The sequence below is a fragment of the Maniola jurtina genome, chromosome 28 (genome assembly GCF_905333055.1).
Source record: "Maniola jurtina chromosome 28, ilManJurt1.1, whole genome shotgun sequence".
Taxonomy (NCBI): Eukaryota; Metazoa; Arthropoda; class Insecta; order Lepidoptera; family Nymphalidae; genus Maniola; species Maniola jurtina.
Window position 1 is genome coordinate 5,896,871 of NC_060056.1, and position 124,884 is coordinate 6,021,754.

General features: G+C 37.7%; 1 protein-coding gene and 1 long non-coding RNA gene across 2 annotated transcripts; one reads left to right on the top strand and one right to left on the bottom strand.

Moving 5' to 3' along the window:
- Nucleotides 1–33,332: 33,332 nt before the first annotated feature.
- On the bottom strand, nt 33,333–44,725 carry LOC123879339. Its single transcript, XR_006798980.1, has 3 exons — nt 44,651–44,725; nt 43,694–43,695; nt 33,333–33,345 (listed from the first exon to the last, which is right to left on the bottom strand). It is a non-coding gene; the product is annotated as an uncharacterized LOC123879339 (long non-coding RNA).
- Nucleotides 44,726–58,970: 14,245 nt separating this feature from the next.
- Nucleotides 58,971–114,881, top strand: LOC123879338 (nucleolysin TIA-1). The gene is made up of 9 exons (XM_045926985.1): nt 58,971–59,364; nt 89,960–90,047; nt 95,346–95,421; nt 97,056–97,158; nt 107,842–108,022; nt 108,895–109,024; nt 113,090–113,262; nt 113,819–113,969; nt 114,599–114,881. The coding sequence occupies exons 1-9, from the start codon at nt 59,163–59,165 to the stop codon at nt 114,638–114,640; spliced, it is 1,146 nt and encodes a 381-aa protein (XP_045782941.1). The 5' UTR covers nt 58,971–59,162; the 3' UTR covers nt 114,641–114,881.
- The last annotated feature ends 10,003 nt before the right edge of the window (nt 114,882–124,884 follow it).

The window sequence follows — 124,884 nt, forward strand, 5'->3', positions numbered from 1 at the left end:
CAAGTGTAAATTAAAAATTTATAACACCCTTGACAAGTGAAGGTTACAGTAACTAGAAAAGAGCTGATAACTTTCAAACGGCTGAACCAATTTTCTTGGATTATAGCTAAGAACACTCTCGATCAAGCCACCTTTCAAACAAAACAAACTAAATTAAAAACGGTTCATTAGTTTAAGAGCTACGATGTCACAGACAGATACACAGATACACATATAACACCCCTCTTTTTGGGTCGGGGGTTAAAAACTATTGGTAAGGTAAAATAAAGTAGAAACCACTGTAAAATAGAGTAATATAATCCTTTCACTGTGGTAATATATGGCATATTTCACTTACCCCTTTAATTTAACCTAACATGTTTATAGTCGAACATTCCTTCGCTCTATAATAGCTTTGCGCCAACATAAATGAAGTTTCCCCAAGATTTTTGTACAATCTTTTGATTTCTTGATTTGTTGGTTTGTCCTCCAATCAGGTCGCAATGGATCGACATGATTTTTTTGCATGGATATAGTTAAAGACTCGGAGAATAACATATGTTATTTTTTATCCTGGAAAATTAAAGGATTTTCACAGGATATTCATCATGTATCAAAATTCTTTCTGTTTTTGTTAGGTAAAGCTATTTGTAATAAGTTAATATAAAGTACAAACGACTGTAAAATCACACTAATATTATAAAGGCGAAAGTTTTAGTGTAGGTGCGTGTGTGTGTGTGTATGTGTGTGTATGTTTGTTACTCCTTCACGTAAAAACTACTTAATGGATTTGGCTGAAATTTGGAATGGAGATAGAAAATATCCAGGATTAGCACATAGGCTACTTTTTATCCCGGAATATCAAAGAGTTCCCACGGGATTTCGAAAAACCTACATCCACGCGGACGAAGTCGCGGGCGTCAGCTAGTACAGGAATATAATCCTTTCAATGTGGTAATATATGGCATATTTCACTTACCCCTTTAATTTAACCTAACATATTTATAGTCGAATGGAACATTCCTTCGTTCCGTAATAGCTTTGCTTTACTTAAACGAAACTGTGACCCTACGTAGCATAAATTTTACCAAGATTTGAAGACAATCTAAAAGTCAAAGTAACTACAGAATTTTAAACTGTGTTGTCCTTTATGAAAATTGTGTCCTAATTTTTGACTGCTTTGTATTCGTATAGAAGCAGGCCCTACTTTGCGGAATTCCGTGGTACTTATACAACAAATCAAAAGCTTTTTAAAAAAAAGAATATTAGCCACGCTAATCATGATAATATTCCCCTGTTTCCTCCAATTAAGCGTAAAGCTTGTGCCAGGAGTGGGTACGACAATAGTGCAACGGGTGGGGTTTGAACCGCCGACCTTTCGGAATCCAGTCCGCTCCTCAACCGTTGAGTTATTGAGGCTCTAAATTGTGTCCTAATTTTTGACTGCTTTTTACGTATATTACGCTTTATATGTCTGCAAAATATCATGGACTTTGGTTTCTTAATCACACTAATATTATAAAGGCGAAAGTTTGTATGTGTGTGTGTGTGTGTGTGTGTGTATGTTTGTTACTCCTTCACGCAAAAACTACTGGACGGATTTGGCTGAAATTCGGAATGGAGATAGATAATATCCTGGATTAGCACATAGGCTACTTATTATCCCGGAAAACCCAAGAGTTCCCACGGGATTTCAAAAAACCTAAATCCACGCGGATGAAGTCGCGGGCGTCAGCTAGTATTCAAATGAAATTGGAACTACGTTTGTATAAAACGAGTGACGGAGAGACCCCTCTTAAAAAGCATTTTGAAAATACCTACTCGGGTCGCGTCTTGTCACTAGTCGTTACGGATGACGGCATCTAAGCTCTACCAGACAAACTTCTATACATTTACCAGCCTGCGGCAAAGCCAAAAGGAAGGGTAATGATTTTAGCAGTCTATGTATGTATGTTTGTATCCAGATTCTGTGTGTTCCACCGTAGAGCCTAAACTACTATGCCGATTTTGTTGAATGAGCTGTCAATTCTTTCGTTGTCAAGGTCCGGCTGACATAGGCTATATTTTATACGAAAAAAATTGACCTAACCGATTTTACATCAAAAGTGGAAGTCTTTAAAAACTTTGTTTGCTATTGTATCGATTGGAATATCAAATGAAAGAGGAGAAAATTCCGAGCTCATGAATATAAATGTACAACAACATTAAAATATACCGAGCGACAGTAAAACAATTTTACTCTAATATTTTAGCGTTAGCTGTGATAGTGGTTAGAACGTCCGCCTGCCAATCGGAGGTCGGGGGTTCGATCCCGGGCACGCACCACTAACTTTTCAGTTCTGTGCGTTTTAAGCAATTAAATATCACTTGCTTTAACGGTGAAGGAAAACATCGTGAGGAAATCTGCATGCCTGAGAGTTCTCCATGTTCTCAAAGGTGTGTGAAGTCTGCCAATCCGCATTGGGCCAGCGTGGCGGACTATGGCCTAAACCCTTCTCATTCTGAGAGGAGACCCGTACTCAGTAGTGGGGCGGAATTGGGTTGATCATGATCATGATGATGATTGCAGCTTTCATTAAGATGATCGCAGTCGGGTTTTAGTTTTCAACTTTTTTTAACTTAAGGAATGTCTGATATAAATTTTCAGTGGCTTTAACAAAAATGTGAAGTCACGTAGAACAAATTTTCCAACTTTCCGAGATTTCTGAACGAAGACCGGTTTAATTCTTGAAGTTAAACCGCAAAGTCAAAGTGACTATAAAGAAAACCGCATCTTTTGTAAAAAAATTTGGGTGCTGTGGATTATAAGTGGGAGGTGCCGGGTTCGATTCTTAGCAGGGGCAATTCGGGAATTTGTCTGGTGGTAGGCTTCGGCTGTGGCTAGTTACCGTACCGCCAAGCGATTAAGCGTTCCGGTACAATGCCGTGTAGAAACCAAAGGAGTATGGGTTTAATAAAAACTGCCATACCGCTTCCAGATTAGCCCGCTTCTATCTTAGACTGCATCATCACTTACCACTAGGTGAGATTGCAGTCAAGGGCTAACTTTTATCTGAATAAAAAAAAAGTTGAGTATAATTTCGAAATTGTCTTTGCTCTGGTAGGAGGCTACGGCCGTGGCTAGTTACCACCCTACCGACAAAGCCGTGCCGTAAAGCGATTTGCATTCCGGTACGATGCTGTTTAAAGTAAAGCCGCTATGTCAAAATGAAGAGATTTTGTAACCGTCAATCAATCAATTCAAATTCAAATTCAAAATATTTTTATTCAATTAGACTTTTACAAGTTCTTTTGAATCGTCAAAAGCTCGGTTCTCGATCTACCACTGGTTCGGAATGCCTTTCCTACCGAGAAGAACCAGCAAGAAACTCGGCGGTTGCTCTTTTCAAAGATTTGAATTTCAATTTCAAAGAAATCAATCAATCAGTCCTGACAGGGCATCAATGTATTTGTAGCTTTAAGCGTCCACTATCAAGATTCAAGATTTAAGATTCAAGATTTTTTATTTACAGAAATATTTTTTACAGTGAAATCTTATTAAGTACATTTTGTCCAGTAGAAATGTTTCACCTCATATAATCAGGCATGCAAAGTACAAAGTCATTCATATTAAGTTATAAAGTCATTATTTAAACTGTATCAATTAAGATGCACATGAAAGCAAACAAAGAAATGAAATGAATTGAAACCTTCGCACTTGAACGGTTTTTCCTTTTAAATACGGTACCCTAAAAATTGGTTGTCTGTAAAGTCGGTTTACTGACGATAGTTGAACGTGACAACAAAGGCCGATTGTGCTTCTTTGTCGCTCGTTCCGCGCTCTCGCTTGCACTTCAAGTCTTACATGGAACGCCTCAGAGCGAGGTAACGCCGCATGAGTCATGTTTTTTCGTGCGTGCAGCCGGCTTTATCGAATTATAAGTCGTTGTCACGTCAAAAATAGAAAAATAACGAGGAAAATGTGCCACTAATTAGTAATTAACGAGAAAACAATTACTTATTGACGAGCTAACCTATTGATTTGAGAACAAAAAACAATAACGACCGCCGCCATCTTCGTTCCGTACGTGACAGGAATCAACGACAGTGTACGACTGTGTTTTACACTAAACGATAAAAAAAATTGGTTGTCTGTAAAGTCGGTTTACTGACGATAGTTGAACGTGACAACAAAGGCCGATTGTGCTTCTTTGTCGCTCGTTCCGCGCTCTCGCTTGCACTTCAAGCCTTACATGGAACGCCTCAGAGCGAGGTAACGCCGCATGAGTCATGTTTTTTCGTGCGTGCAGCCGGCTCTATCGAATTATAAGACGTTGTCACGTCAAAAGTTTAAAGGACTTCGTCTGTGTTGGTGTTAGCTGGCGGGCGTGCTCTGCCTTTTTGCAGTGTTTTTTTTTTTTGTTAAAACTGACTGGAAAGCGCTCTAAGGGGGTGCCGTGCGTGTGTCGGCGAGCGCCGGCACAGACGGGGTCCATACTTGTATAGTTTAACTAACTTGTTACAAATAACTACAAACTTGACATTGGCTAATCTTTGTAAAGCCTAAGGGAAACTATACAAGTATGGACCTCGTCTGTGCCGGCGCTCGCCGACACACGCGCAGCACCCCCTTAGAGCGCTTCCCAGTCAGTTTTAACAAAAAAAAAAACACTCCAAAAAGGCAGAGCACGCGCGCCTGCCAACACCAACACAGACGAAGTTCCATGGTACCTATTTTGAATAAATGCTTTGAGTTTGAGTTGAGTAAAGATATCGTGTCGTAATCGTACCTATACTGTAAGTAATAACGAGTTGTAACGGCGCCAGGCAGGCTGTGAAATTGTCTACGACTAAACGAATAGTCTACGTTTTTTGGAAACGTTTCAGTATGGGATCCTGTTGTTTTACATTTATTGCTCATGTTATCTTTGTTATTGTGATTGACGATAGTTTAATTATGAATCAAATCAAAAATCATATCAAATACAAATCAAAGTCAAACATACATACAACAATACATTGGCGCAGGGAGTCAGCGTCGCTTCTTTACTTAGTAATTATAGCTGTGATAATAGTTAGTATTCAAGTATAAGTAGTATTAAAAGAGCAACCGTCGAGTTTCTTGCTGGTTCTTCTCGGTAGGAACGGCATTCCGAACCAATGGTAAATTATTTGACGATTCAAAAGCACTTGTAAAAGTTTATTTGAATAAAATTCTATTCTATTCTATTCCATTCTATTCTATTCTATTCTGTGGTACAGAACCTTAAAAACGGTGAATTTGTTTGTGCTCTTTTAGAAATTGCTGAAGTGTACATACGCCTGGCAATGAGTCAATATTTCTTTTCAATTCCGGTCTTATCTACTGGCCCGGGTAGGTGAAATATTGCCCAAGCCCCAGAGGTAGGCGGAATATAAGAGGTTTTTCTGGTAGCTATGATTGCAAATACCTAGTTTATAACTAACCATATTATAAACTAGATGTTGCCCTCAGCTTTCTTATGAGGCCCACAACAACAACTATGGCCGTAGCCGGGGGGGGGGGGGGGGGGGGGGGGGGGGGTTCAAAGCATTGCTTGTTGCATTCTATCTTGCTGTCAAATTGAAAGGTAAAATTCCACTAAGCAACGAGGTATTCACCCCGTCAAGTCGAGTAGAAGTTTTTTCTCCGGATAACCCCCCCCCCCCCCATAAACCAATTCCTGGCTGGAGGAATTGGCACTTTGGCGCTACGGATCCCTAAAAAAGGTATCTACTCGTATCTCCAGCGCAGTGGAAATTGAAAAGAAATATTGACACATTGCCAAGCGAATGTAGAAAGCTCTACCGATTCCGAACGAAGACAAACAGCTTTAAGATAAGCGACAGAACTGTATCTTTTTCTTTTCCTTTTATCAGTTGCGGCGCAGAAAAGATAAAGATTATATATATTTTACTAGCTGATGCATTTGCTTGGGTATAACTTTTTTTAAATCCCGTAGGAACTCTTTAACTTTCCGGGATATAAAGTAGCCTATGTGTAGAATCTATTTTTATTAACCCCCGACCCAAAAAGAGGGGTGTTATAAGTTTGACGTGTGTATCTGTGTATCTGTCTGTGGGTGGCATCGTAGCTCCTAAACTAATGAACCGATATTAATTTAGGTTTTTTTGTTTGAAAGGTGGCTTGATCGAGAGTGTTCTTAGCTATAATCCAAGAAAATCGGTTCAGCCGTTTGAAAGTTATCAGCTCTTTTCTAGTTACTGTAACCTTCACTTGTCGGGGGTGTTATAAATTTTTAATTTACACTTGTATAATATTAGTGTGATGTAGTATGACTAACTTATGCCCGCGACTTCATCCACGTGGTCTACACTTTCCCCACTAGATTACAACATGGGGTTATTCAAGGGGCGGACCAACAAATTCCTGAAAGGCCGGGAACGCATCCGCGGTACCTCTGGTGCTGCAAATCTTCATGGGCGGGCGGTAATCACTTAACACCAGATGACTCGCCTGCTCGTTAGCTCGCTATTTTTTACCCGATTGCGGCAAAGCCAAAAGGAAGGGTTATGATTTTAGTACGTATGTATGTATGTATGTATGTTTGTATCCAGATTCTGTGTGTTCCACCGTAGCGCCTAAACTACTGAACCTATTTTGACGAATAAGATGTCAATTGATTCTTTGTAAAGGTCCGGGTGATATAGGCTATATTTTATACGAAAATAACTCACGAAAATATTTCAAAATTAAAAAAAAACCCCGACCCATAAACCTCTATAAGATAACTAGAAAAGAGCTGATAACTTTCAAACGGCTGAACCGATTTTCTTGGATTATAGCTAAGAACACTCTCGATCAAGCCACCTTTAAAACAAAAAAAAACTTAATTAAAATCGGTTCATTAGTTTAGGCGCTACGATACCACAGACAGATACACAGATACACACGTCAAACTTATAACACCCCTCTTTTTGGGTCGGGGGTTAAAAAGAAATATCAAGAAGTGGCAGGTGGCAACCCTGGGTAAGGTATTCCTCGTTAGACGCGTCCTCGAAGAGCGTTGCAATCACAAGTTGTACTATTGTTGTAAACTGGAACGAGCGAATGTAATTTGAAGTATCGGCACTACAATATAGTACAATGGACTACAATACTTCACGACTATCGATTATTGCGACTCTCACTTATTATTTTATTTTTTACTAGCGACCCTGCTTCGCACGGGTGGACATTTATTTTTTCTATTTTCCGGGATAAAATATAGCCTATAACGGATTCGGAAGAATCCCTCTAAGTAATGGTGAAAGAAATTTTGAAATCGGTCCAGTAGTTTTTGAGCCTATTCAATACAAACATACAAAAATACAAAAATACAAAGGTTTCCTCTTTATAATATTAGTATAGACTAGAGGATGCCCGTGACTTCGTTCGCGTGTATATAGGTTTTTTAAATTCCCGTGGGAACTCTTCGATTTTCCGGGATAAAAAGTAGCCTATGTGCTAATCCAGGGTATAATCTATCTCCATTCTAAATTTCAGCCCAATCCGTCCAGTAGTTTTTGCGTGAAGGAGTAACACACATACACACACACACATACAAACTTTCTCTTTTATAATATTAGTAAAGTATGACTAGAGAATGCCCGCGACTTCGTCCGCGTGGATTTAGATTTTTATAGATCCCGTCCCGTATATCTCCCGTATACTCGGAGACTTAGGTCGGTCAAAAAGAATTTTATAGGTAACTTATTAGAGAACTTTCTTCCCCAGGGTAAAAGTGTCAAAAGTATATTTATTACCCAATTCAATTGTAGCAAAAAGTATCAAATTCATGTAATATTTTCCGAGAGAAGGTGAAACCGAATTGATTTTATACAAATGGTGGAACTTTACCTCACACCTTTGGGTTATTTATTTTGATTAGTGGCAACCCTGTTACGTAGCTTTTGATTGATTGAGATCGTCGCTTTTGTAGTTTATTGCTGGAACGTATCTAAATAATATAAGGAAAGAAAAGATGACTGACTGACTGACTGATCTATCAACGCACAACTCAAACTACTGGACGGATCGGGCAGTGGCATGCAGGTTTTTTTTAAAAAAAAGAATATTAGCCATGTTAAATGACTAATATTCCCCTTTCCTCTCCAACTAAGCGTCAGGCTTGTGCTAGGAGTAGGTACCAGCCAGGTAACCTCCTCGTGTGCCCGAGTGTTGCAGGTAGCAGCAGCGCTTGGGCCGGTGTACCCTGGTAACATGGTTAACGATTTCTCTTCATGGGATATTGTTGGCCATGGCTAATTGACCTGGCGGGGAGGGGGTGTTGTCCGCGCGTCCCTCTGAGTATCCCTAGCAGAGGGCGCAGTAGACGCACCCATGGGGCATAGCCCCAGGAGCGGAGGGTGTGGCTGTGTTGGGTGGTTGGTGATGGGGCTTCATCACCCATCCAGTCACTAGCTGCCCCACCGGTCTCTCGCCTGTCTGGTTTGGTGACGGGCGAGGGAGATGTTGAGGATAGGGAACGTGGAAAGGTGATCACCCTTCCCGCGAACCCTCGAGAGGACCTGTGGGTGATGGACACGGGGTGGTCCGTCGCTCACAGTGTGGTCCTCGGGTTGGTTGGCGTGCTGTGGTTCCGGCATGCCTCTAACTAGGTGTTTGGGGGCACGTAGTGTCCCAGTGGTGGGTCTGCTACGGCGGACATCCGCTGGCGGAGTAACGAGGTGTTTCCGGTCCCTTGTGCTCCGTCATTAGCGGTGGGATGGAACTTCGTGAGGTTTTTAGTCGGTAAGAGTCCGACATAACCACCGTGCTCCCCCGTGGTCGGTGGTATCCATGACGGATTTTCCTCACGAGAGAAAAAAAAAAAAAAAAAAAGGAGTAGGTACGACAATAGCGCAACGGGCGGGGTTTGAACCGTCAACCTTTCGGTTTTCAGTCCACTCCTTTACCGGTTGAGCTATTGAGGCTATAACTGGACGGATCAGTGGCATGCAGATAGATAGCACATATTCATTGCGTTTGCGTTTTTCAGTTTTTTTTTTGTTTTTAACCCCCGACCCAAAAAAAGACGTGTTATAAGTTCGACGTGTGTATCTGTCTGTGGCATCGTAGTTCCTAAACTAATGAACCGAAGGTGGCTTGATCGAGAGTGTACTTTAACTCAGTATCAGTTACTATAACCTTTACTTTTCGGGGGTGTTATAAATTTTTAATATACACTTGCGCCTTGATTATTTCATGTTTTTTGTGCAATAAAGTTTTCTATCTATCTATCTATTATGACGCAGATTTTTGAAAATTCAACCCCTGAAGATGTTAAAAAGATGTTCGAAAGCGTGGTTGCAAACGAAGTCACGAACACAAGCTAGTATTTGATAAACAAAAAAAAGTTTTATTATTTAAGTAGTACTTAGTATAACTTAAGTGTATTCTAAGTTAAAGTTTGATACAACCCAATACACATAGCATTTTAATATTTAATGTTTCTCAAGGCATAGTTCGTGAAAGGGTCGCTAAGTCCTCTGGGATGTCTTTGTTACTTTATTTCAATATTTATTTTGCAAATTACTTAACGAACTAACTAATGGAAAGAATTTCTCATAGTATAGGAAAAACCGGCCAAGTGCGAATCGGACTCATGCACCTAGGGTTCCGTACCTTGGAAGGACGTTTTTGTTGCTTAAATTCTGCGAATGTAAGTTTGTAATCGCAAAATTTTAGGAGAAACTAACTGGAATAAAAACAGGTCAAGTGCGAGCCGGACTCACAAACGAAGGGTTCCATACGAACGAACAAGACATAGGTACCACCACTTTTTAATCCCGCACCTAGCCCACCGTGCAGTTCCTGTTTTTTTTTCATGTAACCACAAATTCATGGTTTTCAGATTTCGTCCTTTACTTTTGCTATAAGACATTGCTACCTGTCAAATTTCATGATTCTAGGCCAATGAGAAGGCGTTCTAGGCTCTAGGTTTCTTGACAGACATGACAGACAGACAACGAAGTGATCCTATAAGGGTTCCCTTTTGTTCTTTCGAGGTACGGAACCCTAAAATAAGGCAAAGTCGAGCGCACTAGCTAGTACATTATAATATAAGAGACGACCAAAATCGACTTACAGTTAAATTAATATTCAGCCGCACATACAATTATTTGCTTACTACCCTCACCTCTATACCAAAGGGAATAAAGTTGAAATTCGTCTGAACAAATACGGAAAGTGTATTCAAAATTATCATCTAAGCGCACCTGTCGTTGGCAGAGAGCCAAACGTCCTATATACTGTAGCCAAAGAGACGGTGGCTCTTTTGTATTCATGAGTTGGGCATACGAATTTGGAGCAAGTGTTATGACTCTCTATGAGTATAAATGGTGTGCGCTTTTTGACAATTAGAATACCTTTCGTCTCTTGTATAGAAGGAGGCGTTACTTTGCGGAAGTCCATGATATACAAAGAATCAATAGCTTAAGCCGCTAAAAACGGCAAATCTGTATGGTAGAACTTGCAGCAAGCGACATGCATCACCCGCCCTCAATGCACAATTGCAAAGTATTTACTTTACAATTGCAAAGTATATAAGTATACTTTGCAATTGTTAATTATAAGGAGTACATCTCCTGAGGATGCTCCGGTGTCGAAGCGGAACGTACGTCGCGTGTTTTTTTTTATAGAATCACTTTGTTGTCTGTCTGTCTGTCTGTTTGTGCGTCTGTCGTGTCTGTCAAGAAAACCTATAGGGTACTTCACATTGACCTAGGATTATGAACTTTGGCAGATAGGTAGCTCTTAATATAGCACAAGTAAAGGAATAAATCCGAAAACCGGGAATTTGTGGTTACATCGCAGATTTAAAAAAAAATATGTTTCAATTTTCAATGTAAGATAACTACAACAAGTGGGGTATCATATTAAAGGGCTTTACTTCTAAATTCTAAAACAGATTTATATTTATTTTTAAGAGAAACAGTTTTTGATTTATCGTGCAAAATGTCGGAAAAATTACCCGAGTACGGAACCCTCGGTGCGCGAGTTTGACTTGCCGGTTTTTCAATCGTCAAATAACTTTTATCTGAGGAAGAAATTAACTAAGGATTTGACAGTTTGACACTCCATCAACCCAGTGTCTAGTCAGTCTCTGTCTTCCTCGGTCTCTGCAACCCTCCGGATTGCTTTCCAACAACATTTTCGGGGCTTGTTTGTCGTCCATGCGTAAAAGAGGGGTGTTATAAGTTTTACGTGTGTATCTGTGTACGATGGACCGACGATATAAAGCGGCTGGCGGGAAGTGGCTGGATGAGGAAGGCTGAGGATCGGGTGTGGTGGCGCTCTATAGGGAAGGCCTATGTCCAGCAGTGGACGTCCACAGGCTGATGATGATGATGATGATGATGATCTGTGTATCTGTCTGTGGCATCGTAGCTCCTAAACTAATGAACCGATTTTAATTTAGTTTTTTTTGTTTGAAAGGTGGCTTGATCGAAAGTGTTCTTAGGTATAAACTAAGAAAATCGGTTCAGCCGTTTGAAAGTTAGCTCTTTTCTAGTTTTCTTATAGAGGTTTTTGTGTCGGGGGTTTTTTAAATTTTGACACATGGCAACATTAATGCCCTAAAAAGTTCGTGATTGTAACATAATCGTACCTACATTAGTAATTTTATTATCAAAGTAGTTGGTTCACAAAAACGTAGTAGAATGTAAACGCCGATGTAGGGGCGGAGGGATCACAGAACAAAGGCGGCGACTTCAAACGTGAACTGATATTTATCCCCCGACCACTATTTGACCTCGCTTCTTCTCTTGTTATACGAGTATTTTATTTTATTTTACTACTAGCTGATGCCCACGACTTCGTTCGCATGGATGTAGGCTTTTTAAAATTCCCGTGGGAACTCTTTGATTTTCCGGGATAAAAAGTAGCCTATTTGCTAATCCAGGGTATAATCTATCTCCATTCTAAATTTCAGCCCAATCCGTCCAGTAGTTTTTGCGTGAAGGAGTAACAAACATACACACACACACACACACACACACATACAAACTTTCTCCTTTATAAATATTAGTGTGATAGTGTGATAACAAAAAATATTATACGACTTGGAGCTTTTTTTTCAATAAAAATAGCGAGCAAACGAGCAGACGGGTCACCTGATGTTAAGTGATTACCGCCGCCCATAAACATTTGCAGCACTAGAGGTACCGCCGATGCGTTGCCGGCCTTTCAGGAATTTGTTGGTCTGCCCCTTGAATAACCCCATGTTGTAATCTAGTTACATTAACAAGAAAGCAAGTTAATGTTGCATTATCCTCCAGTTTCAATCTATGTTTAACAGGGCTCTCTCCGTCACTCGTTTCATACAATCGTAGTTCCAATTTCATTTGAATATTAAGCAACCAAAGTCCACGAAATTTCGCAGACATATTCTAGAAACTAATATCTGTGTCTGTAGTGTTTTAGATTTTTCTAAAAATATGAAGTTTTAAAATTACAGGGGCTCAAAGATTTGTATGAAAATTTTTAGGACCGCGTAACTTTGAAACCGAATATTTTAACAGAAATCTGGAAAACCACAGACATAGATATTAGTTTCTAGAATATGTCTGCAAAATTTCATGGACTTTGGTTGCTTAATATTTAAATGAAATTGGAACTACGATTGTATGAAGCGAGTGACGGAGAGAGCCTTCTTAATGTTGCATTGTCATCCAGTTTCAACCTATGTTTAAAATTTCAAGCCTCCAGCGCTCATCGGGAAGTTAGTTCAAAATTGTGACTAACAGACAAACAAATAAACAAACAGACCGACAAGAAAGTGAGTTTAGTGATTTAAGAAGTCTAGGTTGATAACTATTTTAGGGCTGATTTTTCAATCGTCAAATAACTTTTATCTGAGAATTTTCGAGGGTTTTACAGTTTTTATATAGGAAACTGTCAATACGTGAAATTTATTCCTCAGATAAAAGTTATTTGAAAGTTGAAAAATTGGCCCTTAGTGTCAAAGATACTTACAATGGATGCTCGCGAATCCGTCTGCGTGAACTTGGGATGTTTAAAATCCCGCGGGAACTTTCTGATTTTCTGGGATAAAAAGTATCCTATATCCATCTCCTGGATGCAAACTAAATCTGTACTTTCCATTTTCAACTTCCATTTTCATTTTTTTTACTAGACAATATTTTCGTCAGAACCATTTAAACGGATGGGCGGTGAAATGGTAACAGACAGACAAACAAACATACTTTCACATATTTTGTAATATTAAGTAGCATAGATTGTAAAAATGTATGTCGAGATTTAGTTACTTATCTTTTTAACCCCCGACCCAAAAAGAGGGGTGTTATAAGTTTGACGTGTGTATCTGTGTATCTGTCTGTGGCATCGTAGCTCCTAAACTAATCAACCGATTTTAATTTAGTTTTTTTGTTTGAAAGGTGGCTTGGCTTGATTGAGAGTGTTCTTAGCTATAATTCAAGAAAATCGGTTGAGCCGTTTGAAAGTTATCAGCTCTTTTCTAGTTACTGTAACCTTCACTTGTCGGGGGTGTTATAAATTTTTAATTTACACTTGTTCTTTAAAAACCTAACATTAAAATTAAAATGTTTACAAGAAAAAAAAAAAAACATTAAAATGTTATTTTTTCTTTTACTTATTTGGAATTCGGTTACAATGATTTGTTAGTAATGGTGTCAATTCTGATGTTTTTCTCTAAATTTTTAGAGTACCTATTTGCTTTTTTCTTTTTGATACTGCTAAAAAAGGACGGATTTAAGGACTTTAATTAGGTGCACTCATCAAAAACAATACTCACGAGGTTTGACAATTCTGAATTAAATTAGGTCTGTCTGTCCTTTTCATATTACATTGGTAAGAAAAAGATGCGAATACTCTAAAAAGTTGTCCTCAGAATCAGTACCATTAACTACATAATTACGAAGTAAAACGTTAAAAGGGCAAAGCCCTAAGGTCGTTAACCAATGATTTAACTTTAATGAAAATTATTATTTATGAACTTTGCTGAGTTTGCAAAGTTCTTTGTTTTGTAAACCGGTCAAGTGAGAACTGATTAGAAAAAGAAAATAATCTATTAATTTATTCAGATTAACTCCCGATCCAAAAAGAGGGGTGTTATAAGTTTGACGTGTCTATCTGTGTATCTGTCTGTGGCATCGTAGCTCCTAAACTAATGTACCGATTTTAATTTACTTTTTTTTGTTTGAAAGGTGGCTTGATCGAGAGTGTTCTTAGCTATAGTGCAAGAAAATCAGTTCAGCCGTTTGAAAGTTATCAGCTCTTTTCTAGTCACTGTAACCTTCACTTGTCGGGGGTGTTATAAATTTTTAATTTACACTTGTTTTTCTTATGTTGTGGCTACATTTGAACGGTTAACGACTTATGCCAATGGAATTGGGGTTGAAATCGTCTCACGCCAAAAGGCATTGTGGATTCCGTTAGTCGTTGATCGTGGCTACATCTACGTTTAACGGGAAACGCCGTTGAACGTAGATCGCGCACTGAGGGTTCCGTACTCGGGTATTTTTTCCAACATTTTGCACGATAAATCAAAAACTATCATAAAAATAAATAAAAATCTGTTTTAGAATGCATAAGTAAAGCCCATTCATATGATATCCCACTTGGTATAGTTATCTTACTTTGAAAATTGAAACACATTTTAAAAATTTTTAATGATGTAACCACAAATTCACAGTTTTTGGATTTATTCCTTTACTTGTGCTGTAAGACCTTCCTACCTGCCAAATTTAATGATTCTAGGACAACGGGAAGTACCCTATTAATAGGTTTCTTGAGAGACACGACGGACGGACAGACGGACAAGCAGACAGACAGACAGGGTTCCGTTTTTCCTTTTGAGGTATGAAACCCTAAAAAATAACAGTAACGGCGGCCGCACCTAAATGTAACCGGTTGCAACCGCACTTCAGTTTACTCTCATTATATTATTCAGCTTTTAGCCGAAGCAGATAATATAATAAACAGATTGTTTAATTCTGTTTGTTCTGAATATATTTTTGGCCTAATTTCGCTCCTGTTTAGATTAAAATTCCCCCTTCTGAATATTAACAGGGCTCTCTCCTTCACTTACTCCATACAATCGTAGTTAGAATTTCATTTGAATATGAAGCAACCAAAGTCCATGAAATTTTGCAGACATAGTCTAGAAAGTAATATCTGTGCCTGTGGTGTTTTAGATTTTTCTAAAAATAAGTAGTTTTAAAATTACAGGGGCTCAAAGATTTGTATGTGAATTTTTAAGACCGCGTAACTTTGAACCGAATATTTTAACGGAAATCTGGAAACCACAGGCATAGATATTAGTTCCCGGAACGTTGCAACAAAATTCCATTGAGTATGGATTGGTTAGTATTCCAATGAGAGACGAACTACGTTTGTATGGAGCGAGTGACGGAGAGATCCCTCTTAACTCGCCCCCAAGATAAGGGGCACGGATCTAAGGCTATGGAGAAATATAATTGGGTGCCAGTGTAGAACAATTTATTAGTTGTTTAGTAACAAGTGTAAATTAAAAATTAATAACACGTCCGACAAGTGAAGGTTACACTAACTAGAAAAGAGCGGATAGTTTTCAAACGGCTGAACCGATTTTCTTCGATTGTAGCTAAGAACACTCTCGATCAAGCCACCTTTCAAACAAAAAAAAAACTAAATTAAAATCGGTCCATTCGTTTAGGAGCTACGATGCCAAAGACAGATACACAGATACCACGTCAAACTTATAACACCCCTCTTTTTGGGGGGTTAAAAACCTGTCGCACTTATGACCTTTTTCTATAAACATACAGCACACACTTAACTCACTGCCACGCGAATATGATCATTATGGTGCTAAACGACTTATGGCCTTTGACTGTACCATCATTTTTTGTTGGAGTAAGTTGGGAAATGCAAATACAGTGATCAAGTTTTTTCAATAAACCTAAAACGCTGTGTAATTAGTGTAATGTTGGCTACAAAGGGCGAAACTACGACGAATAATACGCCCGGTTAAAATGTACCCTGTCATTGTGTGGGTGCAAGGCATAGTAGGTAGCGGGAGCGGAAGCGATTCCCGTTTCTGTTAGTTAAAAAAAAACTGGCCATGTGCGGGTCAGATTCGCGCACCGAGGGTTCCGGATTCGGGTATTTTTCCCGAGATTTTGCACGATAAATCAAAAACTATTTCGCATAAAATGTGGCGGCTGTATGGTTTCATATTCAAATGTTGTTTTTACAACACACGCACGTTTCGAGATTATTTTATTGATTTGAAAATTCCTGAATTTTCTTATCGTAACATCTTAATAACGTTACCTACCTACAAAACTAAAATGTGACTGACTGACTGACTAATTATTAACGCACTGCTCAAACTACTAGACGGATCGAGCTGAAATTGGGCATGCAGATAATGGATGAGAAGAAAAAAATTTAAAACTCAATCCCTAACAGGGTCTTATAGGGGTTTGAAATATGTGTAATTCACACGGACGAAGTTCCGAGCATAAAATAATTTGTCAAGGGTCATCATCACAGGAGACCGAAGAGCTGGCAGCTACCTCGGACAAAGAATTATTAGTCTAGCCATTCAAATGGGGAACGCTGCCAGTATCTTCGGAACCTTGCCTAAAGGGACTTCTTTTAATAATTTTATTTTAGTTAGGTATTATATTATATTTTTTAAGGTTTTTAGTTTTAGGTTCATTGTTTTAGATTTTAGATGTTCAGAATAAATTAGTTTAGGAGTATAAAAAAGTTTGTCAAGTTAAATGCTACGTATACCGCTATAATGTTATAACTTGGACCAATCCCGAATCCCTTTGTATCGTCACCCTTTGATATAACAAGCGAATAGTTTGTACATTTTGAAACTTTATCTATATACCTACAAAAGAAAACTTAAGTTGAAAACGTTTCTATGTAACTAACATAAGCTTCTTTTTTTTAAGTTGGACGGCACAGTCTACAGCTACAGTCCGTTCGGTGCGTACACCGGTGGAGTACCTCCCGCGTCTATACGTTACCTATATAAACAGGTGGAGATGGTACTGCCATTGTCGCAACGCAACTAAAATGCCACTTTGTCGTATTAGTTTACAAATTGCGAATAATTATTCTAAATTTGAATTTCGCGGGCAGACCCGTCGCTTGCCCTTTTGGTACAGTGTTAGCTTATATCCCGGGGAAGGACATAGGTTACTTTTTATTCCGGAAAATCAAAGAGTTCCCACGGGAACCTTCTTAAAGACCCATCCGCTTAACTGATTTGTATGAAAGGTACCGAGGTAGCTTGCGTGATGCGTCCCTGTTGCTTGTAATAAGGTTCACTTGAATTGGCTTTAACAAGAAAGGAAACACGTCTACTTTAACTCATGGTTTATTGGCTACTGAATCATTATTTGACATGCACGATTAATAAATGCAGTTTTACACATAACATGCCGCCCGCCAAAAGGGCTCTAAGAGACCTTTTAATTAAATAATTATTCTTTAAACATATTAAATGATTTCACGAAATTAGATCCATTACAGCATGTATAAATCATCTAAACAACAATTTTATCGCTGACAATAAAATGGTTTTCTCGCATCATACTTAAATATAGACAAATTAAATTTTAAATTGTGTAAAACAAATAGGTATACAAAATTCATTAATTCATCACTTAATTAGATCAACTGCTATAAAACAAAACATAGAAATAGATCGGTTTACATTGCTGTGTCCACTTTTTACACTATAAACTCTAGTGAGTGTGTCGGGACCAGGATGTATATCTATCTGTCCTAAATGTCACTTTTCTGGAGGCTTTCCTTCAATTTTACAAACTGAAGTGATATCTACAACCTTGACTCTCAGGTACGTATCCATTGTTTTTACCTTCTCTTGTTCTATATCTTCATTATTAAATCTTTCTACAGCTAAATTCTTCTGTTTTAGGATTGCATGTGGTACTATTTACTTCCAACTTTCTCGAGTATTGTGATCGCCCTATTTCTAACAAAGATCTGCTCCGTCTATTAGGGTCTCCTTGTAGCCCTGATAATACGATCATAGAATTGGAATATTTGGGTCATATACATTCGCATCACCTCGCTGATTTGTTTCAGTGACTTGAAGAGGAGAACAGTTTTATCAGCCTTCGTCGAAGCATCACAATATTCAAGTATAGTAACCTCCTTCATAGTTTTTTGTAAAGTGTCTAACGATCTATTCGTCTTTGTATGTGTAACGTCATTTAAACTTTCTCTGACTTCTAACCATTCATTTTTAATTTCAGGTTCCGGTTCTTCTTCCCACTGTACATCTCGAAGCCATACCTTTTGTATAATTAATTTTGCAGGTACAAGTGAAGGAGCCAAACAACCAAGAGGAGTAATCCGAGTTTGTACATCAGACAATATTTTTCTCTTTGTTATGATAAACAACACAGGCGGTAATTTTATATGAAACTTCAGCATGTCATCTCCCAGGTTAATCTGCCTTTCATCACTGGCTATTTGGTGAAGAGTTTTTACCGAGAGATATGGCGCACATGCAGTACTAAACGTCACCATAGTGAGACGATGCTCCTTAATTGGATATTGTTTGTTAGGGTGCCGAAGAATGCGTTGAAAATCTATATCTTCCTTTGTGGTTGGTTGGAGAATCTGTCGATTTATCTTTTGGAAGTCTGAGACATATTCTACATTTTTCAAACGCAATTCGACGTTGAGTGCTACCTTATATTTTGTACCTATGTATGAGGTATCGAATGCCGAACTAGTCTGCGTAGTTTCAATATCGTATTTAACAACTGGATGATGAATTAAAAGATAAAAAATAAAATAAAAGATTACTAGATAAAAGCCTGGATTGTTTCTTTCGTCTTTAGGATTTCGTTCCATATGTCTTCTTTCACCGTATTCATTCCTTGTTTGTGTATATTGAACCTTTAATTTCTTATCCTTCTTAGAAAACCTTTCTAGGTGTAACAATCTCCTTGATGCTCCATCTCTCATATTTCCTTCAGGTGATTTTGGATTTTCTGTTCGGTATCGCCCATCTTCCTTTCTTTCATGTGTTTCCTTGTATATGTTTCCACAATCTTCTTTATCTTTAGTGTACATTCTTATTATATCTGTATCTACTTCCCTCATGTCATCTACCTTGAATTCATGATGCGTTACAAGTATTTGTTCTTGTGAAGTTTCTTCATGTATATCTCCGAATAAAATCCAGCCGAGGCTTGTATACTGAGCACATGGAGAGCCTGGAGGACCGTTCAGGATATCAGCCTTCAATATCTGAGCATAAACTTCAACTCCTAACAACATGTCGATTCGCCCTGGTGTGTTGAAGCTTGGATCAGCTAGAGTGATTCCTTGTATATGTGACGTATAGACTGTACTTGTAATAGGTTTTGATGGCAATTGGGTCGTTAATCGCGTTGGCATTATGTAGGCATTTATGCTAAGCTTGAATTCTTCCTCATATTTAGATAAGATCTCGACCTGTGCCATGTGATTAACTGTTGTTTGTGTATTACCAACCCCTGTGATTGTTCCCTTAGCCTGAGTTCTTTTTATCTTCAATAGTTGTGCTGCTCTCTCGGTAATAAAATTGGCTTGGGAGCCCTGATCCACTAAAGCTCGTAATATTGTATTATGACCCTCATCATCCTTTACTATGACTAAGGCAGTAGGTAGTAGTGATGTCGACTTTCCAGAAGCAAAATGAGTGGATATTGCAACATCTGATTCTTCAGTTTTTTCTGAGTTAGGGTCTGCTTCTTCTTCTTCGACATGACTATGATGTGATCCCACATTTTCCGCTGCTTCGTCGCTAGTGTGCAGCAATGTGTGATGTCGACGATGACAGATCCTACAGGATGTCGGGACCCTGCACCTTATCACTGAATGCCCTATTGTCATACAGTTAAAACAGAGCCTATTTTTTTTAATGAATTCACATCGTTCTGATGGTTGTAAATTACAAAATTCTTTACAGTGATATAGATTGTGATCAGCTTTACACATATAGCACGTTCTTGGTGGTGAAGCAACGTCGTTATCTTCTGAAGTGGTCACATGGAATGATTTCGCCTTAATAGTTGTAGGATTCACCATCTCCAACGTTCGGAATTTCGTCTCCAGAAATGTCCTTAGCTCAGGCCAGGTAGGTAATCTATTCGCATCTTCTCTGTACGAGTACTCTTCCCAATCCTTGTGAGTGTCCGTATCCAATTTTTGAACAACTAAATAAATAATAATTTGATCCCATGCGTCGGTAGGTATGTCTTGATTTTTAAGATTGTTCAAACACTGAGTGGTGGTATCCAATAAGTTTTTTAGGTGGTTGGCGGAAGGTGAAGTGAGTTTCTTCAAATTAAATAATTTATGCAGTAAAGAGTTTACGATTAATCTTTTGTTCCCATATCTATGATTCAGAATGTTCCAAGCCTGTTCGTAATTTGATTCTAATACGTAAACATGTTTAAGAAGTTCAGCAGGTTCGCCGACGACACTTGTCTTAAGATAGTGTAATTTCTCCACTTTACTTAATGATGAATTGTGAACTAATGATATAAATAGGTCTCTGAATGTAGGCCAGTCTTCATAAGATCCGGTGAATTTTGGTATTTCTATTCGAGGTAATTTCACAATAGATTCACTGTGTTTAATACTTGCTATTGTTTGTGAGTGCTGTGACGGCGATGAAAGCATATCCTTTAAATCTCCTACGATACAGGTGTACAAATCTTCGACTAAAAAGAAATCTTCGTTGAGGAAATACGGAATTTCGTTCCTTTTGCACTTCGGCGTACATTTCACTAGTTCTTGATGAGTAGTCTTAAAGCTTTGCCAGTACCCCTCAATACTTTGCAGACGCGCCTCAATGTATCCTCGCGTTAATCTCTGCTTTGAACATTTCTTTAAGTTGGTTTGTGCTTTTTGTAATAAATTATACGTATCTTCCAATGCATTTACCAACTGTTGTTGTTCATTACTTAGCGTCACACTCATTGTATTTCACAACAAACACACGTTCACTGCGATTATCTTCTAAAACAGCATAACTTTTGTATAACTTCGCAAAGTAATGAATGATAGATTACGTAGGTAAGTAAATGTCCACGCGTCGAACAACTGTATTATCGCCGGTCACTCAGGTTACAGGTAGGTATTTTTAGAATCGTAACTCGCGAATTCGATCCGGCTCGATTTCAACCATATGTTGCTTGTAATAAGGTTCACTTGAATTGGCTTTAACAAGAAAGGAAACACGTCTACTTTAACTCATGGTTTATTGGCTACTGAATCATTATTTGACATGCACGATTAATAAATGCAGTTTTACACATAACAGTCCCTATAATTGATATAGGCAACTATTTATCCTGGAAAACAGTTCCCACGGGAACCTAAATCCAGGATGAAGTCCCGGGCATCATCTAGTGGGATATATTTTGGAGAGTGTGCACAGGAACTTTTCGATCTTGTCCCCCCTTTACCATTTTACCACTGAACCGCAAGACGTCGGGCGAGTTTTCATCCTTATGTAGTCGACATTCCATCTACATGCACGAAACGTTTTGCGTCTTCATTCCTCATACGCATTAGCTAAGGTTTGGAATACTCTTCCGCGATCTGTGTTTTCTACCAATTATAATCCGTATCTTCAATACAAGAGTGAATAGGCATCTTCTAGGTAAACGCGTCCCATCTTAGGCCACATCATCACTTCCCATCAGGTGTGTAGTCAAGCGCTTGCCTATCACACTTCACACCAATATTATAACGGGGAAAGTTTGTGTGTATGTATTTGTGTGTATGTTTGTTAGTCTTTCACGCAAAAACTATTGGACAGATTTGGCTGAAATTTGGAATGGAAATAGATTATACCCTGGATTAGCACATAGGCTACTTTTTATCCCGGAAAAACAAAGAGTTCCCACGGGATTCCGAAAAACCTAAATCCACGCGGGCGAAGTCGCGGGCATCGGCTAGTCAGTCATAATTAATTTAAAAAAAAACCCCAAAGCTTCCCGCTATAAGGTTCTAACTTGCACCAACATCGAATCTCTTTGTGTTTCACCCTTTGATGTATAGTTTGTACATTTTGAAATTTTAAACTACCCTCACGGGTCAAACGAAATGCTGTGTACGGCTTTGCTACATTGTTTCAGTTAGACCCATAGAAACTTGACACTTTCTGACAACCTCCCTGACGCCCTGGTACCTCTTTAACCCCCGACCAAAAAAGAGGGGTGTTATAAGTTTGACGTGTGTATCTGTGTATCTGTCTGTGGCATCGTAGCTCCTAAACTACTGAACCGATTTTAATTTAGTTTTTTTTGTTTGAAAGTTGGCTTGATCGAGAGTGTTCTTAGCCATAATTCAAGAAAATCGGTTCAGCCGTTTGAAAGTTATCAGCTCTTTTCTAGTTATTACTGTAACCTTCACTTGTCGGGGGTGTTATAAATTTTTAATTTACACTTGTTTACTATTCTTAAGCTTAGGTATTTTAACTGGGTTAGAATGAAGGAGGTAATAATGTTTTTAGGGTTTCGTACCCCAAAAGGAAAAACGGGACCCTTATAGGATCACTTTGTTGTCTGTCTATCTGTCTGACCGTCTTTCGTGTCTGTCAAAAACCTAAAAGGTACTTCTCGTTGACCTAGAATCATGTAATTTGGCAGGTAGGTCGGTCTTATAGCACAAGTAAAGGAATAATAAATCCGAAAACCGTGAATTTGTGGTTATATAATAAAAAAAAATTAAAATGTAACATGAAAAAATTAATTCACTAAATCACATATAGATGCCGCAGACCTGTATTAACTTGCAGAGTTCTACATAAAAGTGTTAGACGTATATCTTGTACGATGGTACGGAAGCGTTCGTGTGCAATTCCGACTCGCACTTGACCGTTTTTTTACGATAGTATTAGTAAGAAGATAAGAACTTAAGAAGTAAAGTGCAGACGTACGCATTGCGGATCAAACCTCTAAGGTTTTTGTATAGTGGCAGACTATGGCCTAAACACTTCTCATTCTGAGAGGAGACCCGTGCTCAGTAGTGACGCGGCGATGGGTTAGGTAGTTAAATATGATTGATATGAAGTTAAATATGAATTTATTTATAATAAATTATAAATTTGTTAGTTAAATATATTAAATACTAGCTGATACCCGCGACTTCGTTCGCGTGGATGAATTTTTTTTTAAATTCCCGTGGGAACTTTGATTTTCCGGGATAAAAAGTAGCCTATGTGCTAATCCAGGGTATAATCTATCTCCATTCTAAATTTCAGGTAAATCCGTCTAGTTGTTTATGTGAAGGAGTAACAAACATACACACACACACACACACACACACATACAAACTTTCTCCTTTATAATATTAGTGTGATGATTTGATATATAATGTTCCGTATAGATTTGAAAGTTGTCAAACGTTATAACTAGATGGCGCTGTTAGCCTGTATGCCGCAGTTTTTAGTGATGCCAGTTAAATCGTTAAACAACGCACAACAACAAAGCACACAAACGTTTTACAATGATACGCCTTTAAATTCCCTGTTTTATTTATTTAAATTTTTGAAAGAGTACTTTTACTTAAGTCTAAGATTAAGTACTCTCTGATTAACTAGCTGATGCCCGCAACTTCGTTCACGTGGATGTAAGTTATTTAAAAATCCCGTGGGAACTTTATGATTTTTAGGGTTCCGTACCTCAAAAGGAAAAACGGAACCCTTATAGGATCACTTTCTTGTCTGTCTGTCTGTCAAGAAACCTATAGGGTACTTCCCGTTGACCTAGAATCATGAAATTTGGCAGGTGGGTAGATCTTATAGCACAAGTATAGGAATAAATCCGAAAACCGTGAATATGTGGTTAGATCTTTAAAAAAAAAAAAAAATGTGTATAAATTTCCAAAGTAAGATAACTATGCCAAGTGGGGTATCATATGAAAGGGCTTTGCCTGTACATTATAAAACAATTTTTATTTATTTTTATGTAGGTATAATAGTTTTTGAGTTATCGAGCAAAATTTTGGAAAAATACCAGAGTACGGAACCCTCGGGATAAAAAGTAGCCTATGTGCTAATCCAGGGTATAATCTATCTCCACTCTAAATTTCAGGTAAATCCGTCTAGTTGTTTATGTGAAGGAGTAACAAACATACACACAAACTTTCTAATATTAGTGTGATTAATAATTATATGACACTGCAGTCTGCCCTAATAATGCGAATTAACATAGCCAATGACTTATCTACATACCTCTATTGTACACTATTTAAATATAAAGAGGTAAAGTCTGTTTGTAGAGGTCTGTCTGTCTGTCTGTTGAAAACGGTTCATTAGTTTCAGAGATTACTCTCTGAAACTAATGAACCGATTTTAAAATTCTCTCACCAGTAGAAAGCTACATTATTCTTGAGTAACATAGGCTATATTTTATTTTCAAAAAAACCGGCCAAGTGCGAGTCAGACTCGCGCACTGAGGGTTTCGTACTCGGGTATTTTTTCCAACATCTTGCACGATAAATCAAAAACTATTATACATAAAAATAAATAAAAATGTATTTTAGGATGTACAGGTAAAGCCCTTTCTTACTTTTAAAATTGATAACAATTTGTTTATGAGCATATTTATTTTATTTTTTGTGAATTGTTATGTAAAAACAAATTCACGGTTTTCGGATTTTTTCCTTTACTTGTGCTACAAGAGCTATCTAACTGCCAAATTTCATGATTCTAGGTCAACAGGAATTAGTATCCTATAGGTTTGACAGATACGACAGACGGACAGATAGACAACAAAGTGATCCTGTAAGGGTTCCGTTTTCCTTTTGAGGTACGGAATCCTAAAAAATGAGCTTTAGTGGTTTAGATACTACTATTTTATCTATTCTGTGGCCTCGTGGGGTTCATTTTGTACATCTGTCAGTTAAATGTCACGTCGACTGACAGTTTCAAGGGTTTGCTAGGCGATGACGAAGCGAACTTTCCACATTGACAGCTATTGGCGCTCGAAGTAACCAAGTATAAACGAACGTTAAAACCCCGTTCACACGACATTTGCGATACATAATATTATTGTCACAGCTCTCGACATATTTTTAACAGGGCTCTCTCCGTCACTCGTTTCATACAATCGTAGTTCCAATTTCATTTGAATATTAAGCAACAAAAGTCCATGAAATTTTGCAGACAAATTCTAGAAACTAATATCTGTGTCTGTGGTGTTTTAGATTTTTTTTAAAATATGTAGTTTTAAAATTACAAGTGCTCAAAGATTTGTATGAAAATTTTTAAGACCGCGTAACTTTGAAACCAAATATTTTAACAGAAATCTGGAAAACCACAGACATAGATATTAGTTTCTAGAATATTTTTGCAAAATTTCATGGATTTTGGTTGCTTAATATTCAAATGAAATTGGAACTACGATTGTATGAAACGAGTGACGGAGAGAGCCCTCTTAAGTAGCTTTTATTTAGCTAGATGATGCCAGCGACTTCGTCCGCGTGGATTGAGGTTTTTAAAATCCCGTGGGAACTCTGCTTTTCCGGGATAAAAATTGCCTATGTCAATTTCCGGGACGCAAGCTACATCTGCACCCATATAAATCGGTTAAACGGATGGGCTTTTAAGAATCCCGTGAGAACTCGTTGATTTCCCAGGATAAAAAGCCTATGTTCTTCCCCGGGGTGTAAGCTAAATCTGTACCCTTAAAAATTGGTTAAACTGTGGAGCTATGAAAAGCTTGAAAAGACAGACAGACAGACAGATATACTTTCGTATTTATATTATTAGTATGGATTCAGATACAAGTTAGTTCTTGACTGCAATCTCAACAAGTGGTAAGTGATGATGCAGTCTAAGATGGAAGCGGGCTAACCTGGAAGGAGCATGGCAGTTTTCATTAAATCCATACCCCTTTGGTTTCTATTCTACACGGTATCGTACCAGAACGAAAAATCTCTTGGAGGAACGGCATTCCAAGTAGTAGTAAATAGCCACGCCAGAAGCCTCCCACCAGACCAGACCAGAAATTTAGAAATGATAAAATTCTAAGCCCCTCCCGGGAATCGAACCCGGGACCTCCCACTAATAAGACCACAGCACTTACACTATGTTTTTTTTTAATTATGTGTACCAGAAAGTTGTAACAATAAAAAGAAAAAGAAAGAACGACATTGCCAGAGAGGCTGTCTCTTACATCGTTATGAAACAGTAAGTTTGTATCTAACTGTGTGTCATGTGTAAATATTACAATGCACCAATGAATGAACACTTTCAGATTTTTAAATAAAGATAATAAGCTATTTTATGTATATTTAAAGGAGATTTTTACAGGATTTAGGAGGAGGAGACATTCGATAAGTTTTTTAACCCCCGACCCAAAAAGAGGGGTGTTATAAGTTTGACGTGTGTATCTGTCTTTGGCATCGTACCTCCCAAACAAATGAACCGATTTTGATTTAGTTTTTTTTGTTTGAAAGGTGGCTTGATTGAGAATGTTCTTAGCTGTAATCGAAGAAAATCGGTTCAGCCGTTTGAAAGTTATTAGCTCTTTTCTAGATTTCTTATAGAGGTTTTTGTGTCGGGGGTTTTTAAATTTTTTTACAATTAAATATTAATACAAAACGTTTGGAAGTAAGTTGCTTATTTTATTCAATCCGTCCCTTTAATATGTAGTGCTTATAGTTATTGATGGGAAATGAGGAGATCCGCAGCAAACTATTAGCAAACTGAAGTGGCAGTGGGCAGGCCACGCCTGTCGTAAAGGCAATAAATAGCCATTGAAGCCGGAAAGTCCTTGAGTGGAGACCGCGTAGTGTGGGGACGCCCTCCAGTACGATGGACCGACGATATAAAGCGGCTGGCGGGAAGTGGCTGAATGAAGGCTGAGGACCGGGTGTGGCGACGCTCTTTAGGGAAGGCCTATGTCCAACAGTGGGCGTCCACAGGCCGATGATGATAATAAATATATTTCATCCCTACATCAACAATGGAATATATAAGATGAACATGACCCTCAAGTTTCTGTGACCTTTTAGCTCACAGACACAACAATAGTATAATAGTATTTTCTAGTTTTAAGTTTAATTAATATTCAAGTTTAATTGTATCTTTATTTTAATTCTTGTATTTTGTTTTTGTGTGTGATTCTGTATATGAGCTAAATAAACCTTTATTTATTTATTTATTTAAGTGTTCATTAACTGGTACGTCTACCCTAACTAATAGGCAACTAACGCGAACCGCTCGCGGCACTTCAAAGTAGCCAGTGTGGTCAGAAGTTGGAAACTTTCTGTTATCATAACTTAATAATGCAAACTATTTTCCGTCATCAACTTGCAAACTTCATAAATATACCATTTGCACATTATTAATTTTTAGGGTTTCGTAACTCAAATGGAAAAACGGAACCCTTATAGGATCACTTTGTTGTCTGTCTGTCTGTCTGTCCGTATGTCCGTCGTGTCTGTCAAGAAAACCTGTATAGAGTACTTCCTGTTGACCTAGAATCATGAAATTTGGCAAGTAGGTAGGTCTTATAGCACAAGTGAGGAAAAAATTATTTTACTAAATCACGTATAGATGGTGATGTTTTCATAAACTTGCACTAACACATAAAAATGATAAAATATTTTGTACCTTCGTGAGTGAGTACGACTCACACTTGACTGGTTTTTTATTATGAAAGACCATAAATTACACTAAAGGCCGATTCACACCAATTGCGTACACGTGACACGTGCGTAGTGACGCGCGTAAACCCCTAATACACCGGGTTACGCATACGTCCACGCTTTACGCAAGCGTGTGCCATGTTCCATACAGTAACATAATCAACGCAATGGTACGCACTACGTCTACGCTTACGCAGCCTGTGTGAACGAGCTATAAAGCTTTAGAACGCCAAATCACGTCTAGCTATATCATCCGCACTATCACTGCACATCGCTTATTTGTCACGCTGCCACTCATCCGTGTAGGTAACTGACAGCGTCAGTGCAGATAAGCGGTGATATACTGAGCTTTGTGATGTATGCCGTAACACAAAATATACTATACAAGGAACCAAACGCTTAATTTGCTATAATCCGCCAATCCAAAGAAATCTGTATGGTGCAACATGCAGCATGCGACATGCACCGCCCGCCCTCCCACTGATAAACATGCGGGAAAAGCCAGCCACACGCACCACCACCACGCAGCACCACACAAATCCCAACACCACTCGACGCACGTTTCGCCCCGACACCGGAGCATCCTCAGGAGATGTAGACCTTACAATGCCTAATTGCAAAGTCAAACTTTGCATTTACATTCTACATTCTAAAACAGATTTTTATTTATTTTTGTGCATAATGGTTTTTGATATATCGTGCAAAATGTCGAAAAAAATACCCGAGTACGGAACCCTTGGTGCGTGAATCTGACTCGCACTTTGCCGGTTTTTTCATACAAAAATAATACATCAAATGCATCTACCACTGGTTCGGAATGCGAGAACTTCTATAACTCGTTATCTAATCTATACTAATATTATAAAGAGGAAACCTTTGTATTTTTGTATGTTTGTATTGAATAGGCTCAAAAACTACTGGACCGATTTCAAAATTTCTTTTACCATTACTTAGAGGGAACCTTCCGAATCCGTATAGGCCATATTTTATCCCGGAAAATAGATAGGATTTTTCGTGGTAGTGTCCACCCGTGCGAAGCCGGGGCGGGTCGCTAGTTCTTATATAAAAAGCTGAGCAAGTGCGAGTCAGAAGTGTTACAGAAATGACACAGCGTATATAAGAATACTGCATAGCCCCAAAGCAGAATAAAATACATTCAAAATTTAAAAACCCCCAACACAAAACTCTCTAAAAAGTAAATAACTTTCAAACGGCTGAACCGATTTTCTTAGATTATAGCTAAGAACACTCTCGATCAAGCCACCTTTCAAACAATACAAACTAAATTAAAATCGGTTCATTAGTTTAGGAGCTACGATGCCACAGACACACACGTCAAACTTATAACACCCCTTTTTTTTGGGTCGGGCGTTAAAAAGAAGAACTTCAGATTGGACTGCTCGTGTTATTCGACTTGTCGATTGATGGATAGTGGCTCAAAATGGTTAAGAGGGGTCTCTCCGTCACTCGCTCCATACAAACGTAGTTCCAATTTCATTTGAATATTATGCAACCAAAGTCCATGAAATTTTGCAGACATATTCTAGAAACTAATATCTATGTCTGTGGTTTTCCAGATTTCCGTTAAAATATTCGGTTTCAAAGTTACGCGTTTCTAAAAAATTCACATACAAATCTTTGAGTCCCTGTAATTTTAAAACTACATTTTTAAAAAAATCTAAAACACCACAGACACAAATATTAGATTCTAGAATATGTCTGCAAAATTTCATGGACTTTGGTTTCTTAGTATTCAAATAAAATTTGAACTACGATTGTATGGAGTAAGTGACGGGGAGAGCCCTGTTAACGCTAACTGAGATTTTCGTCTCTGTCATTCATATGGGATTACGTAACAGAGAGAGCTCTATATTAATTCCTTTCCGTGGAGGGAGTATAGTCACACTAATATTATAAAGGCGAAAATTTGTATGTGTGTGTGTGTGTGTGTGTGTGTATGTTTGTTACTCCTTCACGCAAAAACTACTAGACGGATTTGGCTGAAATTCGGAATGGAGATAGATAATATCCTGGATTAGCACATAGGCTACTTTTTATCCCGGAAAACCAAAGAGTTCCCACGGGATTTCGAAAAACCTAAATCCACGCGGACGAAGTCGCGGGCGTCAGCTAGTAGAAAATATATCTAATTCCACCCTCATTTAGACTGTTCGTAAAATTAAACACGTTAAGCTAAATGAACCATCACCGAGAGTGGGTTTTTTCATATTTTTCACATATTTTAATTTTCGCTTCATATTACTGGCTCTTTTCGCTGGCTCGTTCATAGCTCGCCGGCGGAGTAAATAAATAGACTACATTAGGCACGCTTTTACGAGGAAGGCTTTTAAGGAATTTTTAGGGTTCCCGCTTCAATATTTTTAATCCATTTTCAAAGTGAAATCGTTACCAGCGTTAGAAGATATCAAAATGTGTATTTAATAGTAATAAGAAAATGACAATCATAATGTCGTATATCGAAACAGCCAAATCTCAGAATTTTCTCCTCTTTCATTTGACACCCCACTCGATACAATAGCAAAAATAATTTTGGAGACCCCCACTTTTTTTAGGGTTCCGTAGCCAAATGACAAAAAACGGAACCCTTATAGATTCGTCATGTCTGTCTGTTTGTCTGTCTGTCTATATGTCTGCCTGTCCGTCCATATGTCACAGCCACTTTTTCCGTGGCCAATTTTTCCCGTACAAAATATAGCCTACGTATAGGTATGTCACCCGGATCTTTACGACGAATCGATTGATACCTCATTCATCAAAATCGGCCCAGTAGTTTAGGCGCTACGGTGGTGGTACTACACACAGAATCTGGATACAAACATACACACATACATACAAACATACATAGATTGCTAAAATCATAATCCTTCCTTTTGGCTTTGCCGCAGTCAGGTCAAAAAACCTGACTGACTGATCCATCAACGCACAGCTCAAACTACTGGACGGTTTGGGCTGAAAGGCATGCAGATAGCTATTAAGTATGACGTAGACATCCAATAAGAAAAGATTTTTGAGAATTCAACCCCTAAGGGGTTAAAATAGGGGTTTGAAATTCATCTAGTTCAAGCGGACGAAGTCGCGAGCATTAGCTAGTTTTACGTATAGCCTAATTAGCTCATCTCTAAGCTTGGAAATTAACTTTTAACTAGAATATAAACTGAAAAGGTTAAATTCAAATCATGAACTGTGAGAGCTAGACTCTTTATAACCTGCCAAAAATTCCGCCTGAATTTCAGCCATTCAAATTGAAAAGACCGCTGATTTTACGATGTCGGACTATTTTTAACCGACTTCAAAAAAGGAAGAGGTTCTCAATTTGTCGGAATCTTTTTTAACCCCAGACCCAAAAAGAGAGGTTTTATAAGTCTGAGGTGTGTCTGTGTATCTGTCTGTGGCATCGTAGCTCCTAAAGAAATGAACCGATTTTAATTTAGTTTTTTTTTTTGTTTGAAAGGTGGCTTGATCGAGAGTGCTCTTAGCTATAATCCAAAAAAATCGGTTGAGCCGTTTGAAAGTTATCAGCTCTTTTCTAGTTACTGTAACCTTCACTTGTCGGGGGTGTTATGAATTTTTAATTTACACTCGTAATACTAGATGATACCCGTGATATCGTCCTTGTGGATTTAGGTTTTTTTTTAATTCTGTAAGAATACTTTGATTTTCCTTTATAAAAATTTTATCAAATGAATGCTCCGGAGAAAACATATTACATCGAAGAATAATATGTAAATGATAAAAGAGCGTGGATTTGACCTGCAGCTCCAGTAATGCGCGGGACTGCAATTACTTTTTTACGTGGCATAATATTATATCTTTGAAAAGAGCAACCGCCGAGTTTCTTGCTAGTGAATGAATGAATTTTAGATTGTAGATGAATTTTATTAACAATCTTAATTTTATATAAGAACAAGTCGACTGGAAAGATTAGTTCTTCTCGGTAGGAAAGGCATCCTGAACCAGTGGTTGACGCAATTAACGGTTCAAAGGTACTTGCAAAAGTTAAATAAAATATTTTTTTATATATGTATGTTTATTATTTATAACCGTTAATAAATTATTAACCGTTACGATGACGTGGGAACGCGGTCTGATGGGAAATATCGCGACACAAGTGTAAATTAATAATACCGCCGACAAGTGAAGGTTACAGTAACTAGAAAAGAGCTGATAACTTTCAAACGGCTGAACCGATTTTCTTGAATTATAGCTAAGAACTCTGTCGATCAAGCCACCTTTAAAATCGGTTCATTACTTAAGGAGCTACGATGCCACAGACAGATACACAGATACACACGTCAAAGTTATAACACCCCTCTTTTTGAGTCGGGTTTAAAAACCTGCATTACTGACAGTTCTCCATAATGTTCTATTAGTTTTTCTTTTTTAACCCCCGACCCAAAAAGAGGGGTGTTATAAGTTTGACGTGTGTATCTGTGTATCTGTCTGTGGCATCGTAGCTCCTAAACTAATGAACCGATTTTAATTTAGTTTTTTTTGTCTGAAAGGTGGTTTGATCGAGAATGTTCTTAGTAATCCAAGATAAAAAAAAATCAAAAGAAAAATAAAACCGACTTCAAAAACCAAAAACACTAAGAAGTAGAAAATAATTTTTGTTTAGCTACACATGTAATGTACCTAGGTATGAAGTCGAGCGAGCATATTAAAACAAAATTAGAAATCCAAGAGTGAAGCTCGCTCGACTTCATACCTAGGTACATTACATGTGTAGCTAAACAAAAATTATTTTCTACTTTTTAGTGTTTTTGGTTTTTGAAGTCGGTTTTATTTTTCTTTTGAAAATTTTTTATTTCACAATTTTCAGTGGCCCCACTGTACTATAATATGCTATGCCCAGTTAAAACCCTACTGTTTACTAAGCTATTACACTGATCGCGAGCAATTTGCTCTTATCCATTGAGGAGTTCTGTTCTCCATCTCCGAAGATATTCATCAGATCTTCACCAAATTTATATGGGACCACCTTCACAGTATACCCTTTCAAACAAAAAAAAAATTTTCCAAATCGGTCCAGGGGTCTTTGAGTAATCGGGGAACATACATAAAAAAAAAAAAAAAGATCCCGACGAATTGAGAACCTCCTCCTTTTTTGGAAGTCGGTTAAAAATCGGTTCAGCCGTTTGTAAGATATCAGCTCTTTTCTAGTTATTACTGTAACCTTCACTTTTCGGGGGTGTCATAAATTTTTAATTTACACTTGTTAATTATATACACTAGCGCTTGACTGCAATCAGACCTGCTAGCAAGTGGTGATGCAGCCTAAGATGGAGCTCGCTTGCCTAGAAGTTGCCTATTCACTCTTGACTTGAAGGTACCCATATTATAGGTGGAAGGGAAAACTGATGCCGGAAGGCCGTAGTATGAATAATACTGTCTATCAATGCTGATTTAGAACTTCCCGTCTGCAAAGTCGGTCAATAAGAGAGTCATATCCGCGGGTAACTGGCGTTAATTTTCATATTTCCCCAACGGGTTTGTTTAACTGATAAGAGCACGCGATATGTATGCGGACCTTGTTGACCGCTATATGCTATAAGATACAATTTCGCTTCGCACAATAGCTAACAACTCAAACTCTTCTTAGTTACAAGAGAGTTGGCGATCTACACAACAGGCTGACTAGACACCGTAACAGGCTTGCGACTCCTACGCTCCGCCTCAGGAAGGTCCAAAAGTCATTTGTGGGAATGGGTATAATCTTTTATAACAAAATTTCTCAATCAATTTTGGACTTGCCTTTACACAGGCTCAAAAAATCAATTAAAACTATGCTCCTGAGAAAAGCAAATGAAGATTATTTAAATGATAAAAGAGCGTGGATTTGACCTGCAGCTCGCTCCAGCAATGCGCGGGACTTCAATTGCTTTTATACATGGCATAATATTGTATATCAAATCTTTGAAAAGAGCAACCGCCGAGTTTCATGCTGGTTCTTCTGGGTAGGAAAGGCATTCCGAACCAGTGGTAGATGCTTTTGACGATTCAATAGAACTTGGTATAAGTCTAATTGAATAAAAATATATTGAATTTGAATTTTAAAACATACTTACACGCTTACACTTGAATCTATTTAACAGTTCATTACCTTTCATTACATGTACAGTCAAGTAAATAAATAGGTATGTGGTTCATCGTCATTAAGATGCTCATCACTCTAACGCTGGCCCACTACTGAGTACTGGTCTCCTCTCGGAATTAGAAAGGGTTGGAAATAATCTACCACAGAAAGGGTTGGCCGTAATCTACCACGCTGGCCAATTGATTTTACACACCTTTGAAAACATCAATATGGACCAATATCAACAACTTTGGAAACATGGATAACTCTCAGGCATGCAGGTTTCCTCACGATATTTTCTTTCACCATTAACAGGGCTCTCTCCGTCACTCGTTTCATACAATCGTAGTTCCAATTTCATTTTTAGACACAGATATTAGTTTCTAGAATATGTCTGCAAAATTTCATGGACTTTTGTTGCTTAATATTCAAATGAAATTGGAACTACGATTGTATGAAACGAGTGACGGAGAGAGCCCTCTTAAAGCAAGATATATTTGATTGCTTAAAACGCACATAGCTCTGAACTTAGAAGTAAGTACCCTGGACCGAACCTTGGACCCTCCGAACAGGAGGCCGAGATTATCACCACTCTTTAGCTATATCTAGCATCAAAATATGTATCTTGCTATAACAAACAGTAATTAATTATTATTTATTACCATGAAGTGGGCTCTACACTCGCGGCGCGATCGGCCGCGACAGCCAGCGACAACTGCGACTTTACAATCAACACTTTACAATTACAAACAACAACGAGCCGGCTTTACAATCATTCTTTGACAAACAATAACAAGTGTAAATTTAAAATTTATAATACCCCCGACAAGTGAAGGTTACAGTGACTAGAAAAGACCTGATAACTTTCAAACGGCTGAACCGATTTTCTTGGACTATTCCGCGCCTACGATCCAAAGTATCTGAGTTTTCCAAAACATCATTTTCAAATAAATAATTATGTATGTCAATCGTTAATTATGTAACGTCCATCTTGACAGCTAACGGTTATCTGGAAAAGAGCTGATAACTCCTAAACGGCTGAACCAATTTTCTTTGATTATAGCTAAGAACACTCTCGATCAAGCCACCTTTCAAACAAAAAAAAGTAAATTAAAATCGGTTCATTCGTTTAGGCGCTACGATGCCACAGACAGATACACAGATACACAGACACACAGATACACAGATACACACGTCAAACTTATAACACCCCTCTTTTTGGGTCGGGGGTTAAAAATTGTACAATCACTGATACCTACTTTGAATAAATGCCGGCCCAGTAGTTTGGGCGCTACGGTGGAACACACAGAATCTGGATACAACCATACATACATACATACATAATTACATACATACATGGACTGCTAAAACCATAACCCTTCCTTTTGGCTTTGCCGCAGTCGGGTAAAAAGCTAGTATAAAGCTTTTACAGCTAATACTGTAACACATACCTAAGTAATCGTGAAACAACCACGCGATCCTGTCACGAAATATTTTTTTTCGAATATTTTTTTTTTTAATTGTTCGCGCGCGTTTCAGAACGTAATATCTTTAATGGGGTTAGGCTGGCGATATAATGAATATTATATGGGGTGTTTAAAAGGGGTCTCTCCGTCACTCGTTTCATACAAACGTAGTTCCAATTTCATTTGAGTATTAAACAACCAAAGTCCATGAAATTTTACAGACATATTCTAGAAACTAATATTTGTGTCTGTGGTGTTTTAGATTTTTCTAAAAATATGTAGTTTTAAAATTACAGGAGCTCAAATATTTGTATGTGAATTTTAACCTATATAACCTATATATCTATGTCTGTGGTTTTCCAGATTTCTGTTAAAATATTCGGTTTCAAAGTTACGCGGTCTTAAAAATTCACATACAAATCTTTGAGCCCCTGTAATTTTAAAACTACATATTTTTAGAAAAATCTAAAACACCACAGGCACAGATATTAGTTTCTAGAATATGTGTGCAAAATTTCATGGACTTTGGTTGCTTAATATTCAAATGAAATTGGAACTACGGTTGTATGGAGTAAGTGACAGAGAGAGCCCTGTTAATGTAGGGGGCTTCGAACAAAAGGGGTGAGCTTTGTTTTGTATAGCCATAAGATTTGGTTATAATAGGGATGATGATTACTAGTCAAATCAGCGACTTTTTAACCCCCGACCCAAAAAGAGGGGTGTTATAAGTTTGACGTGTGTATCTGTGTATCTGTCTGTGGCATCCTAGCTCCTAAACTAATGAACCGATTTTAATTTAGTTTTTTTTGTTTGAAAGTTGGCTTGATCGAGAGTGTTCTTATCTATAATGCAAGAAAATCGGTTCAGCCGTTTGAAAGTTATCAGCTCTTTTCTAGTTACTGTAACCTTCACTTGTCGGGGGTGTTATAAATTTTTAATTTACACTTGTCAAATGTCAAAATGCTGGCAAAAAGGCAAAATGCATGGGAGCTTGTATGAAATACACAGATGTGACGTCATACACTTTTGACGTAATTAGACGTAATTTTAGTAGTTAAATCGATAATTTAAATGGTTCGGACGTGGATTTTAGGAATTTTGGAAGACCCTCTATTTCATAATCCGGCTGAGTTTGTTATGGGCTCTTCTCAGACTTGGGCGCGTTTGGAACCCTCGTAGCTTTAGTTTTAAGTTACGTAATTAATTATCACCACTATATCGTACAAATATAACAATTTTGACCATCAAAAGGAGTACAATTGTACCTACTATGAACAAATGATTTTGACTTTGACTTTGACTAAGACTAATCACTAAGAAATAGTTTATTTTTGATCCCCATTGTATTTAATAAGTGGGTAGGTATTTACACAAGGAAAATTACTAAGCCTCGATAGCTCAACGGTTGAGGAGCGGACTGAATTCCGAAAGGTCGGCGGTTCAAACCCCACCCGTTGCACTATTGTCGTACCCACTCCTGGCACAAGCTTTACGCTTAATTGGAGGGGAAAGGGGAGTATTAGTCATAGCTAATATTCTTTAAAAAAATCCTGAGGAAACCTGCGTGCTTGAGAGCTCTCCATAATATTCTTAAAGTTATGAGATGTCTGGCCAGCGCGCAGCGTGGTAAGCTAAACCCCTCTGATTTTGAGAGGAGATCTGTACTCAGTAGTGGGCCGTTGATGAGTTGATCATGATGATCCTGATAAACATGATACTTATATACAGTGGACCCCCGGTAATCCGGCCCCTGTCTAATCCGGCACCCCCTGTAATCCGACAAGTTTATTTTATTATTGAACTAGCTGATGCCCGCGACTTCGTTAGCGTGGATGTAGGTTTTTTAAAAATCCCGTGGGAACACTTTAATTTTCCGGGATAAAAAGTAGCCTATGTGCTAATCCAGGGGATAATCTATCTCCAGTCTTAATTTCAGCCCAATCCGTTCAGTAGTTTTTGCGTGAAGGAGTAACAAACATATACACATACACACAAAAATATTAGTGTGATGTGATGTGGTTTACCTTTGACTATAGAATATTATCGTTGGATCTTTAATTTGTCGGATTACAAGGTACTCTTTAGTAAAAAACGCCGGACTATGGGGGGTCTTAGGCAGTACTCTATAATCCGACAAATTCGATAGTCCGACAATGTCCTGCAAAACGTTTGTCGGATTACCGGGAGTCCACTGTATATCTTTAGGCTATGTAGGGATATAATGAATATTATATGGGGTGTTAATACAGGAAGTTTCGGACAAAAGGGATGAGCATTGTTTGGCTAAGCCATGAGATTTCCTAATAATTTAATTAGTGGAGTATTTACACAAGTTGTAAAGATGGAAGTACCTAATTTAAACTCAATATGACCTGCTACCGAACCGAGATCATTTAACATTGGTTGGTTCTACATTGCTGCTCGACTGAGAGACGATAAAATAATTTTGCGTAGAAAACTTTCAATGAAAGTTGATATTTGGATTTGAAAGTTGAAGGGCTGAAATTTGACTTTGTAAGTAAGTGTAGATTAGAATAGAATAGAATAGAATAGATTTTTATTCAAATAGACTTTTACAAGTTCTTTTGAATCGTCAAATAATTTACCACTGGTTCGGAATGCCGTTCCTACCGAGAAGAACCAGCAAGAAACTCGGCGGTCGCTCTTTTACTTTAACGATTGTTACGGCTATCCGCTATACACACTTATTTAGTCGACGCAAACCCGAAGGAAGTTTTTAAACGCTACAATAGTTCCAACGGGATTTTTGAAAAATCTAAATCCACGCGGATTAAGTCTAGGATCTAATCTAAAACCTAGTGATAATATTTAGGTACATTTTTTTAATATTCAGATACAAGTTAGCCCTTGACTACAATCTCACCTGGTGGTAAGTGATGATGCAGTCTAAGATGGAAGCGGGTTAACCCGGGCCAACCTTTTCATTAAACCCATACCCCTTTGGTTTCTAAACGGCACCGTACCTTTTGGCTAGTTACCACCCTACCGGGCTTTGCCGGTAGGGTGGTAACTAGCCACGGCCGAAGCCTCCCACCAAACTAGACCAGAAATTATTAAAAAAACCCTTGCCAGGAGTCGAACTCGGGACCTCCCAATAATCAGACCACAGCGTTTACAACTGTCAAAGTCTTCCACTGAACTCTTGAATCCAGCATTGTTTTAGGTAAAGTTAGTACGCTTGGCCAGTTTGCGTTAATGGGCAAGATTCGTTGGCTTACATTACCCGGGCGAGTAATTGCTTGTCCGGGTAATTAATGTTTCGCTGACCTTTGGTGGTTACACTGAGACACTATTATATGCCAAGATAGGTACACTATTTAACCCTCGACCCAAAAAGAGGGGTGTTATAAGTTTGACGTGTGTATCTGTGTATCTGTGTGTCTGTGTGTCTGTGTATCTGTCTGTGGCATCGTGACGCCTAAACGAATGAACCGATTTTAATTTAGTTTTTTTTGTTTGAAAGGTGGCTTGATCGAGAGTGTTCTTAGCTATAATCCAAAAAATTTGGTTCAGCTGTTTAAAAGTTATCAGCTCTTTTCTGGTTTTCTTGTAGAAAAGAAGGTTAGATAACCCTTAGGTTCATAATATTCAAGTGTCAATTGACAAATGTCAAGCTGTCAAGATGAACGTTGCCTAGATATACATTATTATTTATTTGAAAATGATGTTTTGGAAAACTCAGCTCAGATACTATTGGATCGTAGGCGCGGAATAGTCCAAGAAAATCGGTTCAGCCGTTTGAAAGTTATCAGCTCTTTTCTAGTTATTGTAACCTTCACTGGTCGGGGGTGTTGAAAATTTTTAATTTACACTTGTATATCCTACCTACTTAATAAACACCAGCTGAAATGGAATTTCAAGAAATCCCGAAATATGTACCTAAATGCTTTTTCATTTTGACCGAAAGTTCAAATACCAGTTTTTTTTGAAAAAAAAAAGTCAAAAGTCATTACTCTTTAATTTAAATTAATTTTTGCATCGTTTCACTACACAACCTTTGGTGTAAGTGACCGAGCGCGGGGAGGTTTTCAAAAGTCTCTGATTTCCCGGGATAAAAATTAGCATAAGTCACTCAACCCATTGCAAGGAATCACGTCGATCCATTGCTCCATCGCGGCGTGATTGAAGAACAAACCGGCTAAAACCCACCTTCGCATTGATCTATAGGTACTAATAAATAAAATTGGAGTGTCTGTCTGTAATTTCGAAATAACTACCGCATATTAAGGTCATGTGGTTATTTGAACGATACCATAACTGAATCACACGTTTTCAAAATTTTTATCTGTCTGTCTGTCTGTTTGAAAAGACTAATCTTTAGAACGGCTGAACCGATTTTGACGGGATTTTCACAGACAAGTAGAGTATTGACCAGGGAATAACATAGGCTACTTTTTAACCGACTTTCAAGAAGGGAGTTGTGTTATTCTACCTATGTACACCGAAATCTCCGAGATTTCTGAACCGATTTGCGTCATTTCTTTTTTAATCGATAGAGGAACTTTGCGACATTGTTTCATAAAAAATTTGGATTCCAACTCCTCGATCCTGATGCTGCAGGGGATCTGACCAATCCACGCGGGTGAAGCTGCAGGCATCAGCTAGTCTTATAATAATATAATTAATTGGTAGTGATAGGTAGGTAACTTAGTTCAAACACTAAAACAGTACTCCATTGAGTCTGTAATTATAGTTTCAGTCTGTTCTATCTACTCTTCACTTAGTTAAACGTGAGATGTATTGTATGTTTAACACTAATTACTAACACAAGGAACAACAAGCTTAATCTATACTAATATTATAAAGAGGAAACCTTTGTATTTTTGTATTTTTGTATGTTTGTATTGAATAGGCTCAAAAACTACTGGACCGATTTCAAAATTTCTTTTACCATTACTTAGAAGGATTCTTCCGAATTCGTATAGGCTATATTTTATCCCGGAAAATAGATAGGATTTTTCGTGGTAGTGAAAATTGTGGAGTAAGGCGTCGAAAAAACTGCCGTTATTGATTTCAAAAATTCTTTCACCGTTGGATATGTACGTGATCCCTCAGTGCTATAGGCTATATATTATGTACCACGGGCGAAGCCGGGGCGGACCGCTAGTTTGCTATAATCCGCCGAAACATGCAAATAAATCTGTATGGTACAACATGCAGCATGCGATATAGTACACCGTCCGCCATTTGAAAGAAACAAAGAACAATTAGTGTACTTAGGTAAATTAAAAATTTATAACACCCCCGACAAATCATTTTCAAATAAATAATTATGTATATCTAGGCAACGTCCATCTTGACAGCTTGACATTTGTCAATTGACACTTGAATATTATGAACCTAAGGGTTATCTAACCTTCTTTTCTACAAGAAAACTAGAAAATAGCTGATAACTTTTAAACGGCTGAACCAATTTTTTTGGATTATAGCTAAGAACACTCTCGATCAAGCACCTTTCAAACAAAAAAAAGTAAATTAAAATCGGTTCATTCGTTTAGGCGCTACGATGCCACAGACAGATACACAGATACACAGATACACAGATACACAGATACACAGACACACAGATACACAGATACACACGTCAAACTTATAACACCCCTCTTTTTGGGTCGGGGGTTAAAAAGAGCTGATAACTTTCAAACGGCTGAACCGATTTTCTTGGATTATAGCTAAGAACACTCGATCAAGCCACCTTTCAAACAAAAAAAAAAACTAAATTGAATTGGTTGGTTCATTAGGTTAGGAGCTAGACAGATACACATATACACAGATACACACGTCAAACTTATAACACCCCTCTTTTTGGGTCGGGGGGTTAAAAACTATTCCTCAAGGTTACCTACTTACTTGAAATTCAAATAAGCACATAATATTATTGTGACAAACGGATAGACAAAATTTCACCAACGTCAAATAACGTTTAAACGAGGAATATTAATATTATATGGCGTAATAACAGTTTTTGTTCTGAAAAATAATATCAAACTCTTGGATAAGACTTATTTTAAGTTGGTGAAATCAGCCCTTAATTGCATAATTATACTACTACTTAAATGCATAATCCTGGAAAAAGCATATTATACAATCGAAGATTATGTAAATGATAAAAAAGCATGGATTTGACTCGTAAATTGAACAGTTGAAAAGAGCAACCGCCGAGTTTCTTGCTGGTTCTTCTCGGTAGGAACTTCAATCCGAACCATTGGTAAATTATTTTGACGATTCAAAAGCACTTGTAAAAGTCTACTTGAATAAAAATCTAATCTATTCTATTATATTCTAATGGTTTTATCATTTTGGTAAGGATCCCTAAAAAGCCCACCTGTGCGAAGCCGGGTGATTCAACTAGTAGGTAAATTTTAATACACGAACCGTCCTAGTGTATGAATCGCTAGCGTACCTAACTAACAAAGGACTATGTTCTACGCATGCGCGGCGAGACAGGGACAGCCAACCGGTCGAAGCCCATTGACTGAACCGTGCAAGAGAGAGACGGATATAGTCATAAATTTCAAAACATGTAGTAATTAGGTAGAAGGAAATTTTCACTCGGGGCTAGATTTTTTAAGTATGTTAAGTGATTATCTGTGGTGTTACTTTGCGGAAGTCCATGATACAGAAGGATCCAAGAGATTCATGATGAACCCATCACCGACTCACTACGGAGCACAGGTCTCCTCTCAGAGTGAGAGGGGTTTGGACATAGCCTCAATAGCTCAACGGTTAAGGAGTGGACTGAAATCCGAAAGGTCGGCGGTTCAAACCCCACCCGTTGCACTATTGTCGTACCCACTCCTAGCACAAGCTTTACGATTAGTTGGAGGGGTAAGGAGGGGATTAGTCATGACTAACATGGCTAATATTCTTTAAAAAAAATATGGTCTACCACGTTGAAAGTTCAGCGAAATGGCATAAGAGCTCGTTCACACAGGCCGCGTATGCGTTGCGTAAGCGTAGACGTAGCGCGTATCATTGCGTTGTAATGTATGGAACTGTATGGGACATGGCATACCGCTTGAGCTGTGCTGGTTAATCTACGTACAAATATCCTTATCTTTAATTACCTACTTATCAAATGTTAATTAAGTAATTTCTTTGTTACAGATGGTCCTATCAGTGCAAAACCGAGCAAGGATATATCAGGTGTGATAAATTATGCTATAGCGACTATGATTTCTGCTCTTACACCTTGTAATAAATTAAAAAAAAATTATCGATTTACTTAAATAAATTAAAAAATAAGCCAAGTGCAAGTCAGATTCTTGGACTGAAGGTTTCTTTTATTTTATTTTATTTTATTTATTTGAACCAGAAAGTTGTAACAATAAAAATAAAAAGAAAGTAAAAGTGGACAGGGAAGCACATATTATCTCTACAGAAGATCTCTACTAGACACTCTTTATATGAAACACTGCAAGTTAATAACGGACTGCGCCATCTATATGTGATTTAATAAATTATTTTTTTCGTGAACACATTTTAATTTTTTTTTTTGTTATACTTATAACCAGAAATTTTCCTTAACTTAGGCTATAAGACCTACCTATACCAGTTATGGGATTGTTTCTTTTACTTAGACTATGTGACCTAACTATCTGCTGAATTTCATGATTCTAGGTCAACGGGAAGTACCCTATAGGTTTTTTTGACAGACACCACAGACGGTAGGCAATAAAGTGATCCTATACGGGTTTCTTTTCCTTTTGAGATATGGAACCCTAAAATAAGCCAAGTGCAAGTAAGATTCGTGCACTTACTGAGCACGGATCTCCTCTCAGATTGTAAAGGCGCTAGGCCGTAGTCCACCATGCTGACCAAATGAAGTTTGACACTTTTAAAAACATTATGGAGACCTTTCGTATGATTGAAACAGGTACAGGTTTTCTCACGATGTTTTTCAGCAATTCAATAATACAATGCAATTAGTAACATTCAATAAGAACAAGTTGAAAACTAAAACCCGACTGCGATCGTCTTAGTAAACGCTAAATATTAAAGTAAAATTGTTTTTCTGTCGCTTGATATATTTGAATGTTGTAGTATATTTATATTTATGAGCTCATAATTTTCTCCTCTTTCATTTGACACCCCACTCGATACAATAGCAAAAAAGATTTGGAGACCCTCACTTTTTTTCATGTAACATCCGTTAGGTCAATTTTTTGGTATAAAATGTAGCCTATGCCACCCGGACCTTTACGACGAATCGATTGATACCTCATTCATCAAAATCGGCCCAGTAGTTTAGGTGCTATGGTGGAACACACAGAATCTGGATACAACATACACACATACATACATAGACTGCTAAAATCATAACCCTTCGTTTTGGCTTTGCGGCAATCGGGTAATAATACAGGTGTTTTCGAAAAGTCAGAGGTGTGTGCCTAGAATCGAACCCTTGACCTCCAGAGTAGAAGGCGGACGTCTTAACCACTGGGCTATCACGGTTCTTACTTCTTATTATATATTAATGTACTTAAAATAATTTATTATAATATTAAATTATGTACGTACATTCCACGCTCGGAACTCAAATGTTTAGATATCTCTATTTTTTTAGGAAAAAGATACTGCTCAATGTTTTTTTAGGAAACCTCGTGAAATGGAGAAGATTCAGAAAAATAATGTTTGCACAATCGCTCCGTAAGACAAATAAAACCTTTTATACCACAAAAGGCTTTTTTATTCTTTTGTGCTTAACCGTTGCTTTGTGATTTAAGATAAAAGTTAAATGTATTTTTTTTATTTTAACCTAAGGTTCCGTAGTAAACAATCCCTTATTGTTTCGCTATGTCTGTCCATCCGTCCGTCCGCGCCTATAGCTCAAAAACTGTTAGTATTAGAAACCTGTAATTTGGCATGGCTATGCAATTCAATCACATGGAAAAAGTGATAAAATAAAATCTTAGAAAAAAAAATTAGGATAGGCCTTCCTACACGCGAAAAAGGGTTGAATTTTTTTCTCGTGTCTTTTAAAAATAGTGCAAGTAGGTGAAAATTATGAAAACCATTTTTCGATTCGATTCAGGGAATTGTTCGTAAAATACTTGCGTAGTGTTTTCGTTGGAAACCTCGTGAAATGGAGAAGATTCAGAAAAACAATGTCTGCACAATCGCTCTGTAAGACAAATAAAACCTTTTATACCACAAAAGGCTTTCATTCTTTTGTGCTTAACTGTTGCTTTGTGATTCAAGATAAAAATAAAATGTCTATACAAGGAACTACAAGCTTCATCATCATCATCATGATCACCCGATAGGCGTCCTGTGTCCAGCGTTGGAAGACCCCCCCCCCTCACCCCCACTATAAGAACGGCCGACATCATGCGTATCGCAGGGAGGCTTTGGATTAAGGCGGTGCAAGACCGTGGCGTGTGAGAGTCCCTAAAGAGACCTATGTCCAGGACATACTAAGGTGCGAGATCGCCATTCCATCACCTTGGGACCCCAAGGTCTATCGGTTTATCGAACTATGTGCCCTACCCATTGCCACTTCAGCTTCGCTACCTGCTGAGCTATTCAAAATTCAAAATATTTTATTCAATCTGACTTTTACAAGTACTTTTGAATTGTCAAAAGCATCTACCACTGGTTCGATTGCGACCCAGTGGTAAATGGCAGGCTTTTCCTACCAGAAGAACCAGCAAGAAACACGGCGGTTGCTCTTTTCAAAGATTTGAGATACAAGAAATATTATGCCATTTATAAAATATATTGATGTCCCGCGCTCTGCTGGAGCGAGCTGCAGGTCAATGCAAATACAATGTCAGTTACTCTGGCTCTCCCACGGATCTCCTCATAAAAAAAACCGGCCAAGTGCGAGTCAGACTCGCGCACCGAGGGTTCCGTGCTCGGGTATATTCATATCAAATTAAATTATTAATTAAATTATAAATCAAAAAGTATTATGCATAAAATAAATAAAATCTGCTTTAGAATGTACAGTTAAAGCCCTTTCATACGATACCCCACTTGGTATAGTTATCTTACTTTGAAAATTGAAACACATTTGTAATGTAACCACAAATTCATGGTTTTCTTATTTTTTCCTTTGCTATAAGACCTACCTACCTGCCAAATTTCATGATTCTAGGTCAGCGGGAAGTTATAAAGGCTTTTTTGACAGATACGACAGACGGACAGACAGACAGACAGACAACAAAGTGATCCTATAAGGGTTCTGTTTTTCCTTTTGAGTTGTGGAACCCTAAAAAATATCGATAAAAAATATTTTACTTTTAATGTATCGACATGAAAGCAGGCACACCACTAGCCTAACTTGAATTAGTAATTCGTACACCGTTCGCTAATGAAATTTTCCAATACAAACACTTTAGGGGACCGACGGACCGACAAAATTTATTTTGTATATGTTATTTTATTATTAACACCTTTTTCAAGTGGGGCGCAGGCGAAATAAGGTATTTTGAGGTCGTATGGACCTCAATTAAGTTTAAATTACTAAAGGATGAGAAAACTAGAGGACCCGCCCTGGTATGGTTCGAGTGGAGTTTCAAAACATTTTTAGGGTTCCGTACGTATCTAGAAACAAGTGTAAATTAAAAATTTATAACACCCCCGACAAGTGAAGGTTACAGTAACCAGAGAGCTGATAACTTTCAAACGGCTGAACCGATTTTCTTGGATTATAGCTAAGAACACTCTCGATCAAGCCACCTTTCAAACAAAAAAAAAAACTAAATTAAAATCGGTTCCTTAGTTTAGGAGCTACGATGCCACAGACAGATACACACGTCAAACTTAATATAACACCCCTCTTTTTGGGTCGGGGGCTAAAAATAGAAAGGCGTAGTGATAAGTGCTGTGGTCTTATTAGAGAGAGGACCCGGGTTCGATTCCCGGAAGGGGTTCGGAATTTTATAATATCTTTTCTAATCTAGACTGGTGGCTTCGGCCGTGGCTAGTTACCATCACAAATTCCCTTTCAGCTCGTGTTTATTAGGTAAGAAGATATAAGAATAGTGTATCTTGGCATATAATAGTGTCTCAGTGTAACCACCAAAGGTCAGCACAACATTAATTACCCGGACAAGCAATTACTCGCCCGGATAATGCTAAGCCAACGAATCTTGCCCATTAATGCAAACTGGCCAAGCGTACTAACTTTACCTAAAACAATGTTGGATTCAACAGTTAAGTGGAAGACTTTGATCTCCTCTCTGACGCAGTGGTAAGCGCTGTAGTCAAAGTCAAAGTCAAAGTCAAAATCATTTATTCAAAGTAGGTACAATTATACTTTTATTGATGGTCGAAATAATTGTCGGGTAATGCTAAGCCAACGAATCTTGCCCATTAATGCAAACTGGCCAAGCGTACTAACTTTACCTACAACAATGTTGGATTCAAGAGTTAAGTGGAAGACTTTGATCTCCTCTCTGACGCAGTGGTAAGCGCTGTGGTCTTAGTCAAAGTCAAAGTCAAAATCATTTATTCAAAGTAGGTACAATTATACTTTTTTTGATGGTCGAAATTGTTAAAGTACGATATAGTGGTGATAATTCTTCTTATTAGAGGGAAGTACCGGGTTCGATTCCCGGCAGGAGTTCGGAATTTTATAATTTCTCTGATATAGACTGCTGGGAGACTTCGGCCGTGGCTAGTTACCATGCTACCGGCAAAGCCGGGCCTCCAAGCGATTTAGCGTTCCAGTACGATGCCGTGTAGAAACCAAAGGGGTATGGGTTTAGTAAAAACTGCCCTACCCCTTCCAGATTAGCGCACTTCCATCTAAGACTGCGTCATCACTTACCACCAGGTGTAATTGCAGTCAAGGGCTAACTTGTATCTGAATTAAAAAAAAATAAGGGCTTCTTATATCACTTCATTGTCTGTCTGTCAAGATTCATCAAGGGAATCAAAACTTGTAGAGTACTTCACGTTGATCTGAAATAATGAAAGATAGGTAGCAATGTCTTATAGAACAAGTAAAGGAAATCTTTAAAAACCTAAATTTATGTGGACGAAGTCGCGGGCATCCTCTAGTATAAAATAAAATAAATAAATATCGCTATCTATCGGCAGTTCGCGGGTAGTAGTCGGGTTTTAGTGCTGTTTAACTTTTATCACAAATAACGATTTATACCCAAGATATTAAAAATAGAGAAGAAAGAAAACAGGTCAAAGGATCCGTCCTTTCTTCGCTCCATTTAACCCATAAAGCTTTTCCTGACAAAGGTTCAGTGCCACGGAACTCAGAATATATATAGAAGTGGAGATGATACCAATTTACGACCGTTAGGGAACTTGTAACCAAATATCGAGGCTTAGACGTCACTGGCAAGCGTCAAATGTTCCTACATTTGACGCTAGGTATTCTATGAATTAAAAAAGCTGTGATAGCCTAGTGGTAAGAACGTCCGCCTACTAATCGGAGGTCGGGGGTTCGATCCCGGGCACGCACCACTAACTTTTCAGTTATGTGCGTTTTAAGCAATTTAATATCACTTGCTTTAACGGTCAAGGAAAACATCGTGAGGAAACCTGCATGCCTGAGAGTTCTCCATGTTCTCAAAGGTGTGTGAAGTCTGCCAACCCGCATTGGGCCAGCGTGGCAGACTATGGCCTAAACCCTTCTCATTCTGAGAGGAGACCCGTACTCAGTAGTGGGGCGGAAATGGGTTGATCATGATGATGATGATTCTATGAATCGCTTATTTTTCAGTGATTTTACGCCACCCATAGACTAATTAGCTAATTCAGTATCTAACACGGAATGATAGACACCGGTTAATTTGACATTTAATTTTAATCCATTGAAGGTTTTCTAAGACAATTTATTTAAATATCACTCACTCAATGAAGCAGCAATGTAAAAGCAACCAATATCCTATACCTAACCGTTGAGCTATTGAAGTTTTTGTTATTATTCAGATACAGGTGAGCCTTTGACTGCAATCTCACCTGGTGGCAAGTCTAAGATGGAAGCGTACTAACCTGGAAGGGATATGGCAGTTTGTGTTAAACCCATACTCATTTGTTTTCTACTTACACAGCATCGTACCGGAACGCTTAATTGCTTGGCGGCACAGCTTTGCTAGTAGGGTGGTAACTAGCCACGGCCGAAGCCTCCCACCAGACCAGACCAGAAATTTAGAAATGATAAAATTTCAGGCATTAATTTTAAAGAAGCAGGCGTTATTTTTTGTGGAAGTCCATGACATAAGGAACCAAAAGCTTGCTATAATCCGCTAAACCAAAGAAACCTGTATGGTGCAACATGCAGCATGCGACATGCGCCGCCCGCCCTCCCACTGATAAACCCAAACCCCTAACAAACCCCTAACCCCTAACCAATTAAAATTCCAAACCCCTGTCGGGAATCGTACCCGGGACTTCTCACTATTAAGACCACTGTGCCAGGGAGGGTGTCAACGCTTGACAGACGCATATCGACCCAGCCTCCCCTAAGCTGGCAAGAGACCGAATTTCGCCAAATATGTTCAAATGGGACACATTTCACCCTTTTTACGCAACAAGACATCAAGTACCGTCCGCGAAAACATTCCCTAAATGTTTATCACACTATCACACTAATATTATAAAGGCGAAAGTTTGTATGTGTGTGTGTGTGTGTGTGTGTGTGTGTGTGTGTGTGTGTGTGTGTATGTATGTTTGTTACTCCTTCACGCAAAAACTACTGAACGGATTTGGCTGAAATTTGGAATGGAGATAGATAATATCCTGGATTAGCACATAGGCTACTTTTTATCCCGGAAAATCAAAGAGTTCCCACGGGATTTCAAAAAACCTAAATCCACGCGGGCGAAGTCGCGGGCATCGGCTAGTATAACATATACTAGAGGATGCCCGCAACTTCGTCCGCGTGGATTTAGGTTATCAAAGATCCCGTGGGAACTGTTTGATTTTCTGGGATAAAAAGTTGCCTATGTCAATTACAGGGACGCAAGCTACCTCGGTACCAAATATCATACAAATCGGTTGAGCGGATGGGTCTTTAGGAATCACGCGGGAACTGTTTGATTTTCCGGGATAAAAAGTAGCCTATGTCCGTCCCCGGAATATAAGCTAACTCTGTACCAAACGTCAGAATCGGTTAATCTGTTGGGCCGTGAAGAGGTAGCAGACAGACAGACACACTTTCGCATTTATAATATTAGTATGGATGGATAAGAATCCGATATGTGCTCAAATAAGGAGCTGGACCTCATAAAAAAGCTCAAGAGATAAACACATATTACAACACAAACTATGGGCCTCATAAGAAAGGTCAGAGTCACTCGGCGGGCGATGGAGAGAGCTATGTGCGGTCTTTCTCTACGTGCTCAAATAAATAAATAAAATAAATAAATAAAGGTTTATTCAGCTCTCATATACAGAATCACACACAAAAACAAAAAAAAAAAAAAAACAAGAATAACAACAAAGATAAAATCAAACTCGAATATAAATCAAACTCAAAACTAGAAAACACCATTATCCTATTGCTGTGTCTGTGAGCTAAAAGGGCTCTGCCTCAGCAAGATGCTGCAGTATTTGACTACTGCAGCGCTGATTTTCAGGCAGAGCCCTGGTGTCACGACCTGACAACGAAACAGTGCATCTGCATATTAGATTTAATCACAGATATAAAAAGCAACCAAAAAAGAAAAAAGAATTATTAGTAACTAGGGTAGAAAAGATATATATATTATACAAATATAAACATGAGTAGGGTCGACATGTCTTCAGCAAGGAATACGATTTATTTATTTTTTATCTTTACTGTAGACTTCATGGAGTTATAAGAGGCAGCTTAGCATTATGGGAAACTGGTGTAGGTAGCAGGTATAAGTATAGTGCAGTGCCTGGAAGATCTGGAATGAACCTTAACCCAACGCTTTTTGTTTTTCTAAAACATATTTTTTTATAATTTTTTTAAAAGAAATTGCGGATTTTAATACACGGGCTGGGGGCGGGAGATCATTCCAGATCTTGCAGGCTGCGTGTTTAAAAGTGCCTCGGAATGCGGCAGTTTTGTGCCTTGCCATAGCGATTCGGGGTGCAGATCTTATGCTGTATTTGCTGTTTTCTTTGACCCATTTTATTTTAGCGTGCAAATAAGCTGGCTTCCCTGTCGAAATTATACCAAATAGCATTGTCGCTAAGTGTAGTTTACGCCGCGATTCCATGTTTAACATATTTGCGTTGTTTATATGTGGGCTGACATGTGACCGCGGCGCTATGGAGAAACAAAATCGGGCACAAGCGTTCTGAACCCTCTGCACCAACTTTGCTGACCTGGCTAACAAACATGGCCCGTAAACAGTGTCAGCATAGTTTAATTTTGATAGGATCAAAGCATCACATAGACGTATCCTAACGTCAGTACTTAGATAGGGGCGCATTTTGTAAATGACTTTTAGTCTATAGAAACAATTTTTAACGATATTTTTGAGGTGTGTTTCAAAACGCAGATTTGAATCAAAAATAACTCCTAAATTTCGTGCTTCATATACTCTTTCCACCACCTCATTTCCTATTTGAATGGTAGGGTTATATGATTCAATTTTAGCTATAGTTCCCTTTGTCCCAATAATCATTAGTTTAGTTTTTTGAGGATTAAGGTTGAGAGAGTTTGAATCTGACCAGTTTGCTATATTTGCAAGATCCTGACTAATTTTTATCACAGCTTCAATTGTGTCTGATGGCTGGAAGGAGTAATAAAGTTGGACGTCGTCTGCGTATAAATGATATGAGCAATGTTTGATCGTGTGAATCATATCTGCAGTGTACAATGCGAACAATATGGGGCTTAATATTGACCCCTGAGGAACTCCCCTACGGACTGGCAAGGTTGAAGAGGTTAACGTGTTGCCATTCGTTTGGCTTGTAAGGACTAACTGTTCCCTATTTTTAAAATAGCTGTCAAACCACTTAACCGTCTTGTTAGTGAAACCATAGTAGGATAATTTGGATAGGAGTAAGGATGTATTAATGGAATCGAAAGCCCTGGAATAGTCTAGCAGAACCAATATGGTCCCCATGCGCTGATCTTGTGCAGTAAGTATATTATCTACTACATCCATGAGTGCTGTCGTTGTGCTATGGCTTTTACGAAAGCCAGATTGAAAAATAGGTAGTATGTTTTTGTCCTCAATGTATTTGGTCATTTGACTGCATATCACCTTTTCCAAAATTTTTGAAATACATGGGAGAATACTAATAGGTCTGAGATCTTTTAAGGTTGTAGGGTTGTCGATTTTAGGGAGAGGCTTAACAATGGCTGTTTTCCATACATCTGGGAATGTTGAAGTTACTATGGACCTATTTACTATGTTGGTTATAGTGGTGAGGCTTTGTGGGAGTGTTAACTCTAACATTTCCAGTGAGATTTTATCCACGCCAGTGGCATTCGATTTCAACCCTTTCAAAATCTTTAATATTTCATTTTCGTTAGTTAATTTAAAATCAAAAGTGTCAGGACCAAACCTATTAAATTCAAAGAAAGTATAAGTGGACAATTTGGTCGTATTTTTATAAGGGATTTCTAAAAAGTGCTTATTAATAAGTTCTGGGTTATTTAAAGACGTAGGGAGCTCATGTTCTTGCTTTTTTTTAATTACTAAAAATGATTTTAGATTTTTCCACATCACTACTGGGTTCTTAATATGTATGTTTATAAAGTATCTATAATAGGCATGTTTTTCTGCTTCAATGGCTTCGAGTACAGTTTTTTTTAGGTCTTTGTAAAATATTTTATGTGAGTCCTTTTGCGTTGATTTGTACCTCCTGTAGCTTGCATTTCGTAATTTAATCATTGATTTTATGGTATAAGTTATCCATGGACACTGCTGTTCTTTAAGAAGCGTTTTTTTACGCGGGGCGTGGAGATCAAAAATGTTTGATATATTGTTATTAAATGAAGCTACCATGCTATTTACTTCGCTCTCAATATTTATGTCCTTCCAGGGTACGTCGTTCAGATGCTGGTTAAAAAGTTGAGGGTCTACGTCTTTTAGAGGTCTAGTCATTATCCAGCGGGGTTTACTTTTTTCTTTCTTCGTATTTAATGTGGTTGTAACTACCGCATGGTTTCCTAAATCGGGGATATGTTTCACAGCAACTTCTCGCACCTTTGCATCTGTACAGATTAAATCTATGAGAGTTTCACTATGGTCGGTGAAGTGAGTAGGTTGCGTCACTAACTGAGTCAGGTTTATGCAATGAATAAAGTCTTTAAAAAGCTTTGATTTAGCGTCCATTTGATTTATCAAATTTATATTAAAATCGCCCAATAAAACCATGTTATCACAATCGGACAGACAAGTGACAGATTGCGTTAGTGCGTCTAGAAACAAATTAACATCCTGCCATGGCGGTCTATACGCTGTGCCCACGACAATGCGTCTACCATTCGTTTTAGTCTCTATCCACATTTGCTCTACAGAGTGAAGGTTGGGGTGATCGCATATTTTAATTCTGATGTCTTTTTTTAAGTAAAACCCCACTCCACCACCTCGGCCGCCACGAACGTCAGCTGGGCGAGGCTTATGGCGCAGCTTGTATCCCGGAACTATCGGCGCGAGTCCCTCTTCCCCTTCACGAATCCAAGTTTCATTAATTGCAACTATGTCCACATTTATTTCAGCCATTGCCTCAATAAACTCCTCATGTCTAGTTCCTAGAGAACCGGCATTAAATAATCCAATTTTAAAGTATGTAGACTTATCTTTTTTTAACATTTATTTTTTTTAATATTAAAAGAATTTTTGTGTACGTTAGAATTTTGTGCCGGTGTTTTAGTTTTAAAATAAAATATAAAAATACATAGACATATAAAATACGTAACTTGTTTACTAGGGAATTTACATTAGAAATCTTAAAAATATCATACAGAGTAATCTTTCCTGAGACAGCGACCCGTCGACTTCGCGAACTAATCAAATTATAATAGATGAGTATTTGCGTGTAGCGTTTTATTTCTATTATAGTAATATTTTTATAAAGATTGCTCATGACCAGGTGTGCGCACAGCAGAGAAGCACCTTGTATCTGTACTCTACATAATTTCCGGGAGAAAAATAGTAAAACTGTTCGAATATATACTCGGAAATGTAAATAGCTAAAACATAGAAATCAGACATAAGGAGATCCGCAGGAGAACCAGAGGAACCCCCATAGCTCAATGGGTTGGGAAGTTGAAGTGGGCAGGGACATAGATCAAAAAACCGTCCAAGTGCGAGTCAGACTCGCACTGAGGGTTCCTTACTCGGGTATTTTTTCCAACATTTTGCACGATAAATCTTAAACTATTATACATAAAAATAAATAAAAATCTGTCTTAGGATGTACAGGTAAAACCTTTTCGTATGATACTCCACTTGGTATAGTTATCTTACTTTGAAAATTGAAACATTTTAATTTTTTTTAATGATGTAACCACAAATTCGCGGTTTTCAGATTTATTCCTGCACTTGTGCTATAATACCTACTTACTTGCCAAACATGATTCTAGGACAACGGGAAGTACCCTATAGGTTTCTTGACAGACACGACGGACGGACGGACGGACGGACAGACAGACAGACAGACAACAAAGTGATCCTATAAGGGTTCCGTTTTTCCTTTTGATGTACGGGAACCCTAAAAAACTGATAGACTTGTGGGTCCCAAGGTGCCTTCTTGGCGGATGTCTACGTCCTAGCTATCTGCATGCCCAGCTGATCCATCCAGTAGTTTGAGCTGTGCTTTGATAGATCAGTCTAAGCGTTGACTGATTAACTGACTGTCAGTTAATCAGTCAGCTAGGCTATTGCTTGAAAGTATCATTGATATGGATTATGAATAGTATGGATTTCTTATTATAGTTTACTAGCCAACGCTAGATTTAGATTTTTCGAAATCCCGTGGGAATCCTTGAATCCTTTGATTTTATCACACTAATATTATAAAGGAGAAAGTTTGTATGTGTGTGTGTGTGTGTGTGTGTGTATGTTTGTTACACCTTCACGCAAAAACTACTGGACGGATTGGGCTGAAATTTAGAATGGAGATAGATTATACCCTGGATCAGCACATAAGCTACTTTTTATCCCGGAAAATCAAAGAGTTTCCACGGGAATTTTAAAAAACCTACATCCACGCGAACGAAGTCGCGGGCATCAGCTAGTACGGGATAAAAAGTAGCCTATGTGCTAATCCAGGATATTATCTATTCCCATTCTGAATTTCAGCCAAATACGTCCAGTGGTTTTTGCGTGAAGGAGTAATAAACATACACACACACACACACACACACACACACATACACACATATACACATACTCACATACACACAAACTTTCGCCTTTATAATATTAGTGTGATTAAAGAATATTTTTTTGCCGTCGGTACTTAATGCATTCTATACAACATTAAAACGTTAATGTTACTCGTACCCACATTAAGTTAAATTACTGAATACCGCCGCCATCTTGGTTAGGCCCTAACCACACTGGGCGGTTGCAGTTAAGTGAAAAGTTGATCTATAAACTTGCCCCAGCATAATATTATGGTTATAGTAAGTTCTTTCCTATTTTAGTAACTTTTTCAAGGGTCCGGGTTTCGATCCTAGGCGTGCTCCTGTATTTTTAGGGATCCGTACCTCAAAAGGAAAAAAGGAACCCTTATAGGATCACTTCGTTGTCTGTCTGTCCGTCTGTACGTCCGTCCGTATGTCGTCTCTGTCAAGAAAACCTAGAGGGTACTTCCGTTGACCTAGAATCATGAAATTTGTCAGGTAGGTAGGTCTTATAGCACAAGTAAAGGAATAAATCTGAAAACCGTGAATTTGTGGTTACACTACTTAAAAAAAATTAAAATGTGTTTCAATATTCAAAGTAAGATAACTATACCAAGTGGGGTATTATATGAAAGGGCTTTATCTGTACATTATAAAACATTTTTTTATGCATCATAGTTTATGATTTATCGTGCAAAATGTCGGAAAAAATACCCGAGTACGGAACCCGGAACCCTCGGTGTGCGAGTGTGACTTGCACTTGGCCGGCTTTTATTATACTACCTTACGTTAATCCACTGCCAGTATCATATGCCTTATCTTGTAGTTTTAGTGATTTAGTATATTTCAAACCCGCAATGTATAGCGTGCAAAATTCCAGTCAATGCCTCACCTACGACGCGGCATTGACTCCGAGTGCCCTATTTACGTATCGTTCGTTGACCTCTAGCGACAGTCAGATGTTTTATTTGTAATATATTGTGAACTTTTAAAAAGTACAGGATTTTTTATTTCATATGTTTTTTTGTGGTATTTCGTCTTATCTGTAATCATCAGTACCATCACCTGTCTTCGTTTTTGCAAGCGTTCTGGTCACACCCTGTATCACACTATCACACTAATATTGTAAAGGCGAAAGTTTGTATGTGTGTGTGTGTGTGTGTGTGTGTGTGTGTGTGTGTGTGTGTGTGTGTGTGTGTGTGTGTGTGTGTGTGTGTGTATGTTACTCCTTCACGCAAAAACTACTGGACGGATTTGGCTGAAATCGGAATGGAGATAGATAATATCCTGGATTAGCATATAGGCTACTTTTTATTCCAGACTAGCTGACGCCCGCGACTTCGTCCGCGTGGATTTAGGTTTTTCGAAATTCCGTGGGAACTCTTTGGTTTTCCGGGATAAAAAATGGCCTATGTGCTAATCCAGGATATTATCTATCTCCATTCCGAATTTCAGCCAAATCCGTCCAGTAGTTTTTGCGTGAAGGAGTAACAAACACACACACACACACACACACACACACACACACACACACACACAGACACGCATACAAACTTTCGCCTTTATAATATTAGTGTGAAAACCACAGAGTTCTCACGGGATTTCGAAAAACCTAAATCCACGCGGACGAAGTCGCGGGCGTCAGCTAGTATATATTATATGTATAAAGAAAAGCTACATACCGTCTGTATGTCACAGCTCTGTGTGAGAACAGCGGGCTATAAATTACCGAGAGTGGAATTCTGCGTCGCGCCGCGTGCTCTAGCTTCTAGCACTAATGCATTTGCTGACTTACCTATTTGCTAGACCAAGCAATATAATATTACCCACAGAACCTATACTTACTTTTTTAGGGTTCCGTACCTCAAAAGGAAAAACGGAACCCTTACAGGATCACTTAGTTGTCTGTCTGTCCGTCGTGTCTGTCAAGAAACCTATAGGGTACTTCCCGTTGACCTAGAATCAAGAAATTTGCTAGGTAGGTAGGTTTTATAGCACAAATAAAGGAAACAATACGAAAACTGAGAATTCGTTAAAATGAGGTAACAATAACATATACTTACCCACAGAACCTATACTTACTTTTTTAGGGGTCCGTAATCAAAGGGTATAAACGGAGCCCTGTCTGTCTGTCAGTCCGCGTGTCACAGATCTTTAGCTCGTAGACGAAATGAAGCTGTGATGGCCTAGTGGTTAAAACGTCCGCCTCCTAATCGGAGGTCGGGGGTTCGATCCCGGGCACGCACCAATAACTTTTCAGTTATGTGCGTTTTAAGCAATTAAATATCACTTGCTTTAACGGTGAAGGAAAACATGGTGAGGAAACCTGCATGCCTGAGAGTTCTCCATGTTCTCAAAGGTATGTGAAGTCTGCCAATCCACATTGGGCCAGCGTGGCAGACTATGACCTAAACCCTTCTCATTCTGAGAGGAGACCCGTACTCAGTAGTGGGCTGGCAATGGGTTGATCATGATGAGACGAAATGAGTTAAAACTTGACATTTTGATATTGGCCAAAAACTAAATGTTGAATTAGAAATTCCATTAAATTATTTCTCAGGGGGGCTCCCAAACATGAAAAAAGAGAAGGAAAAAGATTTTTTTTAACCCAACATGTGAGATATCATTTAGAACTCATTGAGTAGAGTACGAATATATTTTTTATTTCTTTTTTTATCTTAAATAGTAAGAAATTGGGGGCCGTTAAAGTTGTCAGTTTATGACCATTTTTGTGACGGGAGCTATTTCAAAAACTAAACTATTTGGTAATATGGAATTTCGGTATATTATGAACCATATACTGTATTTAAACAACAAATACTGAAAACAACGATTTATAAAATAGTTTGTAAGCTGTGACCAAAACAAACGAACAAATTTTAGATTTTTCTTTCACGGTTTTTTTTTTTTTTAATTCACTATAGGCAAGCGCTTGACCACAATCACACCTGATGGAAAGTGATAATGTGGTCTAAGATGGGATGCGTTTACCTAGAAGGTATATTTTGTAGCTCGTAAAAGAAATATTTCATACATCATAATTATGTATAACTAGATGACGCTTGCAGCTTCGCCCGCGTGGATTGGTCAGCGGTCCTGCAGCATCAGGATTGAGGAGTTGGAATCCAAATTTTTATGGAACAATGTCGCAAAGTTCCCATAACGATTAAAAAAATTACGCAAATCGATTCAGAAATCTCGGAGATATCAGTGTACATAGGAAAAACACAACTCCTCCATTTTTCAACGTCGGTTAAAAAAGTAGCCTATGTTAATGGTTAATCCTCTACTTGTCTGTGAAAGTCTCGTCAAAATAGGTTTCGCCATTCCGAAGATTAGCCTGTTCAAACAGAAACGACACTTCAATTTTATTTATTAGTATAGATTTCATAATACGGAACCCTAAAAGCGCGAGCTCCGACTCGCACTTGACCGGTTTTATTCCTTTTGACGTACGGAATTCTGAAAATAACAAACCACGTCGGCTTGTAAAGAAAAAAAATTGCTACACACGAAACGATATTACAAAAAAGAGAAAAAAATAATTATTTTGCTAATTAAAAGATCACTTGCTTCGGGCCAAAAACAAATTGGCTGTTATTTCGCCTTTACATTTCGTTTTTGTGCTTTTTTTATTCATCTTTTATCTTTCCATTTGATCTCGAAAAAGATATGAAAAGACCGCAATCCAAAACTGAAATTAAAAAAATATATTACATTAACGTTTCTATTATGAAATGTGTTAAAGCTTGCTGTACATTGGTATTGCGATGCGATACGGTGCTACATAGCATTAATAATACATCTGTATATCTTGTTTATTCGAAGGAACTTACTCGTACGTGGTGATGAGCCCTCGGAAAAGGCTGTGGACGCAAATATTCTGATGATGATGATAATTTAAAAAATAACTGTTATTTCGCCTTTACATTTCGTGTTTTGTGATTTTTTATTCATCTTTCCATTTGATTTCGAAGAAAATATGAAAAGACCACAATCCAAAACTAAATTAACAAAATATACTACATTAACGTTGCTATTATGAAATGTGTTAACGCTTGTTGTACATTGATGTTGCGATGCGATATGATGCTATATATACCATTAACAATTAGTATATCTGTAGACAGTTTTACAGAGACATCCAAAATCACAGTCTTGTGGTTGGAATTATGAAATAGCTTCTCTAGTTTCGTGTATTTTTGATTCTCCGTCAATGAGCGACCTTCTTTGGTGCCTCTTCTTTTGCTTTATTTTACTATCTTAGAATCGCATCGCATATTTGGTGTACAACTAACCTTATATTGTCAAAAAAATATCCAAAAATGTAAAAAAAATATTTTGTTTTCCACAGACGCCATTTATAGATTAGATTGAATGATATAGAAACTTAGAATATATAAAACAAATATATTTTAAATATATTATTAAATAAATAAAATAAAGTAATAATAATAATAAAACAAACCAGTGATTTAGTGAATACGAAAAACAAAAAAAAAATATTATGTGATTTTAAACAAAACTAGATAAAATATTTACACCAAAATAACAAAAATATAAGTGACTCGGATTTTGCCCCAAGTATTTTCTGGATTGACCCCGAAATTTTCTCAAGTGTCCCCAAATCTGTGAAACAATGGCGACGGTATAAGTGTCAAGTAGGGATTGGGAGCGTTCAAAATGTTAACCATGTCCACTTTAATGATGCCTGCCGCGACTATGACAACGATGACAAATGCGGGGCCAATACCGGTGGCCGCGGCGACAAAACTCGAGCCCAAATTACTGCAATTGCCCCATCCAGCGTTGATGCCACAAATACAACAACAGCCGCCACAACAACACCACCATCAACATCCGCACGGGAACAACAACAAACTCGGTAAGTGATTTTCTCGTTTTGCCCCAAACTTCTTTATGCACTTAATGATTGTGCCCCAAGCTTTTGTGTATTTTTACAGGACGTATTGTGTGTGTTTTATTTTGAACAGGCACACTATAACAATGATAATTTAATGATTATGACCAGGGTTAATGACAATTGCAATCTAAGATGGAAGCTAAGCAAATAAACGTATCTTCTTTTAATACGCCATTAATAGAAGATTCGTTTATTTGCCTAACTTACGCATTATTCTGGTGCCAAGTCCTTCGAAACTAGAAGAGGCTATTAATTAGTGTTTAGGGTGAGACTTGTACAGTACTTTTCTCCGATTTTCGAAGAAATAAAAAACAAACGAATTAAAAAAAAAGTAACGTTTATGTTACAGTTGTACAACGATAATAAATTGAACAAATGCCAAGTAAAATCATACAATTCTTCTTTCGATAAACTAGTACTCTATTTATTAAACAACTTAAAAATTTTGTTAAACATATAAAAACGTCCACACAATTTTTCATTCGCGTCATTCGCGAATTCCTTTTCAAAAGTTTTTAAAAATAGAACAAGATGTGCTATTTTTAAATTTTTGAAAAGAAACGCGCATTCAGTCTTCATTATAATTTATATCACGTGTATCTAAAAAAACCTTATTTATATTAGTGTGCACTTAACAGTGCTCTCTCCGTCACTTACTCCATACAATCGTAGTCCCAATTTCATTTGAATATTAAGCAACCAAAGTCCATGAAATTTTGCAAACATATTCTAGAAATTAATATCTGTGCCTGTGGTGTTTTAGATTTTTCTAAATATAAGTAGTTTTAAAATTACAGGGGCTCAAAGATTTGTGTGTGAATTTTTAAGACCGCGTAACTTTGAAACCGAATATTTTAACGGAAATCTGGAAAACCACAGAATTGGGGTTAAAATCGTCTAACGCCAAACGGCAATGATGCAGTTCGGCGTTGATAATCGTGGCTACATCTACGTTTAACGGAAAATGCCGTTGAACATCGCGTTTTTGGTCATTAATGTGGTCAGAACATTAGTGATTCACTCAAATTGTTATAGTTTTAGGTTTTACTAGTTTAATTTCACTTAATGTGTAACGATGGGTCTGGCATTTAGGTCCCTTATAAAGGTCTCTTTAAAATATCGGATTAAAATTAAAATAAACCCAAGCAAATGGGAGAGAAGTAAAATCTCCCTAATATTCTTGCAATATTGTGGCCTTAAATCAACACGACACATTAAGGGACGTGTCGTGAACATAAAATAAAAACGTACTACTTAATATACTTTTTACAGCCCTGCGTATTATATTATCCAAGTAAATGGGATCTCACTTAGTTGTTACTGTATGTATTTATTTTTAAAAGGTTGTTGAGTTTTTATTCTGCAACCCAAATAAGTATATAGAGAATAATTATAAATATATAATTATATAGAGAATATTAATAAAAGAAAAGTTGACTGACTGATCTATCAACACGCAGCTCAAACTACTGGACGAAGCAGATAGCTTTTATGACCTACACATCCGTTAACAGGGCTCTCTCCGTCACTCGTTTCATACAATCGTAGTTCCAATTTCATTTGAATATTAAGCAACCAAAGTCCATGAAATTTTGCAGACATATTCTAGAAACTAATATCTGTGTCTGTGGTGTTTTAGATTTTTCTAAAAATATATAGTTTTAAAATTACAGGGGCTCAAAGATTTGTATGAAAAATTTTAAGGCCGCGTAACTTTGAAACCGAATATTTTAACAGAAATCTGGAAAACCACAGACATAGATATTAGTTTCTAGAATATGTCTGCAAAATTTCATGGACTTTGGTTGCTTCATATTCAAATGAAATTGGAACTACGATTGTATGAAACGAGTGACGGAGAGAGCCCTCTTAAGGAAGAATTTTTGAAAATTCAACTCTTAGTGGGTATATAGGGGTTTGAAATTTGTGTAGTCCGGACGAAGTCGCGGGCATAGGCTAGTTCTTATCCATACTAATATTATAAATGCGAAAGTGTGTCTGTCTGCTACCTTTTCACGGCCCAACAGTGAAACCGATTCTGATGACATTTGGTACAGGAGTTTTTTATCCCGGGGACGGACATAGGCTACTTTTTATCCCGGAAAATCAAAGAGTTCCCGCGGGATTCCCAAAGATCCATCCGCTTAATCGATTTGTATGACAGTTACAGAAGTAGCTTGCGTCCCTGTAATCGAAATGGGAACTTTTTATCCCGGAAAATCAAACAGTTCCCATGGGGTCTATAAAAATCTAAATCCACGCGGACGAAGTCGCGGACATCCTCTAGTTACTCATAAGTTTAGAATTTTAAATTAAAATAGATACTTTGTTCAAGTTTAAAACCATGATATTTCTAAAGTTTCACCTTGCAAGTCAGGCAAATGAAGTAGGGGTGGGCACACGCGTCTATAAATAGTATCGACTATCGATAAAATTATTAGAGCTTGAAAAGGCGTTCGATGCACTGAAAACTTCCAGATGTAGAGTTATAGAATAGGATTATAATTTACATTCAGATTCAAGTTAGCCTTTGACTGCAATCTCACCTTGTGGTAAGTGGTCATGCAATCTAAGATGGAAGCGGGCTAACCTGGAAAGGGTGTGGCGGGTTTTATTAACCCCAAAGTCAAAGTCAAAATCATTTATACTCCTTACTACTTTAGTTTCTACACGGCATCGTACTGAAACGCTAAATCGCTTGGAAGCACAGCTTTGCCGGTAGGGTCGTAACTGGCCACAGCCAAAGCCTCTTACAAGACCAGACCAGAGAAAATTTAGAACCTAACCCGTAGGATAACTCGAAATGTGTGGCACAGCATTCAAAAATAAAACTTTTTTCTTTCTTTCTTACATTCTAGAAATCACACTATCACACTAATATTATAAAGGCAAAAGTATGTGTGGATGTCTGTATTTGTGTATGTGTGTATTTGTGTGTATGTGTGTGTGTGTATGTTTGTTACTCCTTCACACAAAAAGTACTGGACGGATTTGGCTGAAATTTAGAATGGAGATAGATTATACCCTGGATTAGCACATAGGCAAAATTTCCAATTTCCTCTGCTGGGTATCGAACCCGGGACCTCCCACTGATAAGACCACAATGCTCATCAATGCTCTAGGGAGGTCGTTGAGAACTTTGCAATTAGACATTGTAAGGTCTACATCTCCTGAGGATGCTCCGGTGTCGGGGCGAAACGCGCGTCGAGTGGTGTTGGAATTTGTGTGGTGCTGCGTACCATACAGATTTCATTGGTTTGGCGGATTATAGCAAATTAAGCTTTTGGTTTCTTGTCGTTGAGAATGTATGACGTAAGTATGATTGATTCAGTTTTTCCGGAATCTCAGCCGCATCGAATATCAGGAAGATGAGAAATGTATTTTGGGTGCTAGGTTACAAATAGTATCGATAAAATTATTAGAGCGTGAACGTGATGTTCACTGCATTAATAATAATTTCTATCGCAGCATCGTAGAGTTTGCAAGACTTCACTTTTACTTTACTGAAATTTATGGGGATCTAGGAGTACTTTGGCCTAGGATGCGGTTTTGCAAGCGAGTTCAGTTTGGTTTTTGTTGAATATAATAGCTTTTAAGTTTGAAGAATACTGAAATACTTATACATATTAAATTAAATACAACAAGTTTTAGTACATCACACTATCACACTTCACATCACACTAATATTATAAAGGAAAAAATTTGTATGTGTGGGTGTGTGTGTGTGTGTATGTTTGTTACTCCTTCACGCAAAAACTACTACACATATTGGGCTGAAATTTAGAAAACCCCTTTGTAGAGCCCCTGTAATTTTAAAACTACATATTTTTAGAAAAATCTAAAACACCACAGACACAGATATTAGTTTCTAGAATATGTCTGCAAAACTTCATGGACTTTGGTTGCTTAATATTCAGATGAAATTGGGACTACGATTGTATGGAGTAAGTGACGGAGAGAGCCCTGTTAATTAAAAGATTAAAAATAACTGTTACGCGTTGATATCACATATTCCAGAATTAAGTGGCATTATTTGGAACAGCGCCGCAGTTAGTAATCGTTAATTAAAATGATATGATAATATGGTATTTTACGCCCATTATTTGGGTTAATTTCTCAATTTGCCCCAAAATGAAATATCGTTACATTAAAATTGTACTTATTATGGACTAGCCGATGCCCGCGACTTCTCCCGTGTGGATTTAGATTTTTCGAAATCCCGTGGGAACTCTTTGATTTTCCGGGATAAAAAGTAGCCTATGTGCTAATCCAGGATATTATCTATCTCCATTCCAAATTTCAGCCAAATCTGTCCAGCAGTTTTTGCGTGAAGGAGTAACAAACATACACACACACACACACACACACACACACACACACACACATACAAACTTTCGCCTTTATAATATTAGTGTGATTACAATGTGCTTTATTTGTCAGAAACTATTGAGAGCCATGCTTGGAGTTTCTCTACGTGATCAAATCAGAAATGAGGAGATCTGTAGGAGAATCAGAGTAACCGACACACGTTAAGGAGCTACGATGCCACAGACAGATACAGATACACACGACAAACTTACAACACCCCTCTTTTTGGGTCGGACTCGGGGGTTAAAAATATTGCCTAAATTATTTTAATTAGGTCGAGAATATGTTATGAAAGGTAACAAATCACGATTTCTAATTGTTTTCGCCCGTGAAATCTAATGCAGCCATGTGTGAAAGCCGCAAATTTTATTATATTTATCCATGTATGAAATTACGCAATTAATTTCAGACTCGCCCAACTAGGTGGTTAAAATTAAAAATGGCGGACGGGCGCGGCTGTGTAGGGTGACCGGATGTTGGGTTTATTCGGGAACTAGCTATAAAATTAACTATAAAAAGTGGCTGGATGAGGAAGGCTGAGGACCGGGTGTGTAGCCGAGTTGACGTACAGGCGCTGATGATACGCTTTCGTTAAGTGTATACGGTAGGTTGACGCCTGGTTGACAGCGCGGCGAAAGGCGTTACGGTTACGATCCCTTTCCGATCTCATATGTGTGCTGAGACCTTTATATCATAAATGCGAAAGTGTGTCGATCTGTCTGTCTGTCTGTCTGCTACATTTTCACGACTCAACCACTGAACCGATTTAAATGAAATTTGTTACAGACTTGGGATACATATCGGGGAAGGACATAGGCTACTTTTTATCCCGGAAAATTGAAGAGTTCCTACGGGATTAAAAAACCGAACTCCCCGCGGGCGAAGCCGCGGGCATCCTCAACATGAGGTTATTCAAGGGGTGGACGAACAAATTCCTGAAAGGCCGGCAACGCACCGGCGGTACCTCTGGTGCTGCAAATGTTCATGGGCGTAATCACTTAACATCAGGTGACCCACCAGCTCGTTTGCTTGCTATTTTTATTATAAAGTTAAACCTAAAACCCGACTGCGATCTTAATAAAGGCTGAAATATTATAGTAAAATAGTTTTTCTATCGCTTGGTATATTTTAATGTTGTAGTTACTATAGTACATTTATATTTCTGAATTCAGAATATTAATTCTTCTCTCATTTGATACCTCACTATATACAATAGCAAAAAAAATTTTGGAGACCCTAACTTTTTTTCATGTAACATCCGTTAGGTCAATTTTTTTCGTATAAAGTGTAGCCTATGTCACCCGGACCTTTACGACGAATCGATTGACACCTCATTCATCAAAATCGGCCTAGTAGTTTAGGCGCTACGGTGGAACACACAGAATCTGGATACAAACATACACACATACATACATACATCATCATCATCATCATCATCATCAGCCTGTGGACGTCCACTGCTGGACATAGGCCTTCCCTAAAGAGCGCCACCACACCCGGTCCTCAGCCTTCCTCATCCAGCCACTTCCCGCCAGCCGCTTAATATCATCGGTCCATCGTGCTGGAGGGCGTCCCACACTACGTTTGCTTAAACGCGGTCTCCACTCAAGGACTTTCCGGCTCCAACGGCCATCGCCTCTACGACAGGCATGGCCTGCCCACTGCCACTTCAGCTTACATACATAGACTGCTAAAATCATAACCCTTCCTTTTGGCTTTGCCGCAGTCGGGTAAAAACGGACACACTTTATTGCACCATGGTCACCCCATTCTCCGTGCCTGCCCCCTATAAATGTTGTATTTACTCATAACCATAACTTAATAATGACCTCATTTGGTTCATAACATGAAGATTGTTGGAAACTTTCCTTTTTTGTGGCCTGTTTATGGTTTGTTGGTAAAATGGAGATTTTAATCGTTTATAATCTAAATAAAGTATTTTTTAGGCTAGTTAATTATAAAGCTTAGTTTCCATGTATGTATTTATAAATCACTACTTTTAAAGCTACCTCTTAAATCTCTCTATCTATTGATGAAAACCACATTAAAATCCGTTAAGCATACAAAGGGACAGACAGCTGGAAACGACTTTGTTTTTAACCCTCGACCTAAAAAGAGGGGTGTTATAAGTTTGACGTGTGTATCTGTGTGTCTGTGTATCTGTGTATCTGTCTGTGGCATCGTAGCTCCTAAACTAATGAACCGATTTCAATTTAGTTTTTTTTTTGTTTGAAAGGTGGCTTGAGCGAGAGTGTTCTTAGCTATAATCCAAGAAAATCGGTTCAGCCGTTTGAAAGTTATCAGCTCTTTTCTAGTTACTGTAAGCTTCACTTGTCGGGGGTGTTATAAATTTTTAATTTACACTTGTTCCAAATGTAGTATCCATAGTTGATAACATTGACAGTGATATTAAGCCGAGTCTACAATTTAGAGAAGGTATATATAAGGCTTAGTCTACACTGTAAGCCAAGGGTGCGCAAATGTTATTGGTTAGATACAGCCGCTCGTGTACCCGTGGGTTTATGGTACAAGGCATAAGCTTTTAAGTGAATAACTTATGCTTTTAGTAGAGTGGTTCGCGATTTTGATATAAGTAAGCGATGCGATTTTGGTATAAACGTCTGTAAAACGGAATTCACATTACAAAATCTGCGGTATCAGCTAGTATGCTGTTGAATCGCTTCCACTTATGCCTTGTCCTATACAAGCGTTTAAAAATGGTGGTTTATTCGGGTGTGGTTGATGATGAATGAACGAATTCTGTGGTAGCAGCTAGTATGCTGTAGAATTGCTTCCGCTTATGTCTTGTCCTATTAGATACAAGCGTTTAAAAATTGCGGAAGTAATTGTTATAGAATTCAGACATGTCACTTTGAGAGACAATTCATTTTGCGAGAAGATCGGTGCTTATTAGTGAGCTGGGGATGGGTTAGTGATAATTTATGAGTTATGTGGTATCAGCTGGCCTGGTATGCTGTGAAAACGCTTCCGCTTATGCCTCGTCCCGGCTATCGATCGTGTCCTAGTAGGTAGAATCGCTTCCGCTTATGGCTCTTCCCCCAGAGTGAGTAGCGTAAAAGCATCGGTTAACGAACCGAGAGACGCGATGCTACAATAATTTGCATATACAGAGTGTCCCGGTTATCGATCGTGTCTTAGTGGGTACGCGCGCTTAAAAATGGCTGAATTTATTATTATAGGTCCAATTATTACAAGTCCAAAAAAATTGATTCTAGTAACTTATTCTCGTTCAAAAGAAATGCATTTATGTGAATCTAAGTTTTTAAAAATCCCAAAAAAGACTTCCGGTAACTCTTCTAAGTCAAAGTCAAATCATTTATTAGGGTTCCGTACGTTTTTGATTACTATTTTTTTTTTGTGATGTCATTAAATTCACGGTTTTCGGATTTTTTCCTTTACTTGTGCTATAAGACCTACCTACGTGCCAAAGTTTATTCTTTCTATTCTATGTCAACGGGAAGTACCCTACAAGTTTTTTCGACCGACAAGACAGACAGACAGACAGAAAACGACTTGATCCTATAAGGGTTCCGTTTTTCCTTTTGAGTTACGGAACCCTAAAAAACTTATATCAAAGTCGTGGACAATACCTACCTATGGTAATAGTTGGAGTAGGTAATTAACTTATTCATTAATTAAAAATTTTGAAAAGGCACAAATTCAATCAATCAATTCAGCTCTTCTGTCTAGGTACCTACCCTACTCAGTATGGTTATTTAAGAGGGGTCTCTCCGTCACTCGCTTCATACAAACGTAGTTCCAATTTCATTTGAATATTAAGCAACCAAAGTCCATGATGTTGCAGACATAATATTCTAGAAACTAATATCTATGTCTGTGGTTTTCCAGATTTCTGTTAAAATATTCGGTTTCAAAGTTACGCGGTCTTAAAAATTTACATACAAATATTTGAGCCCCTGTAATTTTAAAACTACATATTTTTAGAAAAATCTAAAACACCACAGGCACAGATATTAGTTTCTAGAATATGTCTGCAAAATTTCATGGGCTTTGGTGGCTTAATATTCAAATGAAATTGGAACTACGATTGTATGAAACCAGTGACGGAGAGAGCCCTGTTAATATTCAAATGAAATTAGAACTACGATTGTATGAAGCGAGTGACGGAGAGAGCCCTGTTAAAGTTTCATATTCCCTATGATTTTACCTGAATTATACAGCATGCTGCACAATTTACTGTTCGATTTACATAATCCATGCTAGTCGTACTAATTAATACTTTTATTATAAATCCGAAAGTGTGTTTGTCTGTCTGTCTCTTTGTTGTCTGTTATGTTTTCACGGTTTTAGACAGAATTTTGTGCCGACATAGCTTGCAATTTCCATCTCTGAAATGGACACATACTGCTACTTTTTATCCCGGAAAATCAAAGAGTTCCCACACGATTTTAAAAACTTTTTTTTGTAACCGTTTCAAACAAAAAAACTAAATTGAAATCGGTTCATTCATTTAGGCGCTACGATGCCACAGACAGATACACAGATACACACGTCAAACTTATAACACCCCTCTTTTTGGGTCGGGGGTAAAAAACATAGCAGACCGAGTGTATTTTTACTATTTTTCCAAGCGAAATAAAGAAAACATAGGTACTTTGCCGAAAGAGAAATCTTAATGAAAGGGACCTGTAAGGGTTGTATGACATGAATGAGAGACCAAGGGTGACTGTATGTCAAGTGGTATAATATAGTATGTACTGTGCAAGTTATATATCGCTCCAGCAATGGGGCTGCAATTGCTTGTATATTATGGCGTATTATTATAAATTGAACACTTCAAAAGAGCAACCGCCGAGTTTCTTGCTGGTTCTTCTCGGTAGGAACGGCATTTCGAACCAGTGGTAAATTATTTTTAACCCCCGACCCAAAAAGTGGGGTGTTAAGAGTTTGACGTATGTATCTGTGTATCTGTCTGTGGCATCGTACCTCCTAAACTAATGAACCAATTTTAATTTAGTTTTTTTTTGTTCGAAAGGTGGCTTGATCGAGAGTGTTCTTAGCTATAATCCAAGAAAATCGGTTCAGCCGTTTGAAAGTTATCAGCTCTTTTCTAGTTATTGTAACCTTCACTTGTCAGGGGTGTTATAATTTTTTAATTTACACTTGTGACGATACAAAAGCACTTGTAAAAGTTTACTTGAATGAAAATACATTCTATTCTATTTTATTCTACATTTGCTGCCTTACTAAATTCAAGGAAAGTTGAAAAACTATAACACTACTTCTTATTCATCATCATCATCATCAACTCACTAACGCACCGCCCCACTACTAAGAACGAGTCTTCTGAGTTTAGACAATAGTTCACCTGGTCATGTGCGGATTGGCAGACTTCACATACCTTTGAGAACATTCTGGAGAACTCTGGGGCATGCAGGTTTCCTCGCGATGTTTTCCTTCTCATTCTGAGGGAAGAATCGTGTTCAGTAGTGGGCCGGCGATGAAATACATGAATACAGTACAGATATAGCTTGTGTCCCGGAAAAAATACAGGATACTTTTCTTCCCGGAAAATCAAAGACTTCTCGCGGGAATCCACCGAACTTATTTTTAATCCATTGAAGGTTTTCTACGAAAATGTGTTTTTGTATCACCCAGTGAAACAGCAATGTAGAAATAACCAACCTTGGTGACACTGATCTAGCTGGTCTGGTTATAATATACCTACCTAGTGATCTATACTACTAATAAATAAAATTGGAGTGTCTGTCTGTAATATCGAAATAACTACCGCATATTAAGGTCATATGGTTATTTGAACGATACTATAACTGAATCACACGTTTTTAAAATTTTTGTCTGTCTGTCTGTCTGTCTGTCTGTTTGAAAAGGCTAATCTTGGGAACGGCTGAACCGATTTTGACGGGATTTTCAGAGACAAGTAGAGAATTGACCAGGGTGTAACATAGGCTACTTTTTTAACCGACTTTCAAAAAGGGAGTTGTGTTTTTCTACCTATGTACACCGAAATCTCCGAGATTTCTAAACCGATTTGCGTCATTTCTTTTTTAATCGATAGAGGAACTTTGCGATATTGTTTCCTAAAAAATTTGGAGTCCAACTCTTCAATCCTGATGCTGCAGGGGATCTGACCAATCCACGCGGGCGAAGCTGCGGGCATCAGCTAGTGATAAATAAACAGTAAGTACAACATTTTCATGTTTATCAACCTGCCAAGTTCGAGTCGGACTCGCCACGAAGGGTTCCGTACCATTGTAAAATTGTTGTAAAAGATATAACAGCGTGTGCTCTTAATATTATTTTTGCTTGGCTACTTGTTATTTATTGTTATAGCTACAATAGAAATACCTACACACTGAAAATTTCAACTCTACTTATCACGGTTCATGAGATACAGCCCACTGACAGACAAACAGACGGACTGAGGAGACTTAGTAATAGGGACCCTTGGGCTACGGAACCAAAAAAAAGGTGCGTGGGTACTGTTATGTTGAACTTTCTTACTCAAATACTGTTTTCGAAACACAGTATCCTATAAAAACAGTTACAAAGTAAATGTTATCCAAAAAAAAAAAAAGTCGAACAATAAAATAAAAAATTCAAATCACCCCTATACGGGCTTAGCCGAAATTGCTGGGGTGCGAATAATATAATTACATACCAAATTCAACTTTAAGCCTTTACTTAGAGGGCTCAATTTCCTTTGAAACGATTTACGGTTTAAGCACAAATGAATGTAAGCTTTCTGAAACGAATTTTTAAAGTCGATTTTTCTTTGGCAAAGTTAGATGGAGATAAGTGTATTGAAAGTTAAACTTTATTCCGAGGGATTTAGGGTAGGATTTTCTTTGTGTTAAGTTTACATTTTAGGTGTATATTCCCGGATAAATGCGATACGGATAAATCTTGTTAGGACGATGACCTTAACCGACTTTGAAGGGAGGGTGCAGAGTAGGTATACTTTGAGAGCTTAGAAAATAATATGCAACTTTGAAGCAGAATTAGTATTTTTTTAGGCTTCCGTACTCGAGGAGTGCCAATGGAACCCTATTAAAGCAGTTTTACGATATTATACGTAAAACTGTGTTATTACTAAGCCTCCGTTATCCGTCCGTCCGTCCGTCGTCCGTCCATCCGTCTTTTTTTTTAAATCAGATACAAGTTAGCCCTTGACTGCAATTTCATTGGGTGGTAAGTGATAATGCAGTTCAAAATGGAAACGGGCTAACCTGGAAGGGTTATGGCAGTTTTCATTAAACCCATACTCCTTTGGTTTCTACACGGCATCGTACCGGAACGCCAAATCACATGGTGACATGGCTTTGCCGGTAGGGTGGTAACTAGCCACGGCCGAAGCCTCTCACCAGACCAGACCAGAGATTTAGAAATTATAAAATTCCAATTAAAATTCTCGTGAACGTTTAAAGGTAAAAAGTTGAAATTTTCTCAGAATGTATTGCCGCCATAACGAAAAATTTTTAAAAAACAAAATGGCCGCCATGAAAAAAAAGAAATGGTATTTCTTGCATGATGGTACGGAACCGTTTGTGTGCGAGTCCGACTGGCACATGACTGATTTTTATTTATTAACCCCCGACCCAAAAAGAGGGGTGTTATAAGTTTGACGTGTGTATCTGTGTATCTGTGTGTCTGTGTATCTGTGTATCTGTCTGTGGCATCGTAGCGCCTAAACGAATGAACCGATTTTAATTTAGTTTTTTTTGTTTGAAAGGTGGCTTGATCGAGAGTGTTCTTAGCTATAATCTAAAAAAATTGGTTCAGCCGTTTAAGAGTTATCAGCTCTTTTCTAGTTTTCTTGTAGAAAAGAAGGTTAGATAACCGTTAGGTTCATAATATTATGTCAATAGACAAATGTCAAGATGTCAAGATTAGATTAGATGGACGTTGCCTAAATACATAATTATTTGTTTGAAAATGATGTTTTGGAAAACTCAAATACTTTGGATCGTCGGGGGTGTTATAAATTTTTAATTTACACTTGTTTAAATAAACTTTTTCAATGCTTTCGAAGACGCGTTTGTGTACAGCTACGCGTGAAGAATTCCGTGGGGCCTCTTTATTTTTCCGGGATAACAAGTAGCTGTAGCCTATGCTCGTCCCTGCGATGCAAGCTAGGTACCTACGACCTACCTACCTATTTTGACGAAAATACCTTGCATCCCAGGTACCTATCTATAGGTTTCTTGACAGACACGACGGACGGACGGACGGACAGACAGACAGACAGACAACAAAGTGATCCTATAAGGGTTCCGTTTCTCCTTTTGAGGTACGGAACCCTAACAATCCCATGGAATGTTTGATTTTCCGGGACAATGTATCCTTCCTACCTTGCAGCCTCCTGGGATGCTAGGTATCGTCAAAATCGATTAAACGGATGGTCAAAGACTAACAGGCATTCTTACACAGAGTAGGAGCAATGGTTCAGTAGGTACTTAAAACGCACATAACTTCGAAAAGTGAGAGGTGCGTGCCCGGTATCAAACCCCCGGCCTCCGGACCGACGACGTTTTAACCACTAGGCTACCACCGTTTAGCTACTGCTTACAGTTAACGAATTTCAACTCAGTTTGATCGTTAAAGGCACCCCACTTACAATAAAACTTAATGCCTTATCAATACGGAACTGGGGAAGCAATCCGAAAATTGCTCGCATTTGACGACCCCCTCACAAGGGGTTTCAATAGTTCCAGACTTCTAATGTAATTCCAGATCGGATATTTTTACGAAATTAACCCAAGGTACTCTAAATCATTCTTTTTAGGGATCCGCATAGGGTTTGCAGTATCTATCTATGGGTTCCTTATTTCACTTCCGAGTCCTAAAAAGCTCCATTTAGTTTAAATTTTTGTTTCGTTTGCCGTGGAGACCCTAGGGCCATGGAGTCATATTTCACCGCCTCATCTGGTGACAGAACGGCTGATTCATTTTTTACGCAACGGATCAGCCTGGCTGTGAAATGTAGCCAGTATTCTACGCGGGTATAATTTGTACAGTAATTAGATAAGACCTAGCTTTAAGTTTCTTAGTAATATTTTCAAAAAAAGTTAAAAAAAATCCTCTTTATAAGTCACTTTAAAAGTAGATAAAACCCAACGATGCGATTCGAAAACCTACCCCTAAAGCAACCCCTGTTCAATGGAGACTAAATGATACTATTTAATGATTTCCTCAATTCTCTCCTATCTGGAAACCTCTATTTAAGAGATAGATTTACAAAAATAAACTCACAACAACTGACTATCCGAATATACTATATAATTAACCCCCGACCCAAAAAGAGGGGTGTTAAAAGTTTGACGTGTGTATCTGTGTATCTGTCTGTGGCATCGTAATTCCTAAACTAATGAACCGATTTGAATTTGTTTTTTTTTTTGTTTGAAAGGTGGCTTAATTGAGAGTGTTCTTAGCTATAATCCAAGAAAATCGGTTCAGCCGTTTGAAAGTTTTCAGCTCTTTTCTAGTTACTGTAACCTTCACTTGTCGGGGGTGCTATAAATTTTTAATTTACACTTGTATAATTTCTAGTAATATAAAATGCGAAAGCATGTTCGTATATTGGTTTGTTCTTCAATTACGCCGCAACAAAGCGACGAATCGATGTCATTTTTTGCATGGATAAAGTTGAAAACCTGAAAAGTAATATGGGTTACTTTTTTCCCAAGAAAACAAATTCAAATTCAAATTCAAAATATTTTTATTCAATTAGACTTTTACAAGTTCTTTTGAATCGTCAAAAGCATCTACCACTGGTTCGGAATGCCTTTCCTACCGAGAAGAACCAGCAAGAAACTCGGCGGTTGAAGATTTTCCAGGGGATTTTTGTAAAACCTAAATAATATGCTAGGTACTTTAAGTAGTCTATTTTTTTAAAATGGCCGTGGGCATCATGTGATAAAATTGTATAGTTTATTAGGCTTCCATACTTCAAAAGGAAAAAAGGAACCCTTACAGGATCGCTTTGTTGTCTGTCTGTCAGTCTGTCCGTCCGTCCGTCCGTCGTGTCGGTCAAGAAAACCTATAGGGTACTTCCCGTTGACCTAGAATCATGAAATTTGGTAGGTAGGTAGGTCTTATAGTGAAGAAAAAAAATCCGAAAAGCGTGTATTTGTGGTTCAAATCACAAAGAAGTTAAAAGAGTAGTGCGGGTCTTCTCCGTTTGGTCGGAACGGCCAAGCGGGGGGTACGGGCCTCGAGGCATGGCCTCCTTACCCGGGTGAGGCGCAGGGCAACATTGTACCCTGGTGGTGATCTTTTAGTCGGGATTTCACCGGCTAGGGCCTGCCATCTTGACTTACGGCCCTAGTGGGCTTCTTTGTATATCCGGTGATTGGTCTCCGCGCGACGGCGGCTAGAGTTCGCTGTCGAGCGCGGAGACGGGGTCATATCCGGTGGATCTTGCGTCGTCGTAGTCGTCGTCGCTTAGGTCAGCTGCGTGCCGCGCCGGGGATGGCGATAAGAAATTAAAATATGTTCACGAAAAACTAATTTACTAAATCACATATAGATGGCGCAGTCCGTTATTAACTTGCATGTTCTACATAAATGTTTTAGTTATACCTTACCTGGTACGGATGGTACGGAATCCTTAGTGTTCGTGTCCGACTCGCACTTGGCCGGTTTGTTTTTATGATGACTGCCACGCACAGACCGACAAACAGACAAACTATTACTGTACTAATTGGCTGTGACCAACCGACAGACACACGAGTGTTATTGTGAAAGTTTCGTTTTTCATTCGGACGTACTGAACCCTATAAATGGTAGAGATCCCACAGCGTACTGGGAATATTTAAGGGTCAGTCATCCACAAAAATTCGCAACTAATTCCTGTTTCCCTTTGCCCCTATCGGGATGGGTTTCAATTACTGTGATTCCCTTCGAGACTGGAAATCCCGACATTCTTGTATTATACTTCACTTTACAAGTTATAAGACGACTTATTGCCAAAGATATCCTAATCTAAATATATAAAATTGATTTGTATGTGAATTTTTAAGACAGCGTAACTTTGAAACCGAATATTTTAACAGAAATCTGGAAAACCACAGGCATAGATATTAGTTTCTAGAATATGTCTGCAAAATTTCATGGACTTTGGTTGCTTAATATTCAAATGAAATTGAAACTCCGTTTGTATGGAGCGAGTGACGGAGAGAGCCCTCTTAAAGCAATATTTAATTGCTTAAAAAAACGAAAATTTTAAATTGTAGAAACCCTAATAACTCACACACACAAGGAATCCTTGAAGATGTGTTGTTTAAGTTGTGTCAAGTCTGTCAATCCACACTCGGCTAGCGTGGTGAACTACGACCTAAGCTCAGTGTGCCTACGACCTAAAGTGCTCAGTAGTGAGCCGGACCGGTTGAGATGATGATGAGAGAGAAAACAAGTGACTATACAAATGAAATAATAAAATACACGCAGTCGAGTTAAGCGGGCTCTCTCCGTCACTCGTTTCATACAATCGTAGTTCCAATTTCATTTGAATATTAAGCAACCAAAGTCCATGAAATTTTGCAGACATATTCTAGAAACTAATATCTATGTCTGTGGTTTTCCAGATTTCTGTTAAAATATTCGGTTTCAAAGTTACGCGGTCTTAAAATTTTCATACAAATCTTTGAGCCCCTGTAATTTTAAAACTACATATTTTTAGAAAAATCTAAAACACCACAGACACAGATATTAGTTTCTAGAATATGTCTGCAAAATTTCATGGACTTTGGTTGCTTAATATTCAAATGAAATCGGAACCACGATTGTATGAAACGAGTGACGGAGAGAGCCCTGTTAAGCGTGTTCTAAAGCGAGAAAAGCAAAAAAAAATACGAAGATAAAGAGTTGACTGCAGTCGTGCAATTTGCAAAGGAAATTCTCATTTGAGAATTTATATAAAGGCTTTTTAAATCCCTTTGAATCCACTGGGTCGGTTCAGAACACTTTCGTGGCGCGGGGGTTTTTTTTCCAGTTTTCAGTTTTCAATGACATAATGGGAGGAGCATTGAATTATGCGAGTTAGGGCTTCTCTATTATACCTGTAATGTATATAATAATAATAATAATAATAATAGCCTTTATTCAGACATTATTTCAGTTACATCATGTGTTTTTTTCTTCTAATTTAACATAAATTTAAATTACACTGTTCCTAACTTATTCATTGTTCATTCATTATGCATCAACTCCCTGTCTGTATGTCACTATTTGACAAAGGCCTCCTCCAACTGATGCCATTTCTCTCTATCAGCAGCTACTCTTGTCCATGTGCCACCTGCTACGGCTTTAATATCATCGATCCATCGTCTACATGGCCTACCTCGTTTCCTCTTTTTGTCACTTGTGAACCAATTCATGACTAATTTTGACCATTTTTCAGTTCCTCTTATAGTATGGCCTGACCACTTCCATTTAAGCTTTTTTATCGTTTTTATGACATCTTTAGTTTTTGTGTGTTTCTTAATAGTCGCAATTTTTATTTTAAAGGCTTTTTAAATCCCTTTGAATCCACTGGGTCGGTTCAGAACACTTTCGTGGCGCGGGGGTTTTTTTCCAGTTTTCAGTTTTCAATGACACAATGGGAGGAGCATTGAATTATGCGAGTTAGGGCTTCTCTATTATACCTGTAATGTACGGATCTCTAAAAGTGGAGAAATAAGTCAGGATTTTAGTAAACAAACTTCTAAATGTATACTTGTAACTTCTAAGGATGAACGCACAGCTCAAACAAGTGTAAATTAAAAATTTATAACACCCCCGACAAGTGAAGGTTACAGTGACTAGAAAAGAGCTGATAACTTCCAAACGGCTGAACCGATTTTTTTGGATTATAGCTAGGAACACTCTCGATCAAGCCACCTTTCAAACAAAAAAAACTAAATTAAAATCGGTTCATTAGATGCTACAGACAGATACACAGATACGTACACGTCAAACTTATAACACCTCGCTTTTTGGGTCGGAGGTTAACTATTGGACGGATCGGGTTGTTTGACATACAGATAGCAATTATGACGTAGACACACACTATGAAATGATTTTTGAAAATTCAACCCCTATGGAGGTGAATTAAGGGTTTGAAAGTAAAGTCCACGCGGACGAATTCGCGGGCATAAGTCTAAATATATAAAAGGATAAGGTTACTGACTGACTGACTGATTGATTTACTAACGCATAGCTCAAACTACTGGACGGATCGGGCTGTTTGGCATATAGATAGCTATTCAAATTCAAATTCAAAACATTTTTATTCAATTAGACTTTTACAAGTTCTTTTGAATCGTCAAAAGCATCTACCACTAGTTCGGAATGCCTTTCCTACTGAGAAGAACCAGCAAGAAACTCGGCGGTTGCTCTTTTCAAAGATTTGAAATACAATATTATTACGACGTAGAGACCCGCTAAGAAAGGATTTTTGAAAATTCAACCCCTAAGGCGGTAAAATAGGGGTTCGATTTTTGTGTAATCTAGCATAAGCTAATACATGCATACTTAATATTATTATTAGGTATAATTGCAAAAGTATGTCTGTCTGTCTATCTGCTGGCTTTTCACCGACCGATTTTGATGGGTGTAAAGATAGCTTGTATCCCGTGGAAGGGCATAGGCTACTTTTATCTCGAAAAATCAAAGAGTTCCCACGGGATTTTTAAAAAAACCTTAGTCCACGCGGGCAAAACCACGGGCATCAATAGTCCATACTAATATTATAAATGCGAAAGTGTGTCTGTCTGTCTGTCTGCTACCTTTATACGGCCCAACAGTTTAACCGATTTTGACGGGTACTAAATTAGCTTATATCCCGGGGATGGACATAGGCTACTTTTTATCCCGGATAATCAAAGAGCTCCCACGGGATTCCTAAATGATACCCATCCGCTTAACCGATTTGCATGAAATTTGGAACCGAGGTAGCTTGCGTCTCTACAATTGACATGGGCAACTTTTTATCCCGGAAAATCAAATAATTCCTATGGGATCTTTAAAAACCGAAATCCACGCGGACGAAGCCGCGTGCATCACAGTTATTTATAATATGGCATCGGTTTCATAATAAATTCTCTTGTCGTTTATTGTTTTAACGAAACGAAATCAAATTTGTTTTGTGAGGGCCGGGGAAAAAGGAAAATAAGGAAAGAGGCCCTCGGGAGGAAAAGATTTCGTCAGAGGGACATCTATACTAATAAATAAAATTGGAGTGTCTGTCTGTAATTTCGAAATAACTACCTCATATTAAGCTCATATGGTTATTTGAACGATACCATAACTGAATCGCACGTTTTTAAAATTTTTGTCTGTCTGTCTGTCTGTCTGTCTGTCTGTCTGTCTGTCTGTCTGTTTGAAAAGGCTAATCTTTGGAACGGCTGAACCGATTTTGACGGGACTTTCACAGGCAAGTAGAGGATTGACCAGGGCGTAAAATAGGGTACTTTTTTAACCGACTTTTAAAAAGGGAGTTGTGTTTTTCTACCTATGTACACCGAAATCTCCGAGATTTCTGAACCGATTTGCGTCATTTCTTTTTTAATCGATAGAGGAACTTTGCGACATTGTTTCATAAAAAATTTGGAGTCCAACTCCTCAATCCTGATGCTGCAGGGGATCTGACCAATCCACGCGGGCGAAGCTGCGGGCATCAGCTAGTTAAAAATACAAATACGCGGCGTTACAAAAACAATAACGATCCAGCCATGCGTTCTAAGTTGGTGTTTGCTTCAAGCTTTAAATGGTGGTTTTTTTTTGACCTCAAAAGGAAAAAGGAACCCTTATAGGATCACTTCGTCGTCTGTCTGTCTGTAGCAAGCTATCTCTGAATAGTACCATATTGTGGCTAAAAAGATGGTCCCTGAAAAGGACTTTCGCTAATATTAATGTAGAGTTTTGTTTAAAAAAACAGGCCAAGTGCGAATCAGACTCGCGCACCGAGGGTTCCGTACACAGGTCTTTTCTCCGACATTTTACACGATGAAATCCCCTTGAAATTTGGAAAGAAAAGAGCAACCTGAAATTTAAATATCAGGAGATTTTCTGAACTGTTAACTAATATGGACTATCAAAATTAGGCCACACGTTTTTTAATGAGATTAATAATGGTCGATTCACACCAATTGCGTATGCACGTACACGTGACACGTGCGTATTGACGCGCGTGAACCCGTAGACGTAACTGCACGCATTACGTCTACGCGAACGTTCACGCCACGCAAGCGGTATGCCATGTCTCATACAGTTCCATACATTACAACGCAATGGTACGCGCTACGTCTACGCTTACGCAGCCTGTGTGAACGAGCTCTTAGTTATTTTTAAATCGCAGACAACCCTGACAGCGCATGTAACACTATAATAGCAAAGTCGTTCATTGTATAACTTCTGATGGATGTATTAAAAGCCAAAGGCGCTAATTTATTAATGCGACACTATTGTAGAACGAAAGCAGTGATAACCTAGTAATAATAATATTATAAATACGAAAGTATGTCTGTCTGTTTGTCTGTCTGGTACCTTTTCACGGCTCTACAGTATAACCGATTCTGAGGTACATGGTTAGCTTATATCCTGGGGACGGACATAGGCTACTTTTTATCCCGGAAAATCAAAGAGTTCCCAAGGGATTCCTAAAAACCCATCTGCTTAACCGATTTGTATGAAAGGTAAGGAGGTAGCTTGCGTCCCTGTAATTGACATAGGCATTTTATCCCGGAAAATCAAACAGTTCCCACGGGATCTTTAAAAACTTAAATCCACGCGGACGAAGTCGCGGGCATCCTCTAGTGGGTAATGCGGCCTCCTATTTGGGTCCGACGTTCGATTCCTGGGACTCACATCTACCTTTTCAGAGTTATGTCTTTTCACTTGCTTTAAAGGTTAAGGAAACCTACAACCCTGAGAATTTTTAGAGTTCCGTAACCAAAGGGTAAAACTGGAGATCTATTAATGTCACTCTGCTGTCTGTCTGTCTGTCCGTCTCTCTGTCCGCATGTCACAGGTCTCTAGCTCATAGACTGAATGAGTTACAAACCTGAAATTTTGATATTTGGTGTAAAACGTTGACTCAAAACCAAAGAACTCATTGAGTAGAGTACGAATATAGTATTTTAATTTTTTTAAATCTTAAAAAGTAAGAGCCGTCAAAGGTGTTATTTTTAGAACATTTTTGTGACGGGAGCTATCTCAAAAACTAAACTAGCTAGGAATATGAAATTTTGGTATATTAATATATATTATATACTGTTTTCGAACAACAAATACTGAAAATAACGACTTATAAAATAGTTAGCAAGCTAATACAAAAACAAACGAACATTTCTTGGGTTTTTCTTTCACGGTTTACTGCGATGTTCTAGCTCGGAAAAGAAATATTAATTCATTCCAAAATATGCACGGAACCCTAAAAAAAGGAGGCCTGACTCGCACTTGACTAGTTTTTAAAAATTTATAGACTAGCGCTTGGCTGCAATCACACTTGCTAGCAAGTGATGATGCAGCCTAAGATGGAGCGCGCTTGCCTATAAGATGCCTATTCACTCTTAACTTAAGGGATGAATAACCACTTATACTAAGGGGTGGTTTACTCAAGCTAAGAAGTTTTGCATCAGAAATTGTGATCAGAACTATGTTCTAAACGTGTTTACGTTGCGTCCGTCACATCGAATAAGGGCTTGGGAAGGGTCAAAGGAGAGGTCCAAGTTGAAATGTTTCGTTTGTTGATCAAAGGACTTAGGCCCTTATTTATTAACTAGCTGATGCCCGCAGCTTCGCCCGCGTGGATTGGTCAGATCCCCTGCAGCATCAGGATTGAGGAGTTGGACTCCAAATTTTTTATGAAACAATGTCGCAAAGTTCCTCTATCGATTAAAAAAGAAATGACGCAAATCGGTTCAGAAATCTCGGAGATTTCGGTGTACATAGACTACATAGGTAGAAAAACACAACTCCCTTTTTAAAAGTCGGTAAAAAAAGTAGCCTATTTTACGCCCTGGTCAATCCTCTACTTGCCTGTGAAAGTCCCGTCAAAATCGGTTCAGCCGTTCCAAAGATTAGCCTTTTCAAACAGACAGACAGACAGACAGACAGACAGACAAAAATTTTAAAAACGTGTGATTCAGTTATGGTATCGTTCAAATAACCATATGAGCTTAATATGAGGTAGTTATTTCGAAATTACAGACAGACACTCCAATTTTATTTATTAGTATAGATTAGACATATTTCAGTCCCTTGTTCCAATGTTTGTCATGTTTGCGGAAGACCCGTAATTTCAATTAATTAAATATATAATCATTTAGCAGAAGAATTCCCATTTATAATAATAACTAGGTGATACCCGTGACTTCGTTCGCGGTAGGTTTTTTAAAATTCCCGTGGGAACTCTTTGATTTTCCGGGATAAAAAGTAGCCTATGTGCTAATCCAGGGTATAATCTATCTCCATTCTAAATTTCAGCCCAATCCGTCCAGTAGTTTTTTCGTGAAGGAGTAACAAAAATACACACACACATACACACACACACACACACACACACACACACACACATACATACAAACTTTCTCCTTTATAATATTAGTGTGATAATCAAAGCTTTCTCTGTCGCTTCAATAGCCGATTAATAGCCTCATCGGGTGACAGAAGGGCTGGCTCATTTTTGCGCAACGGATCAGCCTGGCTGTCCAGCGCGGAAATGCAGCCGGTATTCTTGGCACCGTACCACGCAGGCATTATTTGTATAGTAATTAAATAAGGCTAGCTTTAAATTTTATTGTAATATCAGCTGATGCCTGCGAAAAAAATAAAGCGCGCGGAAAATTAAAAAGTTCCTACGGGATTTTGAAAAAACGTATATAGGTATATACGTTTTTTAAAAATCCCGTAGGAACTCTTTAATTTACCGGGATAAAAGTATTAATCCAGGGTATAATCTATCTCCATTCTAAATTTCATCCAAATCCGTCGAATAGTTATTGTGTGAAAAAGTAACAATCAAACTCACATGTACTAAACTTTCACCCTTATAATATTAGTGATATTTTCAATAATAATAAAACAAGTGTAAATTAAAAATTTATTTAACCCCTACAAGTGAAGGTTACAGTGACTAGAAAAGAGCTGATAACTTTCAAACGGCTGAACCGATTTTCTTGGATTAAAGAAATCAAGCCACCTTTCAAACAAAACAAACTAAATTAAAATCGGTTCATTAGTTTAGGAGCTACGATGCCACAGACAGATACACACGTCAAACTTATAACACCCCTCTTTTTGGGTCGGGGGTTAAAAAAGGTATATCTTAGCTCTTTGAACTAGTGGAGAAATCGGTGTGGCCCTTAAACTAAGTTTGCAGAATAGAATAGAATAGATTTTTTATTCAAACAAACTTTTACAAGTGCTTTTGAATTCTCAAATTATTTACCGCTGGTTCGGAATGCCATTCCTACCGAGAAGAATCAGCAAGAAACTCGGCGGTTGCTCTTTTCAATGTCCAATTTACAATAATATTCCATATCTTGTTTAAAAGATACCTGGATTTGTAATTGATAGAAAACATGGTCCAGTGCTTTGTTTTAACCAGTTTTAACATTTTCAAAATAACAATAGAAAATCGACTTCCAAAAAGTTAACTTTGGTGAATAAAAATCTCTGGTTGTGTACTTAAATATTAACAAGTCGGGGTTTTCGGATTAAATGTTAACTTTTCGAACAATAAAATGTTTTCGTTACTGTTCCCCAAAAGTTTTTACGATCACGACAGAAAGGGCTTGGGGCAAGGATGTGGAATGCCTAGATGCCGCAATCTATACTAATATACTAATCTATACTAATATTATAAAGAGGAAACCTTTGTATTTTTGTATTTTTGTATGTTTGTATTGAATAGGCTCAAAAACTACTGGACCGATTTCAAAATTTCTTTTACTATTACTTAGAGGGATTCTTCCGAATCCGTATAGGCTATATTTTATCCCGGAAAATAGATAGGATTTTTCGTGGTAGTGAAAATTGTGGAGTAAGGCGTCGAAAAAACTGCCGTACGTTAACGATTCTCGCGAACGCTGCCTAAATGGTTAGAGATGTATGGTTGACTTCTATAGAAAAGTTGTAGAACTCAATAATGCCTACAAAAAAGTCCGCGATAGTATAAACCAAACATTTATATTTTAGCCGTTATAACCACTTTTCCATAGAATAAAAGTAATTAAAATTATTAGCCTATGTTTATTGATCATATTATCGTCCAATACTAATCCTTATCCAAATAAACTATTTATTGAGATAGGCTACTTTTTATCCCGGAAAATCAAAGAGTTCCCACGGGATTTCGAAAAACCTAAATCCACGCGGCCGAAGCCGCGAGCATCGGCTAGTAATATTATAAAGAGGAAACCTTTGTATTTTTGTATGTTTGTATTGAATAGGCTCAAAAACTACTGGACCGATTTCAAAATTTCTTTTACCATTACTTAGAGGGATTCTTCCGAATCCGTATAGGCTATATTTTATCCCGGAAAATAGAAAAAATAAATGTCCACCCGTGCGAAGCCGGGGCAGGTCGCTAGTTCATTATAAAACAAGTTTGATAAATCACTTATCATGACTTATCAAATCTAAATCCATACTTACTCACTATTTTACTAATATTATAAGTCAAAGTCAAAATCATTTATTCACGTAGGTACAATTGTACTCCTTTTGATGTTCGAAATTGTTTTTGTACGATATAGTGGTGATAATTAATTACGTAACTTAAAACTAAAGCAACGAGGGTTACAAACGCGCCCAAGTCTGAGAAGAGCCCATATCAAACTCAGCCGGATATTTTTATTATCACCACTAAATGCGAAAGAGTGTCTATCTGTCTGTCTGCTAGCTTTTCACAGCCCAACAGTTTAAACGATTTTGATGAAATTTGGTACAGAGTTAGCTTACATCCCGGGGATGGACATAGGCTACTTTTTATCCCGGAAAATCAAAGAGTTCCCACGGGATTCCCAAAAACCCATGCGCTTAACCGATTTGTATGTTTGATACCGAGGTAGCTTGTGTCCCAGAAATTGAGATGGATACATTTTAAGTGGGTCAACTCGGGAAATTAAAGAGTTCCCACTGGATTAAACAAGTCTAAATACACGCGGATGAAGTCACACGCAATGTCTTGTCTATACTAATATTATAAAGAGGAAACCTTTGTATTTTTGTATGTTTGTATTGAATAGACTCAAAAACTACTGGACCGATTTCAAAATTTCTTTTACCATTACTTAGAGGGATTCTTCCGAATCCGTATAAGCTATATTTTATCCCGGAAAATAGAAAAAATAAATGTCCACCCGTGCGAAGCCGGGGCGGGTCGCTAGTCACACTACTATTATAAAGGAGAAAGTGTGTATGTGTGTGTGTGTGTGTGTGTGTGTGTGTGTATGTTTGTTACTCCTTCACGCAAAAACTACTGGACGGATTGGGCTGAAATTTAGAATAGAGATAGATTATACCCTGGATTAGCACATAGGCTACTTTTTATCCCGGAAAATCAAAGAGTTCCCACGGGAATTTTAAAAAACCTACATCCACGCGAACGAAGTCGCGGGTATCAGCTAGTATAATATAAAAGGGAACATAGTGACTGATGTATCAACGCACAGCTCGTACATACACACGTTAAACTTATAACACCCCTCTTTTTGGGTCGGGGGTTAAAAATAGGCACTTGGCTCAAATAGGTCTCAAATTTCGGGCGCGCCTGGACGGAGGCTTGCGGTATCTAGCCACACCAACTCTGTGGTTTCCCCAAAGTTTATACGATCCGGAAAAGGGCGTGCAGTAATAAAGACATTTCTAAACAAAGAGACCTTCTGCTATGGTTAATAGGGAATTTTTAATCAAAAGTATTGCTATATTTCTCAGTTTTCATGGCTTGGAATGAAAAACAGGGACCATTTAGAGACTTTTATAAACAAAAGGTCTTTAAAAAGATCTTCTATCTATCTATATACATATAATAAAATTGTAGAAAAGTGGTGTCTGTACAATGGAAATATATAAAAAAAAAGTAGCAGGGGTTGTTATTATATCGATGCCGAACCCGAAATCGTAATTAATTTTTTTTTGTCTGTTTGTCTGTGTGTTTGTGCACGCTAATATCAGAAACGGCTTATTGGATTTAGACACAGTTTTCACTAATATATTGTAGTAAGCTTCACTTAACATTTAGTGTTTATTTCATGTCAATCGGTTCATAAATAAAAAAGTTATGTCAATTTAAAGAATCACGCTGCCCGAAAAGTCACTATTCCACGCGAACGAAGTCGCGGGCACAGCTAGTCTTTAATAATTCTTTTGTATATATAGGTACCTATAAGCTTAATACAAAATTTTTCAATCGTCAGTCAAAAAGTATATAATTAGACTAAGAGCCAGCGCTTGCCAAACCATCGTTATTTTATAAAAGGTGAAATTTTCTCTGCGTATTGTCCCCAACACAGGGAGGAACGATCAGCGACTATGAAGTTTGGATCATGGTGGCTTTGGAAGCAGGATTTTTGAATTAAATTATTATAAGTGGTTATATTATGCTATTAAATTATATTATGGGAAGGACACTGCCTCCTGAAACACAGTTTTCACTTCATCAGGAGGCAGGCCTCACACTTAAGTTTGTAAACACTTTTTTGTTAATATAATAAAGATTTATTTATTACAAGATTACTATTTACACACTATACTCACTATGTACATTAACTATTTATTTTATTTTAACTCTATTGAATTCCTGCCTGACCTCTTGGTCCCGGCAGAATACCAGCGCTCAGGTTTTTTTTTAAAACCTGCAGCATTAATGCTGAGCCGGGGCCTTTTCATCTTGTGCCATGTGGGTGCAGGAAGTTTTTCGATTATTATTAAGTAATTATTAAAAACTACTAACCTACTAACAAGATGAATAAATGAATTTTCTTTCTTTCTTTCTTTCTATTTATTTATATATAGAAAAAGCAATCTAATATTATAAAAGCGACAGTTTGTGTGTATGTGTGTGTGTGTGTTTGTTACTCCTTCACGCAAAAACTACTGGACGGATTTGGCTGAAATTTGGAATGGAGATAGGTAATATCTTGGATTAGCACATAGGCTACTTTTTAAATTAAAGAGTTCCCACGGGATATCGCAAAACCTAAATCCATGCGGACGAAGTCGCGAGCATCAGCTAGTAATACATATTCAAAAAACTTCACCCCCCCAGGGAAATCTCCAATTGTCAATTCCGTACGTAAATTGTTTGACTGAATTCGGAGCTATGGGAGTTGACCTTGATTTTCCAATTACAACTTTATTGTAAGCTGCTAAAGTTGATTTTGCAATAAATTGATTTAGGTACGAATATTTTGCAGAATACCTGAAATTACAGGCAGTACTACTAGGCAGACACGACTACCCTGAAAAGGAGTGTAATGTTTACAGGATGCCCGCGACTTTGTTCGCGTGGATATAGGTTTTTAAAAATCCTATGGGAACTGTTTGATTTTCCGGGATAGAACAGTATGTTAGTCAAAGCTACGGTTAAAGAAACTATTCTCACTAAGAATTAACAATTCACTTACATGAGAAAGAATATTACAAAACAATAAGTATCTTATTGATATAGTATTGCGATTTTATTTTAGTAAAGCTAGTAGTTTTAGCCGGGATAAAACAGTGTGGTAGTCAAAGCTAGTAGTTTTAGCTGGGATAAAACAGTGTGGTAGTCATAGCTAGTAGTTTAAGCCGGTATAAAACAGTGTGGTAGTCTTAACTAGTAGTTTTAGCCGGTATAAAACAGTGTGATAGTCGCAGCTAGTTGTTTTAGCTAGGGCAGTATAGTTTAGCTGGGGCAGGTCGTTAGGCTCGCGCGCGTGTATGTAAATTCTTAATGCATTATGTATTCACGCGACTCTGGGCCTGACCTCAAAACACAATTATCAACATGTCGCCCGGGGTATGACATGTTCTATTGTACATATGTGTATAATGTACCTACATTATAAGGTACATGACTATGAATAACTATATATTTTGTACTAGAGGATGCCCGCGACTTCGTCCGCGTGGATTTAGGTTTTTAAAGATCCCATGAGAACTGTTTGGTTTTCTGGGATATAAAGTTGCCTATGTCAATAACAGGGACGCAAGCTACCTCGGTACCTTTCATACAAATCGGTTAATCGGATGGGTTTTTAGGAATCCCATGGGAACTCTTTCATTTTCAAACAAAGAACCAAAATGCAAAAGTATGTGTTGTCTGTTGTTTGAATCGGCACAAAAAAGAACTGTAACTATGACACACCTCTTCCAGCGTGCTTGTATTATATCCATTACAGTGATTCAAGGCTATATTTCGAGCCATCTAAGGAAAATTCCAACAAAATATTTTCCTAGTAGAAAATGAAGACGCTGTTTTCTACTCTATTTTTAATGGAATAAAGGTCAATATTGTTTGCACAGTATGGAGATACTAGTATGTACTTAGTGCGACGGGCCGTGTAGATTCGACCCTGGTAATGTTTTTCCATAAATAAATCTAAGCTTAAAGGCGTCGTAGTGTAAGAGATCGCCTTCAAAACATTTAGGTCATCGTTACATCCATTTTAGATAGAGAAACTTTATGATGTTACTTTAGCTTTAAATAATAAATAAATAAATAATAATTTTTATTTCAGACAATAAGTCACAAGACGACCTATAACAAACAAAAAGAAAAAAAAAACACAAATTAACACAGTATGATGTTCATAGCTCTTATAGCACAGTAAAGTAAAGGAAACAATCCGAAAGTCGTGAATTGTGGTTATGGCAAAAAAAAATTAAATGTGTTCACAAAAAAAAATTTACTAAATCACATCTAAATGGTGCAGTTCGCTATTACTTGCATGGTATTCATGGCATGGCATGGTAAGAAATGGCACGGAACCCTTCAGTGCGAGTCCGACTCGCACTTGACCCGTTTTTACGGTTCCGTACCTCAAAAGGAAAAACGGAACCCTTATAGGATCACTTTGTTGTCTGCCTGTCCGTCGTATCTGTCAAGAAAACCTATAGGGTACTTCCCGTTGAACTAGAATCATGAAATTTGGCAGGTTGGTAGGTCTTATAGCACAATTACAGGAATAAATCTGAAAACCGCGATTTTGTGGTTATATCATTTAAAAAAAAAAATTAATGTGTTTCAATTTTCAAAGTAAGATAACTATATCAAATGGGGTATCATATGAAAGGGCTTTACCTGTACATTCTAAAACAGATTTTTATTTATTTTTATGCATAATAGTTTTTGATTTATCGTGCAAAACGTTGGAAAAAATACCCGAGTACGGAACCCTGAGTGCGCGAGTCTGACTCGCACTTGACCAGTTATTTTTAACTTTATAAAATCTGTGGTTCGGCTTGGTTAGTCGACGTCTCTTGGTCTATAACGTACCGTGTTCAGAGTAATAGATGGGTTTGATTCCCCGGCCGTGCAATGAACGCGATTAATTGGACTTTGCCTCCTTTACTATAATTAACGGTTAATCGACGAGAAAAATATGTTTCTTTAGGCTTTTTTAAACATTTTCCATTACTTCAACGGTTTTTTGGTGGTTAAAACTTCCGCCTCCTATTCGGAGGGTGCGGGGTTCGATCCGGGGCAATTATTCCTATCATATTCAAATATTATAATCCATAGTAATATTATAAACGCGAAAGTGTGTCTGTCTGTCTGTCTGTCTGCTACCTTTTCACGGCCCAACAGTTTAACCGATTCTGACGAAATTTGGTACAGAGTTAGCTTATACCCCTGGGAAGGACATAGGCTACTTTTTATCCCGGAAAATCAAACAGTTCCCACGGGTTCTATAAAAATCTAAATCCATGCAGACGAAGTCGCGGGCATCCTCTAGTATTATATAATATTCAAATCACTACCCATAATTTTTGTTTATTGGTTTGTTTGTGTTTGTTTGTTTATTTGTCCTTTAATCACGTCGCAACGGAGCGACGGATCGGCGTGATTTTTTGCATGGGTATAATTATAGTACTGGAGAGCAACATAGGCTTGTTTTTTTGCCGAAAAATCTAAATGTTCCTAACCTAAATCCACGCGAACGAAGTCGTGGGGATCAACTAGTAAAAAATATTTCTATTCTATCCTTTCTTAAAACTCTAAAAAGAGGTTTGGTCAAGAAAGAAACTTATGTACATACCTACCTAGATAGATAGATAGAAACACTTTATTGCACACAAAAACACATGTAAGGGATCACAACACAGGAAGAAGAAAACAGAAAAAACAATTGTGTGCAAAGGCGGCCTTATTGCTTGGAACAATCTCTACCTATGTACATGAACCTCTACTTTTTTTGGACAGTCGTGAAAAAAGAGATTTCAACCGATTTCAGAGATATGGTGCTGCAAATGTTCATGGGTGGCGGTAATCACTTAACATCAGGTGACCCGCCTGCTCGTTTGCTCGCTATTTTTTTTTTTAAATTGCCTCTGAAAATACCTAGTCTGTAAATTTGAACCACTCTAAGAATCACTTTATCGTTATGAATCAAATCAATTTTGGTTCGCATCCACATTTTACTACACATAATATTTCATAATACACCCCCATCCGGTCCAATAGTATAGGCTAAGAGCTGGTAAACGGTTTGAATGAAATGAAATGAATTCATTAATTTTTTTTTAAGTTTTTTTGAACTGGGATAGTATGGGGAATTCCAAAACCATAGGAGATACAGGGAAACTGTCTCATGAGTATATTATGACTTTAAGGTCTTTTTAGGGTAGTACCTCCCAAATTTACCAATTTTTAACCCCCGACCCAAAAAGAGGGGTGTTATAAGTTTGACGTGTGTATCTGTGTATCTGTCGTGGCACCGTAGCGCCTAAACTAATGAACCGATTTTAATTTAGTTTTTTTGTTTGAAAGGTGACTTGATCGAAAGTGTTCTTAGTTATAATCCAAGAAAATCGGTTCAGCCGTTTGAAAGTTATTAGCTCTTTTCTAGTTACTGTAACCTTCACTTGTCGGGGGTGAGATAAATTTTTAATTTACACATGTTTAACATAAAAATAAGACTTTACCACTATTCTACTTTACTACTATTCGGCAAACATTATAGAATGATTAATGAGTATAATTGTCTGTTTGTTACAGAACACTATCACATTTTCGTCGGCGACCTCAGTCCTGAAATCGAAACGCAAAACCTCCGGGACGCGTTCGCACCTTTTGGAGAAATATCGTAAGTACAAACATACATAGGTACTTTTAAATCCATATTCCATACTAACTTACTATAATATTATAAATGCGAAAGAGTGTCTGTCTGTCTGTCTGTACAGCTGTCTGATACGTTTTCACGACTTAACCTCTGAACCGATTTTAAAGAAAAGTAAGTACAGAGTTAGATTACATCCCGGGGACGGACATATTCTACTTTTTATCCCGGAAAATTAAATTTGGTGCAGAAGGTAGCTTGCATCCCGGAAATTGACATAGGCAACTTTTTTTTTTTTTTATTTAAAGGTTTACTAGCGATTTAACATAAACTTAATAACTATAATAAATACATTGGTTTTTCTATCATGCTCAACTATGTTAAGTCATTTAAAAGTAAACACTACATGCAAATTCCGTACAAATACCACAAAGAGTTACAAAGAGGATATTATGCTAACTAACGATTTTTCTAGTTCAATGCAGTATGAAAGATACATATTATTATATTTAAAAAGAATAAGCAAGATAAAAAATTAAAATTAACTAGTTACATTATTCTAATGTTACAATTTTACAATTTTTATACTGTTACTGTTTTCTTATATTTTAAACATACTAAGTTCTTATTTCTAAAATAAGTTTACAATTCATAAAACCTACTTTCATTTTCTAATGGTAGTTAAACAAAATATATACATAAATTTTGAATATATCCCGGAAAAACAAAGAGTTCCCACGGGATTTTTATAAAAACCGATATCCACGCAGACGAAGTCTAAATAACAATATTAATTAACTAAATAATAAAAATAACTAAATAATTATACCAATTTTACAGACTTATACAAATTTCAAAACTCCGAGGTTACCTCGTTAGAGACTGAATTTTCGAAAATCCTTTCTTAGCGGATGTCTAGATCATAATAGGTGTCACCTAAAAATCGGGACGTCTGACAACGCTGATCGTCACTTACCACCGGGTGAGATAACAGTCAAGGGCTTACTTGTATCGGAATAAAAAAACCGGCCAAGTGCGAGTCAGGCTCGCACACTAAGGGTTCCGTACGTAACAAGTTCCGTCATACAAGGTATCTAACACTTTTATGTAGAGCACTGCAAGTTAATAACGGACTGCGCCATCTATATGTGATTTAGTAAATTATATTTTTCGCGAACACATTAAATTTTTTTTTGTGTGATGTAATCACAAATTCTCAGTTTTCGGTTTTTTTCTTGTAGGTACTTGTGCTATAAGACCTACCTACGTGCCTTTCATTATTCTAGGTCAACGGGAAGCACCCTATAGGTTTTCTTGACAGACACGACAGACGGACAGACAACCAAGTGATCCTATTAGGGTTCCGTTTTTCCTTTTTACGGAACCCTAAAAACTATGAGGTTGTGGAGCCCTGGAGTCAACGTAACTTGAGATGAGACCACGGAGGCGACTGCCAGACAATAAACAGAACTAGAGATGTGAAGTCTGGCACCTTGCCAATGACATGTGGTGCCAGTGCGAGCGAGTCGTGACCGCTTATGAAAACGCTTTTAATGCCATCTTAAGGCCCTAGCAAACTCGAAGAATATATAAATTGGCGATGAATCACTTACGCAGACATGATCGCTCAGCTAACATCACAGACGCAATTTTTCTTTAAATAATAACACTATGTATTTTTATTTATTTTAAATTTGAATGGCAGCCATTTTGAAATTTTTCACCTTGATTTTTTATTATTTTGTTGTTATAGCGACAAAAGATATACACACTTTGTGAAAATTTCAACTCTCTACTTATTACAGTTCGGTACAGCCCGCAAACAGATAGACGGACTGACAACAAAGGCTTAGTATAAAAGTTCCTTAGGGTCTTAAGAACCCTGAAAATGTATCGTAAAAACCTTTCCCCCGCTATGAATAAGGCCACACCTCGAACAAGAAAAGTTGTCTTGAAGCCAAAAACTTCTTCCCTTAGTGAGATGTTAGCCTAAATTCATGTCGACAAGTTTCAGCTTTGTTCTTGGCCAATATAGAACGTATTTATTTCATTAATAAGTTGAAAGTTAAAACTGTTTTTAGGTAAAAGTTTTTTAAACCAATCCTTAATATTATAAATGCGAAAGTGTGTCTGTCTGTCTGCTACCTTTTCACGCGCAACAGTTTAACCGATTCTAACGGGTACAGTGTTAGCTTATATCCCAGGGACGGACATAGGGTACTTTTTATCCCGGAAAATCAAAGAGTTCCCACGGGATTCCCAAAAACACATCCGCTTAACTGATTTGTATGAAAGGTACCGAGGTAGCTTGCGTCCCTGTGATTGACATAGGTAACTTTTATCCCGGAAAATCAAACAGTTCCCACGGGATCCTTAAAAACCTAAATCCACGCGGACGAAGTCGCGGGCATCAGCTATTAAATCATAAATAAATAATTCAAAAGCATGTGACGGTCATATTATGTAAAAAAGTTATTTATTCCCTTGTCTTGTGGGAACAAAGCATTCAAGCCAACATCGGTTTAATAAAACGTATTTGACATGTCACGTATTTAATTTATTCTGAAATATGGCGCAATATCCATACTAATATTATAATAATGTGAAAGTGTGTCTGTCTGTCTGTCTGTCTGCTACGTTTTCACGGCCCAACCGCTGAACCGATTTTAATGGGTACAGACTTGGGATATATCCCGGGGAAGGACATAGGCTACTTTTTATCCCGGAAAATCAAAGAGTTCCTACGGGATTAAAAAAAAACCAAATCTACGCTGGTGAAGCCGCGGGCATCCTCCAGTACTTGTATCATATTTTAACTCCCGACCCAAAAAGAGGGGTGTTATAAATTTGACGTGTGTATCTGTCTGTGGCATCGTAGCTCCTAAACTAATGAACCGATTTTAATTTAGTTTTTTTTTTTGTTTGAAAGGTGGCTTGATCGAGAGTGTTCTTAGCTATAATCCAAGAAAATCGGTTCAGCCGTTTGAAAGTTATCAGCTCTTTTCTAGTTACTGTAACCTTCACTTGTCGGAGGTGTTATAAATTCTTAATTTACCTACACTTGTTAATTCAGTATTTATCACTTAGGCCGAGGTGGATAAACTGACGGACACACATTTCGTGAAGTGGTGATAGTAAAAATAATGACCGGCTGAGTTTGTTGTGGGCTCTTCTCACACCTGGGCGCGTTTGGAACCCTCGTAGCTTTAGTTTTAAGTTTACATAATTAATTATCACCGCTATATCATCTTGCAAATCTAACAATTCTGACTATCAAAAAGTGTACAATTTAGTAAATACTTTGACGAAATGATTTTGAGTTTGAGTTTTTGAATATACACCCTAAGGTATTATCTATACTAATAAATAAAATTGGAGTGTCTGTCTGTAATTTCGAAATAACTACCGCATATTAAGGTCATATGGTTATTTGAACGATACTATAACCGAATCACACGTTTTTAAATTTTTTGTCTGTCTGTCTGTCTGTCCGTCTGTCTGTCTGTCTGTCTGTTTGAAAAGGCTAATCTTGGGAACGGCTGAACCGATTTTGACGGGATTTTCACAGACAAGTAGAGAATTGACCAGGGAGTAACATAGGCTACTTTTTTAACCGACTTTCAAAAAAGGAGTTGTGTTTGTCTACCTATGTACACCAAAATCTCCGAGATTTCTGAACCGATTTGCGTCATTTCTTTTTTAATCGATAGAGGAACTTTGCGACATTGTTTCATAAAAAATTTGGAGTCCAACTCCTCAATCCTGATGCTGCAAGGGATCTGACCAATCCACGCGGGCTAAGCTGCGGGCATCAGCTAGTTAGGTTAATAAACGGGATGATTTAACCATTTTCTCAAAATCTCTGTACCATTTCTCCTATCCTTTTCTCTCTCCAACAATATAGCTGTCTCGTTCCTTCCTAATGTACTTCAGGATCTGGAGATCCCTTAAATTTTATGATATCCCATAATAGCTAACTGATAAGAAGTTTCGAAAGCGCTTCAATTTTGGGGTAAATTTTGAAAATATGCGTAGCTATGACGTCACTAACTATATTATAAATGCGAAAGTGTGTATGTTCGTTGGTTCATTGGTTTGTCCTTCAATCACGTCGCGACCACAGCAACGGTTCGATGTGAATTTTTAGATATGTAAGTATATGTCGGATCGAGCCGAGGATTGTTTAAGAATTGATGAAGGCAGGTGAAGATCCTTAGGGTCTGCTTCGATCACTAGGCGATCTTCAGACGTGTTAAGAACAATACTTCCGTTTACTGCATGTCACAACTACCAGCGTAACTAGGTAAACCTAACCTAACCTACCTAGACCGGCTCCTCCACCTCTTACACCGGTCCCAAACCAACCATCTAACCTAACCACCACAATAACAACTCGTTTAACCAACAGTACCACTTTAGGTAACCACTACTCTAAAACCTACAGAACGACAGACTATTCCTACTGAGAAGTGTTCTCGGCAACAACCGGGCGAATAATGCCTCGCTACGCACAGCGTGTCTGTTTTTATAGTCCAACGACGATAGTGGGGAGATGACGTAATGCTTAGTGAGCAAAGTGTTGACAGCTAAAAGTCGGTACCGCCGACATATAGTTAAAGACTTTGTGAGTAAAATAGGGTACTTTTTATCCCGCAAAATCAAAGAGTTCTCATGGGATTTGTAAAAACTAAAATGCACGCGGACGAAGTCCCGGGCATCAGCTATAGTCTAATCTAAATATATAAATTAGTAACTAGAAAAGAGCTGATAACTTTCAAACGGCTGAACCGATTTTCTTGTAAGAAAGATTTTCTTGTAAGCTATAAGAACACTTTCGATCAAGCCACCTTTCAAACAAAAAAAAAACTAAATTAAAATCGGTTCATTAGTTTAGGAGCTACGATGCCACAGACAGATCCACAGATACACACGTCAAACTTATAACACCCCTCTTTTTGGGTCAGGGTTAATAAAAGGAATTTAAGCTGACTGGCTGATCAAACTACTTGACGGTTCGAACTGAATTTCGACATGCAGACAGCTAGACTATGCGATTTTTAAAAACCTATATCCACGCGAACGAAGTCGCGGGCATCAGCTAGTAATAAAAGAAGAGTACTTAAGGCTGTGTTTGTTGTGGGCTCTTCTCAGACTTGGGCGCGTTCGGAACCCTCTTAGCTTAAGTTTTAAGCCAACGTAATCAATTATCACAACTTCATCATCGTTTGATAATCAGAAAGTGTACAAGAGTACCCAATTTGAATAAATGACTTTGATTTTGAAGTTTGATGTCATTAACGAATGGATTTTCTCTTGTTTCAGCGATTGCCGAGTGGTACGGGACCCACAGACCCTAAAATCCAAAGGATATGGATTTGTCTCGTTTTTAAAGAAATCGGTGAGTATCAACAACATGATCAACCCATTGCTGGCCCACTACTGAACACGGGTCTCCCCGTAGAATGAGAAGGGTTTATAGGTTTAGCTGTAGACAACGCAGGCCAATTAGTGCTGATATGGAGAACTCTCAGGTATGCAGGTTTCCTCACGATGTTTTCCTCCACCGATAAAGTAGACTATTTGATTCCTCAAAATAAAGCTCACTTGAAACTAAATAATCCTTCAAATACTTACTGGATAAGTTTATCCGGAGGTCCACGGTTCAATTCCGGACTCTTGCTTCTGTCTTTTCTAGGTTAGGTATGTGCGTTTAAGCAATTAACAAGTGTAAATTAAAAATTTATAACACCCCCGACAAGTGAAGGTTACAGTAACTAGAAAAGAGCTGATAACTTTCAAACGGCTGAACCGATTTTCTTGAATTATAGCTAAGAACACTCTCGATCAAGTCACCTTTCAAACAAAAAAAACTAAATTAAAATCGGTTCATTAGTTTAGGCGCTACGTTGCCACAGACAGATACACAGATACACACGTCAAACTTATAACACCCTCTTTTTGGGTCTGGGGTTAAAAATATCACTTGCTCTAACGGTGAAGGAAAACATCGTGGGGAAATCTACATGCCTACAGTTCTCAAATGTGTGTGAAGTCTGAAAATTTACATTTGGCCAGTGTGGAGTATGGGAAAACCCTTCTCTTTTTTTTTAATTTATAGACTAGCGCTTGGCTGCAATCAGACCTGCTAGTAAGTGATGGTGCAACCTAAGATGGAGTGCGCTTGCCTAGAAGTTGCCTATTCACTCTTGACTTGAAGGCACCCATATTAAAAGTGGAAGGGACTGATGCCGGAAGGGCGTTCCATATCCTAGCGGTTCGGATTAGAAACGAGGAAGCAAATCGCTTCGTACGTGTCCGAGGAATTTCAACTACGTACGGATGCACACCTTGACGATCCGGTCCAGTATGATGGTAGAAAGGTGAAGATCTCATACTGAGCTTAGACCCGTGGTCTGTAGTGAGCCGGTGAAGGGGTGATGATGATGATCATGATAAAGCTATGGATAATCAGTCAGTTTATTAATGAGTCTATGCTTCACTCGTATACCGTTCGCAATTTGCAAATGAGGATCGTAATTCTCGGACTTAATTGATTTTAATAATTAATTATTATCGATCTACCCACATGGCTGATCTCTCACGATTTTAAAATACTTAATACGAAGAAAAAACCGGCCAAGTGCGAGTCAGACTCGGGCACTGAGGGACGAAAAAATTCCCAAGTACGGACTTGGGAATTTTATCCAACATTTTTCACGATAAATCAAAAACAAGGTTTTCAGATTTATTCCTGTACTTGTGCTATAAGACCTACCAACCTGCCAAACATGATGCTAGTTCAACGGGAAGTACCCTATAGTTTTTCTTGAGAAATACGACGGACGGACTAACAGACAGACAGACAGACAGACAGACAGACAGACAACAAAGTGATCCTATAAGGGTTCCGTTATCCCTTTTGAGGTACGGAACCCTAAAAAGTTGTTTCTTGTACGAGCGATGGTACGGAACCCTTGGTGTGCGAATTGACTCGCCCTTGGCCGGTTTTTATTCAAGTATCCATTGTTACAGGAAGCGGAGTCGGCTATCACGGCGATGAATGGCCAGTGGCTGGGTTCCAGGTCGATCAGAACCAACTGGGCGACACGGAAACCTCCCGCGCCGAAGAACGAACGTAAGTTGCTTCTTTTAACCGACTTCAAAAAAGAAGGAGGTTCTCAATTCAACTGTATGTGTTTTTTTTGTATGTTTGTTTCGTGATTTTTTTTTTTTTAAAAGAATATTAGCCATTTTAATCATGACTAATATTCCCCTTTCCCCTCCAACTAAGTGTAAAGCTTGTGCCAGGAGTGGGTACGACAATAGTACAACGGCTGGGGTTTGAACCGCCGACCTTTCGGAATTCAGTCCACTCCTATAACCGTTGAGCTATTGAGGCTTAATTCGCCTATTTCTCCGCCAAATATTAATTTTGATAATTTTTTATCGTTTAGTAGGCCATACTTCTGATGTGGTCCCATTTTAGTTTGGTAAAGATCTGATGAATATCGTCGGAGATGGAAGGTCAGAACTCCTCAATGGATAAGAGTAAATTGCTCGCGATCAGTGTAATAGCTTAGTAAATAGTTGGTCTTTAACCAGGCATAGCATATTTTAATACAGTGGGGCCACTAAAAATTGTGAAATGAAAAAAAAATTAGGAAAAAAATAAAAACCTACTTCAAAAATCACGAACACTAAAAAGTAAGTTATTTATTTCTTAATTTTATTCAGATACAAGTTAGCCCTTGACTGCAATCTCATCTGGTGGTAAGTGATGATGCAGTCTAAGATGGAAGCGGGCTAACCTGGAAGGAGTAGGTATGGCAGTTTCATTAAACCCATATCCTGATTGGTTCTACGCGGTATCGCACCGCTAAATCGCTTTGCGGCACGGCTTTGCCGATAGGGTGGTAATTAGCCACGGCCGAAGCCTACCACCAGACCAGACCAGAGACAATTTAGAAATAATAAATTCCCAAATTTTAATAAGCTTGTTCACAAATTCAAAGTTGCTCAGCGAGCTATGGTGAGGGCTATGTTAGGAGTTTCCCTGAGGGATAAGATCCGAAATGAGGAGATCCGCAGGAGAACCAAGGTCACTGACATAGCCCAAACTATTAGCAAGCTGAAGTGGCAGTGGGTAGGCCATGCCTGTCGTAGAGGCGATGGCCGTTGGAGTCGGAAAGTCCTTGAGTGGAGACCGCGTAGTGTGAGACGCTCTTCAGCACGATGGACCGACGATATAAAGCGGCTGGCGGGAAGTGGCTGGATGAGGAAGGCTGAGGACCGGGTGTGGTGGCGCTCTATAGGGAAGGCCTATGTCCAACAGTGGAGTCCACAGGCTGATGATGATGATGAAATTCCCAAATTGCTCCTACCGGGAATCGAAGCTGGGACCTCCCACTTATAAGCTACTAGCTGATGCCCGCGACTTCGTTCGCGTGGATGTAGTTTTTAAAAATCCCGTGGGAACTCTTTGATTTTCCGGGATAAAAAGTAGCCTATGTGCTAATCCAGAGTATAATCTATCTCCATTCTAAATTTCAGCCCAATCCGTCCAGTAGTTTTAGCGTGAAGGAGTAACAAACATACACACACACACACACACACACACACACACACACACACACACACACACACACACACACACACACACACACACACACACACATACATACAAACTTTCGCCTTTATAATATTAGTGTGATTGCAACAGGGAGGTCGTCAGAAGGTATTTAAAAAAGCCAAAATCATCTAGTACTTAGGTAGGTATAATAAGACAATTCACGAATAACCAAAATACCTCCCCCCCCCCCCTCCCTTCACTTCATATCCCCTCCACCGGAATCCCGTTTCATCGCTCTTTGTGAATACAAAATGAACCTTTCTGTTAAAACAACGATTACTTGTTAATTTATCAGAAATTTAACCTTTGAGACATAATTTTAAGGCGATCGCATACACGGCATCAAAAGCCGTTAGAGCCGGAAAAGCCAAAAAAATTCACAACCCATATTCTAAAGAGACGCATATACAACCTTAAGAGGGGTCTCTCCGTCACTCTCTCTATACAAAAGTGGTTCGTCTCTCATTGAAATACTAACCAATCATATTCAATGGAATTTTGTAGAAACTTTTTTGGACTTCGGTTGCTTAATATTCAAATGAAATTGGGACTACGATTGTATGGAGTAAGTGACGAAGAGAGCCTTCTTAAGCTCCAGGCCGCATATGTCAGTCGAAAAAGACTCCGATACAAATAATAATCTGTTACTGCCCCATGCATAAACACAACACATCATACACCCTGAGGAAGCTACTCGCATTCCAGTCAGGAAAGTACTGTGTTTGATCCCTTGGCGGCCAAACATAGCTTTAATGCTACCTCTTATTACATACCGTCCGAAACTTCTGGCTTCACGGAAGACCAGCGCTGTGCCTGCGTTCCCGACACAGGCGCAGCAAATGCTGAGTGGAGTCCATTTTGGCACCACACACCACGCGTCCCATGTTATATTTTATTTATTTATTTTAAGTTATTGTTGGTACCAAATAAACAGTTTTTCTTTCTTTCTTTCTTCTTCTTTTCTTTCTTATTACCCGACTACGGCAAAGCTAAAAGGAAGAGTTATGATTTTAGAAGTCTATGTATGTATATATGTAGTTTTGTATTTATGTGTGTTCTCCCGTAGCGCCTAAACTACTGAGCCGATTTCGATGAATGAGGTGTCAATCGATTCGTAATTATGGTCCGGGTGACATAGGCTACATTTTATATGAAAAAAATCGACCTGAGGATGTTACATCCAAAATAGTGGGACGATGTTATATCCAAAATAGTGACTATTGTAAATTAAAATATAACAAGCCAGAAAAGCATATTTTTTCAGCGTTTATTAAGAGGAGTATTCGGGTTTTAGTATTGAACTTAGGTAAAGTTGTTGATACACTACAGTTAATAAATCTATCCTTCTCACATTTTTGCTTGGCCTCTTCAGCATTTAAAATGCGAGTGAATTCAGTCGCATCGGTAGAGCCGTAATCTTCGATCAGTATAAAGTACAAGATATTCAATCCCGTACAATATCTAATTGAAAAAGTGTACACTTTCATTTTGATTCAAAGTTGTTTTCTAAACAGTCCCAAAAGAAATAAGCAAAATTACATTTTCCTTTTAAAACTTAAACACTGTGTTTTTCTTTTTATGACTTTTTAAAGCAATAACGGCATCGTGAAATGTGGCTTTTTAACTTATTCTACTAATATAAATTCGAGAGTGGGTTTGTTTGTTGGTTTGTCCTTCAATTACATCGCAACGGATCAACAAATCGACGTGATTTTCTGCATGTATATAATTAAAGACTTCCCATAGGATTTCTAAAAACCAAAATCCGTGCGGACCTAGTCGCATTTTTAGTTTTGGGATAATATGCGCTATGTGGCAGTTATGGGAAGTGCGTTTCGCCTTTGCAGCATTTTTGAAAAATTCGTGCACGTGCCTTTGCGGCTTTTACAGACCATGTTGTGGTATGCGATCACCTTACCCCAACCTTTGAGCAATAATTTTAATAGGTAAGAGCTGCTTAAAGTTCAAAGAGGTGTTAACGCCTCTAAGGCTTACTGTCATCATAAAATAACATCTTCAAGTAATTTTACTCACCTGAAATATTATACAGAAGTTATAATTATTGAAAAATAACCGTTAGAATATTATAAATGCGAATAAGTTTGTCTGTCTGTCTGCTAGCTTTTCAGGCTCATCTATTCAACCGATTTTGACGTTTAGATACAGGGATAGTTTGCATGGGGGTTCCTTTAATCCCGGAAAATCGAAGAGTGTCCACGTGATTTAAAAAATCTTAATCTTAGTGGATGAAAACGCGAGCTTTATCTCGTATACTATAAATGCTAAAGTGTTTTAGTTCGCTGGTTTCTCATTAAAACACATCGCAATGGAGCAATGGAATAAAATAATTATATTTTACTGTACAATATAAAAAGACACATTCATTACAGCAGCCTGCAAGAAATATTGTATATGGACTTTTAGAAAGAGCTTTCGGCTTCGTAGAGCGTTGTCTCTGTCATTCATTCCTATGTGACGTTTTGTCAGTCTCAATGACAGAGACCACGCTCTACGAAACCACTATCTCTTTCATACATAACAAGGTACATAACAAGATGCTTAACAAGTGAAAATTATAAATTTATAAAACCCCCGACAAGTGAAGGTTACAGTAACTAGAAAAGAGCTGATAACTTTCAAACGACTAAACCGATTTTCTTGGACTATAGCTAAGAACACTCACGATCAAGTCACCTTTCAAACAAAAAAACTTAATAAAAATCGGTTCATTAGTTTAGGAGCTACGATGCCACAGACAGATACACACGTCAAACATATAAAACCACTCTTTTTGGGTCGGGGGTTAACAACATAAATCCGCGCAGATGAACACATTTTTAGTTTAGCGAAATGCTTTTTGAGGCTTTTGTTTTGTGGTATGCGATCATCTTACCCCAAACCTTTGAGTAGAGGTAATAATTTTAATATAGGAGCTGCTTAAAGATCAAAGTGTTAACACCCCTTAGGCTTACTGTTATCATAAAATAACATCTTCAGGTAATTTTGCGCACCTTAAAATATTCTACAGAAGTTATCGTAATTGAAAAATATCCATTAGACAATTTTTTGGGGGAAAATTAATGATAGCGCGATTAATACCGAAATAAAAGACCTTGGTCCTATGTTTAGGTATAACTTACTTTATATTTATTAACCCCCGACCCAAAAAGAGGGGTAAGTTTGACGTGTGTATCTGTGTATCTGTCTGTGGCATCGTAGCTCCTAAACTAATGAACCGATTTTAATTTAGTTTGTTTTGTTTGAAAGGTGGCTTGATCGAGAGTGTTCTTAGCTATAATTCAAAAAAATCGGTTCAGCCGTTTGAAAGTTATCAGCTCTTTTCTAGTTACTGTGACCTTCACTTGTCGGGGTGTTATAAATTTTTAATTTACACTTGTTACAAACGTAGTTTTTTTGAAATTATCAATACAAGAAATGTTTAGCAGGTCTGCTTTTGACAACACAGCGACAAACCACTAAGGTTTACATGATGTGTGTCAAAAAAAAACAAAATATTTTTAGTCAATTACACTTTTAACAAATACTTTTGAATCGTCAAAAACATCTATCACTCATTCGGAATGCCTTTTCTACTGAGAAGAACCAGCAAGTAACTTGGCGGTAGTCATTCCGTCTACTATCTATCAGTAATTATAGTTGTACGTTATTTATAGAAACACTAGGTAATATTAGGAGATTAAGTTATATTATTTCAAAAATGGAGATCGTTACAATTTGTTATTAAAATAGTATTTATTTATTATACTTATTATCATCATCATCATCAGCCTGTGGATGTCCACTGCTGGACATAGGCCTTCCCTAAAAAGCGCCATCACACCCGGTCCTCAGCCTTCCTCATCCAGCCACTTCCCGTCAGCCGCTTAATATCATCGGTCCATCGTGCTGGAGGGCGTCCCACACTACGCGGTCTCCACTCGAGGACTTTCCGGCTCCAACGGCCATCGCCTCTACGACAGGCATGGCCTGCCCACTGCCACTTCAGCTTGCTAATAGTTTGGGCTATGTCAGTGACCTTGGTTCTCCTGCGGATCTCCTCATTTCGGATCTTATCCCTCAAGGAAACTCTTATTATACTTTAAAAGTGCCATTGACCGCTACGATTAAAAATTATTTAGAAAATCTTGAAGTGTAGATAAAAAACTGTCATAAAATTTATTAATAGTCCTCTTAATTTTATCAACACATTACATCAATGGATGAATTACGTCGTAATTTGTCAGTGTCGGAGCCGCCATTGTGTCATGAGCATTGATAGCAACTGACTAAGTAAAGTGAATGAAATGAAATGAAATGAAATGAAATGAAAATTTATTTCACAAATTTAGATATACGCATTTCATGGAGTCCTGGCCCCTAAACTAGGACAGCCCGTATTATAGGGGCCAGTGCCTTCCCATACAATGTTTATAATTAATTGAAATAAATCTAATTATACGTTAAAAATACAAATATAAATTGTTATGTAAAGGTTGATGTGTGTGTGTGTGTGTGTGTGTGTGTGTGTGTGTGTGTGTGTGTGTGTGTGTGTGTGTGTGTGTGTGTGTGAGTGTGTGTGTGTGTGTGTGTGTGTATGTGTGTGTGTGTGTGTGTGTGTGTGTGTGTATGTGTGGGCGTATATGTCTATGATTTTGATCAGATTATATTTTGCGCAATGTATGTATTTAGTAGTTTTTCTGTTTCCTCGTAATTATATTTAGTTAGGTAGTTTTTTAGGCATTTTTTAAGACCATGTTTATTTAAATGGGTGATTTTAACTTTTTTGTTAATACACCTATACAAGTACGGCCCTAAATAGTTGAACTGTCGTCTGGCAAAATTGGTTTTGGTCCTAGGCAAAGCAATGTGAGTCTTTCTCCTTTTTTTATGTTCCGGTGACATAGGAGAGGGGTTGCTCGCATGATATCGTAGAATGGTATGCATGATATACAATTGTCGAACAGTCAGTAGTTGTGATTCCTTGAATAACAGTTCAGTTGGAAATCTACGCGGTTTCCGAAGCATAACTTTTATGATGGCTCTCTGTGCCCGTTCTATTTCTATCATATGATTTGTGGCAGCTCCTCCCCATGCTGGGATACAGTATGTTAGAATGGACTGAACAAGAGCGGTATAGACGTTATACAGTAGATCTGTGTCAACTATGTCCCGTAGGTTCTTAAATACATGTATTAAACGCCTTATTCGTTTGGCCACCGCTGATATCTGTGGTTGCCAATTTAAATTCTCATCTATAATCAAACCTAAGTATTTTATATATGATGCTTTTTCCAGGGTTTCACAAGTGCAAGAGTGTAGTCTATTTACTGCTGTATTGCAGGGATAGGTATGCAACTTAAGCTCAAAATTAAGCGGGGGTTGTGACGCTCGTGTAATACTAAAGCAGGTATAATTCGTTTTTGATGCATTGACAGTTAGCAGATTTGTTTCTAGATTGTGGGTTATTTTGCGCACCCCTTCCTCAGCCGTTCTAAATGTTTCTTCCCACGTCGAACCATGAAATAGGATGGCGGTGTCATCCGCAAAAGCAAATACGTGACCGTTATTGATTTCTAGTTTACATATATTGTTTAGATAAGCTAGGAATAGCGTTGGACCTAGAGTACTGCCCTGAGGAATCCCGTGCGTTATTTTGTTGCTTTTGCTGCTGATACCCTCAACTTTCACTGTTTGGCTTCTGTCATTTAAGTAATCAGTGAACCAATCTAATGGAGTTCCCCGAATCCCTAACTGTCGATTAACAGTTTTCAATGAACAATGTAGCTAATAGTTACTAACTTACATCTGTATTCTATATTGTTACCTTATGACATAAAATTTATGAATAGTCCTCTTAATTTTATCAACACATTACATCAATGGATGAATTACGTCGTAATTTGTCAGTGTCGGAGCCGCCATTGTGTCATGAGCATTGATAGCAACTGACTAAGTAAAGTGAATCACTGTCGATTAACAGTTTTCAATGAACAAAGTAGCTAATAGTTACTAACTTACATCTTTATTCTATATTGTTACCTTATGACATAAAAATCTATTCTAATTACTATCTAAATCCACACTTCGTCCTACGTCCCCGGGATGTAAGCTAACCCTGTACCAAATTTCGTCAGAATCGGTTACACTGTTGGGCCGTGAAAAGGTAGCAGACAGACAGACAGACAGAAAGATAGACAGACAGACAGACACACTTTCACATTTATAATATTACTATATCTATGTATAGTATGGATTTAGAACAGAGTTAGCTTGCGTCCCAGACAACTGACATAGGAAACTTTTTACCCCGGAAGATCAAATGTAGCCTATGTCACCGGGACCTTTACAACGAATCGATTGACACCTCATTCATCAAAATCGGCCCAGTAGTTAAGGCGCTACGGTGGAACACACAGAATCTGGATATAAACATACACACATACATATACGTACATGCATAGACTGCTAAAATCATAACTCTTCTTTTTGGCTTTGCCGCAGTCAGGTAGAAAAAATTAAACTAGGTACTTTGTTACTGTTAAATATTCTGTGATAGTGCTGTAAATGCTGTAATGAAGGTTCAAAAAGGCTAGAACCTAGGCCCGTAAAGCCAGTTAAAAAAGCTGTATAATGGATAATTAGGCTGATTCCTAGCCCTCTTTTACTGCTTTACTACTTGAATTACATAAAACAGGGCAATCATCTTTTATTTTTCTATTCTAGACGGGAAAATTTTAATATTTTACTGTAAACTCGAATTGGGGGTAATTTGGTGGTAATTTGAGGACCTCTACAATTTCTTAGGGATGATATTACGCTCTATTTACAAAAGGAAGGGTTATGAATTATCATCGATAAAATACCTAACTTAACAGGGCTCTCTCCGTCACTCGTTTCATACAGTCGTAGTTCCAATTTCATTTGAATATTAAGCAACCCAAGTCCATGAAATTTTGCAGACATATTCTAGAAACTAATATCTGTGCCTGTGGTGTTTTAGATTTTTCTAAAAATATGTAGTTTTAAAATTACAGGGGCTCAAATATTTGTATGTGAATTTTTAAGACCACGCAACTGTGAAACCGAATATTTTAACGGAAATCTGGAAAACCACAGGCATAGATATTAGTTCCCAGAACGTTTCTACGAAATTCCATTGAGTAAGATTGGTTAGTATTCCAATGAGAGACGAACTACGTTTGTATGGAGCGAGTGACGGAGAGACCCCTCTTAAGGGTTCTGCACTCAAAGGTAGCCAACGAGACCCTATTACAAAACCTCCGCTGTCCGTCCGTCTGTCTGTCCGTCGTGTCTTTCAGCTGATTGTATCTCATAAACCGTAATAGCTAGAGAATTGAAGTTTTAACAGAATGTGTTATTGTTATTATGTGTGTTGTATTGCCGCTATAATAACAAATTATTATAAAAATTACAAAATGGCCGCCATGTAGGTAAATTACGAAAGTCTTACGATGGTATGGAACCCTTCGTGTCCGAGTCCAACTCGGACTTGGCCGGTTTTTTTTTTAAACCAAAGAAACTCTCCGATTTTTGAGTTTAAAAATAATTTTATAAAAATACATATTCTGTCAACATTTCAACTCACTACCTTTTACGGTTCACAAGATATTCACAGACAGACAGATGAACGGACGAGCGGACAGCGGAGGGTTAATATTAGGATCTTCTTAGCAAACTTAGGGTACGGAACCCTAAAACAGGAGGGTTTTCAGCTAAGACATCACAACATGACGGAAAGACATTCCTATTCATAGGCTGGCGATCTATAGAGCGCACTTTGACTTTGGTCAGAACTAAGACACTGTTAAAACGAGACAGCGTTATACCGCTGGCATAAATCTGTCTCGTTTTAACTGAAACTTAAGAGGGGTCTCTCCGTCACTCGCTCCATACAAACGTAGTTCGTCTCTCATTAGAATACTAACCAACCATACTCAATGGAATTTTGTAGAAACGCTCCGGGACTAATATCTATGCCTGTGGTTTTCCAGATTACCGTTAAAATATTCGGCATCAAAGTTACGCGGTCTTAAAAATTCACATACAAATATTTGAGTCCCTGTAATTTTAAAACTACATATTTTTAGAAAAATCTAAAGCACCACAGGCACAGATATTAGTTTCTAGAATGTCTGCAAAATTTCATGGACATTGGTTGCTGGATATTCAAATGAAATTGGGACTACGATTGTATGGAGTAAGTGACGGAGAGAGCCCTGTTAAAGATTTCAACCTTAGTTTAAACGCATTATAACCCCTCAGACTCTGTAAGTAGTTGGTTAATAGACAGATAATATAATCCGATATGGGCGTAACAACAACTCTATATAATTCAATGCAATTTCCGGTCCAGACTAATGCCTTCCCGCGGTGCCGGCTACTTCCGGTGTAGAAATAATCGATGTTGGGGCTTGTTACCATTACCACTCTATTTTATACTTCCGTTTCAATAGTCAAGTAGGATAAGCAACGTTGACTCGAGTCGGTAATGGGATGGGTGACCAAAGTTACCACAACCAGTTTACGTTGTATCGTTCCGTTTTGCAACGGTAAAGTAGGGCAAGCAACGTTGACTCAAGTCGGTAATTGGATGGGTGACCAAAGTTACCACAACCAGTTTACGTTGTATAGTTCCGTTTTGCAACGGTAAAATAGGGCAAGCAACGTTGACTCAAGTCGGTAATTGGATGGGTGACCAAAGTTACCATTACCACCCTATTTATACTTCCGTTTCAACGGTTACGTGGATTATGCAATGTTGTCTCAAGTCGGTAATTGGATGGGTGACAAAACTTGCCATTATCACTGTATTTGGAGTTCCGTAAAGTAGGTTAAGCAACGTTAACTCAAGTCGGTAATTTGATGGGTGACCAAAATCATATTATTACCACTATAATTCCGTTTCAACGGTAAAATAGGCTTTGGCAATATTAAAAAGAAAAAAGATGCAGATACTCTTTTAGTATTTTTTTAAATTCACTATAGGCAAGCCCTTGACTACCACACCTGATGGAAAGTGATCATGTGGCCTAAGATGGGACGTGTTTACCTAGAAGGTTTACCTATTCACTCTTATGAAAGACTTAGAGAAAGACAACAGAATCGGCGCCATTGGCTGTTTAAATTAAATAGGTCCCTTCAAATAACCAAACTCTTTATTCTTTCCAGTAAATTCAAAACCCCTGACCTTCGACGAGGTCTACAACCAGAGCTCACCAACCAATTGTACGGTGTACTGCGGCGGCCTCACCACCGGCCTCACGGAAGAGCTGATGCAGAAGACCTTCCAGCCCTTCGGCACCATCCAGGAAATACGGGTCTTTAAGGATAAGGGATATGCTTTCATCAGGTACTCCATCTATGTATTCCTAAGGTCAAAAAAGTTTTAACACTGAAAGAGGCCGTGGAGTGGGGGCGAGAGCTGGACGCTAACGCCCACCAGCTCCGCAGAAGATGGGAAAATGAGACATTATGCTCACCCGCACTAGGAGTTTGGTGTAAACCTGTGCCGGTTCACCATGCAGGAGATGAATTGTTCCTATCTGTCCCCCTGATTTGTCCCCTCAGAGGGACAAATAGGAATAAATAGTTCGAGCTGTCCCCCTACACGCGACGAGGGGACAGATCGAACAAATTTTTTCCAGTCTGTCCCCCCGCTGCTTTCTTAGGGGGACAGATTGGAATAAAAAGTTCGATTTGGAGATGGTGAGGTTCAAAGACAAGGGTAATCGGTTATTCGATAAAAACGCCCTTCCAGCATCAATTATCTCCTCTTTTAATATGGGTTAACGCCTTCGCGCTCCATCTTAGGATGCATCATCACTTGCCAGCAAGTCTGATAGCAGTCATGCGCCAAGCTATCACATCACACTAATATTATAAAGGCGAAAGTTTGTATGTGTGTGTGTGTGTGTGTGTGTGTATGTATGTTTGTTACTCCTTCACGCAAAAACTACTGGACGGATTAGGCTGAAATTCGGAATGGAGATAGATAATATCCTGGATTAGCACATAGGCTACTTTTTATCCCGGAAAACAAACGAGTTCCCACGGGATTTCAAAAACCTAAATCCACGCGGACGAAGTCGTGGGCGTCAGCTAGTTTTACAAAAAACCCCTTTGTTTACCTATAGATAGAGGGGATTGAGCGAGTATTTGCTCGTTTGATTTTAATCCAGCTTAATTCATGCAGTTTGTGCACAAGTGCCTGTTAATTTCCAGATTCTCAACGAAAGAGAGCGCCACCCACGCGATCGTTGCAGTGCACAACACAGACGTGAACGGTCAACCAGTCAAATGCTCCTGGGGGAAGGAGTCTGGAGACCCCAACAACGCGCAGACGCAGGGGCAGGTAGGTTACCTTCTTCGCCATCTTACCTACTTCATACAATCGTAGTTCCAAAGTCCATGAAATTTTGCAGACATATTCTAGACACTAATATCTGTACCTGTGGTGTTTTAGATTTTTATAAAAATATGTAGTTTCAAAATTACAAGAGCTCAAAGATTTGTATGTGAATTTTTAAGACCGCGTAGCTTTGAAACCGAATATTTTAACAGAAATCTGGAAAACCACAGGCATAGATATTAGTTTCTAGAATATGGCTGCAAAACTTCATGGACTTTAGTTGCTTAATATTCAAATGAAATTGGAACTACGTTTGTATGGAGCGAGTGACGGAGAGACCCATCTTAAGAAGTTAAAAAAATAGAGTACCTATTAGCCATGATTAGCATAGCATAGCACTCCCCTTTCCCCTCCAATCAAGCGTAAAGCTTGTGCCAGGAGTGGGTACGACAATAGTGTAACGGGTGGGGGTTGAACCGTCGACCTTTCGGAATTCAGTCCGCTCCTCAACCGTTGAGCTATCGAGGCTATAAAGTTGTATAGAAACATGTGTTATTTTGCGGAAGTCCATGATATACAACGAACCAAAAGTTTAATCCATACTAATATTATAAATGCGAAAGTATGTCTGTCTGTCTGTCTGTCTGTCTTGCTTTCATTTTTACTGCACACTCTCCTAATCTTTACTTACAATTTTCTCATTTTCACAATAACATATTGACGTACGGACTAGACAAGCGCTCGGAGAAATATTGTTCATGAATATTTCAAACTGTAAAACCAACTAATATTTCAGTACGAAATTCCCTTGTTCCGCCGTATTGACAGTTTAATCCCTTGGCGGAACCAAGGAGATCTAACTTAAATGTAGAGCGGATATTTGAAAGATTTTCATACTACATTCATGGTGAAGTAGAGTGAGTGAGCTCTGGGTTATACTATACTATTGTACTCCATCTTTATCTAGTCCTTTGGTAATTTTATCCTTCCAATTCAATAAAAAATTGAACTTTAACAAGTTGCGTTAAACACATTTTAAAAGCTAATAAAATCAGTATGTCCGTGACGCGGCCTTGAAGTTTTCACCCATCCCAAAATTGCATAATAAGCACCTAAAGAAGATTTCACTTCAAACAGTAGCCAAACATCCCCTCTATTATTTTTACTTTTCTCCTTTATCCTCTCTGGCAAAATAAATGTGTTAAATATCTATGTCAGAGACCCATGTTAAAACACGCTTAACATTTAACCAATATTTAACATTTTACAACGCGGGGTTTAAAGTCAAAGGGGATTGTTTGATCTCCTTAAATATGACCTAATTCCGTTCGGGAACGAAAAATGGTTTTTTATTCATGCTTCTGTTTGATTTTTAAAGCTTGTGGTTTTTGAACGAACATTTTTAAACAATTTAATTAATTAGGGTAACGTGACGATTTGTCCGATAGGACATAAATGGTAATCGTTTGATAGTAAGGAAAACCTAACATAACTATTTTTCGCACTGCATACTAGAAATCGTCATAATAGAGGGGTCACTCCGTCACTCGCTCCATACAAACGTAGTTCGTCTCTCATTGGAATACTAACCAATCATACTCAATGGAATTTTGTAGAAACGTTCCGGGAACTAATATCTATGCCTGTGGTTTTCCAGATTTCCGTTAAAATATTCGGTTTCAAAGTTACGCGGTCTTAAAAATTCACATACAAATCTTTGAGCCCCTGTAATTTTAAAACTAAATATTTTTGGAAAATCTAAAACACCACAGACACAGATATTAGTTTCTAGAATTTGTCTGCAAAATTTCATGGACTTTGGTTGCTTAATATTCAAAAGAAATTTGGACTACGATTGTATGGAGTAAGTGACGGAGAGAGCCCTGTTAATTAATAAGGGGAGCGTGAAATTTCGATTTGTTCGATAGGTCAATCAGGTGGTAATCATTTGATAGTAGAGAAAACCTAACATAACTATTTTTCGCACTGCGTACCAGTAATCGTTATAATATAACTCAAAATTTAAAAACCCCCGACACAAAAACCTCTATAAGAAAACTAGAAAAGATCTGATAACTTTCAAATGGCTGAACCGATTTTCTTGGATTATAGCTAAGAACACTCTCGATCAAGCAACCTTTCAAACAATAAAAACTAAATTAAAATCGGTTCATTAGTTTAGGAGCTACGGTGCCACAGACAGATACACAGATACACACGTCAAACTTATAACACGCCACTTTTTGGGTTAAGCTAGTTACAGCGCAGGTTATATAGTGTCATACTTTCGTCGAATCAAATGGTAGAAACAGAAATCCTTGTGGAAAACATCAGAACTTTCACTTTTGTAATCACCGGCTCACTACTGAGCACGGTTCCTCTATGAATGAGAAGAGTTTGGCCAGTCCACAACGCTGGCCAGTACAATTCCAGTCCGTCCCCCTGGTCTGTCCCTTAAGTGGTACAGATAGGAATAAATAGTTCGATCTGTCCCCCTACTACCGACGAGGGGACAGATCAAACTAATTCATCGAACTTTTTATTCTAATCTGTCCCCCTAAGAAAGCAGCGGAGGGACGGACTGGAAAAAATTAGTTCTATCTGTCCCCTCGTCGGTAGTAAGGGGACAGATCGAACTATTTATTCCTATCTGTTCCCCCGAGGGGACAGAGCAGGGTGACAGACTGGAAGAATTCGGATTGGCAGACTTTTGCCATTTGAGAACATTACAAAACTCTCAGGCATGCAGGCTTCCTCACGATTATTTTCTTTTTCAAGTGATATTTCATTGCTACTCCGAAAAGTTAGAGGTAGTGCCCGGAATCAAATCCCCGACCTTTCGAATATAAGTCCGACGTTTTAACCTCTAGGCTTACCACTCCAGATATTTAAGTAGGTAAGTAAATTGCCATCAATCCACTATTATCTACATAATATTTCATCTAATTAAATTACCATACCATTACTTTGATTGAGCATAAATTATTCATTCATTAGATCCGAACATCAAACGCATAGGACAAAGAGATGTTGGCATAAACAGGCTTAGGATGAAGACATTAATATTTGATGCTAATTTTATAGCTAGCTGTTACACTAAGCCCTTTTTGATGCAAATCGTCTAATGGATAAGACGGGGAGCGTCTTGCATAAATAATAAACTGTTAGCGCGCTTTCACACTATCAAATCAATATGAAAACTCATAAAATCATACTTATTTCATTTAATTCCACGGTCAATTTTAGACTTGCCTTTACACAAGTTTAAAAAATCTATTAAAAATACGCTCCTGAAAAAAGCTTATTATACAATCGAAGATTATGTAAATGACAAAAAAGCTTAGTCAGCTATACACGGCGCTGCAATTGCTTGTATACAGTATGGCATATTATTGTAAATTGAATACTTGATAAGAGCAACCGCCGAGTTTCTTGCTGGTTCTTCTCGGTAGGAACGGCATTCCGAACCAGTGGTAGATTATTTTGACGATTCAAAAGCACTTGTAAAAGTTTAATTGAGTAAAATTTTTTTTTTTTTTTAATGGTAGTGACGAATTGCCTAGCGTAGTGATAAGCGCTATGCTCTTATAAGTGGAAGGTCCCAGGTTCAATTCCCGGCAGGGTTTGAAAATGTATAATTTCTAAAAAATCACTGGTCCGGTCTAGTGTGAGGCTTCGGCCGTGGCTAGTTACCACCCTACCGGTAAAGCCGCCAAGCGATTTAGCGTGCCGATACTATGCCGCGTAGAAACCAAAGGGGTACGGGTTTAATACTACTAACATGGGTTAATCCTCTACTTGTCAGTGAAAGTCCCGTCAAAATAGGTTCAGCCGTTCTGAAGATTAGCCCGTTCAAACAGACAGACACGCAAAAATTTTAAAAACGTGTGATTCAGTGACAGTACAGTTCAAATAACCATAATATGAGGTAGTTATTTCGAAATTACAGACAGACACTTCAATTTTATTAATTGTTAGTATATAAGATTACACTAGGAGCTGGTATACTTACCTAAAGTGTTTCCTATTTCATACTTTAGTTACCTACCATAAGCTAATTTTGTTCAGTTGGGCGGCACAGCCTACAGTCCGTTCGGCGCGTACACCGGTGGAGTACCTCCTGCGTCGTACTGGTACAACACGTACCCCCAGCAACTCGGCGGCTTCCTGCAGGGCGTCCAGGGGGTCCAGGGGTACTCCTACGCGGGCCAGTTCGCGGGCTACCAGCAGCAATACATGGGGTAAGCATCGTACCGGTACGAAAAGTTCCTATAAGGCCTGCAGTGCATCCAGAGCTTGTCCTATGTCCTATGCAGGACAATTAGGGGGTTACCAACTGCAATACATGGGGTAAGAATCGTACTGGTACGGCAAGTTTCTGCAAGCCGTTCAATGCAACCAGAACTTGACCTAGATGCAGGACAGTTTGAGAGCTACCAGTAACAATACATGGGGTAAGCATCGTACTGGTACGATAAGTTCCTGAAAGTCGTGAAATGCAACCAGGACTGCAATACTAAGGCTAAGTAACAGATATTTACCCGACTGCGCAACGCAGAGGAATGATTATGTGTTCGTACTAAAAACCTAATCACTGAATAATCATCAAATTCTATAGAATAATTTTCCTGCTGACTTAAAACCAATAGCAACAAGAAAAATATTATTAATTAAATTATTATTAAAATACACGTATTTTCTTTAATTAGGTAGGTAGGTACTAGGCTGGCATTCCATACATTCTTACAAAATGTATTTATTACAGCTTATTGACTATTGTTTCTTCTTTCTCCCTAGCATGGGCGGCGTGCAGCTCCCGTGGGCGCTGGGTGGTGGTGTAGGCGGCGTGGGCGGCGTGGGCGGTGTGGGCGGCGTGGGCGGCGTCGCGGCCATGTCCCAACCCCCGCAGGTTCTGCACTACCCCGTGCAGCACTTTCAAGTTCAGCCGGTGAGGGACAGCTGATATCCTGACTTCATCACTGTTGGGATATTTTGAATTTATAGGAAAATATCAGTAAAAAGAAAAGCTTGGATTTCATTCCTTTGGCCACTTATATCTCCGCTTGCTTGCGACATTTGGAAAGAAAAATATCTAAATATGATTTTCCTTGTTCGCAACAAATATAGCAACACTGGACAATAAACACTTTCCAAGCTTTTCTTTTTACTGATATTTTCCTATAAATTCAAAATATCCCAACAATCACCAACCCATCACCAGTCCACTACTGAGTATGGGTCTCCTCTCAGAATGAGAAGGATTTACGTCGACCTGACCAAGTGTGGATTAGCAGATTTTACACCACAGATCCATTTCATCAGCCTGTATTCGTCCACTGCTGGACATAAGCCTTTCGATATCCACCCGTCATTGAGTGGATCCCACTGACCATTATTATTCAAGAGCGCGTTGAAGGAAGCCAATGAACGCGGCTTAAGTGCCATAGCTCGAGCAACAGTAGGATGATCTGGTACAACGAAAAGTTTTTTCTTTCGTGGACGAAGATTATTATTTAATCGGTCGATGGTGATAAAAATCAGGTTTTAGTTGTTGAACTTTATCTTGTTTGTTTGCAGATCGGTGAGGACGAATGGCTGGCCCCCAGCTTGCTGGTGTGAGGCCAACGCGCCGCATCGCAAGACCCCGCCTGCTGCTGTCTGCACAAGGAGTGGATGTGAACACCCCCCTTTTGCTCCAACTCCTCGATAAAACACACTTCTTGCCGTTTCCGATTGCATTCTTGTCGTTTTGTTGAACATTCTTGTTGATTTTCTGAACATTCTTGTCGTTTTGGCGAACATTCTTGTTGATTTCGTCGAATATTCGAACGAATTTTTATGTTAATTTAAATCGAATTCTTGATAAAAACGGTTCGCACTCATCCGATCCGATTCCGTGAAAATACGGATATAAAAACTTGGACCGAGTTCGGATATTGCTTACGCACTAATCTCTGATCCAAGCTATTCAGTGGACATCTTTGACATATCTACGTCATACGTCCGATTTTTATCCGAGGCACATCCGAGACATTCTCACGGATGTCGGAGAGAACTCGGATGACGGAAGTCGGAGCTAGTGCGTAAGCTGCCATACAAATAGTTCTATGACTGCTTCGGAACGCATTTTCACGGATTCGGATCGGATGCAGTGCATAACCGCCCTTAGATTTAGATATGCCAAAATGTGCCAAGCTATATTGACTTTCAAAGTCTTGACTATTGATTGCGAGAAATTGACACGAAAAATCAGCCAAATGTGGCTTGATACATTTTGGATTATCTGAGTGCAATTTAAGTTAACATTCTAGTTGTTTGATGTAAATTATTGTGATTATGTTATTTTTAGGTTGTGCCATACATAGATATACATTATCCTGATTTTTGGCGTAAATTGTGCCACATAATGTTAGATGGTGCTTTTATTTTTTGAGCGTTTGAATTTAAAATGTCAAAGAAACGCCAAAGCGAACCGTGTGGTGCGCTATTTAAAAAAATTGATTTTTTTCTTTACTTAAAAGGGGTCTCTCCGTCACTCGCTCCATACAAACGTAGTGCGTCTCTTATTTGAATACTAACCAATCATACTCAATGGAATTTTGTAGAAACGTTCCGGGAACTAATATCTATGCCTGTGGTTTTCCAAATTTCAGAAAATATTCGGTTTCAAGTTACGCGGTCTTAAAAATTCACATACAAATCTTTAAGCCCCTGTAATTTTAAAACTACATATTTTTAGAAAAATCTAAAACACCACAGGCACAGATATTAGTTTTTAAAATATGTCTGAAAAATTTCGCTGTGGTTGCTTAATATTCAAATGAAATTGGGACTACTATTGTATGGAGTAAGTGACGGAGAGAGTCCTGTTAATGTTGTAAATTTTGGTTTTTTGGGATATTTTTTTTATTGGTTTATTTCAAAATCTAGCTAGATATTTTGTAATTGTAGATGTTATGTTTAACAACGTCTGTTATAATTATATTGACGTACGTAACTATTGTACCTACTACAAATATTATATCACATGTTAATTTCGTAAATCCATCATTTAATTACCCGTCATAATTTGTCTATGATTATTAATGGTTTAATTTATTATTGTGTGAGTTATTCATAATTAATTCATATAATAAAATAATGAATGCGTTGTATAATCAATTAGAATGCAATCTATCTTCTATAATGATTATAGAATTCTAGAAAATGTTTTTGTGTTATGTTTGAAAAATTCTAAAACTTCGCAATTGATTATACGGGGTGTTCTTATAATAATTATTATCAAGTGTTTTATTGAATACATGTTTTTCTGTTTATTTTTTTTGAGATTTTTGTTTAAAAATTGGGGAAACAGCGGCATTTGAGGGTTTTAGGCGGTCGTATAAGGGCTCAAAGCCTTTATTGATAGAAAAATGATGTCCTAAAGTCCCGTAAGATTACGGAGTTTAGTGCATTTTGACGAAAAATGTGAGTCACTCTATTGAAATATTTATTTCTACCACTGCTTATGAATGCATGGAGATGCATATAATTATGTATACAGGATGATTTATTTGCATCTAGTTGAATATATCTTGTAAACGAAAAGATTCAAGAAAACCGTCTTTGGTTATCTTTTATTCTTTTTTGCAAAGCTTTGTGTTGTCCTAGTTAAATGAATCATCCTGTATATCTATGTATATGAGGTAATTTTTAGAAAATATATATTATTATAGTTATTTAATATAATATAATGTAACCGTAAGTACTTAGGTATTAAGAAAATATCAGACACACGCGGGCCAATTACGGTTGCGAAATTAGTGTGCAATTTTTTCTTTCATTTTTTGTGAATTAACAGACGATCTCAGATTAAAGTAAAAAGATAGACGGCAAACGGGGCTTCGCTAATATAAAGCCAGTCGAACGTACCTACAGTTTCGATAAAAAAGAAGCCGATTGCTTGGCAGTGACGCTTATGTTACAAAAAATATACAGCTGGCTTCATATAAATGTATGGACACATTTGTTTGCGTGTGCTCCGTCTATTTTTTACCTTAAATCGGTGCAGACGATATGAAACGGTACCAAAAACATCTGTAGGCCCGCTGTTAACTTTTAATGGACCTTTAATAAAGATTTGACAAATAATGACTTTCCATAAAAATAGACAGGTTATCTCCAAGTGAAGAGTTTTTTACAAAATTATGATAATCACATTGATATGGTCGCAATCAATCTTGCTATGTTAACATCAATTGCGATTATAGCAAAGTGAGAATCACAGTTTTCGTGACAGGTGGGTGATTAGGTTAAATTGAATGTCAATAAGAGTTGACGGCAGGCCCCTTGATAGCACAAGTCTAGGTTTAAGATTAGTGGAAAAAATGTAGATTTTTGGAAAAATGTTTAATAGGAAACCTAGAAAATGTAGGCAAGGTCAGATCACGAGTGAGACGTTTTTTAAGAAAATTTTATATCAGCCGAGGATGCTAGGGGTGTTTAAGACAAATAGTATTTAAAAAAGAAGTATATACGAATGCTATACAAAGAGTTTCTAGTCGTTTTTCCTGTTTAGTTTACTGGACGTCAGACAATGCCAAATTCAGATCTGTAAGTTAAAACCCACGACATATAATGATAACTACTGTTATAAAAAAAAGGTTGTGTCTAAATGTAAACATGGACTTGAAGATCAATATTAAAAAAGAACTTTGAGGAAATAATTAAATAAAAATAAAAATACCGAAACGTAGACGAAAAAATATTAGAATTATTTATCGGATAAGTGAAAAGAAAAAATATTTATTGCTTAGTGTTTAAGAGGCATTTAATCATTTACTGTAGCTAGATCGTAATAGAATGTATGGGTCAAAAGTGTGTGCGTCTGAATTTATTTTGAAAAAAAAAAAAAACTTTTGCTGTTATTTCTTTTTACTGATTTCGTTCTTGTGAATGTCCCTCGTTAGAGGAGTACTAGTGTTTTTTAATGGCAACATTAATGAAGAAGTAGTCATATTCACTACTTGTCTTTTTTGAAACTTTTTAAAATGGGCGTACTATCTTAAGACGTCGCCGAATCAATATGATATTTTGTAAAAGATGTATTTTATATATTATATTGACGGTTATTGTTTAATCTGTGGTAGTTTCTTTTCTATTTAGCATTATTGTTTGAGCATGTAGTCAAAAAAACTTGTGAGACATATCGCTAGAAAAAAACTATAATAAGATATTTATATTTAAAATTATATATTATTTCTGCTAAGGGACGAATTGATGTGTCAATTTTTTTCAACCAGTCAATCGAGAAGGATTTTGACGGGTTTTAAATGTTACAATTAACCTTATGAAGGAATTTAGGTTACATTTTACATTTAAATTCAGAATTTTCATTTAAAAAATGACAACTGTCTAAACGAATTCTGAAACGCATTTAACTTAAGAATTCTGATTACAAATGTAAATTTGTAATTACAATATTTAATACATGAAATGATGTAGGAAAAAACAACGATTGTATAATGAATGAATTCGTGTAGTATTTTATCATTATAATATTTAAAACACCGTCAAACGAGGTGGGACCTCTTGAAATTTCGAGTATATATTAAACAAAAAAATGTATGACAAAGCGTTTAGATAGTCAAATTTAGCTGTAGTCAACGTATAATGATGCTAGGTTTCTATGGTTACACGAAGACAGATTAATTTACGCCTATAATCGCTTAAGTAGTACATAGAAGCGATGCATATATATCCAGTTAGTTGTAAGCCTAATATAGGGACATATAAATTTAAGACATGCCGACTGTCTCATTTTATTGGAGGTGATGTTTACATCCTTGGATCCAACTTCGACGAGTCGTTGCCTTTTTCTTGTTGCTATATACTTCCTTCTAATATAGTTATGTGCTACATTATATTTAAGAATATAATAGGTACGGCTTTTTCGTTTCCGATAGGTGTAATGGCTAAGGTATTTAAACATATAAAGAAAAAAACGATGAAAGAATCTACTCCATTATAAGATGGAATATTAATACGTTAGCTAGGTAAAATTGCAAGATTTATTGAAGGATATTATATATACAAAATTATTGTGCAAAGTAATTACATATATCGTTTAGATAGGCTATGAAAATTTTAAGTGTTTTCGAACTTTTCATTTCGAACCTATGATTTCATCCGATTTGATTTGTGTTTGTCCATTCCATTGAAATTAAGATATAATATATAATTTTAAGTCCCAATAATAACACCAAATATTTTATAATCCTCGACGTAAATTTAAAACGTAGAATTTGGCAATGGTATAAAACCATTTTCAAGTTAAATGAAAATCTTAAAATGCCTTATGTAAAAAAAAAAAAAAACATTTTCTCTGTCGTTATTTTTTTATTATTTTTGTACTTGTAGCATTGTGTTTGAAATGGTATCTTCAAAAAAGTTATAAGTAGTTTGCACCTCACATATTACGTATCACATGCATCCGAGATTATTTATTTTCTTCCCATAATTATATTTAAAATTAATATTTCTGTAAGAATTAAAAAAAAATCAATAACGGTATTTTTAATAATTATATCGGTTTAAATAAATATTGTAAAAAGACTGCTGTAAATTGGATATACCATTTTAAGCACGCAAAGTGCCAAACTATTTTGTTATGAATATATTTCTTTTATTCTTCTATAGTGTACCGTCTTTCCGTCTTTCCGAGATATAAAGATAACACCAATGCAGACTTAAGAGAATATGTAATCCTCTAAGAGCGATTCTAAATTGACTTTTTGCAGCCTTGAATTACCTATTAATACACTTTCAAAATACATTCAGTATACTTTCAAAATACATTCATATATTCACAGAATATATTAGTAACGTCAATTAGGAGTTAGTAATTCCTTTTATCTTCATATTAAACCTTCGGCTTATTTTTAACATTTAAAACATTTTCAACAATAAACTTAACTTTTTTTCAACTATAACTATTTCAACTATAAACGATTTTTGAATTCGTTTATTTTAAACATCACTTCAATTTGAACACGTTTCATAATTTTTTTAACACGTTTCATAATCTTACCGGATTTGTAAAGAATTATGTTTCTAAGAAATAAAATTCATTAAAGTAGTTAGGTAGTGAATACATTATTTAAATTTAATCTGCATTCATTTTGGTTATGAATAATTAATTTGTGAATTCGAGGCTGTAAAAAGAGTAGACTATAGTGTTCGTGAATAATGTTTACTCAATGTTTTTCTTTTCTTTAAAAAAAATCTAGTAGTGTTTTTACCTTTTGTTTTTAGAAAAAGCTAGACTTTTGATGTGTTGTAGAGGAATAAATAAAACCCAAACGGTCGCGTGCTTAAGAAACCTTGTTTTGGAACACAAAAAATGAATATTTTTTGATAAATGTGTAATAATGGATCCAAATCCATTCGGTGTCACGTAGTGATGTTTTATTTGGTTCTGTGGCAATTGTAGTAGATACGAGTTTTTGAGACGTTGGCTCTTCGAAGCGAAGTTGGTTGGCAATGGCATAATATACAAACTATCTTGTTATTTCTTATATAAGATTTTTCAAGCTGGCTCCAGATGATTACTGTAATCTAGATTAATTTTGATTTAGAATGCACTATATTGCAGCTATATAGAGAGGCATATTCGCCCAGCGAATAATCTCTTAAAATAAAGATTTTAAAAAAAAGCTGAGGTACTTTGTCCAAAGTCAAAACATAAGATTTATTAACTGATTATTGGCCCTTATTGTTAAAATAATAAAAATACCCGACAGCAATCATTTTAACAAATTAGCTTAACGCGAAAATTATTCGAAGACTTATTATTATTTTCATATAATTTTTGAAAACCTAAACCGAGAATATTTGTCATTTTACAACTGACAAGTGTAAATTAAAAATTTATAACACCCCCGACAAGTGAAAGTTACAGTAATAACTAGAAACGACCTGATAACTTTCAAACGGATGAACCGATTTTCTTGGATTATAGCTAAGAACACTCTCGATCAAGCCACCTTTCAAACAAAAAAACTAAATTAAAATCGGTTCATTAGTTTAGGACCTACGATGCTACAGACAGACACACAGATACACACGTTAAACTTATAACACCCCTCTTTTTGGGTCGGGGGTTATAAACATAAATACCAATGGCAGTAGATATGTGCCTTCAAGGCAATCATGAAATGATAATTTTAAAATATGAATTCAATAATTAAATGCTCAATACAATAAAAAATTACAATGTGACAAGTCGAAAAAGCTCACATCAGAAATAGGTATTGCATTGTTTTAAATTAATTCAAGTAATTTAAAATTAAAAAAAAATAAGTTTTGTATATTATGCCATGGGTTCTATGTTGTACCTTAATAATAAACGGTATCTTAATGATATACTGTACGGATAGTCAAAATAAATATTGAAATATTAAATTGTTTTCTCATTGTAACAGTGAAACTCTTTCTTTAATGTAGTATAGAAGTAGGCGTTATTTTGCGGAAGTCCATGATACAAGGAACCAAAAGCTTAATTTGCCATAATTCACCAAACTAAAGAAATCTGTATGATGCAACATGCAGCATGCGACATGCACCGCCCGCCCTCCCACTGATAAACATGAAGGAAAAGCCAGCCACCAAGCAAGCCACGCGCACCACCACCACGCAGCACTACACAAATCCCAACACCACTCGACGCACGTTTCGCCCCGACACCGGAGCATCCTCAGGAGATGTAGACCTTACAATGCCTAATTGCAGTGCAATTGGGATTTATGTGGTGGCTGGCTTTTCCTGCATGTTTATCAGTGGGAGGGCGGGCGGTGCATGTCGCATGCTGCATGTTGCATCATACAGATTTCTTTGGTTTGGCGGATTATAGCAAATTAAGCTTTTGGTTCCTTGTCTTTCTCCTATCACTCATTTTGCTATTAAACAAATTAACAAATGATTTTTATGCACAAATTATAATTATATAGGTATATTTTAATTGAATGTTTGATATTTAATGGTTTGAATGAATTTTTACATTTATCTTTTAAATAAATGTTCTGACCACTAATTTGCTATGACATTGAAAGTTTGACGTTAACAGGCATATCGTGTTTTTGACGTCTCTTAAGAGGGGTCTCTCCGTCACTCGCTCCATACAAACGTAGTTCGTCTCTCATTGGAATACTAACCAATCATACTCAATGGAATTTTGCAGAAACGCTCCGGAAACTAATATCTATGCCTGTGGTTTTTCAGATTTCCTTTAAAATATTCGGTTTCAAAGTTACGCGGTCTTAAAAATTCACATACAAATCTTTGAGCCCCTGTAAATTTAAAACTACATAATTTTGGAAAAATCTAAAGTACCACAGGCACAGTTATTAGTTTCTAGAATATGTCTGCAAAATTACGTGGACTTTGGTTGCTTAATATTCAAACGAAATTGGGGCTACGATTGTATGGAGTAAGTGACGGAGAGAGCCCTGTTAAAACTATTATACGAGCATGTTACAATTGAAATGTCATAGCAAATGTATGCCGTGTGCAAGTAATTTGATATTTGATGTCAATATTTATTTTGAATATCAAGAAAATCACAGCAATAATAATGCAATAGGTGTTGTAGAGACTTTGATTTCTCGTACCGCTAGTTTGATGTTTAGAGAGTGTCTTTTATCTCTTTTTTTTATGTACTGTCGGGAAAAAAATGTATTCAAAGTCTGTTCAAATAACAATTTCCAGTTATGCTTACAATAGCAGCAAGTTGGGTGTTGAAGGTAGCCTAATAACATCGCCTACAGCTCCGAACTCATTGAAAAAACGCTCAAATTTTTTTTAATGGCCATATTTTTTATTTGCCATTCATAAATAGATAGAAATTTATATTTGAACAGATATTTAAATCTATGTATTTATATAGGAAACTATTGCACGTAGTCTTTTTCAACCGATAGAGAGGGGTCTCTCCGTCACTCGCTCCATACAAACGTAGTTCGTCTCTCATTAGAATACTAACCAATCATACTCAATGGAATTTTGTAGAAACGTTCCGGGAACTAATATCTACCCTGTGGTTTTCCAGATTTCGGTTTCAAAGTTACGCGGACTTAAAATTTTACATACAAATCTTTGAGCCCCTGTAATTTTAAAACTACATATTTTTAGAAAAATCTGAAAACACCACAGGCACAGATATTAGTTTCTAGAATATGTCTGCAAAATTTCATGGACTTTGGTTGCTTAATATTCAAATGAAATTGGGGCTACGATTGTATGGAGTAGTGACGGAGAGTCTTAAGTTTCTTATAGGAATTTCCTTCTCCAGCGGCACCCAACTCGCTTAAGATCGTTCATATAATGGGAGGTTTTTCAACTATGCGTTTTTTTGGTGCTAGTTTATTTTTTCAGTACCTCGGGACCCCAACATCTGTCGGTTGTTTGAGCAATGTGTCCATATGTAACTATCGCACACGTTTTCCTAATATATTATGTACGTTATTTTGTCCACTCCCCTCCTATTTTCTATTCTACCGTCCATCGATGTTGTCAAGTAGAGATAGACTAATGGCCTTCACTGAGATACGGCAATCTACGACACACAGTACATACTACATAGATTGTCATTGGAATGTGTGCTTTAAGTTGTATAAAATATAAAAAAGCGGCCAAGTGCGAGTCAAACTCGCGCACGGAGGGTTCCGTACTCGTGTATTTCTTACATTTTGCACGATAAATCAAAAACTATTATACATAAAAATAAATAAAAATCTGTTTTAGAATGTACAGGTAAAGCCCTTTCATATGATACCCCACTTGATATAGTTATCTTACTTTGAAAATTGAAACGCATTTTAATTTTTTTTAATGATGTAACCACAAATTCACGGTTTTCGGATTTATTCCTTTAGTTGTGCTATAAAACCTATCTACCTGCCATATTTCATGATCCTAGGTCAACGGGAAGTACCCTATAGGTTTTCTTGACAGACACGACGGACGGACGGACGGACAGACAGACAGACAAAAAAGTGATCCTATAAGGGTTCCGTTTTTCCTTTTGAGGTACGGAACCCTAAAAAAATAACTTTTTGTAATGCTAAATAAACTTGGCACAACCAACACATAATAACAAAAAAATTCAACGGTCATAGCTTTTAAAAGAAATATAATTTTGAAACATTGTTTATCAAGCTAATCCTGGTATGGAATGGTACCTAAGTATGTGCTGTGCGTCAACAGAGTTGCGTCGATTAGTGTTGACCTTTACTTTGCTCATAGTTTACATTTACTTTTCTATCTTTTATTATCTTTATTAACTTAACAACGCACACGTTGATATGATATTTTACGTAGTTCGCCCGAGCTTTTTTTTCGAAAAAAAAAAATCTATGTGATCTTGTGAACTTACTGAGAAAAAAACGACCACGTATGATGTTAGTGATTTTACATGAACATATATTTTTCCCCGTTTTTGTATTTTTATTATTGTGAAAAAAAAAATCTATCCTTACGCGACTTTATATGATATATCATAATATTGTGATGTTAAGGTGTTTGATGGTAATTTCTACGTTTTGACCGGGTAGTGTCACGAAAAATTTACTATTGACTCGGTACAGTCAAAGACCATAAGTCGTTTAGCACCTTGAAGATAACATTCGCGTGGCACGATTATGCACATGCGTTAGGTGTGTGTGGCGTGTTTATAGAAAAAGGTCATAAGTGCGACAGGTCTTTGATGTACCTAATATACCTAATAGACCTAGCCTTTTCCCATGTTAATTGAGGCCGGCTCTCCTATCCATATTTCTCCAAGTTGTTCTTCTGTTTTGGGTCGTCGTTGTGTCTATTTGGGCTGTTTT

Bases quoted from the DNA above. Each gene is read 5' to 3' on its own strand.
- LOC123879338 (XM_045926985.1), top strand. From the start codon at position 59,163: ATGTTAACCATGTCCACTTTAATGATGCCTGCCGCGACTATGACAACG. The intron at 90,048-95,345 runs GTAAGTACAAAC...CTCTTGTTTCAG, and splicing joins GCACCTTTTGGAGAAATATC to CGATTGCCGAGTGGTACGGG. The intron at 113,263-113,818 runs GTAAGCATCGTA...CTTTCTCCCTAG, and splicing joins TACCAGCAGCAATACATGGG to CATGGGCGGCGTGCAGCTCC.